The 129,860-nt window shown below is 39.2% G+C and overlaps 7 protein-coding genes across 13 annotated transcripts; 5 read left to right on the forward strand and 2 right to left on the reverse strand.

The window, feature by feature from the left end:
• The first annotated feature begins 18,231 nt into the window (after window positions 1-18,231).
• On the forward strand, window positions 18,232-28,513 carry lyz (lysozyme). Of its 2 annotated transcripts, none has more exons than XM_044334690.1 (4): window positions 18,232-18,912; window positions 19,783-19,944; window positions 20,855-20,933; window positions 28,396-28,513. In XM_044334690.1, the coding sequence occupies exons 1-4, from the start codon at window positions 18,786-18,788 to the stop codon at window positions 28,511-28,513; spliced, it is 486 nt and encodes a 161-aa protein (XP_044190625.1). In that variant the 5' UTR covers window positions 18,232-18,785. The 2 variants fall into 2 exon arrangements, with proteins under 2 accessions (XP_044190625.1, XP_044190626.1); XM_044334691.1 differs by lacking the exon at window positions 28,396-28,513 and adding an exon at window positions 21,036-21,214 and having other exon boundaries at window positions 18,240-18,912.
• A 7,009-nt stretch (window positions 28,514-35,522) lies between these two features.
• Window positions 35,523-66,001, reverse strand: mbd2 (methyl-CpG binding domain protein 2). 2 transcript variants are annotated; one of them, XM_044334252.1, is made up of 8 exons: window positions 65,311-66,001; window positions 57,331-57,490; window positions 53,552-53,653; window positions 53,324-53,464; window positions 51,397-51,487; window positions 51,136-51,313; window positions 45,481-45,608; window positions 35,523-37,585 (listed from the first exon to the last, which is right to left on the reverse strand). In XM_044334252.1, the coding sequence occupies exons 1-7, from the start codon at window positions 65,421-65,423 to the stop codon at window positions 45,491-45,493; spliced, it is 903 nt and encodes a 300-aa protein (XP_044190187.1). In that variant the 5' UTR covers window positions 65,424-66,001; the 3' UTR covers window positions 35,523-37,585; window positions 45,481-45,490. The 2 variants fall into 2 exon arrangements, with proteins under 2 accessions (XP_044190187.1, XP_044190188.1); XM_044334253.1 differs by lacking the exon at window positions 53,552-53,653 and having other exon boundaries at window positions 65,311-65,970.
• A 1,740-nt stretch (window positions 66,002-67,741) lies between these two features.
• c18h18orf54 (chromosome 18 C18orf54 homolog) lies at window positions 67,742-80,843 on the forward strand. Of its 3 annotated transcripts, XM_044334404.1 has the most exons (16): window positions 67,742-67,856; window positions 68,565-68,814; window positions 70,763-70,898; window positions 71,558-71,714; window positions 72,336-72,503; window positions 72,693-72,849; window positions 72,967-73,030; window positions 73,132-73,333; window positions 75,409-75,497; window positions 75,665-75,773; window positions 75,879-75,971; window positions 76,346-76,424; window positions 76,519-76,582; window positions 77,181-77,360; window positions 77,602-77,651; window positions 78,338-80,843. In XM_044334404.1, exons 3-16 carry the CDS (start codon window positions 70,764-70,766, stop codon window positions 78,486-78,488), a joined length of 1,698 nt encoding a protein of 565 aa, XP_044190339.1. In that variant the 5' UTR covers window positions 67,742-67,856; window positions 68,565-68,814; window position 70,763; the 3' UTR covers window positions 78,489-80,843. The 3 variants fall into 3 exon arrangements, with proteins under 3 accessions (XP_044190339.1, XP_044190338.1, XP_044190337.1); XM_044334403.1 differs by lacking the exons at window positions 67,742-67,856; window positions 68,565-68,814 and adding an exon at window positions 69,324-69,972; XM_044334402.1 differs by lacking the exons at window positions 67,742-67,856; window positions 68,565-68,814 and adding an exon at window positions 70,622-70,692.
• A 754-nt stretch (window positions 80,844-81,597) lies between these two features.
• LOC122968889 (sperm-associated antigen 16 protein) lies at window positions 81,598-85,249 on the reverse strand. The gene is made up of 4 exons (XM_044334406.1): window positions 84,476-85,249; window positions 84,290-84,440; window positions 82,937-83,041; window positions 81,598-82,703 (listed from the first exon to the last, which is right to left on the reverse strand). The coding sequence occupies exons 1-4, from the start codon at window positions 85,216-85,218 to the stop codon at window positions 82,047-82,049; spliced, it is 1,656 nt and encodes a 551-aa protein (XP_044190341.1). The 5' UTR covers window positions 85,219-85,249; the 3' UTR covers window positions 81,598-82,046.
• On the forward strand, window positions 85,226-103,206 carry wdr91 (WD repeat domain 91). Of its 3 annotated transcripts, none has more exons than XM_044334401.1 (18): window positions 85,226-85,249; window positions 88,415-88,544; window positions 88,692-88,871; window positions 88,976-89,183; window positions 89,392-89,474; window positions 89,939-90,048; window positions 94,511-94,682; window positions 95,693-95,890; window positions 96,720-96,913; window positions 97,016-97,070; window positions 97,193-97,288; window positions 98,024-98,118; window positions 99,115-99,268; window positions 99,909-100,017; window positions 101,726-101,838; window positions 102,059-102,166; window positions 102,618-102,707; window positions 102,866-103,206. In XM_044334401.1, the coding sequence occupies exons 2-18, from the start codon at window positions 88,422-88,424 to the stop codon at window positions 103,028-103,030; spliced, it is 2,253 nt and encodes a 750-aa protein (XP_044190336.1). In that variant the 5' UTR covers window positions 85,226-85,249; window positions 88,415-88,421; the 3' UTR covers window positions 103,031-103,206. The 3 variants fall into 3 exon arrangements, with proteins under 3 accessions (XP_044190336.1, XP_044190333.1, XP_044190334.1); XM_044334398.1 differs by lacking the exon at window positions 85,226-85,249 and adding an exon at window positions 86,691-86,958; XM_044334399.1 differs by lacking the exon at window positions 85,226-85,249 and adding an exon at window positions 87,846-87,922.
• Window positions 103,207-105,744: 2,538 nt separating this feature from the next.
• On the forward strand, window positions 105,745-110,597 carry LOC122968888 (cilia- and flagella-associated protein 251-like). Its single transcript, XM_044334405.1, has 2 exons — window positions 105,745-106,603; window positions 106,781-110,597. Exons 1-2 carry the CDS (start codon window positions 106,052-106,054, stop codon window positions 106,961-106,963), a joined length of 735 nt encoding a protein of 244 aa, XP_044190340.1. The 5' UTR covers window positions 105,745-106,051; the 3' UTR covers window positions 106,964-110,597.
• Window positions 110,598-115,106: 4,509 nt separating this feature from the next.
• On the forward strand, window positions 115,107-118,725 carry thap1 (THAP domain containing, apoptosis associated protein 1). Its single transcript, XM_044334469.1, has 3 exons — window positions 115,107-115,293; window positions 116,614-116,806; window positions 117,515-118,725. Exons 1-3 carry the CDS (start codon window positions 115,223-115,225, stop codon window positions 117,938-117,940), a joined length of 690 nt encoding a protein of 229 aa, XP_044190404.1. The 5' UTR covers window positions 115,107-115,222; the 3' UTR covers window positions 117,941-118,725.
• The last annotated feature ends 11,135 nt before the right edge of the window (window positions 118,726-129,860 follow it).

Genomic DNA, 129,860 nt, shown 5'->3' on the forward strand with positions numbered 1-129,860 from the left:
CCTCCACTTGTGTCATGACATCTACATCCTGATATATGAAAATATTTACCATATTAGGTTCATGTACTGTTTAGAGTAAAGGCCTCAAGCCAGTCCAATAACCTTGGCATGTTCATTTTATAATAGCTACCTGCTTTTCCAGACTCCAAACAGACGCTCCTATCTTGACCTCCATTTTCTGTGAGCCTTGTTATACCTACTGGATCACAAATAGATTGAAAGCAGCCTACCCACAATACTACTAGTGCTTTTTGGTAGATTATACAAAATGTTTCTAAATCATGCCTACCACATTTCCACTGGTGTGCACTAATTTCCTACTGGAGTCATTAGGAATGGCTTTAAAGGATAGCCAGAATCACCCAGAAGCCAGCCACTCAGACCTGTTTCCTCCAAATAAGCACCGATGTCACTGCAAAGATAGGCTTAAGTGTTACAATAATTAGGAATTCAGCTCTGAATTCAGTTGTGAACAGTGACCCACCAACCCGCCCAATTACACCAGGCATCCGACATTCTCGGTAGAAGGCTGCCTCAATTTCAGTGAATTCCTTCCCTCTTGGAAACTGTATGTAACAAGGAGCCAAATTGCCAATTCCTGTTGCTACCTCGGTTAGATTTTGTGACACAGCAGGTTGAGATATTTTTGCTGTGTTGGCCACTTCACTTCGAAAATCTCCCTTAGCAAAAAAACAAAATGCATTCATCAGTTGCACCACAACCATGTGAGAGTACTTGGTCGCCTGGTTGGCCTCTCCAAAGCTGCCTCGCTAACTGCAGGATCATATCTCGGGGGAGCCTGTATTTATTAATGAGCGTTTTGTCATCAAAGTGCAGCACATCATTTGTTTCCACCATAAACCTTTCGGCAAATAAGTTACACCTATTGACATTTTGTTGGTTTTGTAAAAGCAATAAAAATGAAGCCATAGGAATTAAAGTTAGCTAACTCTGTAGCTGCCAGGTTGAAAACTGTTAGGATTGCCTAATGGTTATCCTAAAGGTATCCTAAATGGTCCTAACTCTAATTACCATGGTTATCAAACAGTTAAGATAGGATTTGCAAGTCAGGAAGTTTCTGTGATATGGCCCCTGAGGTGGGCTACCATCCAACAGTCTGCTGGTTATCAATCTAAAACACTCCTTCAAGTAATGAGGAAGATTTCAGTGAATTCTACATCTGAGGTGATAGGTTGAAATGACAACCTGCATAACTTTGCTCTGCATGGAACATATTTGGAAATGTTGTTGAAATGTTGACCAGAAGATAGAGCTAGAGAAAGAGTCAGAGGATCAAAATTATTATGAACTTATTAAGAAAAAAATGGGCGTTGCGTAATAATAGTCTTCGTACATGGAGTGGACATCACAGTGTGGCCGTCTGATCACAACCATTTCACAACCAAGTAAAAAGTCATTGTATTCAACAAAAAAACAGACATGCATTTCCTTTTTTCATAGCAGTAATATGGTCAATATTTCCTGGTTTGTAAGAGAGGGTCTGACTGGACTATTATTGGACATGGAAACAATGTCACCATCTGGCCATCCACCTCATAACCACATTGCAATTTTTGGCGTCCGACCAGAACCATTGATGGCCAGATACACAATGTCACCATTTGAACAATGTTTGCTAGGAGTCTTCTCATTTAATTCTCAGCCAGAGAGCGAATAATCATATTTCCCAAAATGTCAAACTTTTGCTTTATCCATGTGTATTTGCTGCCTAATTTATCAGGGCTACTTGCTTAGCTTGCTGCCACTGCAACCTGGATCCGGATTCGCCGCAGAAAATAGATGGATGGACAGAACTGAAACATGTCGACCGAAAAAGTATACTGAACCAGATTCAAGGCTTGTGTATAGAAGTTCATTCTTGACCATGGAAACAAATTAAACACAAGACTGATTGTTAGTGGTTTAAGTCCAAAAATGTATAGAACATACTGCATTTCAGACTTCTCCAGGACATGTAGACAGCTGACTGACTGCAAATCTCAGTTTAATCACTACCTCCTCCCAGAATGCATCACTGCTCACAGTCCAAAAAGAAAAATGATGTCAGAACTCATTAGTGTTTGATCACAGTGACACTAAAGACATGATAAATGTGCACAGTTGTAAATCATTAAAGAGCAGCTCTTCATCCTGCTGTTTCTCTCATTTCTGTCTGTCTCTTTTATTTATTCAGTTTCTTGTTTCTGGTTTTGATGTTGTTTGTCTTGTTATTTCTGTCTGGTTTTAGGGTCGAGGTGTTTTTAGAAAAACTCCTTCAGGCTTCGTCTATCATCGAGAAGCCCCACATTGCAGTGTGCAGTTCAGGCCGCTGCACACTGCAGTGAGGGATACTTGCTATCCCCTGCAGGGTTTGTATTTATTCTCTCAAAGCTTTTATCTTCTGTTAAGCAGAACCAAAGGAAGGTTAATAATAACAGCATAATGCTCCCTGACTTCTGCAGGAGCATCTGTTTCAGATTTCAGCTTATATTTGTTTATATTCTCTATAAGTGCTCTAATAAAACACCTCAGATCCTTATTCAAAGTATCACATTATGCCAGAGAATATTATGTTCCCATGTCATGTTTATTGCTGCAATGTGTCATTGTTATTGCTGCGCCATTTATATGTAATGTCACCTTATGTTAATAACACATTATGTAATTTTATTTATTATTTAATGTTACGCTATGATACACTGATAACATAGCATAACATTAAATTACATTATGACGTGTTATATTGCATGACACTGCAGTCCTTGCATGTTAGTTACTTTGTTAAGTTACATGATGTAAAGTTACTTTATGTTATTTTATATCATGTGACTTTGTTTAGTTATATTTTGTTAAGTTACTTTGTCGTTATGTTATGATAACATTTGGAAGTTATTTTATATTGCGTTAAATTGCAACCAGTTAGTGTTTTGTGTTACATTACGGTACGTTACTGTTAAATTACTTCATGTTTGATTAATTAGTTACATTATGTTATCTTAAGTTAATTTATTACATTATATTAGATTACATTACATTGTCATTACAGTGTAATTTACTCAAACACTGTACTTAAGTACAATTTTGAGGTACTTGTACTTTACTTGAGTATTTCCATTTGATGCTACTTTATACTTCCACTCCACTACATTTCAGAGGGAAATATTGTACTTTCTACTCCACTACATTTATTTGACAGCTTTAGCTACTTTTCAGATGAAGATTTGACACAATGGATAATATAACAAGCTTTTAAAATACAACACATTGTTAAAGATGAAACCAGTGGTTACAAAAAGCAGTGTGTAGTCGGGGTCACATTTCACATGTCTATGAGTTGTTAACAGCTCCACCAAATAGTGATTTTTCCCTCTAAACTTCTCACATGCTTTCATTTCAATAAATGTTCAAATGATCCAATATTTCAGCAAAAATCAAAGATTAGAGAAAAAGTCCAAAAACTGAAAACAGATTTGTGTATCAGAACTTTGTTTTTTCTTCTTTCCTCTCCCATTAATCATCTCACCACCCCTCAGATTTATCTGCTGACCCTTTGGAGGGGCCCGACCCCTAGGTTGGGAACCACTGGACTAAACTAGCTAACTGTATATAAAGTAGTGTAAACTAGCTCCACCTTCAGCAGCTACAACAGTAACATGCTGCTCTATTAATAATCTAATGATGTCATATATAATAATATATCAGTCAGAGGGACCAAACCACTACTTTTACTGCAATACTTTAACTACATCAAGCTTATAATACTTATGTACTTTTACTGCAATACTTTAACTACATCAAGCTTATAATACTTATGTACTTTTACTGCAATACTTTAACTACATCAAGCTTATAATACTTATGTACTTTTACTGCAATACTTTAACTACATCAAGTTCATAATACTTATGTACTTTTACTGCAATACTTTAACTACATCAAGCTCATAATACTTATGTACTTTACTGCAATACTTTAACTACATCAAGCTCATAATACTTATGTACTTTTACTGCAATACTTTAACTACATCAAGCTTATAATACTTATGTACTTTTACTGCAATACTTTAACTACATCAAGCTCATAATACTTATGTACTTTTACTGCAATACTTTAACTACATCAAGTTCATAATACTTATGTACTTTTACTGCAATACTTTAACTACATCAAGCTTATAATACTTATGTACTTTTACTGCAATACTTTAACTACATCAAGTTCATAATACTTATGTACTTTTACTGCAATACTTTAACTACATCAAGCTCATAATACTTATGTACTTTTACTGCAATACTTTAACTACATCAAGCTTATAATACTTATGTACTTTTACTGCAATACTTTAACTACATCAAGTTCATAATACTTATGTACTTTTACTGCAATACTTTAACTACATCAAGCTCATAATACTTATGTACTTTACTGCAATACTTTAACTACATCAAGCTTATAATACTTATGTACTTTTACTGCAATACTTTAACTACATCAAGCTTATAATACTTATGTACTTTACTGCAATACTTTAACTACATCAAGCTCATAATACTTATGTACTTTTACTGCAATACTTTAACTACATCAAGCTTATAATACTTATGTACTTTTACTGCAATACTTTGACTACATCAAGCTCATAATACTTATGTACTTTTACTTAGGTAGAATTTTCCAGAACTTTTACTTGTAACAGAGTATTTTTACATTGCTGTATTGGTACATTTACTTGATCTGAATACTTCTTCCACCACTGCATTTTTCTATCTGTTTGTTAAGTTACTTTGTTAATTTACTTTACGTTACCTCACATTATGTAAAGTTACCATATGTTAATTTACAGCACATACAAGTTATTTTGTTTTTTTGCTTTATGTCAGGTTTTTTTTACATTATGTTAAGTTACTTTAGGGTACTATATGTTACATTACATTAAGTTGTTTTTTTATGTTTGCATTGTGTTATGCTGTTATGCTTAGTTATATCATGTTATTATATTATTGTGTCACTTCATACACTGCACTACTATGCTGTATTATGGACATGATATATTGTGCCATATTGCAGACTGTCATCTTGTTATTAATGCAAATGTGTTATTAAAAGCAGGCAAAAGCAGAGGATTTAACTCTTTAAAGACAACAGCTTAAGCACCACCCCCTCACCCCTGCCTCCATCAGTACATGTCCTGGGGTCAGGCTGTCTATTTCAGTATAAAAGTCCTGCAGGCAGCCTGCTGACCCTGGAGGTTCTGCTGTCTCAGAGATACCAGCCCTGAAATTAACAACTTGCCCTCCTCTCCTCCTCCTCCACCCCTCCACCTCCATCATTCCCTCACCCCACTCCTCTTTTATCCTTTATTATTCCCTCCTTCTGTCTTCTCTCATCTGCTTCCATTCTCTGTCATTTCCTCCACTCGTTGTTCTTCCTCTTCTTCCCTCTCCTCCTCTAACTCCTTTCTTCCTCATCCTCACTCAGACTCATCTATCCTTTTTGGAACCCTTCTCTCCTCCTCCCATTTCTTCTTCATCACTTTTGGTCATCGACCTCCATGGCTGCCTTCCTCTCATCTCTCCTCCTGCGGATGATTTACCTTCACTTACAAACAGGGAGGCTTTTCCCTCTTTAAACTCCACTTTGTACCCAGTTACAGACCTCTATACATGAGAATGAGAATGAATGTTGGAATAATGAACTGAAAACTATTAAAGAAACTTTAAACTTAAAATTACTTTTCGCTAAGAAATCAATATATATACAGTATCCTCTGTGTTAGTTTTTACTTGTGTACTTATTTGGTCAAAACTGTAATTACCAAAAAGAATAAATTTAAATTTTATTTATGTTTAGCATCCCCAACATTAGTGCTCTCTAGGGGTCGTGATTTTTTCATACAAGCTGACAGTGTCACTGAAAATAGATAATATCACTTTAATTCTGGCAACCACACAGAATAACAACCTGATTATTTAGCTATTCTTAGTCACCGTGTCCCAAATCCAGACTAATCTTAAACATGTTTTGAGTACGTGGTGTGTTCACACTGGCAAAGTGACAACATTCAGTCCACTTAAGTCAGACAGATTGCAGATTTAATATGGATTACTGAGTCCTTTGAGTGTGCTGTGGGTTGACACTATTGCCCCACGATGCGACCCACAGCAGAGACATAGGAGGGAAAAACTCACATGTACAGGACAGCATTCATTCAAATTCTTTATTTGTCCCTCAAGGAGCAATTTGAGGCAAAACAGAAGTTCACACAGACAATTTACCCTTCACCATATATGAAAACAATCTAAAAATAGAAATAATGTTAGAAATAGTTGAAATACTCAAGGATTAATGGCAGTAGCCATTCCATAACTGGCCAACAATATCCAATACCACAGATTTACATATTATGCCAGTGTCAGTCAATCAATTTATCAGTCTATACTCGAGGTAAATTGACTATTTCTTGTTCTCTGGCTGTTCACAAGTCTAATGGCTTCTGGAATAAAAACTAAAATAAAAACTATTTGTTTTACATATGGGTAACATGAAACACTTTAGCTTAAAGTAGTCATAGAGGCCATTAATAATCATATGTTTTTTTAGGGCTTGTTCAGGGATCTTTGTGCTTGTCCAATCATTTTAGAGCTGATGTGAACAACACCTTGCAGTCAGTGTCCTTTGTGTTATTATTACTTAGTGTTACTTTTGATAAAAGAAGAATAAAACGCTGTCAATATTATCTGATCTCCTCCAAAGTTCAATCTGTGTAGGCAGTACAGATGCTGCTGAGCCTTTTTCACAACGACATCTGTATTTTCACTAAATCTCAATCTGTAGTTGAGTATTTTCAGGTCTGGACTATTTCAACACTTGCATCATGAATTACATGCTTACTCATAGTGTATAGCCAGCTGGAATCTCAAGAGAAGACGAAGAAAAATGGGAACAGCACGGATGGAGAAGAGCTAGAAAAAAATCGTCGATGATGAGAATGAAAACCAGCCGGTTGTCTGATGTTGTGGAGGATATAATGTCTTGTGGGAGCAAATGCAAATAACTGCAAATACTGTGATGAGTAGTATGTGGTATATATTATATAGAGATGGTATGTAGTATAGATTTGGGACACAGCTACAGTCTTAACAGTAGTGGAGCTAAAAATGTAAAGTTTGGCCTGAGGGTGGCGGTCATGGGTTCACTAAAATCCCTCCGGAGATCAGGAATGAAAGCAGAAAACTTTACAGACATCTGACCTGACGTTGTTGAGATATCTCACTCTGGACCAAAGATCGATACTAATACTGTAATTATGCTTCTCTGAGGATAAACAGAAATATCTCTGCAAAGAGACGTTTCCACTTATCCTAGATAGGTTGCAGAGGCCAATGTTCACACCATCCGGATCTCAACAACACGTCCAGCTGACCTCTGCGTCAAACACGTTGATCAGTTGATTTAGTTCTCCTCTGGAGGCAAGTCCAAAATGGATGGGGACAAAACAAAACATAATACACAGAAGTAGAAAAGAAACAGTCATGCAAATGTGGTAGTAGTCATGTCACTAGCAGTAACAGTGGTTTAGGTTTAAAAGCAGTATTTTCTGATGAGAGTGTGAATACATGAACATATAACACCAATTCTGTTTTCATTGCACTGTCTCCCTCAGGATTGACTATAAACTCCTGCTACTCACATACAAATAAATCAACGGACATGCGCCTCCCTGCCTGAAGGAACTGATCATACCACAAACCTCCCTCCACAGCTGCCAGCAGCTTGCTCCTCCGGGCCCTCAGTACTAAGCTCCACACTACGGGGGATCAATCCTTCTGCTCTGCTGCTTGTGGAACAGTCTTCCTCACCATCTGAGGGCAGCACAGACCCTAGACTCTATTAAAAACCTTTCTATTCAGGGAGGCTTTTTCATCTTAACTGTTATTACTATTGTCTTTATGTTGTGTGTTCTATGTTATTACTACTGCAGCACTTTGACTTTCACTATGTATTAAATGTGCGGTACAAATTAAATGTATTATTATCAATTATAATAATAATAATAATAATAATAATAAACCCAGCAGAGGCAATGCAACAAAGTTTCTACTGAAGAGCTGGCATTGGCTCCTCAGACACCCACCCACACACACACACACACACACACATACACACACACACACACACACACGCGCACAGATGAACTGTGGGAGTTGAATTGCACTTCACTTTTTTTTTCAGCTCAGCCTTCTCGAACAAAACTCATCATCCCAGACATCATTTCTGCCTCGCCTCGCTCCCTCTCCTTTCATCCTTTCTACTCTACCCAATCAGTGACACAGAGAGGGAGGTCAGTGTGTGTCCCTGCTGAATACTGGAGTCATTATTTAAACTGTTGGATCTCTGTATGAAGCCGGAGACGTCCTCACATGTTGGAATTTGTACTCTTCCCTGGATTTGAAGTCACAGAGCTGTGCCTGTGAGTTATTAGTCATATTAGTGTCAGTCCTGCTCCTAACCTCATCATCATGGATTCAGACAGTGTTTAATTAGTAGAAATGTGTTTCCAGGTATGGCAGTGATGGATTCCTTCTGGTTGTTGTCTGATGCCCTGCCTCACTGTCCTAGTTTGTTGGACATTGATTTCAGCTTAAAGCTCCCCTGTTTTCTTGTAAACAAAGAAGGTTCTCTTTAGATTCAGCGTTTGTAACCAAAAGTGATTGAGGTCACACTTTATTTTACGCTACACTAATAAGATGGAATAAGCCGTACTTTGTATTAAATTAGACGAAAACTATAAATAATGTGTTCTTTATTAGACAGTAAACAAACACAGTTATACTCTAATTAGACACCATACACCTAAATTGTGCTGTAGTCAGAAACCACATATAATGCTGTATTAAACCTAAAATATACTATACTTAGACACTATTATACAGATTACACTCTAATTAGAAACCAAATAGGAGATCCTAATACACATTACACACCATTTTACAAGATCATAGTCTAATTAGAAATCAAATACAATCCATATCAGATCTAAAATATGCTACATTTAGATGCTATTCTACTCTTACTACCAAATTATGCTGTAATTTAATACTACTAACATGGTCTAAATTTAAACTAATACGTAACAAAATACATTACATGCTTCCTCAGCACTCTACTCCCATTCCAGTTAAGACATCAGACCATATAATGTCATTGTGATAATGTAATAATAATATTATTGATTGGATAATGCCATTATCCAATCCCATTAACATTAGGCTATGGAAGCTGACAGGACATTCCATCTTTATTTCCCACTGTTAGACCCTTATTAGACTTTCTTAGAAGGTAATTTGCGACACATTTCAAAGAACTGTACCGTAAACTAAAGTGAAATCACATATCTGCTACTTGAGACACACCAACACCTTCTTCAAAGCCGATGTATTACAGCCTGTTTCTTTGATCAAATCACAATGATCGTTTCTTAATATTACATTCTACAGGGTTATCATCTGTCTACATTATGACAATAAATCTGTGCAGTCACCCAAAGCTGAAATATTCCTCTATAATTTTGGCCTTTACTTGGTGGATCTAGCTCACATATTGTATTTAAATGGGGAAGGGGGGTAAAAAAAATCATTGCACAACACCTCCTGCAGCACTTTATTTTCATGTTGATAACCAAAGCCATACAAAGCTTAAAAACCACCAGTACCAAAAAATGCTGCAAACCAAAAACAAAATGATTGACCAGTTTAAAGAATGTAAACACAACCAAGAAACTCCAGCAGCAAAGACTTCTAATAACTGTAGTAACCAGCATGACAGAACAATACGGACAAAAATAAAAATGTACACAAAGAAGATATCACAATATCATTGGTTTAATATCTCAGTGTAGATATTTAGACAATACTGGTGGGATGACTATTGGTGGTTCCAAAAGAAAAGAAGATAACAGAAATAAAACACAAGAGATGGTTGATGAACAGTCCTTAGTAATGCAGATGTATCGACCAATCAGGCAGAGGAAAATACCAGAAAAGGTAAGACAAGTTTGATAAGGTCAGAAAATCGCATCCCTTTACTGTGATGCAGCCTTGAAAACCACTTATCTCACATCACAACTGCACATATATTATCACAGTGAAATTAATAACTGAAATCATACACAGTATCTTCTCTAACATAATGACATGTTATCAACATATCGCACAACCCCAACAACGGCAACACTGGAAATTGTAAAACTCAAACAGAATCAAAACTTTTCTCACGTTCTTGATTGTCTTCTCCACCTCACGCAGTCCATTAATAAATGTTTTGGATGATAATATGTGTTGGAGATAGTTGCTGGGTTGATAAATGGATGTTTAAGTGGTCAGCAGTCCGTTTTAAACTTCTGCAATTTAGTACCTGAGCAACACATTGTGGCATCGCTGGACATCTCCTGCATGTAAAACTACAATACAAGAAATTTGACATAAGACCAAGGACCATTTTGGTTTTGGACAGTTTTGGTGGCCCATCAGTTGTGGCTCAACATCTGCTGTTAGAAAGAAAAAAATCAAATTTCTTCTATGACATACTATAGAGTGAACAATTTCCATACATGCTCTAGTTATTCATAATGGTGCACTGAACTGCGCAAATACAATCACTACAAAAAGCGCCTTACTTTGTTCTTTTCTTCTGGACTTTCTGGACAGCACATTGATTCATGCACAATACCCAGAAAAAAAAGAACACGTCAGTACTGTAAATCCATTACATGTACAGTTTAGTCTTGCAATAAAGCAGAGACAAGAGTTAATTATAACATTCAGAAAGTACAAAATGCATTTAGCAACTCGCTCAAATTCACAAAAGACCATAACACAGCAGCTGAGCTTCACAAATGCTGATCAATACCATTGAGTCCACTATACCAGCTGATTGTGTGTGTCCTTGAGGTCTCACAAATGTGCTGACGGCATTTTCTCTTTAGAATATTTTCGTGCTTTAGAATGTGTACTTTTTTAAGCCTTTATTTATCCAGGGAGATAACTCTTAGAGCAATAATGCTCTATTCATCAGGAATGCCCCATTCATACTCACACAATCATAATTATTAGTTTCCAACATGTAAATATAGTTCCTGTCAACTTTGAAGGAGTATCTATGACTAGAAACTTAGATTTTTCTAAAATCTAAAAAAATACCTCACCTCAAGTCATATCCACTCAAGTCACCTCAAGTGAATATATTTCTATTAGTGCAGTGCCTGTTCAAAACGTGCCTGTTCAGAACGGGCCGATTGCCTATTACTTCTCTAGAACCGTATATATATATATATATATATATGTATCCACTGACAAACGTATCAATTAAAACAGTAATGAATTAACAAATTAAATGGTTTAAATCCAAACAGAAACTTCACTAGTGAGACTAACCTGAGGTTAAACTGTAGAAGCAGTTTATGGCCTTCCATTGGCTGATTCTGCCAGATCTTCATTGGCTGAGATCTGGTGACTGTGAAGGCCACAACCAAAGATTCACATCATCTTCATACTCATCAAACCATTCAGTGACCCCTCATGTCCTGTGAATTGGCGGAATTGTCATCCTGGAAGAGACCACTCCCATCAGGATAGAAATGTTTCATCATAGGATACTAACCAGCAGTCATTACCAAAACGAATGCTATAGTTGCTATTTTATGATCACATCATCTGACAAAACAAATAAAAATCCAGATAATCCAGTAATGTGATTACTTTTTTCAGTCAGATTACATTTTGGCTGTGAGAACAATGCAACTTCACTGAGAGGACGGGACTTCATGCAGTCACTGTTGATGATTAATAAATACAAACTGTAGACTGGCTGCTTGTTCTCTACACAGATACAAACACTGGAGGCTTTTAAACTGTTTAAAAGGCACCTTTGATGGAGCTGAGTAATGACACTGAAGTATATCGTAATTAGGACAGTAATGTAATTACTTTTATAATGAGTAACATGTTGTAATATGTGTGAGTGATTCACCAGGTAGTAGACAAGTGTGGTCCACACCTGAGAAATGCCAGCATACACCCATACAGAGCTACGTGTCCCATAATTCACAATTTATTAAAGAAATACATTCAGAAATACATTCCTTCCCTAAAAGTTTTAACCTTCACCATAGTTTGAGTCCAGCTCTCAGCTGTTCTGAAACCAAAGCACCAACAAACAGAACGATCGATCAGTTTAAAGGATGACTCAGCCGTTCAGCAGGGACTCCCTCTCTGTCTCACCCACACACACAGACACACACTAAATCTCCACTGATTAAGAATAAGAACAAACATACTGATAGTTTCTTAGGTATAACCAGTGTTTTAGAAAACTCTGTGTTTATTTCACCATCTTTAATTAGCTCACAAACCAATCACAGTCCAGCCTGGACAATAGCCATTGCTGCCCTGATTAAGGATAATAAATTTTTAAAATTTCTTTTAGCTAATGGGCTGAGAAACTTTGGTTTAACCTATGATCAGTTTAGCTTGGGCCTGACTTGTTACCATCTGCTCACATGATCATTTCATGGCCAAATGAGTTCAATAGGGTCACCTGAATGTACTTTTCTTCAAATTCACATGACGAGGCTTCATCTCTCAAATCCTCTGGAATAGAGTTAGGAAGTTGAAGCAGCTAGTTCCAGGAGTGTTTTCCCCATTCTGTATTCTCATTTCAAAAACTTTTTTAAACAATCTTCTCAGTGTTACTGAACAACGAAACTCAGACTCTCCTGAGTAATGGAATGATTCTGTTATTATGTTATGACCACCAGTTTCAATTATTTCAACTTCATTTCTGAGAAATCATGTTTTTTTCCATGATTTTGGCAAAGCGGATGGCTACAAATACTATGAAAAATGACTTCTTACTAAAGATTCAGATATTTTCTAACACAGTTGTTAATCTTTTGTACTAATGATTTAACTGGAAGAGTTTCATGTTGATCCAAGCTGTAGAAGTGCTCCTACTGTGTCATGTAACATTGTCTATGGGGAAATGAATGGTGGTTTTTACTTCAGGAGCCAGGGGTGGCCGAAATAGCTCCTCCCACTTCACAGTTCCATGGGACAGACCTTGTCATTATGGTTTTCGCCAAGCTAGCAGTGTCAATGTACGGATGGCAAGGTTGGTCTGTCAGTCTACCACTTTGGTCTGTTGAAATATCTTAAAAGCTATTGGATGTATTGCCATGAAACAACGTACACACATTCATGGTGCCCAGTCGATGAATCCCTCTGACTTTGTTGATCCCCTGACTTTTCCTGTAGCAACACATGAGACTGACATTTGTGGTTTTGAGTGAAATGTCTGAACTACTATTGGATGGATTGACACAAAATTTGATAACACGTTTATGTCCCCCTGAGGATAAATTGTAATCCATTTGGTGATTTCCTGACTTTTCATCTAGCAGCACAATGCGGTCAAAATTTCAGTTTGTCCAATACTTTTGTTTATGACCAAGTACACACCAAACCACCATGTCACAGACCAACAGTTGAATATGGGTTTCCATAAAACTGTAGCAACGATCTTTACCTAACCTGCGGTTTCTGCCATAACCACAATCTCTGGTTTACCATACCTTAGTTGCCATGTGCACATATTGTAAATAGAAATAATTAAAACAAAAATCTTAGCACAGGATGTAATCCTGGGTTTTGCAGAATCATCAAATATCCTTTGGATATCCCGTGTAAACCCTCAAGCAGTTTTTGAAGACGTGAGGAGCGGACAAAGTGTTTTCATTTTCAAAAAACAGACTGTCCTCCCAAGAAAAATGGAAGGTTGTAATGTCAGTCGCCCAAAAATGACATGTAGTTACATTTGAGTGACAGATGTCATCTAGTGGCCGTAGTCATTATGACCCAGTGAAGTGGTGCCGTTCAGATGACGTATAAGTTGACAAATTTCCTCATTCAGAGGGTGGGTTGGGTGGATAGTTTCAGTCTCTGGACCCGCCGCAGTTTACAGGACTATCGTGACTCAGGATGGTTAACCGACTGAGGCTATCTTGCAGCAGATCTAGAAATCACATCCACTTTCATTGTCTTCCCTGTCTACGCTCAATGTGTTGTACATAGTTAAAGCATCTGTTACTGACAGTCAGTGTGTAGCTGTATGAATGTGCATAATGATGAAGGCCTTGCAAGTGATGCGGTCTTTTATTATTCATGCTCATTACCGTTTTACAGTAAGCCTAAAAAAATATAGATGTCATGTTTTAGTCTTTTTGCATTTGTCCAAGAAAAAAAAATTGTGGTCCACAGTCAGGTTAAGACACAAAAGCAACTTGGTTAGGTTTAGGGAAAGATCGTCATAGTTAAGATACTAGCTTGTTGGTTTAGGTTATGGAACAATCTCGGTCATGGTTAAGAGAAACCAACGCTGACCATCGGTAGGAAACGGGAGACAAATTGCAGTCTCTCGTGTCAAAATCCGACATTTTATTGACCCTTTCAACCACCCAATTCTTCCCTCTGGGCTTTTTGGCTTTATAATAATATCTCACGCCTTCCACTTTTGTTCCCGACAGACAAGAGACAGCCAATAGAGGTCTGGATTAGTTGAACATTGTATATCTGCATGTCTTGGAAGATGGATCCTCCATCTGTTGCTTTTCCTGAGGTTTCCCCTGTTGTTCCCATTAAAGGGTTTTTTTGGGGTTTTTTCCTTATCTGAATAAGGTCTAAGGAGGAGTCTAGGAGTCTAAGTATAGATGTGTCATATGATGTACACAATGTAAAGCCCTTTGAGACAAATCTCTAGCTTGACTTGTTATTATGTGTGCAGATATAATGAGATTCATGAAATAAGAGAGAAAAGTAATAAATCAACAACATTTCAACAGGAGAAGTCTTTTCTTCTTTGCAGAGCTGTGAAAAATTTTAACAAATTCAGAGCTGTATCTAACCTGCATCCCTCCTCCATAATTGTTTACACTGTTTCAACATCTCCTCAGGCTCTCTCTCTCTCTCTCTCTTTCTCTCTCTCACTCTGACTCAGATGGATCCATTCTCGTTTCTCCTCTGTGAGCAGATTAATTGATCCGACTGCCTTCGCTCGGCCGGCTGATTAATTGCGTTCTGTGCCTGTGCTTCAGGTTTGAGACGAGACAGAGGGAGAGGAGAGCGACTGCGTTTTGATGAAGAAGAGTCTGAAAACACAGTGCATCAAGTGAATTGAGAAAGTTAGAGCAGTAAATGGAGTTCAGGAACTCCATTATGACTGTGATTACAGCTCTGTATGATAAAATGTCTCTGAATGGAACCGGCGGTGACAGGCAGCTCCTGTTCTTTTAGTTTTCTAACTTTGTGTAATTGTATGTCAGACGCCCAGGAGACCGAACAATTTCACCGACTAATGATAAATGATAAAAACAAGTTGATTAATGTGTAATACAAAATGGACTCTGTCATTCTATTAAGGCAGTGTCTTCTCAAAGGAATGTCTAAAGTCACAAAATGAGTTTGTTTAATCATCACCTGTGTTTTGGTTCTCTTGTCAGTATCTTTGAGAAAACTAATGGCTTTGCGTGGCTGTCGGTATAAATCACTCTAAAATGAAACTGAAAATGGATATTAGAAGGAAATATTTGCACATTTGGGTGGTGTGATATTATTATGAAACCACATTCATCACATAATGACATAACCTATGTTATTTCAATTACCAAAGTAGCCTAAATACCCCAAATGGACAATAATGAGCCATAATAAGAACAATAAACAACCACAGCGCTTATGGGTCGTTAATGTTGCAACAATGTCAAGCGTGCAATTTCACCTAATCAGTTATTAATATTAACAATGTATGAATGAGAGAACGTCACCAAGAAACTTGAGGTAATTAAAGCTTTATATTTATAACATCATCATAACATCATAACCTCATCATATTTCTCTTTTGATGTTCTGTTCATGAAAACAGAGCAAGGCAATGGGAAAATAATTCTAAATAGTCTATAAACAATAAGCAGTAACATGTCAAAACAAAACTGAATGAATAATCAGTTAATTAATAATACATTTTACATATAATGAATGTTTGTGAGGAGGTTAAATCATCTTCATTTGAACACATCTGTTTATACGTGTCCCTTAAACACACTCTGAGCAGACATTCAGCACCTTGACTGTGCATTTTCCACAGACAGCTTTCCTGCACTCCAGGAACTTGGTGAATGTTTTATTGCAGGTCATTCTCCTCTGCTCTTTCTATAATTCAGTTATGACTTGCGTAGTTGTCAGATTACACACTGCAAAGAACACCGTTGCCTAGCAACTTTGAATGTTTAAACATAAACCACGCAGAAATTAATGAATTTCGTATAGGGGTCAATTTTACCCAGTGACAGCTCTAATGTTAATTCAGTAAATACTGACATCACTCTCTGTACAGTGTATGCCATTTAGTACACACACTTGTATTTCTGTACTGTACTGAGGACCCCCTTCCTAACCTTAACCTACACTCAATTCTAACTGTAATCCTAAAACCAAGTCCCTTAAGCAGTTTTTGAAGACGTGAGGTGCAGATAAAATGTCTTCATTTTCAAAAAAGAGACTGTCCTCCCAAGAAAAATCACACAATAGGTCGTAATGTCAGTCGCCCAAAGGAACATATAGTTACATTTGAGTGACAGGTGCCATCAAGAAGCTGTAGAAATTATGACCCAGAGAAGTGGAAATAACTTCTATATAAGTGGACAAATTTCTTCATTTAGAGGTGGCGGGTTGGGTTGATGGAGGCATTAACCCAACGGTGGACTCTGCCACTGGAGACGGCTCTTTGTTTCCTGTTTCCAACCGTGAATCAGGACAATTTTTTAAAAACATAACTTCAATCCCCCCTAACCTTAACCCTGTGGTTATTATTGTAGCCATACTTCCTTGCCTAACTGCAAGGAAGTAGAAATTTTAACCCACACCATGGGTTTCTCTAACCTTAACAAAGTGATCATTTTAACCCAAACCATGATTTTTCCCTAAACCTAACAAGACTACCTAACCACAGCATTGTCACATTATAAAACATCATTATTTTTTAACAGTGATTTGTAATGGTTTTGGAAAGTCACAGACAAATTATGTTGTCCTGATGACTACTGCCAATAGGGAAACGCTCCCATAGTGTATGTGTCGTTCTGGAGTCACATGGTCAAATTACATATTTGGTTGTTTAATTTGGAGGGCTTGTCAAAAAAATGTCCTTCCATTCCACAAAATACCATAATTTTCCAAAATTTTCTCACTTAAAATAATGTCCTCATTTAAAAAATGTCCTCACTTTTCAAAAATGACATCTTGAGAAAGTGTAAAAGATATTTTCACCTCCTAAACATTTGCTTACTTTCCACAAATGTCCTAATTTTTAAGAAGTGTCTTCACGTCCCACAAATGCCCTCACTTTTCAAAAATATCCCCACGTTGCAAAAATATTTACACCTTCCAAAACTGTCCTTACTGACTAAAAATGTCCACCACTTTTACAAATGTCCTCATATTCTGAAAATGTCCTGACTTCAAATGTCTTAGATTGATCCTAATAAAGCTGCAGTTCCTCTAATGTCCACTAGAGGCTGTTCCAAGAAAGTGACTGTATTGAAGTGAATGGGAAAAAAAACCCGTCTTCTCACAAATACAAAGTCAATACACAGCTGTCTAGAGATGATTTCCCTTCTCTCTACCATTAAGTAGACTTAGACTTAAGTTTACTATTATTTTCAGTTTTCATTGTTACAGCAAATGCCCCCAAAGAGACTAACACCAACAATAAATATATCTGTCTAATAACTTTTTTCTGTGTAATCTCATCCTGATACTAGTTTTGGCAATGAACTGCCATAGAACTGATCAGAAACACTTAAGGAGTCTTACTGTTGCAGTGGCTGATAACCCTGCACAGTTCAAGTAGAAACAGAACCAGGTTCCTGTTCTGGGGAGTTCCATAAAAATCAGAGAGGCTGCTTTCCATGTTCATCATATTATTCAATGTGCTGTTTGTTTTTAACTCTCAGACATTTGAACAAATATTATGAAACAGTGAAGTTTGAACTTTCTTTCAATATCAGTCAGAGTCACAGCCTTTCAACTTCCATGAACTTTGTTGAAAGTGTTACAGAGTCAGTTGACAGTGCTATAAAACATGTAGCAATGTGCCAGCAAAAGCAAAGAAGAAGAAGACCCCAAACTAGTAAACTTGGATGTAAAATTGACTTTGCAAATTGGGTTTTTTGATGAAATAAATGCATTCATTACATTTGTCAGGACTCAGGGATACACAGAATGAGTTTTGGTGAGTAACACTGAAAGTCAACATCATTTGCTTATCACACAACCTTAAAGTCAAGGTTTTTTTAAAGTCAGGTAGGACTCTTAGACCATAGTTTGTCTTTTCAGCCACACAAGTGTATAACTCTGTCAGATTTTCTTGTTACAGCTCTTTGCTGCAGATGAATTTGCACCTGCACTTTATCTTTATCAGTCCCTCACATCAGTCTGTATTATCACACTGAGAACACACTCTGTCTGAAAAAAACAAACAGCTGTTCAAAGTTCAAATGAAAAAAAAACACGATTACATTTTTAAAAATTTTCCCATGTTTCGAAAGCTTTGTTGGTACTGGACAAATAAGGAGTTTGGAAGAAGCGGCCACAGCAGTTTCAGCTGAACTTCTCTATAAAAGGACATTTAGCATCAGCTGTTGAAACATTCGCTCTTGCAGAGAGTCCATCATGAAGACTCTGGTGTTCTTGCTCTTGGTGACTTTGGCCAACGCTAGAGTCTATCAGAAATGTGAATGGGCCCGAGTGCTGAAGAGCAATGGCATGGACGGTCACCACGGCATCAGCCTGGCAAACTGTGAGTAACAAGCTTGTTAGTTCATGCACGCAGTCACCAACAGAAATGTTACTCATTTACATGCATTTCTATTTCTTAACTAACAGCAACACAACATAACATCAATGTTAAAGGGCTATACCTGCCCATTCACTACAAGTGACATACTTAACGTCACAGTTAATTTTGTAAACCATGCCAATATGTCGTAGAAATTTCAATGAAACTTTTCCACCTTTAAAGCCAGCCATTGTTCCATTCATTTTGGTGCGATATGGAAATAAATTATCAGACTTTCTTAATTTGTAACATAAAGTCAATATGAACTTTTTGTGTAATGGTATCTACTATGACACTGGTCCAACCTGCCTTGTCACTATTCACATAAGATGCAGGTCCAGCCTGGGTCCACTGCAGCATTTCCACATACATCACTGCCCAGCCGGGCATAGCATCGGTGTACATAAAAGTGGTGGATGTTGTGTTTGTTACATCATACTTGCGTACCTCACAACAAAACCAATCAGATTCCTAAATGGCAACCTGCGTCGAGGGCCCAATTTATGTGAAAATCTACCTGCGTCAGACCAGTGCCCAACCCTGGTCAAGAGGAGGGTCATGAAGGAGGGCTGGCCTACAGGGGTTGACCCGTGCAGATAGACCCCTGATGTGGGTTAAACCTGCATCACTGTGTTGATATGAATGGAGTATTAAACCGTATTGACGCGCAACCATAATGTTGACAAAAATGAATGCAGAATTGATGTTTATGGTGCTGGATTAAAAAAAGTCTGCCACTTAAGCTTGAAAGTTAATCGTTGATTTTGGAAATAGTATGTCAGTGGTTTGACAAAATAATGTTTCAGGTGGTCTGTTCTGTCTCCTCTGCAGGGGTTTGTCTGACCGAGCATGAGTCAAGGTTCAACACCCGAGCCACCAACCGCAACAGAGACGGATCCACTGACTATGGCATCTTCCAGATCAACAGCCGCTACTGGTGTGACGACGGCAACACCCCCCGCGCATCAAATGGCTGCGGCATCAGATGCAGTGGTCAGTGATGAACCACCACACTGTAACTGAAACCACAAAGGGACATTTTCCTATTACTGTATTTTATTAGTTACCATGTAGGCTTCCATGTTTTGTCACCAATCCTGTTGTGTCCTGAACTTTACCAAACTTTATATGACTCTGCATAATGTAAGTGTCCAGTGTGTAAGTGTTCTTACCAAATCTGCTGCTCTACAGATCTTTTCAGCTTCTTTTAGCTCCTAGTTTTTGTTTTACAGCACGTTTACTGTTTAATTCAGTCCCAAAGCTCTCATCAACCTCATATCCAGCAGCAGCAGGCAGCTATTTTCAACAAACAAGCACTGATAAACCCAGTGTCCACTACCTGCCCAGCACCAAATGGCAAACCGATACAGTGATGAACATAGTGGAGCATTTAGCAGCTAAAGAGCCAGATATTTTTCTCAAGAGTTGGTGGAGACAAAAACAGAGCCAAAAGGACAGTGAATATCGGACTTACATTCATCAGATGGATACAAAAAAGTCTGCAGAGGGATAATGATGTTACTCTGTGTCTACTAGATGTGGAAGTAGGTGGCTGTTTGCAAACACATTTGCCTCAAGAACTTTATAAGCTGATAGTACATCAGATGTTATGTTTTCAGCTTGTCATGGAGTATGCCCAAATGGCAAGATATATAAACCGTATATATACAGTATATTGGCTTCAATATCCTCTTAACTAAACTTTTATTACCAGGATTTCCACCAATACACACATGAAAAGAAGTGGAATTATCTTTACTGAGAGCTATAAAAAGGCTCAGTTTTTCTGTAAACCACTTATTATGTTTCAAATGTTGTACTTACAGTTCCTCTAATGTCTAATATTTTAAATTACCATTCAAATCCAAATCTCCTATTTGTTTTGCTTTTGTTTTTTTCACAGCACTTCTGTCAGATGATGTACGCACGGCGATCACTTGTGCCAAACGTGTCGTTAAGGACCCCAACGGCATTACAGCCTGGTAAGACCTGATTATGTGACTCACGGATACAGACTGTGATGTGTTCACTGTACACACCTTCAAATGTGGAGAGATGAGTGACGCCATTCTGTCTGGTTTCAGGGTGGCCTGGAGCAGACACTGCCAGAACCGCGACCTACGCTCATATTTGTCAGAATGTCGTCTTTAATCAACACATCGAACCAACAACAACAGTAAAGAGAAATGTGGTGATTTCAACCTGTGTCTCTTGTAACTCTGCTCTGATGTAAAAACCAGATTAAAATGTTGGTTGCCACCAATGACTGTTTAATTATTCAAGAGTTATTTGATGTCATTTTGGAAAAGCCTGTATATGTTACAGTAAAAACAAACTCAATGAGCCCTTAGTTGTAATTGTGTGTTAAATAGACACCAGTTTGTGTAGGCTCTAATAATAAGCCAAATGATAAAATAGCAATTGTTAAACTGTTTGCTAACAATATGTTAATGTGGTGTTTTTTAAAATATGTACTGTCATGTACAATCAGTAGTCTAGTCATCAGCTTTGAGGTAATTACATTCTTCTTTTGGTTTCAAATTAAGTTCAGTGGAGAGTAGACAAAATTGAAGCAAAGATGATTAATCAACCATGACTATGTACCCCAAACAGTAAGCATAAAAATTATGTACATTAAAGTTGTACTCCACCAATTTATCATTGCACTCTTAAAACATTGTCAGACTCATGATGGACATTGTCTTTCAAAAGAATATAAATGGATGCAGCAGAACCAAAGATATTGTCTGTAGATCAGGAGGTAGAGCGGGTTGTTCACTAATCGGAAGATTGGCGGTTCGGTTCCCGGCCTCTCCAGTCTAAAGTGTCCTTGAGCAAGGTACTGAATCCAAAATTGCTCCTGATGGCTGCACCAGCACCCTGCATGGTAGCTTCCTGACATCGCAATATGAGTGCAGTCCATCTTACTATTTATTCCATACATTCTTCTTCCATGACAAAATCTGGTGCTTACATTACCCACAATGCAACTCAACCACAGACAGCTCAGTTGGAGATATGGGAGTGTTATGCTAGTAGAAGCTAATGTTGCCAGGAGCTGCTAGCTTCAGGCAGAGATGAAGAGCAGGCTACAGAGGTCTAGTAACATCAGAGGTGGGGACTCGAGTCACAAATTTGAGGACTTGAGACTTGCTTGACTAACATTAATAAAATACTCGACTTGAATCTGACTTGGTATTCATAGACTTGAGACAGATAACTCAAAAGGACTTGACTTTTTTTATTAAATATTTGCATTTTTCTAGATATTGAGAAGTTACATTTCAAACATGATTGGGTGATTTCTACTGCAATCCACATTTACATACCTTTCTTTGAGGGTTTTGTAGTGACGGATGAAGTTGGATGTTGTGTGTCGTGTCACTGATTCGAGCTGCAGACCTTGCATACTGTTGTTCTCTTCTTACTACCCAAGGGTGAAATCCTCACTCAGACTTTGGCGGGGACCGAGTGGGGAGTGAGTGAGAATGTGTGTGTGAGGATAATGATGCATCCGGTTGTGTATGGAAGCAAATAATTGGAAATATATCAGCAAATGAATACCAAATTTCGACATTTAATCACTACTGAATACTTGATGTTGAAATGTAAACACCACAGAATTTATTTCACTGAAATATCTGACTTTGAAAACCATCCTATGAATTTTCATTTTGTGAAATTCTCAATAGTCACTTTCAAGTTGTGCTATTCCAAAAACTTTATTTCCAGTATATATTTATTTTAGGGTTCTCAAATTCAGATAGAGAACTCACGTGCCATCAATCCCTTATGTTCAGATCTGAATTTTAGCATCTAGATTATATAGAAGCGTATTTAAGGAACCAGTTTTAGAGTTTTTGACTTGATTTGAATTTTTCAATCTGATTTGAGCGAATCGAGCAACTTGAATATAGCTTTTGAGGTGACTCTGGGAGGTGAACTTTTTATCTGAATTTGAGAACCCTAAAATATATACTGGAAATAAAGTTTTTGAAATTGAGCAACTTGAAAGTGATTATTGACCACACAAATTCAGAAAGGTGGTTTTCAAAGTCAGTGTGGTGATCAGTTGCTGATATAATACAAAGTTTTATTGCAATTATTTTCTTCCATAGTTGTATATTAGCTGCACTTCAGAAATTGTCCTGACAGATGCTGTGAAATGATGTTTGGGATTCATTTAAAAGCCTGTGCTGATATCTGTGGGTGGTATATCAGCTTTTGTACATCTGAGTACAGATTCAAAGCAGAAGATTGTGAAGCTCTCAAAGTTCCCACACTGTGTGTGACAATGAAGTTACTGACTTTTAGTTGTTAAAGCAAAATCATGCTTCTAACTTTAATATATCATATATATTTAATATATATGATATATTAAAGTTTCAATTAAAAAAAAGAACTGTAAATCAATTGTCAGTTTTTTTCCAGCATGTTGAATCTTGCTGTTTTCCAGACTATGTGACACTCCACTTCAATTACATTACTTTTATTTGCTTTATTTTAATTCAATAAAAATATGACATCAAAAAGCATCAAACTACAACTGAAATAATAAAAAGGATGAGCGCTGAAAACTGTTCAATTTAACATTAATTAAGCTGCAAAAAACACTGACAGAAGACATTTCACAAGTTAATGAGGTTGCTGTTTTCATTTCCTTTAGGATGATATTTTACTTGGTAACTCTCCTCTGTCTCTGCTACACTGTCCCTGCCTTCTCTTTCCTCCTTGCTGTGTCCTGTGACTACATGCTGATTTTCCAAAATGAATTACAGCAGCAGAAGCACAATAGTGAGATAAAGAAAGCAGACTTTCCCATACAATGCTGTTCATCCTACAACATAGATATGTGTGCACAATGGATATGGATATGTGACTCACATGATTAAAATGAACACAGTTGTCTTTACCACAGCCAATGTGTAACTTAAGATGCATACATAGGTACAGGCACACTAAATCAAAGTTCTTTTAATTTATGTTGAGATTTTACACCTGTTTTCATTCACTTGTGCATCTACTGATTGTTCAGTAAAACGCAGGTATGCTGACAGTTTGTGGAACTCACTTGTCTTTTAGGTTGTTTAATAAAGAAACACCTTATATCTGGCCCTTCCTCTATCCCTGCAAGTCAAGCAGTGATAGAGGATCAAATCATTTATGCACTGACAAACAAGAACCAACAGCCAAACCAACAGTTTGGCCCTTTAACTTACTAATTAATACATACATAGCATACATACACTGCAACACTGATAGGAGAAGCAGTATTAGTGGGTTAAGAGATCGAGACCTAGTGATATGGAGGTTGGCTGCTAGCCAAGTTCAGCAAACTTTTTTGTCTTGCCCCCAGTAAAGTCTGAAATAATGAACTTCAACACAATATGCGTCATTCTGCCAACAATATTGTTGTGCAATTGTTGTTTGAGTAATACAATGGCTTACTGCTGACCTCAAAGCTGCATCTTATCAGTCCTCTTTCTATCTGCCTCTTTCACCTCTGTCTCTTCTTACCTGAATGTGTGCATGCCAGTGGCGGCTGGTGACTCAAAACATTGGGGAGGACAGGAGGAAAACCAACATGGAATCTTACAACAAACCACATCAAACTATATCACTGTCCCCCACCCGATGAAATCGGAGGGGTGGAGGGAAATTTTATATGCCAATAAAACAATTTGCTTTCAGAAACAAAAACCCTTGAGTGGTGTAAAGGTTGCTTCTTTAAATACATTTAGCCGTGGAGTGGTTCAAATGTGTCATTTTACCAACAAAGTGAAATTCAGATTCATAGTATTGTTCTATTGTGACAACAAATTTCTCATCAAAAACAGACAACATATCACATGATTTACACGTGTTTCCTGTTTATTTTCTTAGTATACAGAAATATATAAAGTACCACAAAACTATATATAATGTGATACAGGTTCAGATCAGTGCTGAATACAAGAAAGATTGAACACTAAAAACATTCACAGATCTAAAAGTGTAGGTTCACAAAAAGTATTAATGCATGTATCAAATACATGACTTACTCTTATCTATATGTACGATATACAAAATATAGGCCTAGTCTACAAAGCTGACATGTTAACACTAGGGGTGTCAAGACCTTGGGGAAGTACTTTACTCTCAGCCCCCACTTCATACTTACTGAATGAGACAAAAAATATACTTTTTGTTTTAGGAGCTTATATTATACTAATATATTATATTATTTTCCTAAACATGCAATAATTCAAATGTATTTCCCATAATGAGTGTGATGCAATCTATGCAATAATACAACACTTTGCATTTGTATAAGAATGTATATGGTCAATTCATTCTGAGTTAATATGGATTACCTCTGAGGAAAATGACGGAGTTCATTTGGAATCCCTCCAGGACATGATGCAAGTCTGGAGAATCCTGTGTTTGCTCCAGAGGTTGGTTCATTCATCCAGGTCTTTTTGCACAACATTACTGGAGCACAATCTCAGTAAACACTGGTGTTCAAGGCTGCCACTTAAGTGTCCAGGGTCTCTCAGGTCTCATCAGGTCCATCCAAAACTGAGCCCTGGGAATACATTCAATGTAAAGTAGCTTACACAAGACAAGAAAATTATCATGACTGAATAACTTAAAACTACAAGTATTACAAAAAACATTAATGTTGCTGCTGCCAATGCCAGCAAAATAAATCTGATTATGTAAATGCATATGTGAAAAGGCACTGGACCTTTATTAATGCACAATAATGAAATATTCTATGAAAGAATACTCCAGTCTTATGAGGTAGACCACATTATAACAGTATACATTCATTATTCATCAATATAGCCAACTGTTAATGTAGGACCTCCAATTTCCCAAGTTACAAAACAGTGGAAACCACTTATACTGATCACAGTTACAATGATTAACCATTTACATGGATCAATAAGCTTGGAACAGAATCATTCCTGTGCAAATGCTGTTCAAATAATTCATTTATAGTATTCAAGTAGTCTGCTTATAGTGTTCCTTTTGGGTCTTTTCATACATGACAGCATGTGGGAAAAAAATTAAAACGGTAATTCTATTTTTTTTTATTTTTTAACTTTTGCAATTGATGACGGCAACCCCTGTATAGGAGCCTGTTACTGATGAGGACATTATCGTGGAGAGAGAGGGTTCTTTGTTAAGTGTACCAGTGCTGCTGGCAGTGAGGAGGAGGAGGAGGAGGAGGAGGAGGAAGAGGAAGAAGAGGAGACTGCTGTGCCATCCCGGGCTGAGATGCTCTCATGTTTACATGTGAAAGCAGCAAATAAACACAGTCTGGAAATCATTTTGGCCACCTGAACTGTCCCCAGCCTCTCTTCTGTCTCTATGAACTGTACCACTTTGTCATTTCAGCCCTTCTTTGGGCTGAACGAGAAAGTGTGTCCAAACTTTTGACTGGTACTGTACATATCTCCCATGGTTGACTTAACTCAAGAATTCATGTTCTTGCTGGCTATTTTTGGCTTCCTGAGGTGCTCCAAATTTGCCCTGACTTCATCTGCCTATAATCCTTCTCATCATCACATCACCATTCATACTTCTGACATTTGCAACAATCTTAATGATCTTGATCAAGCTCACAGTCAGCTAACTCAATTTAAATCTGACTCTTCTGTTGACCCTTGCTAGTCTCAGACAAGCCTTACTGACGACATCCTCCGTCCACTCTCTTCATGTTCTTTAATCAATAGTGATACTTGACAATGATTAAAGTTTCAATAGTTGACCAGCTCTGCTTGTTTTGTGATGAAATTCATGTTGCACACAAACATCCCTTTTCTTTGTCACTTGGAATAAGCTCCATGCAGATTTTATGATGAAATGTTAGCAAAATGTACAAGTTTTACCTGTAATAGACCTGGCACTGTTCAACACTTTACAGACTCCATGTCAGTATTCTGTATGTTGGAATTGTAACTTTCAATCACACATTGAAAGAAACAACATAGGAAAAATTGATGGAGTTATTATTATAACAAAGGTTCAGGAACGAGACCATGCCTCTCTCTCTCACTAAATTCAATCACTTGCGCCTCACTAATTCAATCATCCGTGCATACCTATATAAGCGTGTCTAACCCCTTTCTCTCAGGTCTCATGCAACCTACGACATGCTTGCATAGAAAACACTTACCTCCTGCCCGTGCTCCGTGATCCACGTTCCTCGGCAACATACCGCCCACGACTAGATCCAGCAGTACCGACGAGATGTCTCCTTCACCACCACATCCACATAGAACCCTTCTCCTCCAGACGCTGCGCTTCTGATCAGCTGGGATCCAGACGCTCCACACGTGTCCACGCAATGGCCCACTCGGTCGCTGCTCTTTTCCAAGCGATTAACATCTTCAACCGGATGTTTGCTCACCTCCGGCGAGCTCTCAAGGAGACGGTCGTCCCACTCCTACGAAACGATGATAAAGACAAACTTTCCAACTCTATACAGACTCTACTTCAATCAACTCTCTCGCCAGCAGCTCAAATCCTCTCGCTCTTCCAGGTTCATTGTCCGCCGCCGGGCCGATGCACACCGATGACGGTGGTCTTTGTTAGTGAAACAGCTATTGATGATTTTTCAAATAGCTAACACAGTTAACACCTGTTGGCAAAGTAAACTGAACTCTCCTTGCAACTTCATCTGTCTCCTTGTCGTGCTTTTGGGTTCGAACCTGCCATTACCAGTGAACTTTACACTAGCTGGGGAACATAGTGAAGCATTTTTTGAGCTAAAGAGATATATTCACAGGAGTTGGTGGAGACCAAGATAAAAAGAGTGAATATTAGACTGAGATTCACCAGGTGGACCAAACACGACTCCAAATTAATGCTAATGTTGTTCTGTGTCTGCTGGATGTGTAAATGGGCAACTGACTGGTAACAAGTTCGCCTTATCAAATTTATAGGTCATATAGTATGTTGGTGTAGTGTTAACAGCTTGTTTCTGCTGCCACCAAATGGCCAGAGATTCATTTAATTGCTCTGTGTCTGTACAGATTTTCCACAACGTAATGATAAATGAGGTGTTGAGTTTTCAGCATGTTCATCTATGCCAAAATGGCAAAAAAACCCAAAACAAAACATGAACAGTTTTCTTCAATGTCATTTTAACAAAACTCTCATTTAAAAAAATTCCACTACCACACATAACAGAAAATCTCATCAAGGCTTGTTCTTTTTAAACCATTTATTATGTTGTACTTGCAATCCTTTCAAGGTGTTTTTTTAAATTACCATTCAAATCCAGATTTCATATTTGTTCGTCTATTGTTTTGCTTCTTTCACAGAGCTTCTGACAGATGATGTCAGTAGATTGGAGCCTGGTAAGGCATGAGTTGAGATACAGACTATGATGTGTTCACTGCACAAAACCTTCACATGTGGAGAGATGAGTGATTTCATTTTGTCTGGTTTCAGGGTGGCCTGGAGCAGATACTGCCAGAACCATGACCTACGCTCCTTTAATCACACATGGAACCAGGATGCTGTCATCAATATGATACAATTCTCTTATCTTAAACTGCATTGGATTTAAACTCTACTGTTTCCTTGTAAAAGGAGCGAAACACACTGTTCTGAGGCTATGATTCTTCTCAAATCAAGTGAAGTCAAATCTGTACTTCTGTTTGATGTTTTTGGCTACTGTAACACAATGAAACTGGGCAACAAGTTGCATGAACAGGGAGGGGTGATATACAAACAATGAGTTTCAGGTGTAAGAGCAGCCTGCAACTGAAATATATACATAACTTAGGCTATACTTTGTGTACTTGATTTAATGGATTTAATGGATTTCAACCTGTATCTGTTGTAACTGTGCTCTGACATAAAAAAAAGTCTAGTCATCAGCTTTAAGGTAATTACATTTTACTTTTGGTTTCCAATTAAGCTCAGTTGAGAGTAATCAAAAAACATACCATGAATGTAAAACTGAAGCAAAGATGATTCATAAACCATAACTATGTATCTCAAACAGTGAGCAGAAAAATAATGTACATTACAGGTGTACTCTACCACTGTATCATTGCACTTTAAAACCTTGTCAGACTCATGATGGACAGTTGTGATGCAAGTAGAATCAGAGATGATGGGCCCTGTTTTCATGGAGGCGCAACAACCAGAACAAACGGCGCTCCGACTGTGTGATATTTTCCTGACCTTGAAACTGTCTTTGCCTGTCTGTGTAGTATTTTGGTGACCAGCGCAGAGCCACACTGCACAGGTGGAAGGACAGGCACAGACAGGTGGGAGGTTCATACTAATGGAGCAGTACAAAGCCAGTTGTATTTTGTTTGAAATTGGGTCCTAGACGTCTCAGCACCACGTCTGTCTCTGGCATCAATCCGCTGCTGCTTTGATGATTTTACCAAGAAGAGCAAACTAAATACTTGCTGAAAATGTGCTATAATGACAGATAAGTTATTTCAATTAAACACTCCAACCAAAATCAGTACAGAAAATAACATTTAATGAGGTTAAAGCAGGAAAGTCAGAAAATTAGTCTGTATTTACCTGTAGGCTAAATGAATATGAATGATTCCTACAGTATTTGTTGCCCACAGCTGCCACACCACTCAAAACCACACCAAAGAGTGACAAAATGCAGCTCGCCACAAAAATGACATTTTTCTGTGACCAGGGGGCGTGTCCTTTCATTTCTGTCATTCTGTGTGCCACAATAATATACTGCAAAGTGAACTAAAAAACACTGTTGACATATCTGATAGGCCGTACTCTCTGAAGTGAGATGAGATGCCATATCTGAGTCACTTCTTTTAATTTTTTTCATTTAAACCTCCTCAGCCCCAACTGATACTGACTCGAGTGACAACACTTGAGGCAATTTATCTGATTTCATAGAGCTCCCTCTGGAGACACAGAAGGCTTTTACTACTTTCTCACATATGCAGTAGTACTCCCCAACACCCGGAAACACACGCTGATATGTAAGATTGGTGGAGTTTCCCTTTAATACAATATAAAACAATAAGGAAGTTGATAAGCTGTTTTACTTTAAACCAAATGATTCTTTCCCTCATCTTTTCCTCTACACAAAAGCACCCACCTCTTTTTTAAAATCCAAGGCTAATTAATTTTCCAGATGTGACAGATGTTTTCTTGGTTCTCAGTTTACTTTTTATACTGTATGTCCAGCCTTGAAAAAGGAGTGAGGAGCAGCCAGTAAGTATTCTAAATCTCAGTGGATTAGAATAATGAAAAGGGGTTCACTGATGTAAGTTTAAATTGCACAAGGCAGCTGATTCATTTTCTGCTCCATGCTACCTGCGGCGTGAAAAAATAGTTAACTGAAACTTTTTGTGGAAAAAAACATATCAGCCACAAATTATTATTCAAATAATTATTATCCAGAGTATTATGCATCAAATCTTTATAAGTCGTAGCACCAGATCTGGACAAAGCTCACCTGTTAGAGTTTCCTAAAATCCCAACAACTGAGCTGTTGCAGAGCCCCCTGCGCTAAGTAGTTTGCCAGCTCAGTTTGTTTTGTATCCAGTTCTGATGAAATTCATGCTGCACATCTCTTTTCTTTGTCACTTGGAACATGTTTCATGCAGATTTTATGGTGAAAAGCTAGCACTGTTCAACACTTCACAGATTGCATGACAGTATTCTGTCAGTTGGAATTATAACTGTCAATAACATATAAAAAACAACAACATAGGAGCAATTAACAGCTATTGATGATTTTTCAAAGAGCTGCTGGGAGGACCAGTAACATAGTTAACACCTTTTTTCAAATTCATGAATTTGAGTTTCCTGTACATTTAAGATAAAGTCAGCAACATAAAAAACAGAGAAGCACCCTGGTGGCCTAGGAGTTTAAGATGCTGACCATGTAACCACAATGTCACTGAGTCAAGTCTGTCTGCATACGGACCTGCTGCATATCTTTATACCCTCATTTCCTGTCAGCTCTGGACTTTTTACTGTCAAATATAAGGAAGAATCCCCAAAAATAATGAATAAAAGAAAGGTAAAAAAACGTTGAAATCATGGCTCATGGACAAAACCCTGAACACACCACTGGTCAGTGAGATCCAGCATGTCCATGTGTCAAACATCCGAAGTGTTGAATACTTTCCAAAGTTTTCCAGCTGCGGGAATACAGAGGCTATGTCTGTGGAGTTTACACAAACCAAGAATATGAAATGCAACCTTACATTTCTAAATGTTATTTTCTAGGAGCATTTCTCATACATTCCTTGTCAACTAATTGATTACAAATATCTGTCAACTGATTCAGTTGATTAATAGTTTGTTTTACAATATAAAGCAGCTTTTTCTGAAGCTAACTGTCATGTAGCCATTTTTATTGTGTTTACACCTAACAAACCCAAACTTCATTTACTTTAATGACATTTTATCATTTTAGTTCCAGAAACAAACAGGAAGTTATTCTATCATCAGAGTGAAGCTGCAGAGTGAACAAAACCTGCTGAACTGTTTGTTTTGATGGAACCAGTCAGATGTGACATCCAAAAATAACCAGGACAAATTATGGTTTTACACACACACACACAAACACACACACATATTGGCAGTGATATAATACATTCTGTAACCCCTAACCCTACCCTTTAAGCTGCTATAATTGATATGTGTATATTAACAATGGAGCAAATGACTTTGTGTATGTGAAAGTGGTCGCTCATGTTGACAAACCCACAGATAATTACATACTGCAGTTCCCCTCAGCACTGCACAGCGTTTTAGGGTCTTTCAGCTCATTGTTGTGGTTTTACGGCTCACAATTTTACTGTTTTAGTTCAAGATCTTAAAATAATTACATACTGGGAGCCAATGGATGATACTGGTCACAGTACAAGCCTGAGTTCTGTAGTCAGTCAATAGATTTTTGATTATGAAGTGAAGAGGCTGCTGCAATAATCAAGGTGTGATGAGATAAAAGCATTTCAAGTGCACTATGTGTCTTTGAAATTTACTGTTTCACTAATGCATCGTGTTATGGAAGCTAAATATGCTTGAACTGTATTTTCACTGGGACTTTAATCTAAACCTGAATATAACCTCAACCCTACAACCAAGTCTTAACCCTCAATTTTTTGAAGAGGTAACTGAACAAAAGGTCTTCACTGTCCAAAAAATGGGCTACAGAGGTCTGGTAACCTCACTTCTTTCTAACTTGTAGTCTTCAGCCCCAACTGACGCTGACTCAAGTGACATCATTTGAGGCAATTTATCAGTTTTTACACAGCTCCATCAGGAGCCACTAAAGAGTTTATACACACTTTTTACGACCACCCCAACCATCCTCCTTATGTGTTAAGCTTTTCATATTTTTGACTTCACTACGATCTAATATTCATACATGTGTTTGTTAAGGGGGGGTTATCTCACCAGGAGAATTCCCTGTTGCTGCATTCTTTAAGAACACCCTCAAAGAGTAGAGCCTTTTAATCAAATCTCTCTGCCCATTTGCTATACGGTAAATTGTCAATTCTTTGATGTAAGCGTCTCTGACTGAAATACTCTGGTGGCTGAATGGGAGCAAATCCCTGCATGCAGCCAGGTTCCAACATCCTGCGGTAAGCACACGCAGAAGAATGAAGGTTGTTATAGCAGCATTTTATGTAATGTCCATGTAGTGGGGTTACATGTTCATGGCTGTTATGTTTGAATATAAATATACTGTACAAGCTTAATCATGTCCAACTAAAGCATCATTACCAGGAGCAGTTTCATGCCTCCAGTTTAACCTCAGCCAGTGTTTTCTGATGCAGAGCACGAACAGAGCTGCTGTTACAGGATGGAAACAGGAATCCCTGGACGAGAGAGAGAGAGAGACAGAGAGAAGAGAAAGAGAGAGAGAGGAGCATCTGGCAATGAAGCAGGAATTTAAATGTGTAGTTGCAGTGATCAGAAACTGGCATCATAGGGCCATTAACAGATGCAAATGAGAGCAGAGCTGGCAGACTGGTTTGTCTCTTTCTGTCTTTAACACACACACACACACATACATACAAATAGACAAAAACACCACACATATATAGTCATACAAACATAGTTTAACATTTGGACTGAGAGCAGTTTGTGCCAAGTGTCTGACAGAACAAACACGCTGATGATTTAGCTATTCTTAGAGCTTTTGCCACAGGTGGAGCTAAAGGTGTAAAGTTTGTCCTGAGGGTGGTGCTAGAGGAAAGGTCACAGGGTCATTACAATCTAAAGGGTTCATTCTCTGGAGAGCAGGAACGGGATCAGGAAATTTCATGACAATCTGGACAGAAGATGCTGAGATACATGACAACCTACCATTCCATGTCTGGCAGTTAAACATGTCATTACTCTGCTGCTACAAGCAAAAAAAAAAACCTAAAAACGTCAGAGGTTACACAGTTCTTTACTGGAAGACGAGAGAGGAAAGTCTGACAGAAGAGACAGCAACAATATATAAAAAGAAAATGTGTAAAGAAGAAAATAAAAAATCCAGTTTTGCTTTACAGAAAATGAAATAATCACTAAATTGAACTAAATAACACATTTTATTTGGGGTCAGTTAATGTAATGATTTCAACTGTCCACCAAATGGATCTACACATGTACAGTATGTCCTCCAGATTCAATAAAGCATCCATTTGTTTGGCCAACATTTTCGTCACATACGCTTAATGGCCAAAAGTATGTGGACGAGCCAACTCACTTCTAATGCTCTTTTGGCTGAATGGGGAAAAAAAATCCCTGCAGCCAGGTTCCAACATCTTGTAGAAAGCTTGAAACCAGAAGATTGTAGGCTGTTATGTGTTTCCATAAATGATCACGTTTCATCACCAGCACCTTTAACATGGTCACATCCCTGGGGCCTCATTTATAACTGTTACACACACAAAACAGGGCCTTAAAGATGTGTACAACACTTACCATGTAAAAATTGAGATTTGTAAAACTTGACATACAGGCCAGTGGTGATAGGATAGATTTATGCTTGTTCAAGTCAGTGATATGCACATACCCATCTGCACAGTCAAAGCATTATTATTTGTTGTAATTGTTCATTTTGTCCATGACGGCTGTTGAGAGATCCTTTCCTATTGTAAATCCAATGTCAGTGTTGGGGTACAAAATCCACAGTCCTCACTCTGTGCAAAAATGAATTCTAAAGATCAGCCAAAACTAATGTAATATCCTCTTGATTCGACTGACTCAGACTGCTAAAGCCTCATTTAAGCTTCAGCTGAACTTTAGAATGCAGTTTTTTTTTTTCCTGTACAAAGACTGTGGATTTTTAACACCCATCAGTTAAATTATCACTTACGTATTAACAACCAGTGTGGCGAGGAGGAACAATTACAGGGACCAGTAACTCTTTTAATGTACATATGCTTGCATTGTTTTAAGATATACTTAAAAATGTGTGAACCTATCCTTTATGCTGTGTTTATTTAGTCATTCTATTCTATTTTCAAAAGACATCCTATTATGGTGGATACTTCTAATTAGTGCGACCCAATTAAATTCCAGGCAAGTGTGAAGCAATCGCTCTGATTTCCTTAAACATATACATATGACAGTAACAATGGTGCATAATACTGTGTGATGGATGCACTGGCCCTGTTAGAGGATTTAGAGAGAATGGGTGAAGATTTCCCGGCCCATAATAACTGGCTAATAAGCCGATTTAGATTCCCTAGAGCCATGCTCTTGGATGTATGTACTGAACTGCATCCAGCTTTAGACAGACCAACCTGACGGAGCCGTGCCATCACAGTACAGATTCAACTGACCACCTTATGATTTCTGGCAACACTGGTTTCCAAAGAGAGCTGGCCAATAGGGAGTTTGATAGTTATGTGATAGGATCATATAATGTTTAATGTTTTATGCCTGAATCCGTTTTAGGAAGGAATTCAATTATTTAAACTCTGTCTGGTCTGGAATATCACAGCTCTCCTTTAGTTCAGTAACACCTGCAGAATAGATGGTATAATTAAAATGATACATCAGGATTCCCCACACTGTGGGAGAAGGGTGACAACAACAAAGCAGCTTTCAGCAATGTCCAAATGTAATCAGCACAATTAAGTGCACACCATCTAAAAACTTGGCTCAACATGACTCTTTTACTCGGACACTTAGCAGTGTGGGGGACAGACTGGCGCTGTGAGTGATGGGTGATCACTTGGTCAGTTAATAGCTAATGTGGCACATATGATATTTATATGTAATTGCCAAGTTTTTATTTTTTATTTTTTTATTTTATATGCATGCACTTTATTTTGCATGTTTACAGACACCCTCCATTCAATTTCAAGCATTTCTATTTTGAGTATAAAAGGCAGGACATAACGTGCAGGTGTATAAGCTGTGGGCTTGTGCTGTGTTCAGTTGGCAGTTAACACCTGAACCAGTAAAACCACTGAGGACCAGCTGACTTATTATTGTGTTTTCCATTTATTCTTTCAGAATAAATAATTTGTAACAGCCCAGTCACCAGAATTGAATGTTGGCATTGTACGTTTCTGGGTACTTACATATGCAGCTGTTTTTCTGGCAACAAAACTGGGTATTTTAACCCAAACCATGATCTTTTCCTAACTTTAACCAAGTGGTTTTTGTGCCTATACTTAACCAGATCTTAACCACAATGTTGTCACACTAGAAAATGTAATTATGCAACTGATAACGGCTATTCAATGTGGTGTTCAATAACAAAAAAAGCTTAAAATGTCAGTGTTGAAACGTAGAGATTCAACATATCCGTGGTTTGCAGAAACTTACATTGCCAATGTTTATTCTGGTGATTGGATTGTTTCGAAATTGAGTCAGCTTGCACTCTATGGGAATAGCATCAGTTCATTATAGAAATTCTTACCATTCAGGCCTGGTGTAACATTAATCTAATTTATAACTTGCAGGTGACAATGGCATCCCCCTCAGGCACCAGGTCTTCATAACCTTTACAACCCCGCAGAGCACAGAGGAAAGGTAATGGGCATGCTCGTGCACACCCAGGTGTGAAGCACACCATCGGACTACTGACATGCAGATAGCGATGTCTGTACTCCTCAGGTGGTTTTCATACCACCCAGAAAAAGAGTGCTGAATTATTGGGGGATATGCTGCACAGAAAATGGGCCTAAACCTAACCAAATCTCAACTACAGCACTGTCACACCATACATACATATTTATTGATGTCGTCCTGTTGATAGGGCATGAGATCAGAAAACACTTCTATATGTCTCCATTCTGGAGTGTATGGACCAACAACATACAGTATCTTGTAATTTAGTGTGGAGGACTTGTTGGAACTAACATCTCCAGCTCAAGCACAGATTGCCAGATACAGTCTGTAAGCACAGGTTTTAGTTTTGGTCTCTGCACAGGTGCAATGGACCCAAACCTGGCAACCTCAGTGTGACAGGAAGACTGCAGGACTCATTGCACCCAGCTGCTGTTTGCCAAGAAATAGTTCAAGCATGTAATTCCCCTAAAACCATACACTTTTAACATTTCTGTCTGTGAACAGGTTTTTAAAAACAAGATACAGAGTTAAATAGGGAGCTTTAGATGTGTTGGAAGGTGTATTTTTTAATTCTGGACAGAGACAGGCTACTTGATTTGCTGCTACCAGTCTTTATGCTAAGCTACGCTAATCATGTCCTGAGCAAATTAGTATATTTCCCAAAATGATGAGCTATTCTTAAAGGTTGAAATGTCATACATCATCATCATCATCATCATCATCATCATCATAAACACAGTCATATATCAACAGATTTTGAAAAAGTACCAACTAACAATTGTGAATATAATCATTTATTGACTCCAGTCCAAGAAATGTACACATATGTTCTCTCAAGGTATAAAATTTGTCTTAAATAAGCAACTCATCTATTTCATATTCATGTAAATTCTCATTATTTAATTAAAACCCCTGAAGACCTTTTAAAAAAAAAAAAAAAAAGAAAAGAAAAAACTGACGACAATCTGACACCACAAACAACCAAAATCATCAAAGAGCACAATAAGGGTTAGTAGAGTTAGCAAAAGCCGTCCAGCAGTTTGCAACCTGACTTTGGGTTTAATGAGGGAATTGCTCTTCAGCATTTTTTCATCAGTTTTATATTAAAAAAAGAAAGAAAACTAGTATTTGAAGACTGAGACAAAATAAGCGCTTGTTGTTAAGTTTGTACAGATGAGAAATCACTGAGAGGATTAAAGGCTTCGGTTGTTGCTTTGAGCTGGTACACTCAACTTATTGCTGCTGTTGCTCCTTATGTTCCTATATGGCAGTTTCTGTTGCTGCTGTTTGCTGCTGTATTAATGTTGAAACTGGTGTTGCTGTAATATCTGTCATTGCTGATGTCATTATTTCTGTGGTCGCTGCTCCCCTCGTTGCTGCTGCTGCTGATCTGGAAAATCACATTAGTTTCCAGAGGCTGACAGATGTCCGGTTTGATGTCATCCTGGGAAAAGGTTTCTTTAACGGGAAGGTTGAAGCTATCACCCACTGAGACAACGGATCAGGTGATGTTTCAGTCTGTGTCAGGGTCTGTTTTTGGTTTGTTGTCTGGATTAAGATGAAGATGATGATGATAGACCTGAGGCTGGTGAACAGAGGAACTCTAGAAAAGAGACAGAGAGAGAAAAAGAGTTATTGTTGCTGATAGTTTAACAACAAGTTTAACAGCCTAATGTTCACTCTATCAGCTGACTGGCTTCAAAAAAAAATCCCAACTCTATCTGGTCCAGCAAAACTGTTGAACCAGGCTCAACTTTTGCTGCAACGCAACCCAACTTCATCCAGCAAGGTGCCACAATGGCAAATCACATACACGCAAGTACACATTCCTGGTGGATTACTTCAATGCCTTATTCAACCTTGCGATTGTTGCGATGAAAGATAAAACATTTGCTGCCATGATCATGAGTATTACAAACTGCTTTGCAGTGTTCTGGTTTCTGTAACTTCAACTCTTCTTCCTGGATCTTCTTTTATTGTCTCACTGGTACCTCAAACAACACGCCCACACCATCGTAGACCCCATGTACCCTAGTGCTGCACTGCCAGTTTTGGTTTGAATGCGGCCTTAGGCTTTATGTGTTGCTGTCGATCAGGAAATATGATCACATTCAATTAAAAGACATTTGGAAAGTGATGACTTTTTTGGAGATTGAGGATGTTTTTGCATCTGTTTTTGTGAGGGACAATTACAGGACATTTAAGGAAAATCAGGACTTTTTTTGTATGTGAGGATGGTTTAATGACAATTATCCAAAGTGAGGCCCTCTTTGGTAGGTGAGAACATTTTTGACATCTTTGGCAACCTTTCCTGACAGGACTCCTTGGCCTCTACCTGTAGGAGCCAGGTGGGCAGAGGCAGATGATTAGGAGGATTCAGCTCACCTGGTCTAAGTGCGACCCACAAAGCTTCAGCAGTCAACCAGTCTGTCATTTGTTTCATTTGGTATAGGTTCATCTCTTTTCTAGTCATGTTTAATAAAGCTACTTTACTTTTTTCAGGTTAAGGTTAGGATTAGGTTTAGGTCAGGGTCAGGAAATGGATTATGTCAATGAGGGTCCTCACATGTGTGTGTGTGTTAATAAGTACTCAGGTCCTCTCTGATGTCTCGTACTGGCAGATAAAGGGTGAATATAATTGTGAGGTTCCCTTCAGAGACCTCTGAACAAAACTCTGCCTCCTACCTCCTTCTTCTATTAAACCCAAATTGACTCGTTAAGCTTGTCTTAATAAAATCCACTTAATAAAAACACTCTGCAGCACAAACTATCTCTCTGCTGGGTTCCTCCCACCTCATGCAGAACAATAAACATCAGCCTCTAGACAAAAAAAAAAAGTCCAATTAATGTGGAGAGCCTCCATGCTAATCATTAGCTTCTCCATTAACCCCTTGACACCTCCTCCCTTCTGCTGCATTAACGAGGGGGGCGGGGCTATAATTAGGACGGCTGGTATGCGGAGGCCTATCGCCTGCACAGAAAACATTTTAATTATACATAAAACACCAGAGTGAAGCGTTCACGCAGCAGGAGAGCAGGAGTGATATCAAATGGCATCATGTTCTCCTCCTCCTCTTCCTCCTCCTCCTCCCTGTCCTCCTCTCAGCTGCACAGACGCCTCCGTCAGCACATTCTAACTCCCATATTTAAAACAAATACATGATGGAAACGTCCCAATCAACTGAAAGAAACAGTTTCTGGTTTTCTGGTTTCCTCCAGACTGCTGGAAAATTGGTTTTCCTAGCAGTCCACTAAACTTGTCTTTCCATTTTATTTCATTTTGCCATTTTGATTCCCTCCTTTCCATTTCCAATACATTTCCATTTTAATCAGTTGTTGTACCATTGCTACTCTGTCTTTTCTATTTTTCTATATTTTATATCTAATTGTGTCATTTTGAATCGATAATTGTGTCATTGTTTTTTGAATCCCTTCTCCTTTCCATTTTAAATCCTTCTTATCCCATTTGAATCATTCGTTTTCATTTTGAACCCTTATTGTCCCATTTTGGATCATTTATTACCTTGATGAATTCCTCCTTCATTCCATTCTGAATCTGTCATTGTGCCATGTTAGTCCCTTCCTCTTTCCCATTTTGAATCCCTTCTTTCTATTTAATATAAAAATAATAATTCAAACAATTTGCTGTGCCATTTGAATCTCTCCTCATGTTTGATTCTCTTGATGTGCCGTTTTTACACCACCCTTCCGATTTAAATCCTTTATTCTACCATTTTGAATCCCTCCTCCTTTACAATTGAAATCCTTAATATGTAACTTTGAATCCTTACTCCTTTACATTTTAAATCTCTCACTGTGCCATTTTGAATCCCCTTATATTTTCACTTTTAATTCTTCATTATGCCATTTTAGTCCTTCTCTTTCCATTTTGAATCCTTTATTCTGATTCTGAATATTTCTTTGTGCCATTTCAATCACTTTTCCATTTTGAATCCCTCATTGTGCTATTTGAATCCCTCATTTTTTTCATTCCCTCATTTTAAACCCCCCTTCATTCCATTTTGAATCATTCTATCTTGCTAAACAGAGCCAGTTTTTTTCATTTTCATTTCCAGTAATCCTTCATTGTGCCGATGTGCATCCTCTAGTCTTTCATTAGGAAAACCGAGGTGTTGCTAAATCCACCAAACACACTTCATGATGAACTCTTTTGTTTTACTGTTTCATTGTTGTGCTGTTTCAGTGTATTAGTGTGTTTGTATCTGAATGTTTTCTCCCTTCAGCATTTCGGTATTTTCATGTTTCAGTCCGATAATCCTCGGCTCAGTCTTAATTACTCCCTAATAATTAGAAAATCCTGATAATCTGCTGCTTAATCGAGGCAATTCAGCTGACTGACAGCACACGCTCACACACACACACACACACTCAGCAGTTATCAGCCTTGTGAGTGACTTTGAAGCAGATAATTCTCTGTGTCTCAACATCCGCAAATTACCAGCAGCTGAAAAATGCTGCAGAAGTCTGAATCAGCTCCTCTGGAAATTACAAGATACACAGCTAATAATCACACACACACTCTCTCTCACACACGCACACTGTGTGTGTGTTTGATACTGTGTCTGTATCAAACAGTCAGAGTCTTCTCAGTCAGCAGTGTGAATCCTTAGTCTCGATCAGATAAAAACACCCGTCTGCACATTTAAAGGAACAGTCTAGCATTTAGTGAAATCTTCTTCCCTGTCTTCCCCAGAATCAGATGAGGAGATGGATATCAGTTTTTATTTTTGCTTTATTCTCAGTCTTGCACTCTTATTCAGCCACACAGCGTAATGTGGAGCACTGTACGCCAAACCCGTTTAATATGTAACATTGTTGTAAGAGTTGTATAGATGCAGGCATATGTCTGACCAAGCTCAGTGTGTTTGTGTGTATGTTGTTTTTAGTGATTCCACTTCAAATGAAAAAATAAAGTTATTTTATACACACATAATTTGAACAGACAGAAAAACTCAACATAACAAAAATAAATAAACAAATAAGTTGTGTTACTTCTATGATGAGGAGGCAGGTTCTGCTTGGTTCAGAGCATCTCTCTCTGTCCAAATCAAGTTTTTCTGGCGCAGATCTGAGTTCTGCTATCTGCTGATACTGCTGACGCTGAGTCAAATCTGATACATATATTTACACAGCATCAGATTTTTTTTTTAACTCTCAAAACGTTGATGATATTGAACAGTACAGGCCAAAATCCTGTATCAGTAGGGTTCCAGGACCAATTTTTTTTTTGATACTTCAGTATATTTTGCTGATACTGCAGTACTTCTGTACTTTTACTAAAATTAAAAAACTTCTTGAATGCAGGACTTTCCTAACTAATTTTACTAATGGAATATGTTTACACTGTTGTATTGATACTTCTACTTTAGTAAGGGATCTGAACACTTTCTTCACCGCTGACAAACTTATTTTAACAACAAACTGCTGGTTTCTGCACGTGCTTCTTTTATTTTACGTTTTCTCTAGAAGCAGCATCAGGGTGTCACTACCACCTACTGTTCCATGCAACATAAAGAGTCACACAAGAGAAAGAACGGAAGAAACCAACTCAGCCATAAAACCCACATAAATAAATTATCAGGAAGCAGCAACAAGAGTCACAGCAGCAGGAAACAAACCGAACGGTCTGAGAATTTTTTTTGCAAAGATTTAAAATGGTTGTTTCAACGGCTAGAAAGCAGCCCAGGAGACACACATACACACACACACACACACACAGAGACACACACAACGTCTGGCCGCTGCCCTCTCTCTGTGGTCCAGCTATAAAAACCCATTAGTAATCACTCCTCGACTCTCAGCAGCTCTTTTCGCCCAAACGACTTCCATCTAGCCAATCTGCATAAATCTGCATTAATGGACGATTTTCCCTCCACAGAAAACAAATGTGCTTTAAAAAACGCCTTCTTATCTATCAGCTTTTAAAGGAAACATCAGAGAGCGGAGACACACACACCGTCTATCTGACAAAACACACACAACAGCAGCTTCTATTAACAACAGAAAGTGTATATCACGACAGACATATCGCTACAGCAGCACTTACTAAAAAATATAATGTGTGTCTGACAGGACAAACAGCAAACTGGTGATTTAGTTATTCTTGGAGCCTCATCAGTAGTGGAGCTAAAAATGTAAAGCCTGCCCTGAGAGTGGTGCTACAGGAAAGGCCATGAGGTCATTAAAGTCACTATAATAAATGTGTCTTTTTGCCCCTTGAGAGGCAGAGCCCACAGATCAGTCTGTCTTAACACCAGATCGAGGTATCTCAACCCTGTTCTTTGTCTGGGAAAAACACAGTTAGCTTGATTTGACTTGTTGATGATTTGACCCATGCCTGGATTTTTTAGCTCCTCAAAGCTGGCTTAAAATGGAAAAAAAATAAACCAATCTTCTTCTTACAAAGGAAAAGTTGGATTTCTAAGCAATAAAACACAACCGTGCTGAATTCAGTAACACTCAGGTTTTGCTGCTACAGCTTTATTTGGTCTGGTAACCACTTGTGGTGTGTACTGTTAGCTAATGTTAGCAAACTTAAGACTGATATTGCTGTGTAATTGAGGTTACTGAGTCAATTCACTGACTTAATGACCGTTACACTACTTTTTCAGCATTTAACTATGTCATATAATTGCCACTTTTTGCCACAGTTACCACACAAAACCTACGGAGCCTTGTTCCAGACCTCTGATTTCTGCTGCCCAAAGAAGATTTGTTCAGAGAATGAAAAAGGCCTGTTGTTTGCTCAGTGACAGCGGTTTCCCAAGCAGAGTTTTGAAGGCAGCATTCTTAGAATAGGGAAATACTCTCTCTAGCTAGCTGCTAGCTAGCTACCTAGCTGGATGCTTGAAAAATAGTGACAGAAAAAGGTCCAGAAAAATGGTGACATTCATGGATGAGATGGATGCAGCTGTGCAGGTTGTTGTTAGTGAACTAACAGAAATAACTTTTAAATCAACAGATTTCTTCTATCGATATGATACCACAGCTTCTGTGCTGACTGAAAATGACATCGGAGGAGGCATATATCAGGTCCCCCCCATTTCAAGGTAAACTCCAAGCATGAAGTTTTTCAGATACAAGTAACTGACATGCTGCCTTAATTTCAAAATATAGACACGTTGTAATTCAAGATATCTAGCCAATATGAACAAATGAGTCCTCCAACTGTCTTTAAAGTTAAGTTAGTTTGGATAAATTTTAAGAGTGGGACCCTGAGCAGATTGTCATGAAATTTGCAGAGGCTGAATCTGTTTGATTTTATTGACCCGTGATCTTTCCTATTGCGCCATCCTTGGTAGAAACGGCACTCTGATGTTGAATCCTCTGAAGGCAGCAGCTGGACTTAATATAGAATTAATATGACCTGGAGTCACATCTAAGTTGAACTGATCCCAGCTGTAGTTCAGTCATCAGATGACACTCTTCTTTTTTCTCTCGAGCCTCCTTTATGGAAAAAACCCCCTCAGATCTCAAACTCTGCTGCAAAACCTTTTCTCTCTGGCCCGCTGTGCTGCCCTGTTGCTACGGCGACCCTAACCCGGATAAGCAGCTGGGAAATGGAGGAATGATGGATGGATGTGTGAACTTCTGAAAGTAAATGTTTTTTAATCTGGTTTTGTTTACAGGCTCCACAGAGTGAAATATAACCAATAACTAAACAAACTGTCATACAACACACATACACACAGATATCACATTAACCATTAACACTTCAATACACAATAAGCCCACAGCCCATCAATCACATACACAGGGACACACACACACACACATGCACACAGTCTGCTGGTCTGCTGCATGGCTGAGTTTCAATCAGACACCGAGAACCCCATCAGTATTCACAACACACCCACACACACACCCACACACACACACACACACACACACGCTGACAAGGTTTCTGAAAGACCAGATTGGTTCTGCCTCTGTATCACTCCAGACATTAAAGGCTGCGATCTGTAACTTTCCTCAAGTTGAAACTGCAGTACAAGTATCAAATCAGTCGTACTCAGTAGTTTGGTCATTCATTATTTTTCTACTTTAGTTCAGTTGTTCAGTACCTTATTAATTCTGTCGTTTAGTAGATCAATAGCTCACTAATTTTAAATTTTAAAGTTCTGTGCTTAAGTACTTCAGTTCATCAGTAGTTTAGTCAATCACTAGTTTAGTTGTTCTGTACTTTAGTAGATTCTGTAGTTTAGTAGATTCAGTTGTAGTTCAATTGTTCTGTGCTTTAGTAGTTCAGTAGTTTAGTACTTCAATACATTAGTTAGTAGTTTACTACTTCAGAAGTTTACTAACTTAGTAGTTTAGTAGTTCAATAGTTCAGTGCTTCTATACATTAGTCAGTAGTTTATTATTATATTAGTTCAGTAGTTTGGTAGTTCAACATTCATGTATTTCAGTAGTTTTCTAGTATACTAATGCAGTGGTTTACTAGTTAAGAAGTTTACTAGCTCAGTGGTTTAGTAGTTTAAATGGTCATATACTTCAGTAGTTGACTAGTTCAGTAGTTTGGTAGTTTGGAAGTTTAGTTAAATAATTCAGTAGGTTACTAGCTCAATAATACTAGTTCAGTTTTTAGTAGTACAGTGTTTCTGTACTTCAGTAATTTACAAGTATATTAGTTTAGTAGTTTAATAGTTATGTACTTGAGTAGTTTACTAATATACTAGTTCAGTATTTAGTAGTTCTGTACTTGAGTAGTTTAGTATACTAGTTCAGTAGTTCAGTACTTTGATGGCTTATTATTTCAGCGGTTTACTGGTGCAATACTTTAGTAGTTTAGTAGTTCCACAGTTTGATAGTATAGTGGTTCAATAGTTCAGCAGTTTACTTCTTCAGAGGCTCTGTACATTAATTGTTAAGTAGGGTTGTTGTTGTTGATCCTAAGTGAAAATGTCACTGAACAAGCAGCTAACATGAAGGTAAAAATATTATTTCCTGTGGTGATGAAGTGTGACAGTGTGACCTTCGTCACCTGACGGAGGTGATGAATTATAAAGAAACGACGTCCATGAACTTCAGTGCTGAAGCATTGAGCACACATACAAAACATCACAAACGTTCTTCTTCTCCAAATATCCAGAGACTGAATCTGTGTGAGCAGGAAGCTGCAGTGTGTGGAGCAGATATGTGTTGTGTTAGCTTGTTAGTTGGATTGATAGTTACTGTAATTATGATGTGAAAAAAACAAAACTATAAAACTATAACACTGTTTCTTAACTTTGACAAATCTTTCAGCTCTCCTTCTCATATTCTGACTGATGTGCACCTTATCTCGCCTGCCTGAAAGCAAGTTGTGTTACCATGACAACAAGTTAGTTATCACCTCTGCAATCCTATCTGCATTTTTTTTTGTTGGACACCATAATATAATGTAAATTTCACATACTTCTTTAAACTTGCTGATGATGCATGATTCTGCTGGTTATCATAAACATGAACATTAATAGAAACATTTATCCATCTCACTTGTCTGTCTTCAGACTGTCTTCCCCTCAAGCAGCTCTCGGGTATTTTCGGCGGCCCGCGCCAAACCGTCGGCCATCAGCGCCTCCTCCAGACTCCTCCTGGCCTGGTACACCTTCAGCTCCTGCTCCCTATACACACACACACATACACAGAAGTTATAAATCCTATTCCACAGTATACACAATATATTATATTATATATTATTTTATAATACAAAGATCAAGCAAAATTTAAGCCAAATCCAAATTTATCAAACCCCAAAGACCAAGCCTGTACCTGAAACACCTTATCTTCTGTTAAAGAAGCATGTTCAGGTGAAATCTTTCAATCAAGACTGAAAACCTGCCTTTATTCACTTCATTACAGTCTCCACTAAAACTTAGCCAGGCCCATCACCTTTTAATATCCATTTAACATTGATGCTCTTAATGTGGTTGTTTCATTTTTATTTTTTATTACGGTAAATTGTTTGCTGTATGTTTTGTCCTATGTATTCTTTTTAACTGTAAAGTGTATGGGGACCATGCCGCATGGTGATTCTGCACTTTAAATAAAATTAATTGATTGATTGATTGATTGATCGATTGAGCACTTTTCAATGTGCTTCACAAGTGCAGAAAAATAAGACAGACAACTCATAAAATCACTAGATTTAAAGAAAAACTGATAAAACCAATTCAGGGTAAGATAAAACAAGAAATTTGAAAATAAATCAAAAGACATTTTTAAAGAAAGTTCAAAGAAAATACAAACTCTCTGTAGTAAAATCTGGGAAGGCTCTCTTATAAAAGTGTGTTTTAGGAAGAGACTCAGCCAACCTGATTTCCTCAGACATGTTGTTCCAGAGCCTCAGGGCTCTGACTGCAAACACTCTGTCCCCTCTAGTTTTCAGTCGGGCCTCTGAAAACTGGAGGGAACAGATAAAAGACCTTTGCCTGAGGCTCGAAACGGCAGTAAGAGGTCAGACATAATTCTAAAACATGCTGGGAGCCAGTGTAAAGAGGCTCTAACAGGAGTGATGTGATCACTTCTCTTGGTTTGGGTTAAAAGCTTAGCAACTGAGTACTGTGCAATCAGGAGCCAATCAATACAACTGACTCAGTAAAGTCAGTGATACAGCAATATCTATTAGCTAACTAAGCTACTGGTCATACCAGACCAAGTGAGGCTGAGTGGACTGAATAAAGAGCAAAGATGTGTTTTATTACTTCTGAATTCAGTTTTTAACTTGGAAGAGGAAGTCTGTTATTTCTGCTTTTAAAAGTTACGCATGGTTCACCCATCACAGATCACCAGAACCTTTTCTCTGGACTAAACTGCTGCTCAGTACTGACTAACATCTAATTGACCAGAAATAAAAAAATGAAAAACAGTGTTTACATCTGCTTTTAAGAACATCAACAGCTTGTGCTGAACTCAGACGACTGTCGCCATCAAAGCAGACGTTTGTATTTGTTTGTGTTTGCTGTCGCAGACATAGAGAATATATCCACCACCTTTTCTTCAAAACCAATAAAAGACACAAAGAAACACAAAAAAAGAGACAGAATCAGCTCCGTTGTCTGAGACTGAACCAGATTTTCTGGATTAAAAACACAGATAACAACAACAACAAACAAAGATTCACGGTCTGATAGTGAAATGGGTCATTTTGCGCTGGAGTAGACTACAGCAGAGACTATGACGGAAGCACGTCGACAGTGTTTGTGTAATTACTCTCATTGCCAGAAGGGGGAGACAAAAGTCCTGCACTCCACCTTTAAAATGTAATTAAAAACTACAAAAAAGAATAACAGGAAAACTAAAAGATAGATAATGAGAGAGAAAATGTTTTTTTTTAATTAAACTGAATCATTTGGTTGTGCTGTAGAACAATTAAAAGTAAAAAAAAACAAGAAAACACACACAGAAAAGACAAAGAAGGTTAAAAATTAACTTAAATGAGAGATGAGGCTGCAAAAAGAGAGAGAGAGAGAGAGGGAGAGATGTGTGAGTCTGATGTAGCAGACGAGGAAGAGGAGGAGAGATGATGAATAGGAAGAGGGGGGAGAGGAGAGGAATGAGAGCGATTTAGGATGACAAGCACATTCGGCTGAGGAGAGAGAGAGAGAGAGAGGAGGGAAGAGGGAGAGAATTGGAAATTAATGGAGGGGAGAGATAAGAAAAGGAGGAGGTGGAGGAGAGGAGGAGGGATGGAAGGAGGTGATATAAGAGGAGAGAAGACAGGGAGGAGGAGGAGGAGGGGGTGAAAATAAAAAAGAAAGATGGAGATGGAAAAACAAAGGAAGGTGGAAGACAAAAATGCATTATTATATGGAAGGTTGGAGCAGTGGGGCGACAGATGAGAAAGGGATGGGAGAAGATAAGGATGATGGAAGGAAATATTAAAAGAAGGACAGAAGGTTGGAGGAAATTAAAGGAGGAAAGGAGTGAATAAAAGAAAAAAAAAACCAAGGAAGATGTAAAGGAAGTAATGGGATGTAAAGAAAAAGGAAGGAGAGAGGAAGGGAAGGGCAGAATAAGTAAGGAGACAAGGAAATGTTAAAGGAGAGAAGGATGGAAGGAAAGGAGGGAAGTAGAGAAGAAGAGTAAAAAGGACAGGAGAGGAGGATGTGGTGATGTATTCCAGTGATTCTGCTGTAATGGCTTCACCCAGCTGTTCTCTCTGCTCTGTTTTCCACTGGACACACACACACACACACACACACACACACACACACACAGAGTGTGTGTGTGTGTGTGTGTGTGTGTGTGTGTGTGTGTGTGTGTGTGTGTGTGTGTGTGTGTGTGTGTGTGTGTGTGTGTGTGTGTGTCCACAGTGCCCCCTGCTGTCAGGCTGTAGTAACTGTTTATATGGTTTATGGAGACTCGGCTGATCACAAGTCTGATCTTATAATGAATAATATAATTTATTATATAACAAATAGACATGAGGAGAGCACTGTCAAAATAAATGTCAACATAAACAATAACACACAACAGAAATATCAGCTGTCAAACTTCACTTTTCTTTTGTCTTTTGTGGAAGCATTAAGCTAAATTTTGCTTCCTTACTGGAAGAACATACGGACTTCAGAGTTATATATTTAAAAGTGGTAGAAACTTAAAGTGATAGTTCAGTTATATAAAAACACACCTTGATTATTTGCATTTTAAAACTGAGTCAATCATTCAGCGTTTTTTTTTTCTTTAAAAAAAAAAAAAAAAAAAATCAAATTGTCTCTGAATGTATGCCACAGGACTGTAGAAGAAGAAGGAAGAAGAAATGATAATGGAGCGTTCGAGGATGCTACGGCATCTGAGAACTCAATCGCTTAAAAGAGTTGAACACGGACGATGATCGAACTTTTGAGTCAATCCCACATTCAGTCCGCCATCCCGGCCCTCGGACGCACTCACTACAGTGCACCACATCCGCTGCTAAAAATAGTCCCCCCAAAAAAATGCATTATTTACTTCTTTTTGAGAAACATTTGCTTAAAAACTGCACTACCCAGCTGTGAAATTATTGAGCCAGTCACAGTCTGTAAGAGTTCTGACTGGGAGGAACTAAATATGAGTTCAGACTTTTGTGATCATTGTGGAATCTGTTTTTTTTTCCCATCAGGTAACACAAATTAAACCATAGAAAGCCTTAAAGCTGGTTGGATAATGGAGTGTAAATGTACTAAAAATGTAAAATCAGTGGTCTGATCCTTTAACAGCAGGTGTATTTAAGCAGGTAAGCTGCATGTTTCTGCAGATGATGCTCATTTTTAGCTTTTAACTGATTTAGCAGCTGTTTTTTTTTCTCTTGGAGCAGCTACCTGGATGTTATTTTGAATCTCCTGTGGGTGTAAATTTCCCAGTGTGACTGTGGCGGCAAACTGCTTGTCTTCATCCTCCTACTTCATACTTCATCATTTGTGTCTCTCATCCTCTGTTTCCTCACTCATCACCCTCTCATCCTCCTCTCACCCTACGACTGATTACTTCAACTACCCAGCATGCATCAGTCTGCACTCATCTAATCTGTCTCAGGCTGACCCCAGATTCAGCCACTTCAGTCTTTTATCAGAGGCTGGAAAGAATAAGAAATTATATTTTTGCTCTGATATTTAACAGTTTTTACTAACAACATGGTGCCTTCATCCGTCTCTCTGAGCTCTTTTGGAACTGATGACTGAGAACGGTTAGCATTCACCTTTAGACACATTAATTAGCATCCTCCAGTCTTAACCACCTTAAAAAGCATTTTTACCTTAAAAAGCATTTTTAAGGTAAACTAACTATAAACAGCTTTATGCTGTGCATAAAATCACATCATACTTGCATGAAGAAACTAATGTAAAGAAGCAATGTATGCCATGCTGTGTGTGTGTGTGTGTGTGTGTGTGTGTGTGTGTGTGTGTGTGTGTGTGTGACCTCCCAACGACCTCTGTTAACATGAATTTAACATTAACTGGTAGGAATGAGCTCCAAGACATCTGATGCAACATGATTAATATATATCAGCTTGAATACATCTGAAAAAATAATAAATGCGGATTTTTCTAAATCTTATAAGAGCACTCCCCAGATTCTGAATTGTTCTCCCGCAACATTGTCAAGCTCACAATAGACAGTTAAGATTTCAAAATTGACGCCGCCAAAACTCTGACACCTACATTACTCACAATGTAAGTCAAGCGCTGACAGTTCAGACAGAGTTGAGTTTGTTATGCTAGTAGCAGTTAACGTAGCCTGGAGCTGCTAGCCTCAGGCAGAGATGAGGAGCGGGGCTACAGAGGTCTGCTAACCTCACTTCTTTCTAACTTCACACCCCCAGATTGTTTTCATTTTCTTTGTTTCAAGTTCATTTCAACTTGTAGTCTTCATCCCCAGCTGACGCTGACTCAAGAGACATCCCATGATTTCACACAGCTCCCTCTGGAGCCAGGCTTTATACAACCTTTTTTTTTCCAACATATGCATTAGCACTCCAAACACCTGGAAACACGCTGATGTGTAAAATCTGTGGAGCTCCCTTTGATTCATATTACAAGGCTTCAAGGCTGAGAGAAGAATGTCAAGTAGGAAAGTGTGCTCGAAACTATTAACGAGAACAAATGAGTGTGAAACTTTAGTTTCAGGCAAACATACAGTAACTGCTGAATAAATCACTTCTTAAGAACATTAACATCCTGTTCTTTCATTCACAGAAAAGAAAGCGTGTGTATCAGGAAAAAAGCTCTTTCTCAACTCTGCAGTTTCGGGGGAAAAAGAGAATGCTGACAATGAAGATGATGATGATGTCATCACTCATTAAATGAGAACTGGGCATGAAAAGGGAGTTTGTTTGTGATAATTAGAACGACAGCAGCAATGGCGAAGACATCAATAGTCTTTGTTGTCAATATAATAATGATTACATCCATGAGTGTCATCACTGTTTCAAATCAATCCTCAACAGCTGAAGGCTGGTTCAGCCGGCGCAAGCAACAGCTCCTCCTGCTGGTCGGAGGAGGAAGGTAACATTCATTCCCATCCCTTCAAACTTGACACAAACACATTCTTCTTCTTTTTCTAGGTTGAATATCGATCGCAGCCACAAAAGCATATCACTAACGACTGAATGAAGTGTTGAAAAAGTGGAAATGGTGACTGTTATGTGATGAAAAAGACCGCATCTCTCACCGGATGTGTTCGTCAGTGACAGTGAAGGCCTTGCAGAGCGGCTGGGACGTGTTCAGCCAGATGGCCGGGTTCTTCTCAGCGGCCACAGATGTCTGTCCCGTGATGGGAGCAGAGCTCATGTGCAGGGCGCTGGCGATGGCTGACAGCAGAGTGTCATCACTGGAGTCTGGACCGACACCTGCAGGAGACAGACAGGTCACAGGTCAGAGGTCAGGACTGGAGCACGGTGTAGTTTCAGTGTGGATTCATGTTGAAACTCACTCTGCAGTCCTTTGGGCAGATCCATGGTCCTCAGAACTTCCTCTGTGACGTCCGACGACCGGAGACCTTTCAACCTCCTCTCCCAAAATAGCTGCAGAGAGACACACAGACAGAGATGAGAACATTTTTTTTGTGATTTATTTTTTTCAGTGGATTCAGATTTAAGTGTTGCAAGGATGAAGAGTGTAATGAAATGCAACCATAACAACCTTACCATGCTCATCCTGTCCTACAGAAAACGAGTCACACATTCCAGACAATACAAACAATATTTGATTGTTTGGGATGACATTCAACAAAGTTAAGCAGGCAGAATCTAACTGGGTAATTGACATGCCTTAAAAGTCACTTTAAAATTCTCAGTCTCCATCGTAGCAGCCAGCTACACTATCTTTGTCCTGCGGTCCGCAAAACAGATGAGTGAGCAGACAGAAGTCAGAGTGTGTCAGCTCTGCAGTCATAATGAGACTCACACACACACACTCACACTCACACACACACACACACCTGTTTGGCAGGGTGGAAACGAGGCTGACATTTGGCTGATGAGAACATGCAGCATCGCTCTCTCTCTCTCTCTTTTCGCTCGTTTCCTCTCTCTCCTTCTCAAATTCATATTTGCTTTATTGACATGACCGTGGCCGAACCCACTGCGCCAAACAGCTGACAGACACAGTTAGCTGTAGACTAGCTGCTGAACATAGTGGAGCATTTAGCAGCTGAAGAGCCATAAATTTTTGTTAGTCCTAAAACAGAGTGAATATATGACTTACATTCACCAGGTCCCTGCCCCTCTAGCATCCTCTGCACGTCTCTGCTCCTCTTCATACTGACTATTAAAAGATCTCCTTCAAATGTACTTTAAGTGTAAGTGATGGAGGCCAAACTCCACAGTGTGTCCACACAGTCATTTTGCACAAAAATGCATTCAGAAGTTGATGTGAAGCTTATATGAGGCTTCATCAGTCTGAGTTAGTCGTATCAAGTGGATATCTGACACATTTACAGTCTTTTTAGCATCAAATTCCCTCTTTGTGTTTCCTCAGTGTTTCCCTATTGAGCTGTGGTGGAAGTATAATAACAAAAAGAGGAACTTTGGCACTAAAAAGACTGTAACGTTGAAAGATATCTACTTGATTTAACTCATTTGCACTGCTGAAGCTTCATATTAGCTTCAGATAAACTTTTAAATACAGAAGGACTGTGAATTTTGGCCTCCATCACTTAAGTGCATCATGAAGAGATCTTCTAATGGTCAGTATGAACAGGAGGAATGATTACAGAGAAGAAAAAATCTTTCACTGTTCATATGGGCACCTGACTGTTGTTTTAAGACAAATTGAAAATTTGTGAACCTGTCCTTTAACTAGTCAGCGCTCAGTCACTGTGGTCTGGTTTCTTTTCATTTTTTCCCCAAATATTACACATTTTTTATAGCGTAGTCATTTCTATATGGTAAAACCACTGACAAAAGGTCTGATTCTGGTCTTAAGTTCATTTTGATCATATGTGTAGTTACTGCATTTTGGGGCAGAGTACATAATACTACAGTATTACACACTGCATTACTATACTATACAGTAAACTATGATGACAAAATACAAAATCTTGTGGACAAATCATTGAAGAAAATAAAATATGATAAGAAATAGTCTTTACACCATCTTTCCTGCAGAAAACTGGCACTCTATTTGTCATGCTCCATTTCCCATGATGCCTCAACACCCTCTAGTGGCCTCTGTCACCCATGACAACCTGGTTTCCTCCACTCCATCCTCTCTTGCATAATCACACTGACCTCACCCCTCAGGGATTACCATTATATCAGACACCAGTGTATGTGTGTATGTGTGTGTGTGTATGTGTGCATGCATGTGCACGTGCGTGTGCATGCATGTGCACGTGCGTGTGCATGTCAGCCTCTCACCTGTCTGGGCTGCTCAGTCGCTCTCTGGAGGTCTGCCTTCACCTTGTTGCCGGGGTGACTTGTAACCTTGGTTACAGGCTGTTTAAAGATGGACGCCGTCTGTCTGATCGGCAGAGCTGTGTTCAGGTCCGGTTTGCCTCCCTGGACGAGACAGAGACAGACTCCGTGTGTTGGTCACATGTGTCCTTTCCTACCTCCTTCTTTCCTAATTCCTTCCTTTGTTCCTACCTTCCTTCCCTCCCACCCATCTTTCCTTCCTTCCATCTTTCCTTGCTCTTTCCTTTGTTCCTTTCCTCCTTCCTTCCTTCCTTCCTTGTCTGGTTTACCTTCCTAAACGTGAAACAGAGAGCGATAATAAACCTGTGTTTGTGTGCTTCAGTTGACGTGAAAGGGTTAACTCTGAGGTAATGAGGTTTCACAGACAACAACAGGAAGTGTGTGTGTATGTGTGTGTTACTCCCAAGTAATGATGTGTGAAGAGCAGCAGCACAATGAAGAGTTACAAACCGTGTCAATACCACACACATACACGTACACGTTATTTCTGCCCCGCTGAAGGATCTCCATGTTGGTTGGTCGTATTTAAAATTATGGTTCTGGGCCTGAATTTATCAAATCTCAGATTCTCTCCTAAGAATCCCCCCTGAAACGTAAAGGAATAGTTTGACATTTTGGAAAATATGCTTGTTTGCTTTCTTGCTGAGATGGATATCAATCTCATGTCAGTATTGAGCTACAGCCAGGAGGTGATTAGCTTGGTTTAGCATAAAGACTGGGTGCAAGGGGAAACAGCTTGCCTGGCTCTGTCTAAAGCTAAAAAGTACTCAGTAATTACTACATCTACTTTCTAATCTCATTTGTTTAATTCATACACAAACAGAAATGTAAAAAATGACAGTTAGGCTAGCCTTTTCCCCCCTGCTTGTCTTTATGCTCAGCTAGCTTATTCACCTCACAGTGAATAAGCTAGCTGAGCTAAGTAGCAACCTTAGCATGTAACTCTTGAAAGCAAATAAACATTTTCCCAAAATGTTGAACTATTCCTTTAAAAAGCAAGTCCTACGTCAGAGTAGGACTGAGAGTCACTAATGAAACTTCCTACACTGACTTTCAGCAGAAGGACGACTGACTGCTAAAAGAAAGTGTGACAGCTCTGTTTTGCTAAACATTCAACACACAGTGACATTAGCAGTGTGGACTATAAAACAAAGGTAACATTTGAGAAGACGAATAATCACACCAGGTTTTATGTGCAGGCTTTATGTGTATAGCAGAGCTGTGATGATTAGTTGTTTAATTGATTTGTCTTTTAATAGAAAATAATAAATAATAATAAATATCCAACAACTATTTTGATATTTATTTATCATTTCAATCATTTTTCATGCAAATATGCCAAACATTCTTCCAGTTGCAGCTTCTAAACTGTGTGAGAATGTTGTTTAATTCTTGTTTTACCTTTGTAATAAAACCAATAAAGCAGTAAAGCATTAAAGCTTGCTAACACTGAAGCATCTAATAGAAGTTCATCCATGACTTTGGGATTAGTATGTGTAACAAACTAGTATCTAAAACTGCTAACTTTTGAAACTACAAATATTTGCATATTCATAGATTTGGAGAACGAGTTATTAGTTTTCTGAACTTTTTTTATGGAAAAAACACATCAGACACAAATTATTATTCCGAGCAGAGTATTTATATATCTTCAAACATGTCTGGAGGGGATCTTTAGCTTTGCCTTCAGACAAATTTGGCAGCAAATGTTTCAGCACAGGTCAACAGAGCCATCTGTAAATTACTGAAGGGTGTGCTGAGAACCTGACCTGAATGTGATGACGATGGACACATCTCCCATCTCCAAATAGGTATAATTTTTGATAAACTCAGATTTTCTAAATCTAAATGGTTACCTTCTAACCAAGTACAGACAAGAACACATATTAAGAAAGATCCAACGTGTGTGCTGTGAAAAAGGCCTCTGCATTTGTAAGATGGTTTGCTGACTGCCAGCTTTTCATTTTATGAAGGAAGGGTGTTGTCTCTTCAACCGTTGCATAGCCTTGCATTAAATCTCATGAAGACATTGATAATTTGTTCATTTGTTTGGTCACTGACAATTTATAGTCTAGTTAGGACTGATTTCCTACTCTTTAGACGTGGTAAATAAGGGCCCTGATCCCAGACCTGCTCCCCAGAGCCACACGACCTTTCCTCTAGCACCTCACACACAAGACTGTAAGAGAAGCTAGATCAGCAGTATTTTGTTTTCTATCCAACACTTTCATATTGTGGCTGTAATAAACATGGCAACTGTGCGTGTGCGTGCGTGCACACGCGTGTGTGTATCTGTGAGGGCGGAGTCGGTGCTGCTGTTATCTCTGGTACAAAGACTGCAGCACACAAACACAAAACAACACACACACACACAGATATGCGTACGTGCATGAAGGCATGCCAGGACACACTCTTGACCTCATACACACACACACACACACACACACACACACACACACACACACACACGCATGCACGCACACACACGCACACACACACACACACACACACACACACACACACGCGCACACACACACACACACACACACACACACACACACACACACACACACACACACACACACACAGAGCAGTCTGATCTGTGCAGGGGCGGAGTTTAAACCACAGCCATCCTGCTCTCTGATTGGCTGTCGGGCCATATATGTATTTGGACACTTCAAACATAGTTCAGGTAAAAAGTTTAACGTTCTAAATCAGATAGCAACAATGCTAACAATGCTAACCATGGGTTAAACACACAAGCACACGTGGAGGAGGATTTAACCTCTCTTTATTGTGTTGGTCAGTTGACATGTTATAGGAGACAGAATGGACTTCCAGGTCTCTATATAGAGACAATAATGGACTCAGATTGTCTTGTATTCTGTCCCATCAGGAGACTTCATCATATATATATATTCACTGACTTTGCTGGTGACAAAATATTGTCTGTCTCTGAGCAAAACAGTCTGCACCAAATAGAAGTCAAACCAGAACTTCTGGATTGAGAAGTAGGAAAACCTCACTAAATATCCCACTGACATTTAAACTATGCTAATAACTAGAAATCCATCCTTGGAACAGAAGCATTCTCAACAGCATGTCGTGTTTCTCGCTTCATATGTTTGTTTAGACAAGGATTGTAGTTTTCTGAAAAACCATCTCATATTTATTTTTTTAGCTGCCTTTAATGGACATCGTTTCCCATAAGTCCTAGACGTTTGCGGGCTTAAATGTCATGGTTCGACAGAGGAGGTGAGTCCATGAGCGAGCGGTGGGGTCGCGGCAAGTTCCGACATGTCTGTAATGTCTGTAACAGCAGGACAGAGAGGAGCCGACGCTGTACAAGACTTTACACAGCACAGATTACAGCTAGGAAGCTCGACTTTAGAGGAAAGCATCGGGGAGTTTTATGAATATGGACGAAACCGAGTCACGATGACGTAAGTACCCGCGCTGCCAAGAATTACAAGAGTGAGTAAAGTCTATGTCAAAACACCTACGGGACACGTCAGAGTAAAAAAGTCCACAAGACTGGGACTAGTCAGAGTCAAAACAGTGAGAGGACAAAGACAAGTCCGAGTGAATACACCCACGGAACCGAGATAAGACTGAGTAATCATACCCACAAGGCCAAGTATACATCATAACGCCACGAAAAATGAAGCCTGAGATAACAGAAAAAAAAAGAGGCTGTACTTGAGTGCTCGAGCCCTGATATATACTGTCAGAAATAATGAGTGCAGAAGAAGAAGAAGAAGCTGGACAGAAAGTTCAGGACTGGCTGGACGGGGCTTCACACACTCATCCTCTGTAGTAAACTGAGTAGTTGACGTCTGACCTGCTGACCTCTCGTGCTGCTGCAGGAAGAGTTGTGTTAATCTGATAATCTGATAACACACACACACACACACACACACACACACACACACACACAGCCACAGTGTTACCTTGACCAGGCTGAGCGGGTCGTGTCGGAGTCTCTGTTTGTTCTTCTGCATTTTCCCAGGCATCATCTTCCCCGTCCGGAAGTCGAAACATCCCAGGTCCACTGTGTTTCCAAGGTAACGGGACAACTGAGGCTTACTTCTGAACTTCTTCCCTGTAGGACTGAAGGGAGGAAGGAAGGACGGAAGGAAGAAAGGAAGGAAGGAAGGAAGGAAGGAAGGAAGGAAGGAAGGAGAAAGTCAGACAGATTAATTTAATCTGAGTTTAATCAAACTGCAGCAGTGTGTTGAGTTGTGTGTTCAGTTACAGAAACAGACATCAACTCTGTCACAGTGATGGAAGAAGTATTCAGATGCTTTACTTAATTAAAAGTACCAATACAGGAAGTAAAAATACTCCATTACAAGTAAAAGTCCTGCATGAAAATCCTACTGCAGTAAAAGTACATAAGTATTATGAGCTTGATGTAGTTAAAGTATTGCAGTAAAAGTACATAAGTATCATAAGCTTGATGTAGTTAAAGTATTGCAGTAAAAGTAGTGGTTTGGTCCCTCTGACTGATATATTATTATATATGACATCATTAGATTATTAATAGTGAAGTATCAGTGTTAGAGCAGCATGTTACTGTTGTAGCTGCTGGAGGTGGAGCTAGTTTACACTACTTTATATACAGTTAGCTAGTTTAGTCCAGTGGTTCCCAACCTAGGGGTCGGGCCCCTCCAAAGGGTCAGCAGATAAATCTGAGGGATTGTGAGATGATTAATGGGAGAGGAAAGAAGAAAAAACAAAGTTCTGATACACAAATCTGTTTTCAGTTTTTGGACTTTTTCCTCTAATCTTTGACTTTTGGGGAATTATTGGATCATTTGAACATTTATTGAGATGAAAGCATGTGAGAAGTTTAGAGGGAAAAATCACTATTTGGTGGAGCTGTTCACAACTCATAGACATGTGAAATGTGACCCTGACTACACACTGCTTTTTGTAACCACTGGTTTCATCTTTAACAATGTGTTGTATTTTAAAAGCTTGTTATATTATCCATGGTGTCAAATCTTCATCTGAAAAGTAACTAAAGCTGTTAAATAAATGTAGTGGCGTAGAAAGTAATCAAATGGAAATACTCAAGTAAAGTACAAGTACCTCAAAATTGCACTTAAATATAATATTCGAGTAAATGTACTTAGGTACTTGTCACTGGCAGCTTTTCCACAATAAACCTTTCAAAACATTTAGAAGTTTCTGTGTCTTCTGCCAAGCCTGCAGGCTGTATGCACACTGTTTAATTTCATAATTGTTAAAGTCAATATATATTGTCGATATCAAAGCGCATTCATTTGCAGAAGATGATGGGGAGAGGGAGATGAAATCCCAGTTGAATATTATTATTATTAATATATTATCATCACTCAAGGACTGTCTTTTTCTAATGCTGCCACTTTCATGCACAATGAGTCATTTCTTTAAACAGCAATCACTGTCCTCATATTCAAATATCACACAGCGTGGATTCACCCGCAGCAGATTGCAATACAATCTATGCATGTCTTCCTTTTCGCAAGTGGAAGTTGCAAGTTTTTTTTTTTGTTTTTTTTTTATAACACTGTGACTCTGTGCAGATTAATAAGACAACTGTCAGGTTGTCAGCACAGTCCCTCTACGCTGTGAAATCACTGTATGACCCTTCAGACTCATACGACACTGATCAAAGAATAATCATGTCATGTTTTTCTTGATGTGATCGGTCACACTGGTGGAACATTCCTTTCATAGTTTTCATATCATGTTGGTGGTTAATATTTCTGAGTGAGCAGGATTGTGGTGCAGTGTAAAAGTTTGAGCTAAATGTAATTTAAAAGTGTTTTTTTTTTTTTAAATTGGTTGCATATCTTAACGCATTCCAACAGCATTTCAGTAACTACGCTAAATTTTATATTTGTTCAAACAGTTGAAATGTAATCATTGAATGCTGTTGAGATAAAATAGGTCACTAAAATTTAACCTCGACGCCTCCAAATCACTAAACTCACACTGGGTCAGACTGTGAGGTCAGTAAAAATAATGTTGATATGTTTTTTTAAATGTGTTGTTAATAGTTTTGTATTATTAGAATGAAGAAATAAGGTCTTTGGGGAAAATATCGGAAATGCTCCATTCGTCTCAGCTGGCAGGAGGGGCATGTCGGAGGCTCGTCTGATTGACGCAGAGCTGCCAAGTCTCATGCTTTGACCGTGAGACTCAAGCAACTGACACAGACCTCACAATCTCTCGCCACACATGCCTTTTCTCACGCTAACTTTTCATTTTCACTTCCTCTGATGTAAGATTTGTGATTTTTAAGAAAAGGAACAGCAGGTTGTTTTTTTTGTCCAAGTTCAGATGGGCAGAGACACAGAACGCCTCCGTGATCATCATCTGTTCGAACCAAAAGCGTGCAACAACAAATCACTGAGATGTGCCTTTAGGTGGAGCTGATCATTTACAGATAGACCTGACAGACTAAAGTGGGGGCATCAGATGATGATAGCAACTTGGTGAGGAGCATAGAGCTTTCTTATATTTTTTGGAAGAAAATGTGTGTAATATCTGAAGTGTAGTGGGTCAACCCCCCCAGAACAAATCTCACTCCAGGCTGAAGTCAAAACTGGGCAGCCTTGTTGACGTTAGCTGGCAGGTTTCCGGTGTTACACCATGCAGAACTACAAGGAGCTACAAGTCGTGGGATTTTGAAAAGTAAGGAACACACCAGCATCTAATCAGACCTCAGTGACATTTCTTTTAGGTATGTTTACAAGCTGTTTAATGTGCTGCAGCTGAGCAGCTAATTAGCTATCTAGCTTGCTAACTGACGGCGGTGGTGGTGGTGGCTCATTCAATAAGCTAAGGTGCAAGACAAGATGTGTATTCATGTTTGTAAGTTAGATAAGAAGGAGACTTTAGCAGGAAAGCTAATGTGGGTTGTTTTTCAGAGTCTGTGGCTCTTGTGTTGTGTAGCAGGATGCAATCAGGCTCAGTGTGACCGTCTGCTCTGCCTATGACAGGATGCCACATTACCGCTGTATGGAAATAAGGGATCCAGCAGAATATTATGCTATGATGGATAACGGACCACTTTTTAATGGAAATAATGTAAAACTAGGGTGGCACCATCATGAAATCAAAGAATTTAATATATACATTTCTCAATTTTGGTTTCTGAAAAAATTTTCAAACAAGAAATGAACCGTTTAAAATTTTTTAAAAAATTGATTTTGATTGATCAAAATGATGCCTACATAAAAATTTGTTCTGATGTTTTTAGAAAGGTTAGAGCCCACTTGCCAGGTGAGACCAGCAGGTAAGCCTCCATCGTCATCCCCGTTGAGACCATCATGTCCTTCATTAATGAACTGGAGGCTCTGTTGCATTTCAAGCATAAGATATAAATTCCTTTTGGAAGATAAATGTTGGTCTCAGTTATAAATATATATATATCACACATAATACTTTATTTAACCAACAATAATTCAATTAATACTAATTTCTTCCAAACTGGTTTGGCTGGAGGTAAAGTTAAAGGAATAGTTCCTCTTTTTTTTTTTTTAAGGAAATATGCTTATTCGTTTTCTGGAAGCGAGTTCAGAGGGACTTTCAGGAGGAAACAGTGTGGCTCAGTATAACAGTAAAGAAATTGGTCTAGCAGCACATCTAAAGCTCACTAATTACCTGTCATATCTTGTTTGTTTAACTCATACAAAAACCAAAGTGTAAAAACAATCATTTGTTGTTTTATTGGTGGGGGGGGGGGGGGGGGGGCGGTTATGTGCCAGACTATTTCTTGGCTCTGACAGGAGATTTCAGGAAGTTTCTGTTCCCGCTGGAAAACTTTGAACTCCCACGGACACAAGTTCAAACTCGGTGTACTCAGTGTTGAGAAAGGCCCGGTCAGGTCAGTCAGCTACAACATCACATCTGACACAAGCAGCTTCTGCCAAACACTTCCTCGTTCACTGCACTGCACTGCGCTAACACACAACCCTAACCCTTCCCTGTATGCCCTATAACCTAATTCTGATCTCCACCTTAAAGCCGAGTCTTAACCCTACAATGTTCCCGTGAAGAAGTGACAACCAGACGAGTGCTTTCACTTTCTAAAACTGTCTGCAATTTCCAAACATGTCCTCAAACTCTCTCAAGGTCTTAAACGTGTAATTGGTTTTCACAAGGATACAAGTACAAGAGTAGACACACAGTCATTCAGCTGTGTCTGACATGTAGGTCAGCAGCAGCAAAGCACAGATCAGAGGCTGTGTGTGTGTGCTTGCTTGTGTGTGTGTGTGTGTGTTTGTGCATGCATGTGTGTGTGTGTGTGCCAGTATCATATCTATTTTCTATCATCTTGTTCCAGCTCCTCATTCAAGCTCTTTACACTGAGTGAAATAGTCAAACCCAAGACTATGTTTTTTTTTATGGTTGCACCATTCCAGGAACTATTCTATATGTCATGTGAATCAGGATTGAAAAGACATTTTTGTGTGGTTTTGAACACAGTTTGTGATAAACAACACAAGTTTGTAAAGATGGAGTCAGCAAAAGGCTCCAGCAGGGTGTTGCTGCTCTTCCAGTAAATCGACCCGCTGACCGGTTTCCTTACTGGAACTGATGAGTCACATTACAAAGCAAACTGAAAGTAAAGCCGCGTCTCAGCTCTGAACTGCTGAGTTTAATGTTAAAGGAGGTTCAGGAAGTGACAAGAGCTCAGATGTTCCTGACATTGAGCTGTTAGTCCGACCGAGCCTCTGATCAACAGGAAGAGAACGCAGCCTCTGAAAACAGCCGTCGGCTCTGCGGCGTCACGGCCTCACCACAGACCTGCACCAGGAGTGACATCATTTCCTCTGTGATCCAACGCAGCAGTGATGAGTGAAGATGCAGAATCAGGAAAAAAAAAAAAAAGTTAAAGGCAAAAATTCAGAGTGAACTCTGATCTACTTTAGAGAGAAGCTGAACTCATTTACACGGTTGTTTGATATCTTGTTTTATCAGTTCAGCAGACACACACACACACACACAGATGGTAATTAAACCCTGCTTATATCTTTTGTCTCTACGGAGGTTGAATGCACTTTCTGTAAGGTGCTTCATACACAGGCAAAAGGCATGACGAATAAAACTGAGCTGATGCTGCAACCTTTTCATGACTTTTTTCAATTAAAGGAGTACTCGTATTGCACTTCCACTTCCAGACAGTTACTGGAAGCAAGATCAAAGCAAAAGAGACAGAGATATCCTGACTTTTAGTCCCTCGAATGGGCTCTTTTTTCTTCTTTTTCTAATTTCTGCAATATATACACACACAATAGATAGATGGCGAGGTGCTCAGCGACGCAAAAGCAGCGAGTAAAAAAGCTTCACTCTCATCAAAAACAAAGCGCCCCCAGGCTGCTTTAAAGCGCTCCGTCTGATCAGTGCCTTATAAAGTACAGCTGCTGTTGTGCTTTCTTGACCAGCTGGATGATTTTATACGTGCAGGTGAAGTCATCACTGATGTGGACGTCCAGGAATTCACAGCTGCTGACCCTCTCCACTTCAGACTCAATGATCGTCAGCGGTCGACGAGGTCTCCTCCCCTCCCTCATGTCAGCTATCGTCTCCTCGGTCTGTGTTGAGAGAGAGAGAGGTGGTTGTTGTTGTCGCACCGTATCACCGGAGATGCCACCTCTCTCTCACCTGTATGCTGTTTCGTCACCCCCGCCTGGTCAGCGATCAGACCGATGACTGCGGTGTCATCAGCGGATTTCAGGATGTCCTCGTGTGAGGCGATGGGGTCGAAGGTGAATAGCGGGCTGAGGACGCATACTTGTAGGGCGCCGGTGTTCATCATCACGTTGTTTGAGGTTAGATTTCCATTTCTGACAGATTGTAGTCAGGAATCAGAGTGAGGACATGTGACAAGCCGGTGTGGGGTTCAGGCCATGGTTGCACAAGCTTTTAGCCTAGCATGAAGCCTCCACTTTTGACTCGATTGCACCTCATCGGACGTCTCCTCCGGTTGCCTACTTCGCTGACATTTTCCCGCTATTTACATAAATTATGCATACAGGAAGTTGTATCGTCAGTTGGTGCGCTACATGCAAGCAGTTCCAGTGAAACAGTTGCACATCCTTCTCAAATTGTACAAACAAAATCAAAAGCAGCAGGAAGAATGACAGCGAGCTGCAAGCTGCACGTCTGTGTATGAGAGACACGATCAATATAAAGTTTAGTGAAATGTGTGAAAACAGCATTTATTCTTTGAAGGAAATCATCAGATAGGTGTTTGGACACTGGTTGATGAGCGTATGTGTCTATATCCAGGTTTGCTGTCAATAAATGGAATAATAAATAAGAAATAACAGCTACACTGAATCACTGCATAGGATAAAAAAAACACCTATTGCAAAGATTAATAGCCACTAGTGATATCGGTATATAAATTCAACCTGTTTGTGACAGTAGAGTGTCGTGTAATAACTACTCGCCCATGAAATTATTCCTTGTGCCTCAGTTTTGGCATTTCTTTCTTTAGAACATCCAAATGCAGCACAAAAGTCTGGTATTTTCCACTGCAGAGAGAGGCCAGATGATCGGACCAATATGGCGACGGTTGAGATGCATCCCAGAGTCTGGAATGCAGCATCTATGTGTAAATATCTATTGCTAATATGTAGCTACGGCTAGCCCACCTAGTTTAGAAAAATAAAAGGTTTCCTCATATCAGTGATAGCTACATACATGTATTATAAACTACTTTACACAGTGCTTGTTTGTAAAAAAAAGTTGTCAGTGGAAAAAATCTTTTTTATCATTCATCAGATGGACTATTTTTTCATTCAGGTGGTTAGAAAAGTAGCTTCAGGACAGCAGCAGTGTTTTTAAATGACCTTCTGGGTTTTTCAGACATGGACGGTTAAGTCTTTGAGAGAAACTAACGGTTACCTCTGTGACCTGAATGTATGATAATACACGAGAGGCACAAACTGGGGCTGGTATTCGCCAGTCGGACAGCAGCAACATGCCAGTAGTCAAAAGGAGCATACGGCTAAGAGTCAGGATACGACAGTAGAGCTGCAACCATTAGTCCATTCATCAATTAGTTGCCAACTATTAAATTAATCGCCAACTATTTTGATTGAAAGCCAACTGATTTGATAATTGATTAACTATTTTGAGTCATTAATATAAAAAAAGGCAAAGCTGTCTGGTTCCAGCTTCTTAAATGTGAATATTTCCTGGTTTGATTTCGTTCTCTTTGACAGTAAACTGAATATCTCTGGGATGTGGATGTCATCTTAAGCTTTGGAAAACAAAGTGTAATTTTTCACCATTTTCTGACATTTTATAGATCAAATGACAACAGTGAGATAATATTCTGAATTGGCATAATTGGCATAACATACCATCAGCCACTTTTTGATATCAGGTCATTTTTAGGCCGGTTCGTTAATTAATGAAGCCCTGAATTAGTGGTTACACTGTCAGCATCAGTAAACAATTTGTTGACAGAGTCTCTGTATCGACTTCTATGGGAATATTACAGAAATATTATATTCAGAAATAGTGTATTAGATATTATATGTTACTGAAAATCATAGGAATGTATGTTTCACACTTTAAATGTTGGCCACCATAGAGCCGCTGTATCAACTTCTACAGGAACACTACAGGAATATTATATGCAGCTGTATTATGAGATTGTTAGTGAAAATGATGATTCAGTGACACTATGTTGCCCACCACACAGCCGCTCTATTAACACCTGCAGGACTGTATTAACGCTACTTTTTAACTTATCTGACAGTGATCACTTCAACATTTTACCATCAACTTTTACTCAGCAGCGGTGAGTTAAGAAGTGATGATGACAGAGTGAGGACCAGAAACCACAGGTTAACTGATCGATCACCGGTAAAACCAGTCCGGGACTGATCAATGACTGATCGATGAGTGTGGCGGAGTACCTGTAGTAGTAGACGTCGCTCTTTCCAGCGCTCAGTCCGGACTTCCTGATCACTTCTTCCTTCTTCCAGCCGGGCGGCAGAGCGGGGCAGTCCGTCTTCTTCCTCTCCATCATCACACACTTATCGATCCCACAATTAAGCTCCGGTCAGGTCAATCGATCACTCAGTAAACACCGATAAGGGCCCTCCGGACAAACGGCGTGGTGGTAAACCCGGCGGAGTAGCACCCCGGGACCGACGTCACAGACGTTACGTTAACGGCGGCTCTCCCTCCCTCCGCCCTGGCTGTTTGCGGTGGTGATTTCGGGTTAAATTTAAATGAGAAGTGTCCCGGTGAAGACTGTGAGCCGGGATGTTCCGGGTTAAACTGCCTTCAGGTCCCGATTTAGTTCAGTTTACCTCCGGAGAGAACCAACGGCTGATCTGATCTGAACTGATCTGGACTAACGGCAGGCTGTGACGTCTGAGTTATCACACACACACACACACACACACACACACACACACACACACACACACACACACACACACACACACACACCCTCTCAGAGATCGTCAATTGTGAAAGATGACTCACTTAGACTTGATGTTACAAAAAACCTGAACCATGTAGTCCCAAATACGGAAGCCGTGAGTGACAAATTCATTTATCTTAGGCGAGGTTAAATACCTCTTTATTCTGTGAAGACAAAAGTTTGTTCTCTTGAGATAACAGCATAAAAATGTTCACCTTGTTATTCTGGGATAATGAGATTTAAAAAACACTCACACAATAACAATAATAAAGAGATAATAAGAGTAGCCTGATATCATTTTTATTTTAATTATTTCATTTTATATAGGAAACAAATTACACTTACATATGTTACGCTTCACATAGTTTTTCTTCCCCATTTTCAAGTTTTGCCTGTAAGATTACCTCTCACACACTAAGAGTGAAGAAAAGTGAACAGATAAGTAATAATAATAGTAATAGAATTCATTTTGGGAAAAAAGGAAGGCCACGTTCCATGGGACTTTTTATTAAAACATCTATCACCTATCCTTTATTTATACGGTACTTAACATCAAAACAGAACATATAATGCATTCACAAAATAGAATACATATACGGCAATTAAAATGAGTTAAACTTTAAAAGAAAAAAAATTAAAATAAACTAAAAGCAATTTTATAAAAGCAAGTTTGCCCTGCTTGGGGACAGACAACAAAAGCTGATCAGCAGATCTCAGATGGGGTGCATGGAGTGAGACAGCTGACAATGTAGGATGAAGCAAAGCCAATCAGGGTCTTAAAGACAAGCAGTAGGACTAAAAATCATTTCTAAATGCCAAGTAGCCAGTGCAAGGAGGCGAGAATGGTGGGAATCAGATGCTCAGGTTTTTGCGGGTGTATTTCATACAAGCAGGTGGCAGTTGATTTCTGGGGCACTCAAATGTCAAATAATGATTTACAGTCATTTATGTACTGTACCAGTCAAAAGTTTTGACACACCTCTCTACTCATTTGAATGACAAAGTGTGTCCAAGCTTTTGACTGGTACTTTATAAGGGTTTGTGCTGATCGAATCTTGGCAATGCTCCTGAAATGACAGATTGCTGACTTTATTATAGTGATATTAAAACAGTCAAAGAAATTCAAGTCAGAATGAAACAGTGAGCACACTGCCAACCATACACTCTCGGTTCTGTTTTTAGCGGCATTCAAAATCAAAAACTTGACATCTGAAACCTCAGGTCTGAAAGGCAGATGGTGAGTGAGGTCACTGATGAGAGGTCTGGTGGATTTGTGAACAAATATGTCAGTGTTACAATGAAAATAAATATGGGAGTTGCAAATAAATTTGAAAGAGTGGTAACATGTAGACTAGGAACAGTAAAGGGCCAAGAATTGAGCCTTGTGGAACCCCACAGGTAATATTTGCATTGCTAGTCGAGGCATCGCCAACTGACACAGAGAAGGTTCTGTCACTCTAGTAAGACTTAAACCAGTCAAGAACAGTCTCAGTCACACCTATAATGTTTCACTCGATCAATAAAATTACCATAATCGAAAGGTTATGGCAATTTGATTTGAACGGTCTAGCAACACCATTCAGCCGAATGTCATTCAAAACTATAAGAGGTGCAGCTTGTGGACTATGATGTGTTTGAAAACCAGACTGAAACCTTTCAAAGAGAGAATGCTCATTAATAAAAGATCTAAACTGGGAATATACCACTTTCTCCAATATTTTGGGGTCTAAAATGATTAAGATTGTAAGTGTTGAGATTTTTTTTTCAGTGGGAGTTTATTTAAAATAGTCAGAAGAACAGAACAGTCTAATTTTATTAAATATCAAGAAAAATATAAAATAGTAGAAACTTCTTTTTAAAATCTCACAGGTAAAACAGACAGGAGGTAGATTTCATGCTATTAACTGTCTTCACTAGGTCAGACTGAGATGGCAAGATTCAGGCTCTAAAGATGGCAGCTTTCTCAAGAAAAAAGGATAAAAATGTCTCACATCTTTCAGAAGAAGACATTTCATCTAAATAAAGAGGATGGTGAGTACAAGACTTTATGGTCTTAAAACAGTACTTCGGGGTTGTGTGGATTTGTGGCAACGAGCTGTGAGAAGTATTTGTCTTTTCTTCCTTTGCAGTATTCTTAAAGACTTTTAAAAGCTCTCTCATGACATCAAAACTTTTCATTTGGAGGCTTTTCGTTTTCTTTCAGACTGCACATGTACATGCTCTTAATGGTCTGGACACAGTGATTAACCCATGACGATGTAGAACAGCCTCTAGCAGTTTTAAAGGATGTCTCAAGTGTTAGCACATACTGCAGATGCAAACATTCTCACCTTCTTTCCCCAAAAGATGTTTTCATTTTATTTTTATTTTATTTTACTTTTTGGCTTTATGTTTAACAATATTATATATTGTTCTTGTTAAATACTCAGCACTTGTCATGACTGGGATTTAAATCTGCCCAATTAAAAAATTTGTCCCATACAAAATTCTAAATATAACACATAAAAAAATAAAATTGAAAAACTGAATTAAGTCCAAATTTACTGAGGTAATAGAATGCTCTAATGTTAATAATATTTAGTGGAAAATACATTGAGTTAATTAAACATTAACTTAAATTTAATAGACTGATTTTTGAACTTCTTGTGACAGTCTGTGTTGTGTTTTTGGTGCCTGGACAATGAGGCAGAGTGATCACTCTCTGCTTGTGTTTCTCCCACCTCTGATTCAATCTCCCAGTGACGTCACAGGCGAGGTTAAAGGGGCCTGCAGCAGCCATGAAGCCTGCTAAATGTTTGGTGGACCCACCATGTCTGACCACAAGTTTTCACACGGTTTCTGGAAAACAACTCCAAAAGTGAAGATGTGTCTCGACTGAAAATTGTCCATTTATCCTACATTTTGATGTGTATGATTATCAGAGTAACTACCTAAAAGGACCAATACCACAATCCTCCATGACAAGTAAAAGTATTTTACTTAAGTAAAAGTAAGTATTGTCAGCAAAATGTACCTAACCATGGAAAGCAAAGTAGCCAGTTACTCTAGTATTATGTAGGAGGGAGGCAGCCTGTATAAGAATTAGAAATACTTTATTAATCCTGAGGGAAATTTAAGTGTCACAACAGCTCCGTCCAGCACACATCACACACAACAATAGAATAAAAGAAAAGAAAATATAATAAAATAGAAAAGGTTACTATTATACATTGTGCTGTAATTATATACATAGTATATAATAAAATGAGAGTTGTGATAGACAAAAAAAGCTATTATCCATTGTGCAATGATTATATACATAGTATATAATGAAATATGATAGAAACATTGTTATTATTATACATTGTGCAGAACAATAATAATTATATAGTGCAATTCTTAACCAGTTATGAGTTAGGCTATATAATAGTATGTATGTAATACATCAACATCATTTCCAGTAGTGTTGAGTGGCAGGATGCTGACTGCAGTGTATTCGTTTAGTTTAGCGTCTTCTGAATCCCTCATCTATAAAGAAAACATAACATCAGCTCTGTGTCTGTTTCAGCGTGTTCTGTAAGGAGGTTTTGTAATGTAATCTGATCCTGTTCAAGAGAAACTCTCAGAACTCGCGTACAGACCGAACATCAGTTAAAAAACTGGCAATTTAAAGTTAACGTGCTTTTCTGGCAAAGATAAACCGGTAATACAACCAGACCCATAGTTTTCCTAATGCGGGAAAATGCTTTTTTTGATTCCGCATGAGTCATATATACCAAGTATTATACATTTGAATGCAATTTCAACTTTATTTTACATTCCCCTTGTATTTCTTACATCCTATTTATCACAATATGAGTGCAGTAGCGACAGTCGGTTGTTTAATATGACCCGAAATTTCCGGAAGATCCTAAAAGTCTGCAAAACCTAAACGGTCTTCTGCGCAAGTGTGAAGGACATGTGTCCACCGATAATAACCTTTGACTCCGTGTCAGATTTGTTAAATGATGCTTGGTTGTAACGTCTCTGGCGGAAACTGACTCCAGACCAGCTAACTGTGAGCTAGCTTTACCCGGGAGCCTTGAATTTTCTGTTTTCACATCGTTAACTGTGCGCGGAGTGCTGGACACGAAGTGTTCACTGAAAACTGACATTTTGGAGTCCAAAGGTCGGTATTTTACTTTCGTTTGATTAGAGTTGACTGGTTGGATTTGGAACATGTAGCTAAAGCTAAATTCAAATTCCTGTTTTTAGCCTGGTGGTGCTGTCAGTTGTTTAGTTAGCTTAACTAACTCTGAGATTTTGTCAATATATGTTGAGTCAGAAAGTTTTTGAACGGCCTTATAAAAGTCATATATAAATTACACTAAACTGTCATTACCTAAATTACTTGCCAATCACTGAATCTGCCTGGGCATGCACGGTTTGTTCGCTTTGTGTTTTATTTGTTATGTAGCTTGCTGTTGGCTAGGCTAAAGCCAAATTAGCAAACTAACGTCTCTCAGTTTTGTAACATTCAAACAAATTTTGGTCAATACTGACAGACTTTTCGTTACAGGCAAGACAAGCAGACTCACTCGAAACACAACCACTTGCCAAAACGGGCTGTCAGCTCATGATTTCCAACCCTAACATCCACTGTTAGCTGTGTGGTTTATCAGATCCTCTGACCTGACTCATAAAGATCATAGCTGTTATCAATCAAGGCATCATAGTATTCAGATGATTGGATCGAAAATGTTTATGTTTGCGGTCGCTACGGTAACAGCGCTGTGCAGTTCAAGAAAACACATGCAAATAGACAGAAGACCTTTACCAAATGCTGCCTGTGGAAAACAGGATATACACAGCCTTAAATGGATTTAGATTTTGAGCACCTTCCTCCACAGTGAACATTTTATACTCCTCTCCAGCATTCTTTGTGGTCAGAATTTACACGTTGTTGTTGTTTTTGTCAGCATGGACTCCACCAGCCTGGTCTCTGACTTCCTATCGCCAGAGTCTACAGTGACAACCCTGCTATCAAGCTCAGGTCACCTGAAGAGCAGCCTGCTGCCTCCTGAACACAACACTTCCTTCAGATACAGAGACAAGGTTCACTCTGCTTCTACTGCTTTTATATTTTCTACAGCAATGAGCGAGCACCGTGGAGGAAATCTGCCTGTCTTTGTCTTCTGTCCTGCCGTGATAAGTGACTCAGCTTTGGCAGCCATTCATTCCACCTGACTAACAACATCACGTTTTGTAGACCGACACAGAGGTTATCTCCCTTTCAGGTTTCTAACAGCAGATTTCCAGCAGAAGTTCTGTATTGGGGTTTTTTTTTATATAAAGGAAATGAGCATTGCAGTGATCAAAGTGGGTGTGGGAGGGAGGTGTTTCAATTCAACTTGTTTTAATTTCTGAATGATTTCAGTGCTTCAAGTTAAAAGCCCTCCGGTTCTTTCACATTAAAACACCCCCACCCCATTCACAGTAAAAGCCCTTTATGTCTAGCTTTCTTCATTCTTCTTTTTCAAGTATTACAAAGTTCAGTTGAGTGTTGTGAAACATGCTGACAAACCTCATCACAGCATGTGACGAAACTGCAACAGTGTGGGTAAAATTTTAAAATTGAAATGTCAGCAAGTGAAATTTGGAGGATTTGTTTGCTCTCTAGGAAAAAAAACAATTTTTGATGGTATTAGGCTCACAAAACAGAAATTCTCCTTGTTTTTAATTGATTAAACTGATTGATTGATCGATTTTACCAGGAGTATGACTCAGCCTCTGCGGCATTGGACGCTTACATCGCAGACTTTGACAGGAGTCGTCGGAACAGCGAGCAGGTGACAGGAGGGCTGGTTCTTCCACACAGCTTGCCCTCCACGCCAAGCAGACCCAAAGTGAGCACGCTCAGAAACAAAGATGGTAGGTCCCCAAACGGAGGCGATGTCACTGAAAAGCAGCGTAGAGGTCTTCACAAGTCCACCTGCTCAATTCAGGTCCAAATTATAGGGTCCTCTTGTATTGCTGCAGGTCTGTGTGTCTAAATGTCTAATATTGATTGCTTCCAAATGGACAGCTTTGATCATGTGGTACGTCATTATAATTAAAGTGGGTCAGGTTTTGTTTATTTTGTTTCAGGGCAGTTCAATTTTAGTCAAAGAATTATGTTTCAAATTAAAAGCCTAACCGGGGACATGGTCTGCAAATTGGCTTCAGCTGGACACCTGATAGACTGTAAAATCTGTTGCATGTCTGTGTTACAATGTCTGTCCGTCCAGTCTTTGAGAATTATTATATATTTGCAAAAATGTGCTATTTACATTCAATTGAATCATTTAATCTAATTATTTAAATTTCTATTTATTATTTTTTCAATCATTTTATGACTGAAACACTTGGAGCTACAGCTATGTGTTTTATTAGTATTAGAAATATGACATTATTATTAAATCATCAAATAAATGTGTTTATTTTTTATCTCTTACTGTATAAGATAATAAGTTTTATTTTTATTGTCCTTGTGCTTTTTGTTCCTACTCATAGTTCTCAGGGAGCGTTTGACTGACAGGGAGCTGGACTTTCTGAACCTCCCCGTCAGTTCCCTCCGTCACCGTGGAAACCGAGACAGACTCTCTATGACTACAGACGAGCTGCTGTCCATCCCTTTTGACGGCTCAATGCCTGTCACCCACACATCTGCTTTTATCCAAGGTCTTTAAACACATCCCCCACCCTCGCATTCATCCCACGTCCTTAAACACTTGAATCACTGAAGGACGATGGACATTTGCCTTTATTTCAGATGTTTGGACTAAATGATGGATGAATTGATAGAATAAATTATTGATAGATGAATCAATAATGACAGTATTGTATATCTCATCTCGCCTGCTGGTCTAGGCCTCCTGTCCCAGTCTGGAGCCTCCCAACCCCGCCCCTCCTCCTCCAGACCAGGACGCAGAGCCTGGGATGGACTCAGCAGCAGCCAAGCCACTCCCCGACTGAGCCACCACCACCACCCCCACCCTCATCCAACCAGGATGCCACGGAGATCCAGGTTCATGCTGATGCCACTTATCTGTCTCATTTGGGCATGTTCTCTGAAAGATCCCTGTTCTAACCTGTGAAAGGTCTACATCACACTTTACATTTCATCACTTTCTCCTCTCCCCAGATGCAGAGGAGGACCAGGAGTAGCCTTGTTGAAACCAGAAGTCTCCTCTGTCAGCAACTTCACGGTGACTATCATTCACACTTATTCTTTTCTTTAAGGTCTGGAACATTCTGTGATTTTTAAATCTGAGTCTGTGAAGGACTGTAGCGAACCTCTGTCTGTCAGTCTGCACACAGAGCAGCAAGGTCAGAGTGGGCAGAGCCGTCCTCGTCGCTCCACCTCCCTCACTGGTTCACCAGTAACAAGGCCGACATGGACTGTTCTGGAATGACCAGTGTGCCGGACCTGGAGTACCCAGCGTGGATCCAGCGTTGTGACCTCAGCGAACCGCCACCGCCCCCAGAGTCAGAGCTGTGGGACAACCACGGTACGACACACCCTGCAAGTCACCAACACTGCCATAGAGCGACTGGTCAGTTCTCTCCATACACGTTCCCCCATTGTACTGAAGCCTTTTGAAAGCGTTTTTTACCATCAAGTAACTCGAAAAGCTTAATGTTTTCTTCCAACTGACTGTTCACTAAACCTCTCCCTGAGCTGCGATGTTGAGTCATAGCTTAGCAACTGTAACTAGGCATGGTAGGGCTATCAAGTGTTGGATTTCTCCACATGTTGAAGCAGTGTGCATGAGGTCTTGTAAGAGAGATACAACCACATTTAAAGAGGTTGGAGGGTTCCATCTGTTTTGGGGTATTTTCAAAACCAAAGATTCAACAGCAAAAGTGTAAGGAATTGATTAAACAACATGTTTGTCTTCTCTAACATGAGCTGCAATTGAGTAATCAAGCGTAACATCCAAGGCCCAGGAACGCATCATTATATAACTACATAGTTTTTGTGGGGTTACAGATTAAGCGAAAAAATAGTTCAGGACTAGCACATCCACTTTGTAGTGATGTTTCCACACGGTGTGGAAGCTGGTCCTGGATGCTATCAGAGTTTAGGCTAATGTTAGCAGCTCTGTCCTGCTCTGTATTGGATTTTGGGAAGTTTACACTCCACTTTTACAACCTCTGCCATTATGCCAGACACATGGGTTAGTCCTCCTTAAAACCTTTTCCCTTGTAAAGTTAAAAAACAAACATGAAACAAACAAACAAGTATGTAAGCTAAGCAGCCAAACAGGGTTATGTTAGAACAAAATAACAGTCTGATATCACATTTTTCCATCATACTAGAACTAACTACCGTAACCTTATACTTCAATACAAGAACAGTGCTGTTCTCTTATTTACATGTCTTCTACATGGTTCACCAACTGGTTAGGATGCTGACTTTTGGGATATGCACCTCTAGCCTCAGTCTTTTAGCACAATATCATGTATGTAACTATAAAGTGCATATTAAAGATTCCTTTTACAAGCTTCTCATTTTAAAATGAGTCACCTGGAAACATGAAAGTTAGCCAGACAAAGCGTTTTCAACCAATTCATGAAGCTTATGTTAGCTTAATTAGCTAGCTAGCTAAAATTTGTAATAATTTCAAGTGGTAAATCTGCCTCTGTTATTACTGTGCACTGCATATGTGGAAAGCTCGACAGTCATAGAAACAGCAACTGTGGAAGGCTGTTAACAGTCTATTGCAAATAGTTTAAAAAAAATTTTCACTCACATTATAAATCTCTTTCCTCACAAACCATAATAATAATTTTACCATGATTAAAATTCATAGACATAAAACACTTGCAAAAGACTTGCACTTGCATTTTGAAGCCTCAAGTTTGGCATTTTGACCATTGTCATCTTGGATTTTTGGAGCCAGAAGTGACCATATTTGGATGAGAGGGTGGCGCTGACTCTAACACTGGCTGCTAGCTTGGTTAGCACTGTGCATTTACAGTCTATGGTTAACTGTGATAATGCTAATGCTAGTGCTAATTTTGGCTTAAAACAAAATGTACTTACCAGAAAAACTGTACAGCCAACTCCTTAGAAGGTATTTTATCACAGCCAAATGCTGAACAAGGCTTTTTTAGGTGACCAAAATGTTACAGTTATTTTTCATGAATTGAAAACACACTAAAATAGCGTTGTCACCATGGTAGTGCCAATCACAAGGTAGCCACACCCTAAAGCATACTCTGTGTTATCTTCTATTTTACTCTAAATGGGACCATAATTTACAAAATGAACATCATGCTATATTGAAGAAGACTTGAAACTAGCGATTGAGACCATAAATTCATTGGGAAAATGTTTACTGAGGTAATAAATCAAGTGAGTTGGGTCATTTTCTCATAGACTTCCATACAATCAGACTTATTTTTTCAACCAGTGGAGTCGCCCCCTGCTGGCCATTTGAAAGAATGCAGGTTCAAGGCACTTCCGTGTTGGCTTCGCTTTTCAGACCTGGAGCCACCACTTGTTAGAATTACTAGGAATCTGTTGTGGAGAAGTTTCAGCATCTTTGGAGTTATCTGAAGTTATTTGTTCCTCTTCCAGGCGTTCTTCCACCTACAGCTCCCAGAACCGGTGCTCCTTCCTGGGTAGCAGACCTGGAGGAGGATGATCCCGACCTGGCACCTTCACAGGTGAAAGAACCAGATCACACTGCTGTGTTTTTAATTTGATCAGTCAGCAGCTCATGTTTCCTGAAAATGTATTTCCTGATAGGTTGCATGTGGGTGATACAATGTGTGTGTGTGTGTGTGTGTGTGTGTGTGTGTGTGTGTGTGTGTGTGTGTGTGTGTGTATTCAGGTTGACAGCCAGCAGACTCTCAGAGATCTGAGGCTTCAGTTTGCTGAACAGATTTCTCTGCTCGCTGCAGAGAGAAAGAGCTCTGACATCATGGAAACTATGTTCAGAGGTAAAAATAAATATTGTTTAGATGTAAAGCTTAAAGGACACACTTGACATCAGTGTCCTATTCATATTTCTGCTGTGTTCATGTTTGTGTGTTTCTTCCTGTCAGACAACAGGATCGAGTCTCTGATCCAGAAGGCAGATAAGGTGCTGAACTCTCTGTCTCAGAGCTCTGCAGGAGCAGAGAGTCTTGCAGATCCAGGTGAGACCAGGACTCACCTGATACACAAAGTTATAAGCAGCGAAGCTAAAGTTAGCCAACGTATGCAACAGTCAGTCACAGATGACCCAGCTCAGATAACATACAAGAAATAACATAACAGGTTTGTTATTGTGAGAGTTCAGTTGTAGTTTGTACTTTACAGATTTGTGCATGCATTGTTATAGAGAGGAGCAGTTAAGATACTAGTAGATATTGTTGACAGTTAAGACAACAGAGCAGGAGCAGGTTAGTAATTTTAGCATTTTCAGTGTCACACATCTAGCTATGCAAAGCAGCTTCCCCTGCAAAACTTCCCATTGTCACTCTATGTTACAGTTGTCCTTCATATTAAATGTTGTTGTTGTTGTTGTTAGTGAGTAATGCTGCAGTCAGTCCAGTGAACACTGAGGAGTTGCTGCTCTGTTCGTCTTCACACTGTCCTTCATTCACTCAGTAAGACTCATTACATCCACACTCCCTTTATTATTAGTTAAGATGCAACATGACTAAAAAACACTGATCATTGTGATGTTTGTTAAACTTGCAGTGACTCAGCAGCAGCAGCAGCAGCAGACGGTGTCACAGAGGCTCTGACAGGCAGAGGAGATCAGGTAAGTTATAGTCTGTCCTGTTTCACCCCTCACTTGAAATAAAAAATGTCTGCTTTCACTGATCAACTGTCCTACTTAACCTTCATTTTATTATTGCAAGTTCAGTTGCAGTATTTTATTTTATTCTTAATGATCTTCATTCCTCCCTGTTCACCACCACTGCAGTTTGATTTCCATCTTACATGTTGACATCAACCCTGCTACACTAGAAGGATGTATTGTATGTGATTTGGCCGTGTCCTGCTTTAATGATATTCCCCTCAGTATCTGTTTGTACTTCACTTTGTGATATAAAGTGACGGTAGGCTACACATGTACGTAAACACCTGAAGCTACTTCTTTTTCGCCATGCGTTAGCAGTGTAATGACTTGGTTAGATGTTTTGTTAGATTACTGAAAAGGAGAAGATGACTGAGCTTCAATCAACAATCTCTGCCGACATCAGAAACCTGTAACCCCTGAACGTAGAAGTGTAAATGAAGCTTTTGGTGCTAGGTTCTGCATTGTGTTTCCACTGCACATGTACACTGAAGTCTAACTGATCCTCTGGCCGATCCAGGCTCATGCACAGCACCTCCCTCTGTCTCCTGTCTTCCAGGCTCAGGGCTGCGGTCTCCACAGAAACAGCATTTGGAAGCAGCCTGGTCCAGTTGAGGCTCTGAAACAGATGCTGTTCAGACTGCAGGCTGTGGAGGCGGAGCTTCAGCGACAACAACACCCGTCACTAGCTTCAACACTCACTGACAGGCTGCAAACCAAGGAAACTCCAGTGAAGCAGGTATAAACAGTCAGTCAGGCTGAACACAGCTGTGTTCATTAAGGCACCGTGTTTGCGAACATTCCCAACTTTTTATGGAAAAATTTACTCAGCAGGGTTTACACAAGAGTTAACTAACGCACCTACCTCAGGCCTCTGCTGTCAACATTCAGCCGTACTGTGAGGAACAAACCTCACAAGCCCTTCAAGTGTTATAATAATATGTCTGTCTAATTTATATAAAGTTGTGTTTGTGTTGCAGAGGCCTGAAGCAGAGCTGGAGAGTTGTCATGGTGGACCATCATTACAGAGGTAACCGAATACATCACACATCTGACTTCTCACGTCAAGATTTAACATTAGAGTAACTGTAGAATGAACTGATGCCTCTCCCACTTGATGAGCAGTACCTATATACCAGAGAGTAGAGTTATAAGATGTTTTTCTATGATCTCAATCTTAAAATGTTTTGTTGAGCTGTTAGAACATTAATACAGAACACTGATTAACTGTAGCCCCATTTTTTGCCTCTCACACACAGCTGCTTGTAGCATTAATAAGCCTGACAAGAGATGGCAGAGAGGCGGCGTCATGATACTCAGAGAACTGTGGTTATGCAAATAACCCAAAGATTAATTCCTTTTCAGTAGCAGCAAGCACAACACATGGGCCTGCTGATAACTAACTGTTATATTCAGAGCTTAACAAGATATTCAGGCTGACGACGGTAACACTAACCACAGTAAAGGAGGAGCTAGCAGAATTTAAGTGTGTAGTTACTCTGTAAGAAAGTCCCATCTTAACACTGAATATTCACACCATGTGGTTGGATATTCTTGGGTTATTTGTTTGTTTTTTACTGAAATATAGATGTAGTTTAGAACAGAACTCTCACACCATGTGGTTGTATTTTCTGACAAGCTCATTCCTGCTGGTCTGACCCCAGTTTAGTGTGAGTTAAGGAGCAATATATTTTTGATGAATATTTCTGTCCTCAGAGCTCTGTATCACCTGAGCCGTCTGAAGCTGCTGGTGGAAGAACCCAGGGAGAAATACAGAGAGGAAGAGTTGGAGAAGGATGAAGATGAAGGACGCTACTCCTCTTCATCTGCTGACGGACTCATCTGTACTCAGGAGAAACCCTCCTGAAGCTGAAGGCCTGTTCATCAGAGCGAGGGACTTCTTGTTCAATGTTGTCACCGTCCTGTCCTCGCTGTTTGCTGTTGTGTCCTGCAGCAACAGAAAGGAGTGTTTTGGATTTGTATTTCAGATGAAAATGTGCAATTAATCTAACACTGATATAGTACAGACACCAAGCCAGACTCATCAGGAAATGTATAAATATATGAAATAGTTAGTTAGTAGTTTTTTTAGGAGCAGAAGTTAAGTATTTTTTTGAAGTGAAGAAAGCTCTGAAACCATTCTGATGGTTAAAAACTAGACTAGACTACAAGAAAATGTCCTGACAGACAAAATGTCACCATCTTTCCACATGCTCAAAGCATCTGTCCAGCTGTTGAGACAATAAGTGTCAAATTGTGAATGTGCCAATATGAACAGGAGATAATGTTGTTTGCACTGAAAATATAGTTTTATAGATAAATCTTTTCTATCCATTGCCACACCAGTAGCAAGACTCTGGAGATGGCAGTGTTGGAATGCCAACTACACATTACCATATTATAATGCTAAAGGTTACATGATAAGCGTCAGAATTGTAACATTCAAAAATGGTCAATATGGATCTTAATGTACAAACTGCATCTACGTTAATGCCAACATTAGCATTTTAACATGCTAACAGTAGCATATTTTAATGCTAAAGGTTACACGATAAACACCAGAATTGTAACATTCAAAAATGGTCAATATGGATCTTAATGTGCTAACTGTATCTACATTAATGCCAACATTAGCATTTTAATATGCTAAAAGTAGCATGTTAATGTCCAATAGTTGTTAACATGGATGTTATACCAACTGGAGCCATTTTTTACAGGTTAACAACAGTGTTTTAACATGCTAATTAGCATATTACATTTCAAAATTCTAACATGCTAAATGGAAGCATGTTAGCGACCAATAGTGAACAGTTTATTTTTCTATGTAACATTTTCTGCCTTAAATAGATGGTGAGAGTGGACAAATACAACAAAGGTCTCCGGCCAGATTTAAACGGGTTGTTGTGCTTCATAGTCTTAAACCCAAAACCACAGGGACACCCTGTCAACTATTTAATTTATCATTTATTCAGGCAAAGTTCTGTATTAAACATGGATGCATATTTAGTTAAATAAAAAAAAAGGTAAAACGTATTTTTATTCCCCAAAGTTAGGTATGAAAAAGTATAGTTTAGGTATTGATACTGAAACTCTGGTATCATACTGGTACTAATATCCAAATTTTTCAAATGATACCCAACCCGGCTAACTGTTTTCACACTTATGTGTCATGATTAGAATGTTAAGATTCAGCATTAGGCTCAAAGCAGAGGAGCTACATATAGATGAGCCTAACCAAGTCCAGGTTAGTCTGATGAATGTTGAGCCAAGTTTGACAGTGTAGAGCTGAGCAAAGCTGTGTCTTAAATGTCCCAAAGTGGCCACTGTACAGAGAATAATGCTGCATTCACATCATATGGGGAGTTACCATAATTACCAGTTTCTGACTTGTAAATACTGTTCTCATCAACATGTTAATACCACTGTGAAACTGATTTTTCTGAAGGCTTTGATATATCCAACTTGGTGTACATAAGTGCCTGAAAAACCAAACAAACAAGGATGCCTCATGTCAAGAAAAGCCTGCTGTTCAAGGTCATTACAACTAAATTTAATCGATATAGTGTTATGTTAATTGTGCACAGCATTTATTAACTGTCTTAAGGTGTCCAATGACATGAATATTCACAGGTTATAAATATGGGATTTTGCCCATCTCTACCATCCATCCCACATGATGTGAATGCTTTAGATTAGATTTAGGTAACAACACAGTCTTTCCCGTGGCTCCATCCTCAGGAAAAACTCCAGCAAGTCAGCTTTATTCTCTGGTTTGTATGATTGTTACAGCCTCACACCGGTGTGCCTACAGGCTTTTAGTTTTCTTCCTTCTTTATGACTTTTAGCCCCTCAGTATGATTTGTACAAGAAAGAGAAAATCTGATACTAGACTAATCGGTATTTTTATTCACTTTTTGTGTCTCAGCTGAGAAAGACCATCAATGTTTTCTCCAGTGCTTCATATTCACAACTACAGTACCAGTCACCCTCCTATCCCCTTGAATGAGAAAGTGTGTCCAAACTTTTGACTGGTACTGTATATGTGCCAAATCAGGGTTCAGGTAGACAGGTGACCTGCTCATGAAAAGATGTTTATTTTGTAACAGAGTTTTAACACTCAACATGAAGTATTTTTATTTCCATATAACAGTGTCATTTCCAGCTGTGCTGAGCTGGTTTTTCCTCAGACAGCTCGCATTAAAATGTGGTGGTTTACTACCTTTATGATGTCAGCTCATTTTTAGCAAATCTTTGAGATTAAGATAATCGGAATAAAAAAAGTGGTTTCCCATGTACGTTTTTCACAAATTCTCATAAACGTTAACTTCTTTCCAACATTCCAAAACAAAAGGATACTTTTTTTCTTTTTTTTTTAAAGGTACATGTTTGTTTTTTTAAACCACACTGAAGTATGACTTTTTTTGTCATATTGGTGGGAGACCAAAGAGGAAGTGCATCTCAAGCAGAGGCTCAGATATCTCAACTTTTGGTTTGAGTTCAAGCTACAAAAACACTTGATCCTACATTTCCCAAAATGCACCTGGATAGCGTCTATTCATTAGACCCTCCCTGCCTGATAAGTGCCCACCTTTCAAACTCAAATTTTATGTCCAAGCCCAATAAGATAGCCCTGTGCTATGACATCATTATTTTTTCACTCGTAAAAGCTCGTCCAGAGCCACAGAAGACATTATATAACATTATATAACATTTTATACCTATACAACCATGACCAGCAAACTTAACATCACATGTAAAATCAGTGGAGTGCTCCTTTAATTTTCTCAAACCACAACTTTTTGTAATGTATTTTATGTATCTTGTAATGTATCTTAAAACTGAAGGCTTTTGTGTTCAATGTTAAGGGGTTGAGTCCACATGGTTCACAGATTTTTATTAATTTATAAATTGTTATGAATTTCCTCAGAGATCAGGAATCGACATGAAAGGTGTTTGCATTAAAAAAGACAATCATGATCATGAGAAAATTCTTCATAGGCTTGTTATAGTGAGATTAGAGCTGGGTTTTGATCAAAATCTATATCACCAAGTATCAAAAACTGTCAAGAACTAAAAGCTTTGAATGATGATTCATAGCTTCATAGTCTCGTTCACTTAATCTCTCTTGAATTAAATCATAATTTTGCCCACTTTTGTCTGTATTTTATTTAAAGCTTTTGCACAGCTGTTTGTGTTGAGACATTTGACATTTGGGAACTTTGGCTTCTTTTGTTGAAAAGATTTTTGTCAAAAAACTTATTGCTCAAGTTAAGGCATCAAAGAAAATACTGCTTTTGGTAATGGTACTGAAACTGTCTCTTTTATGATCACAAGAAAACCAAATTCTGCTGAAAACAATTTGATTGTCATCTAAAATATCATTAGCTGTATTCACACAGTTTCTCATTTCTTCGTTCACATTATGTCATTTATACCACGACCAGACATTAATCAGCCCGTCACTCCCCGCTGATATCACAATCTCCCCCTTGTGGTCAAATGTCACGCTCTGTACGCCATCTCTGTGACCCGACAGGCTGCTCACTGCATGGGAATCCACCTCCACCAGCCTGACCAGACTGTCATTACTGGCAACCGCCAGCATCTTCCCCGATGGGCTGAACGCCACCTGGTTGGCGCCCAGCGGCCCAGCATCTACAGTGGCCACTGCTGATGCAGGCCTCCTGATGTCCCACAGGTTGACGAGGCCGTGGGAGTCGCAGGAGGCCACGACCTCGCCTGTTAGGTCAAAGGTGGCGTGGTTGCAGGGGTGCTGGTGTCCATGAAAGGTGGCAGTGCAGACTCCCAGCCTGGCGTCCCACAGGGCGAGGGTTTTGTCAGCCGAGCAGGTGAGGAGGAGGTTGGAGAAGGGCAGGAAGCGGATGCTGTTGACGGAGGCGGTGTGGCGACGCAGTGTGAGGCGGCAGCGCTGGCTGTTCAGGTCCCACAACTTGGCGGTTCTGTCAGCGGAGCAGGAGGCCAGGAAGTGACCACAGGAGTGGAAGGAGCAGCCCCAGGTGGGCTGGCTGTGACCGGACAGCGTCAACACACAGCAGCCACGAGAGAAATCCCAGAGCCGCACCTGCAGGAAGAACAATGCAGCCATCATCAAAACACCAAATACATGAATATATTTTGGAGGACCAGTGTTCATCCCTCCAGTAGAGTCCAGAGTTGGAGAATCTAAAGCTTTGAAGCTGTTCTGAAGGCTCGTGATGGAACAACATCTCACTCAGACACTCTATGATGGTATTTACTTGTCAATCTTGTATCTGTATATTGTTGGAGGTGAAGCAGTGATGAAGATGAACTCACTGTAGTGTCTCCACTGGTCGTTGCCAGTTTTCCTCCTTCAGGGTGAAAACTGCAGCCAGACAGCCAATCAGAGTGATCCTCACCTGTCAGCACCATCTGACCAACCTGGCAACACAGCACATGACATCATAACAGTACATCAACCAATCAGAGTGAGCCACATTTTGTCTAATTTTTTACTATCTCATTTCACATTTTTACTATCTCATCTTATTTTTAAGTGATCTTCTTTTAAGTCATTTGGTCTCATCCTGCCTCATCTTAGTAACAGTATCTGGTCTTTTTTATTTTATATGATAAGAAATAATTTATAATCTCATCTATTTGTTTTACTGGACACTCCCCTTGTCATTGATATCTCATCTTGAAGTATCTCATCTGATCTCATTTGGCTCAAATCTTAAAGTATCTCAGTTGATTTAATCTCATCACGTTTCATTCAATTTTATGTTATCTCCTCTTGTCTGAATAGTATCTCAATTAATTTGACAGCATCTCATTCAACTGGACATTTCAGTTCATCTCATATCTCTTCTTATAGTATCTTGATTCATAACCAACACAATCCCATCTGTCATTAATTTGTCATATCTCCCATCAGTATCATCCCATCTAATGTCACTTCAATGCTTATTATTTTGTCATATCATATCTTAAAGATATCTGGCCTCACATCAATTTATATTGTTCACTTTTTTATGCATTTGTCTCATCTCAGCTTAGCATTTAATAGCATTTGATCTAACGCTGTATCCTTTGATATTATTTCATGGTATATCTCATCCTATAGTATCTTGTTTCATCTCATATCTTAGCTTGTTGTCCCATGTCATAACATATCCTCTTAACTCACAAGGTCTTGTCTCTTGTCTCTCATAACTAGCTCACCTCATCTCACCGAATTGTAGCTTATTTTGTCTCAACTCATCTTGTAACTTACAGAATCATTTCATTTCATTTTGTCTGTTCCCACACTTAGTGTGTCTTTTTTTAATCTTATCATTTGTAGGCTATTGTATCTCACCTCATCTCTGTTCACAAATAAATTACAACGTATCTGTCTCATCACATCTTATCTCTCACCTCATGTCATCTCATCTTGTTTAATCAATTTCGTCCCTTTTTTCTCATTTTCAACTTGTCTCATGACTCGTTTTTTTTCTCATTATATTTCATTTCATTCTACAATCCACACAATCTCTTGTTCTTTTAACTAATAATAAAAGTATCTGATCTAATTTAATCCTTTGTGTCATTTCATCCCATCTCACATCTCTTTTCATCCGGTCTCGTATGTTATGTCATCTGGTCTCATCTCTCTCATAGATACATGCAGGTGTGTGTTTCAGTTACCTTCTCTCCGCTGGCCGGCAGCGCCCACAGCCTCCAGCTGCGGTCGTCACTGGCAGAGGCGAGGATCAGTTTTCGCGGGTGCAGGTCGATGCAGCTGATAGGAAGCTTGTGAGCTTTGATGGAGCAGGAAAGGCTGAAGGAACTGGGGCTTCTGCATTTTTGAGATGTTACCTGTGCACAGAGAACTCTGAATCTTTTGGATGTCTGCTGGTGCTTGCTGACGATTTATCAGCGCTCTTTTTGATGCTTCTCTCTGTCTTGTTTCTGGGTTTTTCTTGACTCAGTCTTGCGTCTGTGGTGTTTTGAACTCGATCCTTTTCCAGACTGAGGAGCATCTTCTGCCTCAGAGCTGCTTGGTATTTGTCGTCCAGCTTCCTCAGCGCCGGTTCGTAGGACTCCAGATGTTTCTTCAACTGTTTGAAGTCTTCAATCAGCCTGTTTTTGTCCTCAGCAGCTCGCCGGTACTGCTGCCGGTGGAAATCCCTCTCCCGCTGCATCCTCACCAGGCTCTCCCCTGCAGCCAGCACCTCCTTCCTGAGCAGGTCGGTCTCCCTGCGGACCGTCTCCAGCTCACTCTGGAGCAGCTGCCTGTGTGTGAGAGCATCAGGGATGAAGAAGACCCCAGCTGGAGACGTCCTCAGGGTTTCTGTCAGCAGTTTCTGCACGGAGCCGTACCACTCGGCCTCAAAACTGTCCAGAGTCTGGCTCAAGCCGGCTCTCCGGAGGAAGTTCCTCAGGAAGTCATCCACCGCCTCCGGGATGTTGAGGATGATGTGCTGTTTGGGTGGTCCATGTTTTGTTCTGGGAGCAGCGGAGGAGGCAGCCTCCCTCATCGCCTCCTCAAAGTCCTCCTCCTCAGCACTCCTCTTCTCCTCTGAGAAGCTCTCCTTGTTCTCCTCCACTGCTCCTTCTTTTCTCCTGGCTGACATTTTCTCAACGTCTTGTTTAACTGTTGCTACGGTAAGTGTACACAGAGCAGCTCGGTGTTGTTTACCGTGTTACCATAGCAACCATGTGACGCCCGTGTTGACCCTTGTTTAATATTTTCTGATCCGAGATCTTTTATAGATTATCTCTGTATGTAGATATTACGTACTGTTAGTGTGTTTTCTATTGTGTTCTAATAATTATTCAAATTTGTTTTTTGTCATGTTTTAATATTTATATTTTTGCTATGCGGTCAGTTTACTATCATGTTTTTCTCTCATGGAATTTAGGCTACTTTCCGCTTTATGTTTTTCTTTCTTCTTTGGTCTTCTTCTTTTTCAGTCTGCTGTTAATTAATTTGTAATTTAACTAGTCTTAGATGCATGTTTATGATAAACATCGGCACTTTACTCTTATTTACCTTTTGTCTTTTTCTAACGTTTTGGCTTCCTATGTGTGTTTCATTCACTAATTGACGTCATTTTTGTGGTTCTTTGATTGGATAATTTACCCTAACAGCTATTATGTATTTGTAACTAGTGTGATGAAGGACTTGTAGACCAAAACATTCTAAATGAGTAAATATATATATGGCATACTTATTTATTTACAACAGCTGGTATACTATACACCAACAATAAGCAAGACATTTATTGGAGTTGTGCTGCCCCCTGACGCACCTGTCACACATCCTGGTGCAAAGACATGTTTTTAGTTATTATGAGAATTAGAATTAGGAATTGCCTCCGTGTTGACATTTATATAACCTAACTTGGGGAAAAAATAGTTCTAATCTACATGTGTGTTACTGTAATATGTGAAACCAAAAGTTGTTCTTTTTGACTTTGAGAACAAGTTTAGCAACAGGTAACTATAAATATCCAGAATTCATGGCTATATATTCACAACGCCAAAACAAACGAGTTTGTGTTTCTGAGATAGTATGTGGAGGGGTAACATTTATGAATGAGTGTATAGGACTCCTCTTTAACTTTGTTAGTAGTAACAAAATTGTTTTCAAAGCTTTTTCAGCAGCAAATCAGCCACAGAGACGACTTTTCTTTCCATTTTGACTTCATATATTGTTCAGTCTCGTGCACCGCCCATCAGAGGGCTTCTCTTTGTCACAACTTTAATACATCCATGATTGAAATATTTTTACACTTTCCAGTTATCATAACAAAAATGTTAAACAATTAAAATCTTATATGTGGAAGTACCTAAAGATAAGAAGGAAACAAGAACAGTCAAGGAGTTCAAATAAATAAATAAAATAACGGAAGATTAAAGTATTTTCAAACATGCAATTATAACACTAAATTGTGAAGGTACTCTTTGTTTTTGTAATTTGCGAAAAAAACATCATTACATTAGCAATGGAAATGAACTGGAGATCTTTACTTCAAGATGTAGTACGATATGTATACCATCAGAGGGCGCTCTGTGTTAACCCCCTAGCTGCTACGTCACATGAAATTGTCACATGACTGTCAGGAGGAAAAGAAAACAGGAAGAGAGTTTTCGCTTGGTTGTTGTGAACATTTTATGATTTATTTAAGTCTCAGAATGTGACAGAGGAACAGCTTTGGGCACCAGGCGATATTTGGACCTAAAGTACGCTCATTCTGTGTCCGGTTTGTGAAGGTTTTGTCTGTCGGTGGTACGTGCTGTTCACTCGCACGAAGAAACCAAACTCCACTGAAAATCCTGTCAATTGAAGACAATCTTTATTATCCACAAAGGTACGGAAATATTGAGCGATGACCTAAAGCATTTCCTGAATCTATACGATTCATGTGACAACTCGGCATAGATATAATACAACAAACATGATTTAAATTGGACAAAATATTAGTCTATGTAAAAATGTCGCGGATGTTAGCTACTATCTTCAGCTTCTGTGATACCTCAAATTTAAAACCAATAGCTCAAATATTCTTCATTTTGCGCGACGTTACTGTTGTTTGATGCTTGATTCCGCCAGTTTCCTTACCAATGACTGTGTCCATTTTAATGTGATTTATCTTTTAGTTTGTGTTGAGAGTTCACTTTGTCTGCAACGGAAGGAATCAAAACTACCGATTAGTCAACAGAAACCGTTAGATTGGACAGACGACGCTTTAGGCTTGTTATAAAGTCAGAAGAGTTTCAGTCACAGTTGTATGCTGTATATAATGTTGAGCTAATGTTGCCCTGTAAGCAAGACACGAGAAACTGTACTGAATTTGTACTTTAGGGTCAACTTAAAGTGTGTTTGGATACTAAACAGGGTGAAAATCACCAAACTTCAGCCAAAAATGTCAACATCTTACCAGCATGTTGATAATAGACCAGATTTGCAGATGAAGCTAATTAAGATCATTAGTCTAATAAGTGAGACTAACTGGCATGTTATTATGATATTACTACCCATATATCGATAAAGTGTTGATATTTAGGTGTTCTATTAGTGGCTGTTGTTCATGGTTTCAGTGACATTTTGACTAATGATCAGTGAGTATATGATGAATGAACATCTACATCACCCTGGTTTGTTCTGTAATAGTGGTGATAATGATTTAGATTTATTTCCATTTATTATAAAATGTATATATATATATATATATGTAAGGTATTTCACAAAAGAAAGAAAGAGTCCTTAGCTTTCTTTAAATCCAGCCATGTTTGCAGTGAAGAGGATCCATTTCTTCAAAAGTGAATTCAAAAGTCAGTTATCCATCACAAATGTTTCCCTTCCAATGCCTTTAGGTGTGAAAGGCTCTGTTTTATTCCAGTTTTGGGCCTTTTACAGGCAACAATACAAAATTTACAGAGCTACAGACCAACATACAATATCTTACTGTCCTATTGTATCTCTCTTAAAGGTTAAACATATGTTCTCCCAAAATATTTTCATCTATTCACATGACCAAAACGTGGGAATGATTAATGTTCATGCACCCACACAGTCTCTACACTACAACAAAAATCCATCATATTACTGTAAGTAATTTCTTTCTATAATGAAATCATAAAAACCTTTTTCCTAAAACAAGAGGAAAAAATCCACCAATACAATTAGAATATTTCAATCTTTTTCCAACAGAAATAAACTCGTTACAAGAAATTTCTCTATATGTTGAAACAACTTCATATTGGTTGTCAATTAATAGGAAACCCGTATTACATAACTGTATAATACACTGTATTATATTGCAGGGTCACCATGGGGTCTGCAGTGGAGAGAACAGATGAGCATGTGAGAGAGTATCTGATCTACCGCGGCTTCACCAGCACTCTGAAAAACCTGGACAGTGAGATCAAAGCTGACAAGGAGAAAGGCTTCAGGGTAAGACTTGATTGAGATATAGTTGTATACATTTTATGTTTAACCGTTTTATTCCTTAAGCAAGAAAAGGATGTTTTGTAGACAAATCATTTTACAAAGTGACCATGTTTGGGTTTGTCTCTTAGCTAAAACTTTGTCCATCTGCAGGTGGACAAGATCATCGATCAGCTGCAGCAGTTCATCCAGAGCTTTGACCTGTTTGGTCTGAAGGAGTACTGGCTTTACCTGGATAGACGTCTGTTCTGCAGACTGGAGGATGTTTACCGATCCACTGTCAACAAACTGAGAACCAGCCTGTACAGATACTACGTCATCAACACCATCCAGGTAACATCCTGTAGGGAAATGCATTTTACTGTACGTTTCTGAAACAGAACAGCAGTTAAAAATCTCTCTTGAACCATCATCCCTCCATCCTGTCCTCTTCCCAGAAAGGAAACCTGGAGAAGACTCAGGAGTTTTTCCAGAAGCAGGCGTTGGAGCTGCAGGGTCAGGCTGAGTGGCGTGATTGGTTCATCCTACCGTTTATCCCAGCACCTGAGCAGAACCCTGCCTTCTCTCCTTATTTCTCCCGCCAGTGGTCCGACACCTTCCTGGTTTCACTGCATAACTTCCTGTCTGTCCTCTTCCAGTGTATGCATATCCTTCAACTGAATCTGCAGCAGTGAAGATATAAATTCACAGTTTAATGTTGTATGTTGTTTAATGTTTGTAACTGAATTAGATCTAATAGTGAAGACATTGTAATGTTCGTCTGAACCGTTAGAGGTCATTACACTGATCCACTGTGTCTGTGTGTCATTTAAACTGTGAACTTGCTGGTTTCCAGTCCTTAACTGGTTTTCACCCCAGCCAGTCTTGCTGAGTTTTGATGCTGAAGTCCAGAAGACGACCAGCCTGTCAGAAGAGAATGAACAGTACCGTCAGCTGGTGAGTTAAAACCATGAAATAAACTCCCAATGGTGTTTTTTCTAAGAATGTTTTAACACTCAATATTTTTATAGAAGAAATATGTCAAAAAGACAAATGCAAGCTTAAAGTCTCATGTAATTCAAGCAGTTGCTTTAAATGGTTCATAAAGTCAAAAGGTCAGTTGATGTTCCATATTTTATTATAAAGTGTTACCTCATTCGATTAAAAAAAAAGTCCTATGATTACATTTTTAAAATAGTCCTATTATTTAGATTAAAAAGTTTGTTTTTTTTATGAAAAGGCTGCTATTTCACCCCATAATTTAGGCTAGTTGAAAAGTCCTCTCAGTTGGTTTTTTAAAAAACCCTGAGGTTTAATGATTTTGTCTCCTGTCCTGTGCTGAAGTTTGGGTTCAGTAGTGCCAGATTATAATTTTTCTTGTCATTGTATCTGACCTGTCTGTCTCATCTTTTCTCGTTCAGCTGTTCGCCCTGCAGACAGAGAGTCGGGACCAGAGGGATGTAGATGACATGGTCCACCACAAGCTGCCGGCGTATGTCCAGAACATGGACCGACTGGGAGACACTGAGTTGTGAGACACTAACATCACTGTCTTTACTGATGACTGATTATTACTAAGATGGCTGCCATTTTGTCAGTTTTTTAAATGTTGTATGTGTTGACTCTTTATGTAAAAGACAGAGAGTCAACAACATAATGCTTTTAACCAAAGTTATTTATTCTACCAGGAGTCAGTACATTCCTCTGAATACAAACTGTTCAAAACAGAGATACTATATTATCAGGTATAAACTGAGCTCTGGTTTCATTTCAGTTTAAGCACATAAATGAAAAACAAAAACTATATTATGTACTGTAAGTTGCAGATGGCAGCCATCTTAAATCTTCTTCTTAAATGGTCTTTTAAAGAGCAGAATTTCTATCCATCATATTTCAGTGTTTTTTGTACAGGACAGACAAATGAAATATTTCTGATGTCAGCACTTTAGCATGCTAGCTTGTTTGGTTTTACCTCACTGCAGTAACTGCATTTGTTTTACTGGTATTTTATTTTAAAAGTTGTCAGTTTCACTATGAAGTTTAGTGTGTCAACTGTATAGAATAGTTAATTTGTCATTTGAATTTGAGAACACAATATGGCTGACGTCTTAGTGAATGACACGTGGTAAAGTTGTTTTGCTAATTTTATGTAATCTGAGTTCTTACAAAAAAATGTGATTCAGTAATGCCTCACTTAATAATGCCCTGACTTAATTCCTCAGAATTGGGAAATGAATTAAATTACTAATGTTTTTGGCGTTGATCGTCTTCCGTATAACAGTAGTATCACGAGCGGAAAACATGATGACGAGAGGAGGGAGGAATGAGAGGTTGTTGTTTTATTTTTGTTTCTTTTTAGACAAGTGAAGTTGTAACAGACTGTCATTCAGAAACCTTATTTATCTTCATCCTAGAGTCACTTTTAAAAGAATTTTAAGGCACTTTAAAGCAGACAAAAAAACTGATGAGTTATTTTGTGTTTATTCATTTAAGATAAATATTTAAAAAGCTTTTAACCAACACTAACTTATTGTTAATGATATAATATTTATGCTGTTTTTACATTGTGTGCTGTGATGCGGTTGATGTTGCCAAATAAACAATTCACCTGATGAATTGTTGTTTCTTGTCAGTACGATCTATTTTCTTAAAAAAATCACTAAGGGTTTTCATAGGCTGACAAAGGCCATAATGCCATAAAAGTGATCAATAAAATCTTACAATCAATCCTAAAACAAATTGGTAGTAAGTGTAGTAGACGCGAAAAGCAGAGCAATATGATTTCTCTTCCCGGTTTTAGTTAAAAGTCTGGCTGCCACATTTTTTACTAGTTGGATCCTGTAGAGTGATTTCTGGTTTAAACCTGAAACAAAGGTATGTATGACAATTTCAGCATCTTTGAAACTCGAAAGTGGTGGAGATATTTCTTAGATGGTAAAAACAGGACTGGACGGGCTTGGTAATGTCATCTACCAGACACAGATATCATAGTCAAGTGTTACAGTCCTAAAATTTCATGGCTTTCAAACCAAAAGCAGAAGCTGTATGAATCATAGCGACGAGCAATTTGCTGATTAATCAGCAGGGTTTTCTGGCCAGGTTGTGTGGCAAAATTTCAATTTAACTTTGACCCCAAGTGCACTGACCTCCACAACAAGTGTTTAATGGGATTCAGGCTTTGATGGGAGGCAGACGTCATGGTGAATACAATTTTACTGAAGACATAAATGATGCGAAAGTTAATTTTGTGCATCTTTAAATTTCCAGCGGTCTGTTACTTTATTCTCTGATCCTAGTGGGACTTAAGTGAAAATTCTCAAGCATGGCAGAATGTGTGAGAGTAGGGGAATACCAGCTTAGAATAATGATTTGAGATTGTTTACATTCCAATGTAGTCCACAACATTGTTTTTTCCGCTGCTCTTCATTCTGCACACTACCTGGCACAAGCTATTCACTCTTGCGTATTTGGTCTGGAAGCCAGAACAGCATTCTGTATCCACTATAGACTTTGTTAGGGTGACATGAGAGTAATGCATTGCAGTACTCTAGCCTGCTTCATATGTGATAGACAGAAAATGATCACCAGGATCAATACCTATATAGAGTGGTGTCATCAGCATAGCAATGAAATAAATACTGTGCTAGCAAATAATGCCCTGACTTTTCCTCTAGCGCCACTATGAGGTTGACGTTTGTGGTTTTAACAGGAAAGTCTTAACACCAGCTCTTAGTTCAGATGAATGTTATTTGTAAGTAATAAGAAATAATTGAACACCAGTTTTTCTTTAATATTATCAGAATAAGAAAGAAGACATCCCAAAAACATAAAGTTTACATTTGTGACTAAACTTGATTGACAGCTTTGTACATTGAATGCATTTGACACTTTGTATTTTTGTCGTCCAATGATAACAAGGCTAGAAAAACAACTGTTGATGTGTATTTTTGTTGTCATTCTTTTGTTGCTGTTTCAAGTTCCATTGTCTTACATTGCTGTTGGCTGTGTTTGACATGTTTGATACTGTCATCTTTGGTTTAGAGTTAGGGAACTATTACGACAATAATATAACTCCTACCGCAGGGTACACATCAGACATCACTGGAAGCAGTTGGGTGGATGCACTTTTTTTTAGGGCAAACACAACTTTCCCTGTAGCTGCTTCACAGCTTCCTGTAGTCTTGGTCAGTAACATAAGCAACTGCCAATTCTTTGATGCATTAAATTAGGTCTCCATGAGTGTATGGACATATTATAGCCATTTTTGTTTTGTTGTTTAAAAGAAAAAACAGCCACAGTGAGCTGATTAGATGAGGAGTTGATCAAAACTTAGACACATCACCAACTTAAGCAACGACTGTTGCCTGTAGGTTCTGTCGATTGGAAAATTATTTGTGTCATGCTGCATCACAGGCTCTGACAACAGCTCAAATTTCATACCACATATGAAAATTTGGTATACGTGGTGCATTTAAATACAATTTAAAAACTGTTGCTACCAAGCAAACACACTCCGAACCCTCACTCAGCACTCAGGGTCTCTGTAAGGTTATAATGATCACTGAAAATAAAACCAAACAGGTAGAAGTTGAGGTCCAAAATGAGTTTTTGCTTGTGCAATTTCCTGGTGGCGCTAAAGGAAAAGTCAGAGGAAGAGACCAAAAACATTAGCATTCATCCTCTGGGGAAAATGAATGTCTGTACCAGTGGCATGGTGTGACTTATCCACTAGGTGAGGCTACGGTGCTAGGTAGCTAGCTGCTGGTGACTACCGACAAGGCTAGTGGTTTCTAAAAGCTTAAAAAAGTATCTTTTGTTGGCCACCCCAACTGCTTTCACTGTACAATTATCACCACAGTACCACAACGATCCATGTACGTTTTGCTTGCCTTCAGGAGGTAAATGTTATCTAATAAGGAAGCAGCAATTTGGTGGAAAATCGCCACACAAAGATTGTAGGCAGCGCTTTTTCATTAGTCATGGCATGTTTCTGTAATTATGTATGATTTATGTGAGTGTAAAAACTGAAATTTATACACATATACCACAACAATAACAAAAAAAATGATTTTTGATTATGTATGTATATCACAATTGGAATTGTAGGAGGGGCGGTGCCCCAGTGCCCTTAATTAACCACACGCCCCTGGTCTGTACCAAAATTTGTGCCAATCCATCAAGTAGATGTAAAGATATTTTGCTCTATACATGACAATTTTGACAATTTGTTTTAGATAACCCTTCTCTGCTATTGAAACTGCTCCACAAAAGACCCATGAGACACGAGGCGATGGTATCTCGAACTATTGTACCTGTAACTTATTGTCCTGTTAGCGACAAAGCTACCTAACTTGTCAATTGACAGTTGGCAACCCAGCTGAGTGGGAGAGCTATTTTGACTGACTGGCGCATGTTCCTGGTAGGCTAGCATGTTGGTGCTTAGTTCACCAGCTACAGTAGTTTGACAACTAGCTGTGAGCTGTGAGCAGTCACTATGTGACCAGGCTTCTAGCTCCTTCTCTTTCACAAGGATTCACAAATTAAATTTTCTTTGCCACTTTCTGGCGTCAGAACAGTGAGAAAGATAACATCAATAATGAAACATATGTACAACAGCTGTCCTGTAGCCTAAAGCTAGGCAATGGTAAAACATGGACAAATGATAACACAAATTGAACCTTATATTTCTTGACATCTGTTCTACTGCTGACTGCTTGCTGCTGTTGAATTGTGTCATTCATGAATGTCTTGTTTTACAGTGGAGTTATTTTTACCATGCTGACTCGTAGCTTTCTGTTTTTGGGGTCAAACTGACCGCAACTCCAAAATGAGGAGAAGTGTTAAGGAGTAGAACTGGGACAGAGTTTTGCTCTGTTCTTACCAGACAATATCTGCATGCTCTTTAATCTTGACTCCATTACAGCTTGGATTAATTTTGTACTCATTCAATAGTCTTGTTGTTAAAGGTCCTCACTTTCCCTCTATGATTTTAGGGACTTGGTGTCAAGCCAGCGTGCCACCAGCACCTCCGCCACTCCTTCCAGAAACTTCTTCTCTACATTCCTACCACAAGGCCGGCGCACTCCAGGGAAAACGCCTCAGGTCACCACTGGGTCTTCACCAAGCCAGGCAGCAGTGGGCAGAAAGGACCCACCAATCAGTCAGGTGAGAGTGGGGCAGGGGTTTATAATTTGAAGTTAAAAAGCTCAGCAAGATTGAAAACAGGAAACTGAATTTTCTTAAAGCAGGCCACAGGAGCTGCCAAATTACTAAATTTGCAAACCTGTTTGACTCCCCAGTTGGTTGGATGTTTGGAAAAGCAATTTTCAGGTGTTTTCACCAGTCTGCTGAGTGTTGAAGTCAGAGCCAAGGCATTTTCAGCTGCTATTGCTTAGTTGCTGCTCCCAGAAAATTCTGACTGTGTTGAAGTGAATAGGAAACCTCTCAACTTCTCTCTACAAATACAAAGTCAAGAAAGTTTTTACTCAAGTATAGCTTTCAGGAGATCATTTACCTCCTTCTGATGCAAGATTGAAAATTACCATGCTGAATTCCAATCCCCTAAATCTGGGTAAAACCTGCTGGAAAGCGAGTTCTGAACTGACCATCTCCTACTGGCTGGTCTTTGGTGCCAGGTGATTAACCTGACCAAATGTTCATTTAGTTTTCACCTCATTTTTCAGTCTTACATTGAGTTCATGCCAGCCATTGTCTCTTGGGATGTAGGAGGATTTTGTCCTAACCAAACAGTGGTGATGGATGTACCCTTCCAGTAGTCTTTGTTGTTACTGTGTTAGTGGTAGTTTGGACAAGTTACGAGTTAAATTGTTGTATCGATTTAAGAGTTTTTATTTCTACAAGTGAACTTACAACAACCTGGCTGAGTCCATCTCATCCACAATGGCCACCATTTTTGTAGCCTTTTTTTCCATTGCTATTTTTCAGTCTCTGGCAATTAAAGATGACATCCCCTTTCTTAATCCCACCTGCAAAGATCTGAATGGTCATTTTTTCCTCTCCTGGGGAAACAGCCATCAATGAGCACAACACTAGACCTATTTGAATTGCTGAGAAAAAACAGAGATACAGGTTAAGATTCAGCAGTCTGGAACCAAGTGATTGGCTGTTAGACTTCTGATCATCATCTTTATCTAACATTAATCTCTGTTTTCTAGACCACAAAGTCAAAAGAGGCAGTCCAAGCTAAGGAGGTGAAGCCAGTTTCCAGCCAGGCATCAACCAGTGAACCTTCAATTTCCCAATCCCAACAGTCAACAAACCAGCAGACAAACCAGCAGACACATCCCAGACACAAGAGAATCCAGGATCATGAAAAAGAGAGGAAGGAGCTTTTCTCCAAACCACCATCACAGGTACCTAAGGGGTGGTTCTGGGTGACGTCTGGCATTATTAGAGCTGTGATCATTTACATGTGGTGCATTTTTACAAAATCTGTGTTTGCCTGTTCAGTCAGTTTTATTGAAGGAATAATTCAAGTAGTATGTAAGTATAGCCAGGAGGTGATTAGCTTAGCTTAGGATAAAGCCTGGAAATAAGGGGAAACAGCTAGCCTAGCTCTCTCCAAAGCTCAAAAATACACTTGCCAACACTTCTCAAGTTTACCAATTAGCATGTTGTATCTCGTTTCTTTAGCCTGTTCACAAACATAAATGTGGAGTTGTGGTTTTACAGGGAATTGTGTACTGGAACTATTGTCGGTGAACAATAGCTGGGTACAGTGACTTCCATTCATGGAGTCCTTGCAGCATATACATTCCCTTATATTAACTGTTTTAACTTATCGTTCAGTTGTGAACAAGCTAGCTAACTTGCTAATTGGTAGTAGCTAAGTGGTAGCAAGCTTGCTAGCTTGGCAATCAGTTTTGGCTGGCTAATCCCAGCATATTACCTGCTAGCTAGCATGCTTCCAGTTAGCTCGCCAGACCCAGTGGTTCGCCATGTAACTTGCAAGTAGTCACTTCAACACCAAGCTTCCAGCAACACATATCTCACGAGGAACTAAAAACAAATTTTATTGTCTGACTTGGTAATTTGGGTCTGACTCAGTTACTTTACTGCCTAGAGCAGCTATTCTATTCAAATGAACTGAATGATGTTTGGAGACGAGATGTTGTTATTGCTACTGGGACTGGACGCTGATTCCATTTACACTGATTGCGTCCTTTCATGTGTTGTCTTCAGACATCAGAGAAGAAGGGGGAGGCAGGGGAGATGGAGCCTCCTGTGGAGACCTCTGGCGAAGCCCCTGACTCCTCCTTAAATAGCAGGAGCAGTAGAGGAGGAGCAGAGGGAGGAGGTCTGTCAGTGGAGCAGCCTTTCATCAAACTCAGCCAGGAGGAGTATGGAGAACACCATTCCTCCATCATGCACTGCAGGTTTGTATTCAACCATCTGAGGAAGTGGACTTCACTCAGCTTTTGATGTCACTTCAAAGATAAAAACAAAACCTTAAGCATTAATCATTCTCCCTCCTGCAGGGTTGACTGCTCTGGTCGCCGGGTGGCCAGTTTGGATGTAGACGGAGTCATTAAGGTCAATCTCCACTATTTATCTTTTAGGGTTATATGAACATAGAAAATAAAAACATGCATATTGTAATTACCATTTATAATTAATCGAACCACATAATAAAGCCTTCCTCCTCTCCTCCTTAGGTGTGGTCATTCAACCCCATCATGCAGACAAAAGCCACCATCATGTCAAAGTCTTCTCTGCTGTCTCTGGAGTGGGCCACCAAACCTGACAGACTGGTATGAACAAGAGACACAGGCTGCACATGAACTTAAGTAAAGAATACTTTTAAACTGATAAAGGACACAGAATTTCTCATTTACAAGATACACTCATAACACTTCTGAGCTCTGGGAATAACTTGAATACTAAAGGGAACATAGTGATCCTATGAGACATTCAATTATCAAAGTGAAACTATTTGTTTGATTTATCCATATATCCATAATTTATTTATTTATTGTCATTAAACAATATTCACACACCATACCTATCCAAATATAGACAATACACAGAACTTTAAATATGGATAACCAAGACAAAAATGGCAACTGGATGAGCAACAAAAGGTTAAATAAAATTAAATATATACAGTATATATGAATACCATGTAACACAAAAAATTGAAACATGGCATAGGTTATAAACACTAAAGGTTAACAGTAGTTCCGTAGATGTTGATTCTAATAAAAGTTTGGATATTTGACATAGCTGCAACTACCTTGTGTGTGACTTGCATTAACAAGTGTTCTATTGCATCATGGGGATAAACATTTTTTACACAGTCATGCGGGGACTTGCTTCCCATTCTGTGACAAAAGGCAGGAGGAAAATTTAGGGTTAATACTGGGTTTTGGTTTAGGGTTAGGGGTACCACTACCACTACGTAGTGGTTGGTAAAGATGATTAAAATAAGTCTCCAGGATGAAAACAAATTGCTGTGTGTGATTGTGTGTTTGTTTATGTGTGGTCAGCTGTTACTAGGCAGCGGCGTTGGCACAGTGCGGCTTTACGATACAGATGCCAAGAAGAATCTTTATGAGATGAATATCGACGAAACTCACCCACGGTAAACCTGTCTGTCTGATGATTTAAGTAACTGTACTGTATGTAGAACTGTAAAATTATGTATCTTGGAGGTCCTCAGCTGGTAATACAAGTAGCCTAATAAGAACATTTCAACATTTTGGGAATTATTCTTAAGAGTATGAAACGAGAAGATCTATATCAATGTCAGTGGCAATGGTTATATGAATAGCCTAGCTTAGTGTAAAGACTGAAAAAAAAGGGGGAAAGCTAGCCCAGCTCTGTCAAAAATCCACCTGCCAACACCTCTAAGGCTCACTAATTAAGACTTTTATTTAATAATTTATTAGAGCCTACAGCCATGCCAGTGGCTCTGTGAGGTTGTACTTAGGCACAGGGATTTTTTTTGTGCTAAATGCCAACTTATGCTAACATCCTTATAATGCTGATCTTAAGCAGGTATAATGTTTACCTTGTTAACCATTTTAAGTATGTTTAAGTATGTTAGCATGCTAACAGCACCTTCATTTTGAAGGTATTTGGTCATAAACTAATGTTTGGACAAGTTTTAGACAAGATAAGGGATCATCAAAGTTATTATGATTCATCCTGTGGGGAGCATGAATGTCTGTAAGTTTCATGGCAATTTTTCAGTAGGTATCAAGACAATTCGAGACACTAAAAACCACAAATGTCTGCCTACTGATGGCACTAGAGGAAAACTAATGGGGTCACCATTAGGATTCATCCTCTGGGCACTATGAATATCTGTACCAAAGTTCATGGCAGTCCTTCTTATGGATGTCAAGACAATTCAATCAACACCAAAAGCTGCTAGCATGGCTAAAAACGACAGTTTGTGGTTTTAGGTTTAGTTACAATCTGGAACTATTTCTTGATGAAAAAGACTAGATAGAAATAATCCATAGACTTTGTAAAAACTGCACACTTGAGTTGGACATTTTGTCATGTAACAATGAAGAATATTTGTTGTTGAAGTATAAATTCTGATAATAAAAAAACATCCTCTGTTTCTCAGTATCTTGTCTTTAGCCTGTAGTCCCAGCGGTTCGTCATTCGTCTGTTCGGCTGCAGCTCTGAGTCAATCTGGAAGTTCTGAATCTTCTCCTCGACTTCCTATACCAGTGTCTGGACAGCTGCTACTCTGGGACACCAAAACTGTCAAACAACAGGTAATTAACCAGTTAGTTCAGTAATAGTTATTTAGCTAACAAGCAGTACCAACAGTTGTGAGCTCCAATCACATTTTGCTGACATTGTTTTGGTGACAAACCTGATGTCCTCACAGGTCACTGGATGCAGAGCAAAATGTTTATACTGAAGTTCAACCTGCCAAAAACACAGTATATTTTAAACAGTAAACCTTACTGAAAATTAATTGGCACCAAAGTATTATTAGAACAGAAGGTGAAATATTATTAAAGTTGAGATAAGAAAAATAAGACTCAAATATGCAAAACTATAGCCTAGCGGCCTACTTATGAACTGAACAGTGTTGAACTACATTAAACCTGCATCAAGGAGCAGTGAGCTGACACCCCTGTCATAGCAAACAGCATGTTAGTTAAGATCAAGATGCTTACCGCTTAATATGTGAACATATAGCACGTTAGTGTTAAGCTCTATGTACAGCTGAGCCATACTAATGTTAAACATGTAACCTTTAGCATGCTGACATGATAAGCATTACATGCTAACACTAATTTTAACGTGTAATGTAATCATAACCTGTTAATGCTTGTAATGTTAGTGTTAGCATGTATAGCATTAGCTTTAATGTATGTATTTCTTGTCGTTCTGTCCGTCTCTCAGCTCCAGTTCTCGTTAGAACCTGAACCAGTAGCCATTAACTGCACGGCCTTCAATCACAACGGAAACCTGCTGGTGACTGGAGCCGCTGACGGAGTTATCAGACTGTTTGGTCAGTGTTTATCAGGGTCAGGGTTTATCAAGGATGCAATTAATGATTTTTTTGAATCATCAATACATCTGTTAACTATTTGCATTTCATCTCTTACAATGTAGAACAGTGGTAGGCAAATAGTGGGCCATGGGCCAAATCTGGCCCTCCAACAAGACCATTTGGCCCTGTAATGAAAGCTGAAGTTTTCCTCTTATAGATGACAGCAAATTTTTCATGACTCACCATAAATCTACAGTAGATAACAATGTAAACACAAGGCTTATGTATATCCCAATAAATATGACTTTGTAACATCTTATAGATTTACCAGATTGATAACAGGTAAATAACAATCTGAGCAGAACAGATTTGTGTCAGTAACAGCACTTTGAAGTGATGAAGCACTGTCTATTGTATGTGGATAAGTTATTACTTACATTTCTATAGTGTAACACAGAGGGTATGTTCATGTTTATGAGTAATTTTTTGCCAGATGAATATTAACGTAAGCTGCTGTCACTAGGGCTGTCACAATAACTGCAATATTGCAATACAGCGCCATAGACAAGCGCCACAACCGCGCTATGTTCACATTTTTTCAATTTTCATAAGACTAGGCCCTTCTTGTTTTATACTTTAATGCGTGTCTATTGAATGTTCGGTGGCTTCCCCACTCCAGTCCGGAGGCTCCAGAGGATCCCACTCACCGTGCGCAGCATCTCGAGTGCTGAGTTCTCGCTCATGGGGTTCCACGGAGCCTCACCTGAGCCTCCTGCAGCTAGCATCAAGGCTAACAAGCTAAGCTAGTGCCTTGTCTCGGTTATATGTTCAAACTCGCCTGGGTCACTGTCCGGCCGAGTATGCTGCCTTAAAACCAGCGAGGTAAAGTAGTTTTCCACCAATCATACAATCTAAAGGCGCGTCCAGCCAGACTCCATTCATAAATCCCAGGTTTAAAGGGACTTGGCTGTAGGCCAACGTAGTTTCCTGCTATAACACGATTTAAACTGTTTTCTGTGTTCATCAGGTACTGCTGCTCAATTCGGCTGACACAAAATCAGACTAAGATACCTTGATTTTCACAAAAAAAAGAAAAAGAAAAAAACCAAAGCACGCTAATACCACATATGACCGTATACCACGCTGTTGAGCCACCCTAAATCATCACAGGGGAAATTCCTTCACCGTGACAGACCTAGCTGTCACTCTATTAGCCCTCACTTACTGATGGGAAATATGGCAAACGCCCTCAGATACAACCAACAACAAAATTTTTTTATCAACCAATTTTATTCTTGAATGAAGTAAAAGAAAAAAAGAAACAAAACATATTAGGATGTGTTTTCACGGCACCTGTATAACAGTACCCCACCCCCCACCCCCCCAGTGAGCAAAAACTGGCCCATTGTTGAACCAAGTTGCTGACCCTTGCTGTAGAATCTCAGAAATAACAACAGATGCCCTTCAAAGCCACTAGAATTCAAAGTGATGTCTTTCAAAATATACAGTCCAAAATCCCAAAGAGATTTATTATTCTCAGCAAAGATGATTAAATCAATTCTGGGCATTTAAATACTTACTGAACCAGCTCAGTACATTTTACAGTACAGTACACTGATTTGAAGTCATGAACTTTCACTAAACATAGTTCAACTTGTCTAAATGATTTTGGAGCACTTTCTGTAACATATTAAATATTAATGAACACTGTCTGTCTCTGCTGCAGATATGCAGCGCTATGAGAGTGCTATGAGCTGGAGAGCTCATGATGGAGAAGTTTACAGTGTGGAGTTCAGCTATGATGAAAACACCGTCTTCAGCATCGGAGAAGATGGCAAGGTGTGTGTGTGTGTGGTTATTTTGTGGAAAACACATTGTGACAAAATGTCTACAGATCCTAAAATGTCTTTTCAATCTTGACTTTTAAAATATCTTTAAATGACGCAGGGTATGTTACATATTTGGAAAGAAGCTGCCACAGCACTTTTGAATTAAGTGAATAAACGTGTGTGTGTGTGTGTGTGTGTGTGTGTGTGTGTGTGTGTGTGTGTGTGTGCAGTTCATCCAGTGGAACATCCACCGGTGTGGGGTGAAGCAGTCGGAGCAGATTTTAACTCAGGACGCCACCGGCCCCTTCGTTTTGTCAGGATACAGCGGGTACAAACAGGTATGCAGTGTTACCATGGAAACAGCTGGTTTACCTCACAGACCGCTTCAACATTAGTTTATTTCACAACAACAAACAAACGTCACTTGAGTACTAAAGCACTAGAGAAGCAGGACGACATCACAGTTTCACCATAATTACAATTCACAGTCAGGGGGTTAAAGGTCAAAGGTCACAGCACCCTGACACACACTATCATCCTGATGACAGAGAGTCAGATGAAGAACCAAACCTGACTTAATAGGAAATAAATCAGTAAATTAAGTCATAAATAAAATAAATGAAGAAAGACAAAAAAAATACACAAATTGCGTGTTTGTGTGCAAACTGATGGTCTGATATAAATCCTGCTGATGGAGAATTAGAAGTGAAATGAGTAGAAGAATGAAATAGATGACAAAAAATGAATGTAACGACACACTGAGGTCTAAGTTTGTGAATGAATGTTCAGGTTCAGGTTCCTCGAGGTCGACTCTTCGCCTTCGACTCTGAAGGACAACACGTCCTGACCTGTTCCAGCTCTGGAGGACTCATATACAGAGTAAATACACCTTCATCTTCATCATCTAAACTCATTGAAATGCCCTTTAAAATTTGTATTCACTCTCACTGAATCAATATAAATATTTTAATCTAAATGATGTTTTATACTTTGATTTGCTAACATGTCCCCCTCCTTCTTCCCTCCGCCTCTTCCAGCTGACCAATGGGGAGCCAGCTCTAGAGAGTGTGCTGTCGCTGGGCGGGCACAAAGCACCAGTGGTGACAGTTGATTGGTGCTCAGCAGTGGACTGCGGGACCTGTCTGACCGCCTCCATGGATGGGAAGATCAAACTGAGTACGCTCCTGGCACAGAAGTCCTGATTGAGGACCTGACAGAGGACACCTGAGTTAAGTTTAAAATAAACAGACTCAGTTAGTGATGGAGATGATTAGAATGTAATTAATATGTCAACAGTTTGACAATGTGATACAAATAGTGAAAATCAGCCAATCTGTTGTAAATTCATATAAACATTAAAATCCCACTGAAAGTTCAATCTGATAGCAGGTGTCTTTCTTAAAGCTGCGTTCATGGATTGTTTTAGGCCTTTAGGGGACAAAAATACTCCAGACAGATTTACAGCCCTGATTCTGTCAAACAGCCTTAAAAAGTTTTTGTGGCTAACAGCTCAGCCTGCTTCCACATCCAGCAAACACAGAGCAACATTATCCTCTCATTGGATTCATGTTTGTGTCCAACTGATAAACACAACATTCACTACTTTTAGCTCACAACTCCTTAGAAAAAATATCTGCCTCTTTAGCTGCTAAACACTCCAATTTATTCACAAGCTAGCTGCTAACGTTGTCTGCTGTCTGAAACAAGACTGATGAGAACGCTGAGACTGAACAATAAATGTGCTGTAAAACCAAACACATCAGCTAAAACACTTCCAGTGTTGTATGTTCGGTTAACGTTTATTTTTCTTTTTTTTTTTAAGTATTTTTTATATATATAAAATATGCCACTGGTCCTGTAAACATGGTAATGAGACACATCCTACAGTGATAAATATAAAAGTGACACCACGAGTTATCAGTCTATAGCAATAAAAGAGATTGTCCACCAGAATTATACATTCCACACACTAGATAATGTATGGGAGTGAGAAGGAACAGTACAAGGTGTATAGTGATGGTTGATTTAGGAGATCTTTGACTTTTAATAATCTTTCGATTTGTACATCATTTATCATGAGTTTCTTGCATGAGTTAGTTGAAAGATTCCCAAATATTATAAATTTTGTTTTGTTTACATTTAGTGTTAGTGAATCAAACCAACTCTTCAGTTTCCTCAATTCACTTCCCACTGTATCCAAAAGTTGTTCCAAGTTATTCCCACAGCAGAATACATTTGTGTCGTCCGCAAATAAAATTGTTTTTAGTGTTCTGGAAACCTCACATATATTATTAATGTACAAAATAAACAGCAATGGTCCCAACACTGAGCCTTGGGGAACCCCACACTTAACCTTCAGTAGTTGTGATTTAACATGACCAATTTGCACATATTGATTCCTATTCTCTAGGTAACTGGTTAGCCAAGATAGTGCTACTCCTCTGATTCCATATTTTTGAAGTTTTATTAATAATAGTCGTGGTCAACCGTATCAAATGCTTTTTTCAGATCTAGGAACACTCTTAAAGCATATTGTTTATTTTCTACAGCAGTTATCTCCTCCACAAATTCCATGAGTGCATATTATTAGTTACTCTGCTAAAAAATTTGAAAAAACAGGAAACCAAAACCGTTTCTGATTGACTTGTTGATCTCGACTTGTTGATTTATGAAAATGCCTCAATGGCGCTCCTCTGTACAACCATCATATCAAACCTGCCCCATATTAGATAAAGGATTTGATTGGCTCAACTGAGGCAAAATCAGCTGGACGCTGTCTGAAAGGGAGGGCGACCGGACGCATCTGCCAGAATAAATAAAATATGAGCTTGCAGATTTGTCTAGTTCCCAGGCTAAGGACTCAGCATAGCTCAAACAATATTCAGAATTAAGAAGGCAAGAATAGAAATTAAATTCATTTGGATTCCTGCACATATACAGTCAGGTCCAAAAGTCTGACTTTTACCTACTGTAGATGTAGATAGAAATGAGCCGGCAGATAAATATGCAAAAGGAGCAACAACAAAAAGAGAAATAAGTATGGTAATAAAATATAGCAAGGCTGAGATTAAAAGTCTAATCAAATCAGAAATGAAAAAGAAATGGCAGGAGGAGTGGGATAGAGGAAATAAGGGTCAATACTACTACAGCATTCAAAGAAAAGTAGGAGAAATGAGAGGAAGCAATAGAAATAGAAAGGAGGAGGACATTATATCAAGGATGAGGTTTGGTCACACCCTTCTGAACAGAACATTAAACACAACCAGAAAAGGCAAGGAGTTGAAGGAGTATGAATGATCTGGAAAAGTGAGAAATGGTGGGTCAAATTAGGAAATCTCAATCAGTTATGTTGAATATTATCAAAAAGTATGAATGGGATTTAAAAGTTGAATAAAACTCCCAATGTATGAAAGATGTAGAACAGTGTGAAAAAGTATGAAAATGTGTTAATTTGGACATTCCATCCATTCATTTGAATGAAGCAAAACTGGTGGAAAACATTGAATATTTCAGAAAGTATGAAGGGTATGAGTGAGAAAAATAATATCAACAATGACCTAATTGAGCTGAATATTTTGATGTTTGAATGAATTTTCCACATTGAATAATGTGAGTTGAGTGCCAAAAAGTGGGTGGAATAATAATAAATATGCAGAATAACATAGTGTGAGCAGAGCAGAGCATGTATTTTTATACTGTCCTAAATATAAGCAAGAGAGACAGACACTTAAAATTACACTTCAAAGGTATCACATGACACTCGGTATTCGAGAAATGTTGTAGGGGTGTTCAGGTTATGTAGGGCACAGGGCTATTTTTGAATTTTTAGGAAACACAAGAATTATTAGGAGAATTTCATGTAATAGTGTACTCCACACTCCAATACAGAAGGTGGCGGTAATGCACCTAAAAGCTGTTTGCTAACCGCCATTAAAAAACAGAAGAAGAAGCAGGAGCCACAACAATAACACGCAGCTAGCAGCACTGGCATGAAAACCCAAGAAATATCTCGTTTTTAGGTCGTAATTGTTACAGTAACATATACAGACTGACTGCTTCGGTTCACAGATTGAAACAGCGTCTCCACGCAGGTGAATTTAGGTGCCGTGCAGCGTTTTAAACACAGCAACACGCCGTTGTTGTGACGCGCAGACGGTAGACGGTTAGCTTGTTGACTGTCCGGTTCCGTTTCATGTCACTGGTCTCCGGTACCGCGCGCAGACATGGAGAGCTTATACAAGCGGAAAATGTTCGCGTCCATGCGGAAAACCAAAGTGGACGCGTCCAAGAAGCGGCAGATTGGCCTGCCCGCTTCTATCCTGGACGACAGTGACGAAGGCTCCTTCTCGTCCTCCTCGTCCGGATCCCAGTCCGACTTCCAGAGCTCCCCGGAGGAGGACAGCGCAACAGAGGACCGGGGCCGGAGCGACTCCGGAGCCACGTCCAGCGACGACAGCCGCTCCGTGACCCGCAGGAAGCGCTCGTTCCTGGGAGGCGACGACACCTCCTCGTCCTCCAGTACCGGGGAGGAAGACGACGACGACGAGGAGGATGAGGACGAAGAGGAGGAGAGGAGCCAGCCGAAGAGGCTAGTGCAGCCCAGGAAGCGGAGCAGGTTGCAACGGCAGGACGAGTCGGACTCGGACCATGCGGAGGAGAAGCGGAGAGAGGAGGCGGAGAAGGCGAAGAGAAGGCAGAGGCACAACAAGCTGCTGGCGCTGTCCCGGAGGATGAAGGCCCGGGTCCCGAGCCGGAGGAGGAGCCGTCTCAAGCAGGTACACCTCCGGACCCCAATCACACACTCTCTCCTAACTTAAGACTGAAAACCGCTTGTTGATATCAAATAATTATAACATTCAAAGATGATCTGTCATGATTGAGCTGCTCTCACAAAGATTAGTTTAAGTTAAACCTGACAGTTTAAAGTTTACAACATGTGTTTGTATTTTCAGGATGCAGGTGACGAGGAAGAGTCTAAAGAAGCTGAGGATGAGGCCGATGGAGATAAAGATGGAAACGGAGGGAAAAACGGCAGCAAGAAAGAGGCAGCAGGAGGTGATGGAGGAGGGAGAGAGGAGGAGAAAGACGATGAGGAGGAGGAGGAAGAAGAAGAGGAGAAAGAGGGGAAGAAATAAGAGAACAGAGGAGGAGTTTGAATGTGAAAAACTACAGACTTTTAATGATCTGAAAAACTTTCTTGGTTTATACAGTTTTTTTTTTTCTCCTGCAGCGCTTAAAGTGGGAAACAAAAACACTAAGAGCTGGAGCTGCAGGCTTTTCATGGTCATATCTTGTTGCTCTAGGAACAGATATTGGTGACATGCAACAAAAAGATGCACAGAGGATCTGGAGAGCCTTACTGATGAAACGTTACTACGCATTCTGCCAAGGAAGTGGAGCCTGAAACGGGACACAGCTTTAGAGAGGGAAAAGTGTGGCTGATGGAGATCCTACTGCAGGTTCAGTGTTTGTTAGTATCTGCACCTGCTGATCCACTGATGTGTCAACTCCATCACCCGAAATCACAAATCCCAGATGATGATTTCAGACATATGTCGTGTCAGTGTTATACAGGAAGATTTTCACAGGAAGATCATTTAGCCATTACAGAATTACTCTTTATTAGCTGCAGCTGATCTAATCAGCTCCTGCTCATTTTAACCAGAGAAAGCGACAGTTAGCTCTAAATGAGAAGCTGCTGCTAATGAAAAACAGTGAGGAGAGATAAAAAGTTCAATGAGTGATTCTTTAGTATTGTACCTTAATGAATCTGGTTACGTTACAGCCCAGGAACCATCCTATTAAATGCCACAGGTTTGACCTTTTGAGTTTGTTTGCATGCACTTAAGTAACCGTGTTACTTAGAGAAACCAGGTTATACAGGTAGTTAGAAAAGGCCTTTACATCTATTTATCTAATCTAATCCATGTATAGATGCAGCAAGTCAGTAGTCATGTTTCTCCCCTACCCTCAGCCTTATTTTAGAAGCAGAGCTTTCTTATTTTAACTATATTGGTGACACAAGCTGCTTCCTGGCAATTTTTTTTTGTGCGTTAATGTGTCTTAAATCTAAAGTGTTGGTTTCAATTTTAGACAGACGTCGGATGGAAGCATTTAAATACGAGAACTGCCGTGTAACATACAGTATTTGTCATGCACATGTTCATGTGTAAAAAGCTGATTAGAAACCTAGCTCTGCGTATACACGGTAGAGAAATCAGCGTTCTCCAGCAGAAATCTAGTTTTCTAATCCCCTGCCTCCGTTGTGGAAAACAGGAGTCTCATTTATGTTACAATTAAGAAATCATATTACTGCAGAGAGCTGACCGTCAGTTTCTTCAGTGCATGTAAACACATTGATCCGTGCTGGCTCCATGCCACCGCGTCATTTCAAATGACTTTTAAGTTTTAATTTGATAAAGTTTTTTGATACTATCTTTTTAAATTTGGTTAAGAGTCATTTTAGCATCAGTGAAATGCCATGTGACTTATCTTAACTCAAGGTCCACTTACTGGCTTTTGCCTGAGCTTTCAACTGCATCTCACAGTCTTTTCCCGTGAACGGAATTGGCTCGGATGTAAAAAAAAAAAAAAAAAAAAAAAAAAAAAAAAAGAACATCTAACACTGAAAGAAGAGTGTTAGATATCAGCAGGTACACTGCTCCAGAGGTTTTACATCTCATGTCTCGTAGACCACAGCTGTTGGACGTGAAACGGTAACAGACTGTGTCCATAACAGTCCCATAGAGCATTGCTGTAAGAAACAGCCAATGAGAGGGCACTTAGGGGTCTCGGTTTGTTACGGACTGCAACAGCAGAGATCTCTGACTGTGACACGTGTGATTTCACAGCTCTGGATGGACAGTGACCGCTGAAGCTTCTGGGTACTGTAGTATTTAGAGACATTGAACATACCCAACTGACAGCACTTTTTTTTCCTCTTTCATTTATTTTGTGTTTGATTAAGAGATTAAATCTGGACTCTGGTCCTGAAAACCAGACATATTTTATTTTTCTGTGTTGACATCTCATACACTCACACACACACACACTCACACACAGAGAGAGATCTCACCTGAGCATTTAGACTGACTGAAGTCAGTCACTTGTATATTTTCTTGTAAAGTAGCTTTTTATTTGTCACAGTTTAAAGGCAAGTTTGCAGAGAGGTCGATGTGTTCTTGTAGTTTTGTCCATCATTTCTGAGTCACATATACTTTTGATTCAGTAGCTTCATTACAAAATCATGGAGATGCATCCATTGTGAGGATTTCCTGCTTTTCTGTGTTTTCTATCATTACAAACGTAATATCTACGGTTTCTGTCGGTCAAACATAAACAAGACATTTGAAGATGTCACTTGTGACTCTGGGAAACTGTGAAGGATATTTTCATTATTTTCTGACATTTTATAGCCTACATAATTAATTGAAAAGAGTTTAATTGATAATGGGGATCATCCAGGCCTATGTAATTGTCCAAAAATTGAGGGACTGCACACATTTTAGGTGTGTCCCCTTTTGTTTATCTCTTCCAAATAGTTAACTAATGAACAAGATGGAGTTAAAATTACAGCAGTAAAGTGTTTTTTTGACTTGATGTATGATAAAGACAAGTGAGTTAGTGAGTGATATTCATTCTTGACCTTTGGGAACAGTATATTGTAAAGAGAATCTGAGCTCAAAGGTCCACTAATAGCTTTTTTTCTGGGGACTTTCAGCTGCATAGTTTAGTTATTATGTGACTATTTACATCCAACGCCAAAGTATTAGTAGTGTAGTGAATGTGTATATGTCCAACCTGAAGATATTTGTGTCTCACGGACTTATTTGAGTCTCTGAATGTAGATATTTTCCGGTAAAATGTTTTCCCAACTGACAGGAAAGATTGACAGAAGAATCAAAATAAGATTCAGGCTCGAAAAACAAAGAGTCATTTTTTCTCTATTAAATGTTGAATTAGAGGTTTGGGATCTAAATGCAGAAAACAGATTGTGGTTTATGTTTTGCATTCGCTGTGAAGAATTTAACAAAATTTGTTCAGTCCTTTCTGTAAATGTTAACATATAAATGATAAAGCTTTAGTGTTTCCTTTGTATAGAATGGATTTGGGCGGACCACCCAAAAAACCTTTCTCACACTTTTTTATTTATTTTTTCCTTTCTAAAGGTTGCCAGTGCTGCATTCATGTGCTTAAACATAAATTGGACAAATAACGTCCCTAATCAGACGTTTTGCTCTTTTTTTCCATATTCCCTTGTTTCCTTGTTTCCTTCTTTCCTCCCTCTGTAATGGTGCGTTTGAGTGCAGTCATATAGATTAGGAAAAAGACATCCCTAATCAGAAGTTCAGATTTCAGAGGTTTTACAACCGCATATATCAGCCGGTGATAAACTGGGCTGCAAAGAATGTTTTTTATATCTAGAGTTTGTAGTTGAGCAGCAGCTTCAGTCTCAGTTTGAACTTCAGTCTGTTCAAACATCAGCAGGTTCAGTCTGCGGCTGCTCAAACTCAACGTATACAGTATTTAAGAGCTTTGTGGCCTTCTCTGCATCATTTAACTACTGGACTCAGTATGTTATACAGTAATGATGACACACACACACACACACACTCACCCACGTCATACTTGCATATCAGTGCTGTGTGTTATTTGTTTTCGATTGTATTTCTGGTCTTTTGTTGCTGTAAAAGCTCTGCAGACCAACTTGCTCGGTTGTAAACACCTCTGTTATTAATAAAGTTTTTTGTTTGTTTTTTTTTGACCAGAGATTTTTGTGTTTGAAATTAACACAGCATAACTAGAACTACATTTCCCATGAACCAGTCTGCCCTAAAAAGTGCTCCTTTATTTTTATATGTGAAAACTGAGAGGCATACAGAGCTGAGGTCTCAGGACAGTAACGTGAGCAACTTATTTGAACACTTATATAACAGCATTTGGTTCAGCAACTACAGCTGTCACTATGTATATTTGACTTCATAGTCAGCCAAAGATATTGCACTTTTTACCCCGGAAAATCATTCAAATTAAAAATACTGTGGTATTTACATGTGTATTTCTTTGGTTTGCAGGGGAACAAATGACAAACAGTGGCAAACTAAATTTCATCATTTGTACATCCACATTTCCTCTTTTACCTTTGAATTATATAAATATCTACAAACATTAACAGCACAGCTGGCACCAGCTGTGAAAATGTACACAACTACAGTACATATTTACAGTATATATACCTTTGTGCTTACTCTTGTCTGTGGCACCAGTGGAAAGTGTAATTACATGATTTTTCTCTCACTCATCTTTATTTACAACTCTATCGCAAGTTTTTTTTATTGATACAAAATACTGAGCATAAATTAACACTTCATTTTTGGAAGTGATTCCAATATAATTTTAAATCTTCTAAGCCCAAATTGTGACTAATTTGTTCACACACTTTAATTTTAACGCACAGATTCCTTTGTGCTTTCGATTGAATAATTGTGCACTGACGTTGCACTATTTAATATTATATTTTATCTTCTTTTTTATTTATCTTGTAAAATATGCTTAATGCTTCACAAAAATAATGCAGTGTTGTGTTTATGTTGTGAAGGGTACATGCAAGACAGGATTAATAGGATGAAGGGGATAGAGTATGATAAGTCATGTGCATAAATTATTCATTCAAGAGCATGAGTTTTTTTTTCTTATGACACCTCCCAGACTCTATAAATGGTCTATCACATTGACAAAAATATATAATTATCATAATAATAGTAATAATTTAAAAATTATGTAAAAAAAAAAATCCTTAGCAACCAAGCCTCGTTCATAATTAGCCATAAAGTAGATCAAAACTTAGAATATGGTTCTGTGGCAGACTCAGGCTGTCTCAGGCCTGGGGTGAAAAAATATGTTTTCTCCTTTGTGTGGGCACCTTAGAGGGCACTTTCACAGTAATTTTTTTGTCCTTGAGGGCACGAGGGGTGGCATTTGCCCCCCTCCCTTGAGTCCACCAGTGATATGGCTGGACCATGTATGAAATGCTAGAGGGCTTTTAATTTGAAACAATGGATACAGGAAGTGGCAACCAAGCCCCAGGAAGTGTGCAGGGCTTTGAAGTCAATTTGACATAGTGGCCAAACTGTGGAATTACAACTTCTGGGTCCAACAGGAGCCGCTTGATCTAATTGTTTTATACCCATTCAAGTTAGCTGGAGGGCTAAACTGGAAGTTAGCAGTCTCAGCCAGCGGAAGTCTCTAGTGAGCATGCTCTATGGGTGCATGGGGTCCATAGAACGTACGCTCTATGGAAGACATGTTTCATGTGCGTAATTTCTTTACAGCACCAGGTGGCTTTTTGGCTTCATGCGCTACTGAGCAACTTTCATAGGAATGAACAGGGCCCCGCCTCCGACCTGTATCCAGTTCTCTTTATGCATCCATGGCTTTGACTGAAGCCAATTTACTGTGTCCGGAATCACATACTAACATACGCCTACTGCATACTCAATCAGTATGTACTGCTTACTGCCTACTAAATGAACGATTAAGTATGCCAATACCAGCATACTCAAGCAAGACAGTCATGTGACTGCATCATGTTACTGCATCACATGACTGTATCGATAACAACCAGTCTCAACCGGCCACCAGCTCCTCACATCTCCCAAAACGTTGCAGTGAATTTCCAAATGGGCGTTATTTGGATAAACTGACGACATGTTGGGAATCTAAATGGTTACTTTCTTGCCTGAAAAAATATTACAACTTAATAAAGTGACATATTAACATTCCTACAGCAAACAGAAAATTACAACAGCTTAATCTCCACCATCGCTGTGAAATGCATGGCCGTCCAATGGTGTAACTTCATCACTCAGTCAGTGACAAACATTCGTGTTTGTAGGGATGGACCCACTGTTGTGGTCCAGCCAAAAATAATGTACAGCATATTGACTGGGAATGTGCAAATGTTCACAGTATAAACAATATATGTAATGTGAAATAATACAAAGGATACAAATAGTTGCGTTAATGTAACGTGCCATGTTAGATGTGATGAATTCACAGATGTGCAATATAAGCTTATTGAATATAATATGTAATGTACATGGGAGGAATAGAGTCCATGTCAATGGGGGTCCTGGGCCTTGACAATGAGGCCAACTGCTGTGGGGAAGAAACTGTTCTTGTGGTGTGAGCTTTTGGTCAAGATAGACTGCAGCCTCTTGTCGGAGGGGAGTGTTCAAAAAAGTTAATGGCTGGGTGGGAGGGGTCGGCCTTGATCTTTCCTGCTTGCCGCAGTGTCCTAGAGGTGTGCAGGTCCTGCAGGGACAGCAGATTGCAGCTAATCACCTTTTCGGCACAGCGGATGATACGCTGCAGTCTGCCCTTGTCCTTGGCAGTGGCAACAGCGTACCAGATGGTGATGGAGGAGGTGAGGATGGACTCAGTGATGATAGTGTCGAAGTGCATCATCATTGGCTTTGGCAGGTTGAATTTCTTCAGCTGCCGCAGAAGTATATCCTCTGCTGAGGCTTCTTGGTGAGGCTGCTGATGTTCGGCTCCCACGAGGTCCTGGCTGATGATGGTTCTCAGGAAGTGGAAGGACTCCACAGTGTCGACTGGAGAGTCACACAGGGTGATGGGGGCGGGTGGGGCTGGGTTCTCTCTTAAGTCCACAACCATCTTCACTGTCTTTAGAGTGTTAAGCTCTGTCAGTGGTAGCAGTACCCTGAAAAAGTTCATGCATGTTATTAATTTTATCACAAAAATCATTGTTAAATCTCAAGTAAAAGCTGTTTGAGTCATTCATTAGCTGCTCATCAAAAGTAATGCCATGCAGAGAAACTATACTGCACTTATTGTGTGGATGTATTAAAATTCATGCTATGCATCCAGACTTGAGGTCATAACTAATACATTTGGACTCAGTTTTATTATTATATTCAAGTACTTTGTAATTACAGCATGAGTAGTTTTGTCTCCACTCCTAAAAACAGCCTTTTTAACCCAAAGCAACCAGGCTTGTTATTAATTGGTAAAAGGAAAAAAAAAACTATATAGGAGTTACACTGTCCACAACAAAATATCATATCAGCTATTCACTTTACTATTAGACAAGAAAACCAGTAAATGTTCACATTTGGGAAGATGGAACCAGTGGATTTATGTTTTTTTTTCTTAAATAAAGACTTAAACCATCAGTTATCATAATTGCTGATTCATTTTCTGTTGATCACCTAAGCAATTAATCAGCGAATTGTTTCAGCTGTCAAAAGTCACATGTTCTTGCACAGCACTCACTGCTGTATGTGACATTTTAGCTCTGCACGGTAGCATATTTTGATTACTAGTTTATCTTACATAAATACCTCTCAGAAACTGGGCCATAGATTTATTTACTAATGTGATACATTTTCATAATCTGTGTCGACACTGATGACATTGACTCATCATTGCTGACTTGGTTTCAAGATGCAACAATGGGAGCCAATCACTTCATCAGGTTCACTGTGTAGATTAGAGCTGCAACAATTGGTTGATTGACAGAAAATTTATCTGTAACTATTCTGATAATCAATTAATCATTTCAGTCATTTTTCTTTCTGTCCTCCACCACTCAAAAATGTGTTTTCCTTGCTTTTACTTCACTTGGATGTTTGAGTTTCACTGTGCAGAATGATGTATGTGCAGAGCTTGACACTAGAGGCTTCATCTACTGAAAGTGGAAAGGTTTTTGTACTCATTGTAAATCAGATTTTAAGGGATGAGCCTACGAGCATGATTTATGACATCACAACTAGGCTAGTTCGGAGGCTAATTGTGGTCTAGTATGCAAGTTACACAAGTGTGATGTGGACACTTGAAGCCTCCAGTGCACATACACTAAGAATGGACTTTACAGTGAAGAAGGATACATCTTGTGTCAAGCAGTTCAACTTTTGAGATGAACAATATTTGCATATTCATAGATTCTGGGTTTTTTAATGAGGGAGAATAAATAGATGGAATTTTACTTTAATGAGGTAATTGTACTTTTTTGAGGAGAAAACATATTAGACACATTATTATTCCAAGCAGGGTATTTTTGATATAGCTTACAGCATGTCTGGAGGGGATCTTTAAGAAACTATTCAGTGACCAAAACATCAATTCAAAGCGGGCCAAGTACTGACAATCGTCAGATAAAGAGTCTCGGTCTCCCCCCGGTGGACAAACTGGGATATCACAGCGAGCTAAATTTCTGCCAATCAGAGGGGAAAACGTAGGTCATGTGACTGGAAGGTGACTCCGCCATCATTGTTAGTGGCAGTGAAGCCTGTATGGAGGAAATGGAGGAGCAGCAGCGGAGCCCCGTGGACTGTTAGTGCGCGTGTCAGTGAGTGTTGTCCGGGGCAGCAGCCATGGTGCAGACGTGCTCAGCGTACGGCTGTAAGAACCGCTACCATAAAGACAAAGAGATCTCCTTCCACAAGTAAGTTCTCTGAAACTGCGTGTTGACTAACTAGCATTAGCTGTCCCAAACGTGATGGATAAGCACTGTGTTGTGCCGTACCGCACCGTGGAGGGTGTCATCCACCAGCCTGCATTTACTAATCAGCGTTTTTAAAGCTGTTTTGCTCATAGTCAGCAGTAGATAGTTGTTAGAATTTGACATTACATATTCATTGTCTATAGATTTTACTCCTAAAATCGGGTCACAGACAACTCACCAAGCACCATTTTACTGTGATAAACTGAAAGTCTTTTATCAAGTTCGTCCGCTGGTCGCGCAGTCTCCTTCCGCCAGATCAACAAGTTAACTAGCACCGTGCTTACAGTGGCGATACCTAAACATTGATGCTCAGATGTCATTAAAACGTAATTTAATTACATTTTCGCATATTTTTATATGCCGAATTTACCCGGACATTATGCATGTTCTTAAAAACACTTGTTTTAGATTCGAAAACATGTTTGCGTTATCCAGAAATACAGAAATGCTAAAGTCCATTAATTCTGATTGGAGTTCGGTTACAGTTCTTCATGTAGCAGCGCTTGTTGGCTGTCAAGCTCATGTTAGCCAGAGTCTCCTTTGCCGGAACATAGTAAACATGTGGAGACCCTGCAGGTCTGGCCATGTCAGACGAGTTGAACCAGTCTACTAATAACACAAGTTACAGAGCACTACATATTCAGTTAAAATGCTATTTCTCAGACTTACTTTAGCAGCCTGCTGACTCTTTGTCTGTGTGAGACGTTCGGTTCCCTGATAATCCCAGTAGGTTGAACAAGGCAAGAGTTCCTATAACAGGTGAATCTGCTTTTAAAGTGTTTTGTTGTTGTTGTTGTTGTTGTTGTTGTTTTTTACTGAGTTCTGTGTGGAGGACTTGATGTTTACCAGGAGAGGATTTCTGATGGAACCAGGCTTCAGCTAACAATTTTGATGTAAAGTTGACTTCTTAAATAACATAGAAGAATAATCTGTTATCAGACCAGTAAGGATGACGATAATAAGATTCAAGATTATTTTATTGTTATTTCTCAGTACTCACATACAGTGAAATGAAATTCCATTTCTCCCAGACCAAAAACAGTGCACTTATAGAATAAATTATTTAAATAAGCTAAACTGCTTTAAATAGCAGATTCCTAAAACTATATTAAGAAAGTTTCAGAAACATTAGGAAAGCATTTTATTTTGTGGAAGTGACTGATGCAATATATAATATTAATCCTACTAAACTAAACAAATCCAGAAGTAATAATATGGAATACATTTTTACGCGTATTGATTCCTTACCTGATTTTCCAGGTTTCCCCTGGCGCGTCCAGATGTTTGTGGTAAGTGGGTGGCGGCGATGAGGAGGAACAACTTTAAGCCGACAAAGTACAGCAACATCTGCTCGCAGCACTTCACCAAAGACTGCTTCAAGATAGAGTGCAACAACCGAGTGCTGAAGGAGAACGCTGTGCCGTCGCTCTTCACTTTCAACCTCAGCATCAAGGTGAAGTAGGCCACTTCACATATTTTGAGACGTGACTGAAGTACCCTCTCACACAGTCTGTCCCCTGTGACAATGGCAGACAGTGTTACACTGAAATTAGCCACCGTTCTCCCTACACAATTAAAACGACAGGGAAGAAACGTCTCCAGAGATTTCAACACATATGATCATACAGAAAACACACCAAACAGTTGTAACATTTATCTGATCCCTGATCAGTTAAATCAGTTGAATCTCTCAGTTGAACTACAGTTACAACTAAAGTGTCAACAAAGTGACAGCTGCATCTAAATAAAATTCAAAGTTAATATCAATAAAACAATACTGTCAATATTTGTCAGAAATATGTCAATTTAAGGGGTTTTATTTTTGCAAGTCCACTTATAACAACGTGTACAGCTGCATCCATCTCATCACCAGTCTGCAGTGGTAGCAGCAAGCTATCCTGCCTACAGAGCTGTGATTGGCTGATTGTTTCTCCAAACAGGGGAACAGCTGTGAATTCAGCATTGATGTCAAACTCAAATTTTACCTCTCATATTATCCACCAAACCCCCCAAATTCTCAGGTCTCAGGACCAGCTCCAGTCCTCATCAGGATCTCTAGTCTTGTTGTCTTTATTTTAAAATAAGAGGCTGCTCTCATCATTGATACCACCATCTAAAACAAACAAATCCATCCTTGACTTGTGTCTTTTCCGTCTGACAGGCGGAGTCCCTGGAGGATCCGTTCCCCTCAGAGATCCACTTCCCTCTCTCTATGGCTTTGACCTCTGACACAGTGATGGTGGAGGAGGAGGATGAGGACGAGGATGAGGACGAGGAATCTGAGCCCGGGAGGAGCCTGGCCGACATCCGTTTCGACACGGCGTCCGTCTCCTGCGACCACAATTACACAGTGGAGGACTCTGCACGGCAGAAGAAGCGCATCGAGCAGCTGGAGGAGCAGCTGGAGCGTCTGAGGAAGACGCTGAAGACGACGCAGCAGAAGTGTCGGCGGCAGGAGAAGCAGCTCAAGAGGCTGAAGGCGGCCTGCGAGGCACCCAGGACTGTCTGTGAGCCTCCGGCAGCGTTCGGCGAGGGATACGTGATTTTACCAAAACACATCTACCACACACTCAAAGGCATCGAGTAACGAGGACGAGAGAAAAGATAGATGAGCGTGATCAAATCTCATATCTGTCAACAGCAGCCAGGTGGACTGTTGAAGAGCTGTTGAGCGAGGCGGTGAACCCCAAGCTGAGAGCTGAAGGACTCACTTGTCCGGGAACATAAATGCAAAGAAGTGGAAAACTTCAGTTGGTGCATCCAACAAACTCCGACATATATAATTTTCTTTTTATGTTTTCTGTTTGGGCTGCAGTGAAATGACTTGAAGTGAACTCACTATAAATTAATAGTTCAACATTTAGGGTTTGGTTTTAGTGGGAGGCGTATGCTGAAATAATTTCTCGCCAAGCAACAGCCAGGTTGGAGTGCTAGGCAACCAGCGTAGATGTTGCACAGCCGTGTGGATAAACAGTTGTTCATTAAGAAATAGTTCCATTTCTGTTTTAAATTCAACAAATGAGATATAACATGTTGTAATTAGTGAGCTTTATAGTTTATTGGTTGAAGTTGGGACAGAGTCAGGCTAGCTTCTTCTTGCCTCAGTAATAGAAAGAAAGCAAACAAGTGTTTCCCAAAATGTTGAACTATTCCTTTAAAGATCCTGCTGTGGGACTTGGGGATGCAATTGAAAATATAGACTTTAACCTCTATCCTGTTTATTTTGTTTGTCTTTAAAGAATTGTTCCTAATAAGAAGAAAACTCCCAACCAAGGATTGTGTGTAACAAATGTTTAAATGTGTAATACAACTGAACACTTTACTTTTTTCACTTTTTTTCTTCACATAAACATGGTTCAAAACATTCTGTTAGTTTTTGTTTGTGTGTATGTGTGTGTGTGTCTTTATACAGCTGATACTGATCAATTAACCATGATGCACTTGATCCGTGCTGGTACTGGTCTTCCAAATCAGCTTCGGACATTGCTAACATATACAATGTGTATATGTGTTAGATTTACGCTGTATTCATAAGCATTCCTCATTAGTAGCACAAGACCATCATATCTTTCTGTCTGTTTGGATTTTTCTCTCAGGAAAAAGCCCTTATTGGACAGTCGATTAGTGAATAAACAAACAGGAAGCAAATGGGAAGAGAAGCTGGACTTGAACCAGTGACGCTGCAGTCATGTGGTATTTGCTGTAATCATTCAGCTATCAGGGCACTAAAGTCTATCAGTGACATCATAATAATAAAGTCAGTCTATAGAGCATTTTTCAAGGTACTCAAAGACACTACATAAGTTTAAAGGATCCTAAAAAGCAAAAAAGACACATTAAAGTCACAAGGTAGCACATAATGTTTAATTTATGAAGAACTGAGCTGAGGTGTAATGAGGAGGCCGGATGTGGAAATGCTCACATGTGATTGAAGCTTAATTCAAGTGTGTGATTGTCTGCTATATATTTGCCATCTAACACTTAAGGGGTTTCTGCTCATGTAATCTGTAGATAAAATATTGAATTCTTCACGACAGTTCGGACAGGTCTGTGTACCCACTAAAAGAGAATCCTGCAGTAAGACAAAATAGCCATAACTGATAAACAGAAAATACTCTGTTTTGGAATTTTAAAACAGATAGACAGAAGTAAAACATATGTATGGTTGTTCTCTTTGGTAGGGTGTGGTTAATCTTTACATTTTTAATGACTGCTGAGGAGGCAGCAAAGTAGACCTGACCTTTGATTATCAGGGTTTAAAAGTGAGTCAGACATCAACTACCCAGCAGCAGAGATACCTCATTATAATATGTGCAATAAAACCCAAACATACATTGTAACATCTTTCCAAAGGCAGTTTCACTCTAAGAGATGGGCGACAAAATCAAATTCCTGTCTAAAAACACACTCTAAAGTTCAGTTGAAGCTAATAATTTCAACAGTTTGAGATTGACAAATCAAATGGCTAATAGACACACTTCAAGCTGATATGGCAACATTATCTTTCATTTGGAGTCGTGTTTCTGTTCACCTGGTGAATGAAAGTCCAATATTCACTCTCTTTTAGCTCTGTTTTTGCTCTCTACCAACTCCTGAGGGAGATATCTGGCTCTTTATCTGCTAAATGCTCCACTATGTTCACCAGCTAGCTAACAGCTAACTGTGTGTGTTTGCTGTTTGTGGCTGAGAGTGAACCAAAACAGTAAAGTCACAGCCAGACAGCTGAACAATGAGCTGAAACTCTGAACCCTTTAACATACAATTAGTCATGTGATTCATTCTTAATGATTATGATTATTCTTGATTATAGCCGCATTAAGCAGAGATGAATATATCTGTACTGTTATTTAAAGGAATGTGTGGTGAGTGGAGTAAAGCATGACTTAACTTCAGTGTCTGATTTGTCCAACATTTCTATCAGTAACGGTAATAATAACATTTTATTATATTTAATTACTGAGACCTTGGAACATGGTGACATCTCTAAAACTATTCTGACAAGAAACAGTCAGATGATCAGGCAGAGTTTAAACTGTTTTAATTGTCATTGTTTATTTCTATGTATTTTGTATAGTCTCTGTGTGTGCTTGTCATTCCTATGTTTCCTATTTCGGATAATAAGTTAAGTTTGCATTTGAATTTTGAAAGGAAGCAGTAGAAGTAAGGATGTACAGACAGACACGTGCTTTCTCTTGTTTTTTTCATTTCCTTCCACATTTCTATTAGAAATTGGACTCTTGACACCACCAATCAACAAGAAAGCACCAACATCAAAAATGAATCACATTAATATCACAAATTAAAATCAGTTGATCATCACTTTAAATACTGATACTGCTTTTAAACACAGTCAGGCAATTTTTTTTTTTACTGATGATTAGCTAAAACCACATTGTAGCAGAGATACAGTACATGACACTTTATCCTGCAAGACAACACAAGACGTCTAGTAGTCTACATCCACTTTTTTAACTGGTTGTTAAGAAAATGATAATTTTATTTGTTCAGTTATTTCATTTTAATCCAGCTCGGTACTCCCATGAAACTGTACAACCTTTTCATCTGTAGGTGAAAGAAAAACAGCAGAGACACTTTTGGCCAGCAGGTGGTGATACAGACTGTATGTCAGTAAACTGTGTGTCTGCATCCTCACTTCAGCTCTTGAACAGTCAGTGCACCAACAGGTAAGTAGAAAGAAGTGTGTCCATCTTATTAAAATGCCAACATGCAGTACACTTAACACACTCCAAATACACACTTACCTCTGAATACTGCTGTAAGGGGCATGTTGAATCACCCTAAACTGCTTGAAATGTATACAAATGATGTTTGGAGGTGTATCCCACAATGCACCGGGTCTACTCTATTACACTCCATTCCAGTTGATGGTTGTGATGCACTTTTATGCACATTAACACCAAAAAGTCAGTCATGAAGTAGACAACCTGCAAAATCCTCTGAGTCACAGGACTTTTAAGAAGTCAGAAAAAATTAACCTCCACTGGAAGGAACACTTGACCATGAAGACCTACTTCTTCCGAAAGAACTTACTCACCTAATCTAAACCTTTCTCTCTCTCTAAAAAAGTAAAAAAAGATAAATAAAAATTGTCATTTGCACCTGCAGCTTTGTGGCACTTGTGGAATGTGAAACTGAGTGTTGAGGCAGGTTTCCCCTTGATCTACTGTGGCTGGGATTAAACTTAATTTGTACGTCACTTTAGACAAAAGCATCTGTGAAATGGATGGATGTAAATGTTAGCAGCAACTGTGTCTGAACAGATCTCAGACTTTGGTTCAGTTTTGTGTAAATACATTTATCTTTGGTATCCCTTTGATCCCCTTGTGACCTCTCAGATTTCTCTTGAGAACCTTTTAGGGATCCCGACCTCTAGGTTGGGATTTGCTGATGTGTTGATTATATTGTAAGTGGTATCAGCTCTCACGTTTGTAATAATAAGTAGCAACATCAGAACCATGAGTGGATATGACATGAGACTAATAAAGAAGTTTTGCATTTTAAACATGTTCAACTATTATGAGTACAGTAAGTGATACACTTAAACAGTTAAAAGTAATTTAAGGCTGTTTCTGCTGCCAAAGCAGAGAGGAGAGAATAGAATAAAGTCTATCTGACCAAAATGTTGTATTTATAATTTACTGGGAAATAATTAACAGCATGTGGATTTTTTTTTTCTAATATAATACAACAGTGGGTATACTTTCTATTTCCAATTATCATCACAAAGTCACCTCAAGTTATTCTGAGCTGCAGTGATGAAATAAGCGAGTAAAAGCATCAACACTATCAGGAATCCTGTCAGCAATGAAAAAACTTTATTAATCATTAATAATCATCATTTATTGTGTATTTACTAGGGGTGTGCCTGAATACAAATATGTTATTCGGCAAAGCACAAACAGTTGGTTATTTACGAACATTTATTTCGTACAAATATTTTTTAAATTATTTGTTTTCGGGAAGAGGAAAAAAACATGTCAAATACCAGCGCGCAGGTCAAGTACATCGCTATCTCAGTCTCTCTCCTCTGCTCCACTGTTACGTCTATCATCATGATGCACATTTCCTTATTTGGACATCCCGTACTTGGGGGGTGTTCGCCAAAGATAAAGCTGAGCTACTGACACAAGCAAAGTGCCTTCAAGGGACTCTCCATAACCTGTTGTTCCCCTTCTCCTTTCCACAAAGGTAGGTTGTAAAAATAGGCAATTAAAGCTGCAAGCAGCATTGAATGGGCCCTCGCGCCTCCGCACGTCAAACCGCGGTGCAGTCGAAGGGCTTCTGTCACAGGCATGTAGATGTCTTCAGACCCGGGCTGTTTTCAGACAGTGCAAGAAGGAGATAAACATCACTTCCTTTGTCCACTGTTTTGCCCGCTGCTGAGGCTGCTTCGCTGCCATTTTTTAGGGGGCGCTATTCAGCCAGTTCGCATCACTGATGGAATATTGTCATGTAGCCATGTTTAGGACGGACTCTTATCAAACATGTAACGTTTGGTGCAGACTGGAGCATGTACAATAAAGTTATCAAAACTTCCTCTGTCATGGCGAAACATCAAATCTCAACAGTGCAAGGATGAGAATTTTCTGCAGGGTGAGACATGTCTGTCTTGCTCACACCTGTGGCATCAAAATTATGCAAGTTTTGGGCCCATTCACTTGATTTTCAATTAGTAAACAGAAAACTCTTGATGAGTTTGTGTGTAAAACAAATTAATTTCCTAATTTTCATCAAGTTTATTGTTAGAAAAGGAAAGACTTTTAACCAACATGACCTGGTCAAAATTTGATTGAAATGTGTACTGTCAGGTGTGTAGAGACAATAAGTAACTGCAGCTGGACACAGAAAAATACTCATATATTTGAATGGAGAATGTGAGCAAACTGCTAGGTGCTTGGGCCCTAACAGAGGAAAAACTGCAGTACAGAGCTACAAATTTTAGTTTTGATTTTATTTTTCTGCAGCACTTTATCACTAAACTGTCACTCTCACTCAATGAGCTCCATTCAACCCCCACACCCACCCACCCCCTCCTATTCTCTCTCTCTCCCTCTCAGTTGGAGAGGAGAATGTCACTCTTCTTGTGAAATATCCTCATAAATCCAATGACTTTGGCCAAATCCTACATTGAAAATCACATTTTTTGTAGGAAATTTCATCGCAAATCCATTGATACAGGTTTCAAAGTGGTCAGACTTATAGTTTAGACATCAGAACCATTTGTTTGACACAAAGTCCATGCCTAGAGATTGCCTCCCCATTGGTTTACATTGTAAGGTGTGATGTGGCACTACAACTTTCAGGGCTTATAATATCTAAACCATTCGAGTCATTACAAAGTTTTTAACAACTTTTGTTCAGCACAGTGTCATAAGTCAAGTATTCAAGTTTGAAGTTGATACCATCAACACCCTAGGAGGAGATAGCGTTTCTTGGGGGTCCAAAATTGGCGCAAAGTCGTACTTTGATGGGCATAACGCGGACTTCCTGTTGGATTTAGGTTAGGGGTGTCAGTATATGATTTGTAGGTCTTGATGAGACGAATAATTGACTTTTGGTTTGATCTCTCTACGACATTCCTACGGGCGGTGGCGGCCATATTAGATACACAGGTGGCGCTCTTGAGCACATTTTGGCACTTTGGGGGTTAATTTCTACATTTTATTAAATTTTTCACCAGACCTGATGTGCATGCCAAATTCAGTGAGTTTTTCAGCATGTTCAGGGGGTCAAATTTAGGGTTGAAGTGGTGGAATAATAAAGAAGAAAGAAAGAAACAAACACATGAAATACAATTGGGTCTTCGCCCCTTTGGGGCTCAGGCCCTAAAAATAGGCAATAAATGAAAAGTGCAAAGCAAGAATTGCCTTTGAAGTTCTTCCCTACACGTTACACACTGTGCTGTCTCTGTGTAATGGGTGTGGACACATGGAAAGCCTGGAACAGTAAAGTGTTACTGCTGATCTATAAACGTATCTATTGATATTAACCAGGGTTGATCATCATAGTAACCACCGCTGCACAGATAACCTGCTGAGAGTATCACATAACATATCACATAAACTCACCAATAACATCACTGGAAAAACGGAGTCATAATTCTTACAGGATCAGCACAGTACAGAGTTTATTATTAGGGCCTGAGCCCAAAGGGCAAAGACCCTATTGTATTTCGTGTGTTTGTTTCTTTCTTATTAGGGCCTGAGCCCTATTCAGGTTAAAGTGGGAAGAAGCAGCGGGTCTGTCGGGCAGCTGAGTGAAGTGAAGCCTGCAGAGGAAACACCGGGACCGTCGGCATGAGACAGTCCATGGAGGAGCTGCTTTGTTCAGCTGCACAGATAGGAAACACTTCGGCTGCCAGGATGTACCACTCTGTTTGGAAAAAAAAACTTCTTCTTTTTGGTCAATGCTGGCGGTTGGCAACCAGCGTATTAGGTGCATTACCACCACCTTCTGCTCCGGAGTGTGGACCAGAGATTAAATCATACACATTAATCCTGTCTGTCTAATAAACTCAAGGAAAACTCTACTGCTCCACCAACTTTGTTGGCTGTTGTGTTTTAATGCTGAGCTACTGAACTCCAGTCTTCCTAAGTTCTTCCTTCATATATTGTCTTCTTGAAAATATGTGCTTATATCGGTATCGGTATCGGCATCGGCAATCGGCCACAATGAGTTGGAAATATTGGCATATCAGATATCGGCAAAAAATCCAATATCTTGCATCCCTAGTTTAAAGTCTTTACTTTTCTAAAAATGGACTTGACTACACACCTGACAGTACACATTGCAATCAAACTTTGACCAGGTAGCTGCAGCCTGATACACAGTCAGACTCCACTTTATCATCATTAAGCAAATGCCCGTTCAACGCTGCTTGCAGCTTTAATATATAATTTATATTCTGTGTTGTGCTCAGAGTGAGACATCAGGAAAGCTCAGACCAAAAGGAAGTAGTGATAGCTGTCTTCTCTGATGGGGAAAAGGCACGTGACCTGCTCTGGAAAGAGGAGCTACTTATTAAGATGAAGTCAGTTGAGTGTTGAGTTGGTTGTAATCTGCAACCTCACCATTAGATGCCACTAAATCCTGCTGCTTCTTCTTGTTTTAGCGCTCAGCAGTTAAGAGTTTTCGCAGCTGCTGTTTTTTTTGGCAGGTACGTCTGTTCATGTGATTTCAGAGAAGCAGATATCAGAGACCAGAAGTGAGAGAGAAGCTGATCAGACAGACTGAGCTCATCTTCACACAGCTTCTCCACCCAACAGGTAAGAACAACCGGGGCTCTGTTTCAGAAAGCGGGTTTAGTGAAAACTCTGAGTTTGTTCACCCTGAGATGAGGGAGAGTTACAAACAAATAGTGGGGAAATTAAATGAGGATGATTAGTAGACTGAAATGGTCCTAAATTTGGAGCATTTTAACTGATCTGATCTGGACCTGGTCTAATGTGGTCTGGACATGGTCTAATGTGGTCTAGATGGGAGAAAAGCAGTGAAATTGCCCTTTTAGTTTTCACCAATATAATAGATTGAGATCAATAACAAATAGAAATGCTACAGTAAAAATGAATAAAACTCAGGATTATGAGCCTGTGATGCAGCTGTCATACTGGCTTATTACTGAGCAGATAAGACCTCAGCAAACAGGCAGAAATAACAATAAGACTGAAAATCAGTTTACCATCAGTAAAAAATATGCTACAGTTAAAATGCTCAAAATTTCAGACAATTGCACTCTACTGATCATTCTCATTTCATCTTCCCTGTATTTGTAAGTAAGAAGCTTTAGACACGAAGGATCAATGAATAATGATCCCTATCACTCATGATGTGATTGGTCCACTGATGTTACGAGGCTGAGTGAGAGGCTCATCTGTTATCTGGGCATTGGCTCCGGCCCACAGTTGTGCCTGTGTTGTGCAATAAAGTTGCAGCAGAAACTGACTAACGTCTCATTGTCTGCTTAACGAGGGACGTTACAACTACTGAGTGAGCAGGATTGTGGTGCAGCTGCAGGATATAGTTTGAAAGTGAGTTTTTTTTTTTTAAAGAGGAGCATAATCTGAACGTGTTTTAACAGCATTTCAGTGACAATGTGACAAAGTGGGTGAGAATACACCATTTGTCCCTACTTTCACCATCAATGCCACATAGCTTACAAATTTAACCATGCTTGGTAATTGTTTGTTTAGCCATATGTCCATGATCAATCTGTAACTTGCAGACACATACTATCCCGGGTTTGTTTGTGGTTTGCATTATGTTTGGTTACAGTTCACATACCAGCAACATTTTTGGTTAAAGTAAAACACCGACAAGTATTGTTAAGTTTAGTTATTGTTTATTGGGTTAGGTTGGCATTTCATAATTCAATCCTATTCTTTCTGTGCTTCTTACCATACCCACCATGTGCTCCACAGACAAAAGGAGGAGGCACCCAACAATGGCCTGTATTTATACACTGGGTGACATCATTGGTGATGTCACTGGGTTGGATAATGTGGCGAGGGTGGTAGTTAATTATGTTAAGTGAGTTATTTACTGTGACTTTGATCAGTTTATGTATGGTTGCAAGTGTGTTATATGGTAAGCTATGGTAAAGTGTTTCACCATGGAGGTTGGTAAGATTGAATAACTTTATTTCTGACCTGTTTTAGGAGAAACATGGGATGCACCTGCAGCAATGGTACAGCCCAGATTGACTCTGATGGACTGCTGATGGAAGGGTCTATTTAAGCAGTTGCTTTTTGGCTGTCGGGGGGTTAGTCCATCAGTGTGTAGCTGTGTGCACATGATGATAAGTTAATATAAGTTCAGTTGATATGAGTTGAGTTTTTATCAGTTATGCCAAGTTAACTATTTAGTTATTTTTTTTGTTGTTGTTTTTGTTACATGTGTAGCATGGTACCACTTTTTTTTGTAAATAAACCACCTTGTGATACCGGGATAAGGTTTCCTGTGTCTGCCTCCTACCAAGTGACCAGCCACTGCAGTCAGGCTACACCACAGACAATATTTAAATTTACTACATTTGTTGAAGCAGCTGAAATAAAGTCACTGAATGTTGTTGTGCTGAGATACAAATAGATGATGAAAACATTTAAAATCTGCTGTATTTTAACCTAATCGCATTTTCATGAACAAAACACCAAACACATTATTATTGATCAGACTGTAAATTTGCAGTCATGTCTCTGTGTCTTTGATCTATTTATGTTTTAAATCTTTAACTATATTTTTTTGCTGCCTCCTGTGTTTTGTCCGTCAGATTAAAGCTGAACAAATATATTTAAAATGTAATGTAGCTGCAGCCTGATACAGCCAGATTCCACTTTATCATCATTAAGCAAATGTAAGACTGATAAATGATCAATTAATGGACACTGAATAAAACTTTATTGTGTTAACTTATTGACACTTTTCCCATTTATCTTATTTAAAGATAAATGTGCATCGTCTGCATACACATGCATTAATATCTCTACATCCACTGGATTCAAATGGAGGCTCTGTCTTTTATTTACCTGTTGCCATGGTGACTCGTTCTATTGGGGCTCCATTGATGATGGCTCATTTTATTCATCACACACAAGCTTAAGTCAGAGTGAGCATAATCAGAGTTGATTGAACTGACTCTGATCAGCTGTTTATGTCTATTATTATTATTTTTAAATGCTAATGTCAGCATGCTAACATGCTCACATGCTGACAATGCTAGCATGTTGACGTTTAGCAGGTATAATGTTTACTTTGTTTAACATGTTAACAACATGTTAGCCAATTAGCTCTAAACACAAAGTACAGCTGAGGCTGATGGGAACATCTTTAGTTTTGCAGGTATTTGCTCATAAAACACAGTATGTTGACCAGATGATGAAAAGATTGATCAGATAGTTGTTTTTATTTCAGTCTGAACCAACAGTCAGACACCACCGTCCATGGAGCCTCACTGTTGACATTAAAACTCTCTTCATCCAACCCCAGACAGCGTACGGAAGTGGGCCACTTCAGGCAATGATACGGCACTGCTGGCCTTCTTCTGGCCTGGACAAAATGGATGTGAGCCTGAAGTGGCCTACATATAAAATAACAAATATGGCCCAAATATCACAAAACAAATGTAGGCCACCTTTGGCAACAATCTGGCACAGTCGACAATAGTTAATGTGGGTGTAAACCAAACCAAACCAAACGTGGTGCAGCAAATGTGGCCCGGTTATCTTAAACATACCTAGGCCAGTTCTGACAAAGATATGGCACAGTAAGCACTGGCTTGACTTGATGTGAACCAAAAATGGCCAACATATGATATGGCAAATATGGCCTAAATACTATACAACAAATTTGGCCCACTTTTGGCAATTGTATGGCACAGTCAGCACTGGCTGTCATAGTGTGAGGCTAATGTGGCCCACATTTGAAATAGTAAATATGGCCCATATATTGCTGAACATTATTGGGCCACTTTAGGTAAAGATGTGGCACAATTGATACTGGCTTATCTGAATGTGAGCCTGAAATGGCCCACATATGATGTAGCAAATGTGGCTTGTTTATCTTAAACATATCTGGGCCAGTTCGTGGCAAATATACGACACAGCCCAGAGAGCAAAATTGCTGTGTCCATATCCAGCCCACACCCAGATCCAGCCCACAAGCCCGGTTTGCTTGTGGCCCAGATCTGGCAAACAGGAGCGGACCCCCCAAGTGGTATGTGGGCCACATGAAAGTGTCGGGTTTGGGCCGGATATGGGCCACAGCAATTTTGCTATCTGGGACAGGAAGTCAAGTCAACAAAGACTGAAGTCAAACTGTGAATAATCTCATTAAATTGTCTCTTTTTGCTCAAAACCTAATAACCATTCAGATGCTTCACATGTAAAAACTGTTGAATTATCAGACTGAAGCTGAACTGTTTGTATTTTAAACATGTTTCATTTTAAGATGACGAGCAGCTGATCTCAGTAAACCTTCCAGAGCTGCTAACGTTAGTCTCAACTCTGATATAGTCTCATCAAGACGTTTTTTCTAACGTGACCTTTGACCTCTCAACCCTCGAGACTCAATTTACAATGACTGGAGCTCTTTATTAGGAACACCTGTGCAGTCTGATGCAACCCAACACAACAGCTCTGCCATCAGTTCTACATTCTCAGTTGTTGTTGACGTTGTCAGGAAGGTGATAATAATTCTAATTTATCTTCTGATGATGTTTTCTTTCTCTCCACACAGAATCTGTCCTGAACATCAGCAGACTGTTAAACTCCTGCAGCTGGAAAACTTTCTGACTGAAGTTTCATTTACAATCAAAGCCAAAAGCTCACCTTGTTCATCAGACAGGAAAACGTCTGCACACACTCAGTTTGGAGGAAGTTTCCTGAAAATGGCCTTGAGTCCAGAAAGAAGCAGATGGAGTGAAGTTCTGCCACCTGATTTTCTGAATTAATGAACAAACTTATTGAACATGCTGCTTCATTCATAACACTGTT

This window comes from Thunnus albacares, chromosome 18 (assembly GCF_914725855.1).
Source record: "Thunnus albacares chromosome 18, fThuAlb1.1, whole genome shotgun sequence".
NCBI classification, from domain to species: Eukaryota; Metazoa; Chordata; class Actinopteri; order Scombriformes; family Scombridae; genus Thunnus; species Thunnus albacares.

Bases quoted from the DNA above. Each gene is read 5' to 3' on its own strand.
- mbd2 (XM_044334252.1), bottom strand. From the start codon at position 65,423: ATGATGGAGAGGAAGAAGACGGACTGCCCCGCTCTGCCGCCCGGCTGG. The intron at 51,488-53,323 runs GTGAGAGGCTGA...GTCTCTCTGCAG, and splicing joins CGACTGAGCAGCCCAGACAG to CTATTTTGGGAGAGGAGGTT. The intron at 51,314-51,396 runs GTGAGTTTCAAC...TGTCTCCTGCAG, and splicing joins TCTGCCCAAAGGACTGCAGA to GTGTCGGTCCAGACTCCAGT.
- lyz (XM_044334690.1), top strand. From the start codon at position 18,786: ATGAAGACTCTGGTGTTCTTGCTCTTGGTGACTTTGGCCAACGCTAGA. The intron at 19,945-20,854 runs GTCAGTGATGAA...TTTTTTTCACAG, and splicing joins CTGCGGCATCAGATGCAGTG to CACTTCTGTCAGATGATGTA. The intron at 20,934-28,395 runs GTAAGACCTGAT...GTCTGGTTTCAG, and splicing joins CCCAACGGCATTACAGCCTG to GGTGGCCTGGAGCAGATACT.
- c18h18orf54 (XM_044334402.1), top strand. From the start codon at position 70,661: ATGGATTTAGATTTTGAGCACCTTCCTCCACA. The intron at 73,031-73,131 runs GTGACTATCATT...TCTGTCTGTCAG, and splicing joins CCTCTGTCAGCAACTTCACG to TCTGCACACAGAGCAGCAAG. The intron at 75,498-75,664 runs GTGAAAGAACCA...GTGTGTATTCAG, and splicing joins CCGACCTGGCACCTTCACAG to GTTGACAGCCAGCAGACTCT.
- thap1 (XM_044334469.1), top strand. From the start codon at position 115,223: ATGGTGCAGACGTGCTCAGCGTACGGCTGTAAGAACCGCTACCATAAA. The intron at 115,294-116,613 runs GTAAGTTCTCTG...CTGATTTTCCAG, and splicing joins AAAGAGATCTCCTTCCACAA to GTTTCCCCTGGCGCGTCCAG. The intron at 116,807-117,514 runs GTGAAGTAGGCC...TCCGTCTGACAG, and splicing joins CTTTCAACCTCAGCATCAAG to GCGGAGTCCCTGGAGGATCC.
- LOC122968889 (XM_044334406.1), bottom strand. From the start codon at position 85,218: ATGTCAGCCAGGAGAAAAGAAGGAGCAGTGGAGGAGAACAAGGAGAGC. The intron at 84,441-84,475 runs GTTCTCTGTGCA...TCAAAAATGCAG, and splicing joins AGACATCCAAAAGATTCAGA to AAGCCCCAGTTCCTTCAGCC. The intron at 82,704-82,936 runs GTGAGTTCATCT...TTCTTCCTGCAG, and splicing joins CGACCAGTGGAGACACTACA to GTGCGGCTCTGGGATTTCTC.
- wdr91 (XM_044334401.1), top strand. From the start codon at position 88,422: ATGGGGTCTGCAGTGGAGAGAACAGATGAGCATGTGAGAGAGTATCTG. The intron at 89,475-89,938 runs GTGAGTTAAAAC...TTTCTCGTTCAG, and splicing joins ATGAACAGTACCGTCAGCTG to CTGTTCGCCCTGCAGACAGA. The intron at 96,914-97,015 runs GTTTGTATTCAA...TCCCTCCTGCAG, and splicing joins TCCTCCATCATGCACTGCAG to GGTTGACTGCTCTGGTCGCC.
- LOC122968888 (XM_044334405.1), top strand. From the start codon at position 106,052: ATGGAGAGCTTATACAAGCGGAAAATGTTCGCGTCCATGCGGAAAACC. The intron at 106,604-106,780 runs GTACACCTCCGG...TTGTATTTTCAG, and splicing joins GGAGGAGCCGTCTCAAGCAG to GATGCAGGTGACGAGGAAGA.